The following is a 144,179-nucleotide window of genomic DNA, read 5'->3' on the forward strand; positions in this document are numbered from 1 at the left end:
GCTTCAAACAAAGCCAATACAGCTTCATGATAATTGAATTAAAATCAAGAATCAACGAGGATTGCAATCATACTTTAACAATTGTACTCATTTAACTGAGTCCATTATACAGACATGAGCAGTTTAAAATGCATAAAACTAATCACCATGAGGACCTGCAGTGCTCTCAGTTATTTCAAAATGAAATGTTAAATGCTGACTATAATTGAATATAATCCCTTTGAATGTTATAAAATTATTAAAATTGAATTCCAAGTGTAATTTTCGTTTGGGGAAATAAGGGCATTCCACATTCTAGTAAGTATATTTTAAAAATTACCTTGTTAGTATGATCTATTGTGGTCCTTTTAAGGACTGCCCATTAAACTATATGGACACCTTGCATGGAATATTCCTATCTCCATACCAATGTGGGCTGTGGTAAGTATTTTAAGACAGTTGGATGAGATGTCCAGTGAGGATTTTGAACGTTCCTAACTTCCAGCCAAATGTTGGATGGCAAGATGGGATTCTTGTTCATTAGTTGTGAGAGACCTTGACATAGATTGTAGCTCATTAGCACCCTCATTACTACCAGGAGTTCAAATCCTTGCCCTCAGCATTACAATCCCACTACTAGCTATGATGTACTAGCAATGTTTTGCCACTGGACAGTTTGATCCCAGTTGCCAAAGAGTGATTTACCCACAGCCTGCACATGGTGCAGGAGCAGCTCACTTCACAATTTGAACCATCAAACATTATTTAGTGAGAAGGATAGCTAGGCTCTGTACCAGCTACGCCTCATCTTCTGCCTCAGAACACTTCAACCCCAGGGCATCTATGTGGACTTCACCAGTTTCCTAATTTCCCAGTTCCATCCTTCCAGCTCAGCACTGTCCCCATGACCTGTCCTACCTGCCTATCTCCCTTCCCACCTATCCGCTCCACCCTCCTCTCTGACCTATCACCTCCATCCCCACCCCCATTCACCTATTGTACTCTTTGCTACCTACTCCCCAGCGCTCCCCCTCCCATTTATCTCTCCACCCCGCAGGCTCCCTGCCTCTATTCCTCATGAAGGGCCTTTGCCAGAAACGTTGATTTTCCTGCTCCCTGAATGCTGCCTGACCTGCTGTGCTTTTCCAGTGCCATTCTAATCCCAACCTTCAATGTTGTAGTTGTGGCTAGGCAGACATTTAATTATAAACATGGTAATGTTTCACCTGAGTCACCTATGTGCTCTCAGAAGGTCTTGTTTAGAAGTTTGAATCCCTCTAGTGTAGGAACAGGCCATTTGGCCCAACAAGTCCACACCGACTCTATGGAGAGTAACCCACCCAGACCCATTCCCCTACATTTCCCCTGACAAATGCACCTAACCACAAATCCCTGAACACAATGGACAATTTAGCATGGCCAAATCATCAAACTTCACATCTTTGGACTGTGGGAGGAAACCGGAGCATCTGAAGGAAACCTAGACAGACAGATAGTCGCCTGAGGTTGGAATTGAACCCAGGTCCCTGGCACTGTGAGTGCTAACCACTGAGCTGCCACCGTCTTCTTCTGTCTTTCTTTCCTGCAATGACTCAGTGCAATCTTGGGTTCCACAGCGGAGATGGATGGAGTCTGCCTTGGGTTGCTCGACGCCATCAATATCTTTGTCTAATGGGCCCAGACATGCTGACGGTATTCTGCCCAGCATCAGATGCACCCTCCTTGGCCAGAACTTCCTAAAGGCTAAGGGTTGGAGACAGGATAGGGGTGGAAGACTGGCTGCCTCTGGAGTGTCTTCAGAGAAAATTCTTAGAAGTCAGTCTCCAGCTGGCAGCCAGCTGGCACTGCCCTGTGTCCTTCTGGCCCCAGGGAAAGTTACCCAGCAAACGACAATGTTTCTTACTTGATTGGCAAATTGTGGATGCTTCTGCAGCTCCACAGGACCAATCCTGGTCCTTTCCAGTGAGTTCTTCCCAGTGAGCTCCAACATTCTCTCCTCATAGAATGGGGTGTTATGAGGAACTGGCCACCCACCACCAGTGCTGGCTCTTTTGGCCTTTTACACATTGTTTTCTCCTGGAATGCGACAAAAGGCGGGATTGAGTGAGATGAGAGTAGATGGCAAAGCTGTTAGTGTTAGTGCAGCTGGGGGAAAGGTGCTGAGGTGTCTCCAGTGAATGAGTGGGCAGTGCAGAGGGTATGCAAGTTAGTTAGTGTGGGGGCATTGTACATGGGTAAGAACGAGTGGAGTATGTGTCTTAGTGAGAGGTGTGTGCAGTGATTGAGATAGGATGGGGTCTTAGATGGTGGTGGCACTTACCCTGGCACAGCAGAGAAGATTGTTGACCTCCTTGTGGCACTGCTTTGCTGATGCCACACTGACCCATGTGGACCAGGCTGGTAGGTTCTGGTGGGCTGGACGGCTGTTCTGGAACTGGGGGCAAGTAGATCAGTACCAATCTTCCAGGCGCTCAACTCCTTGCCTGCAAAGCAGATACCGTCTTGTCTGCTATGATCAAGACAACTGTTTCGAACTGTGTGGCAACTGTTGACTGCCAGCATCTTACTGGGATAGACAAGCAGAAGGGTGGAAGAACACAGCAAGCCAGGCAGCATCAGGAGGTGGAGAAGTTGACATTCTGGGTGTAACCCTTCTTCAGTGCCCTGAATTCCAACATCTGTATTTTTGTTTTGTCTCTAAACATATCACTGGGAGGCACAATGGCCTTTTAAATATGGCACTGGCACCAGGAATCCCACGAGGTCCCAGCAGTGATGAGAATCACGCTGGTGCAAATACTGCAGATGCTGGAATCTGTACTGAAAACAACAAATGCTAGAGGTCACAGAGGGTCAGACAGCATCAATGAGGAGAGATCAAGCTAACATTCCAAGTCTAGATGACTCTTCATCAGAGCTGAAGTGAAGTGTGGGTAGGGTAGCATTTATGCTATACAGTAGTGAGCTGTGGGGAGGTGTTGGAGTGCTGAGGGAGAAAAAATGTTGATAGTTTAGATTAAAAGATCAGAATGTGAGAATGGCAGAACAATGGTGTGTCTAAATGCTGGACTGTAAAGAACAGACAGTTTCACTAGGGTGGGGGAGAGTGGAGAGAGAGGGTGATAAAGAATGTAACAAGCAAATCTAAAAGAAAGGTAAGGAACAGGTTCACAACGTGAACAGTTTATTCTGTGATTTGCTGGAGGAGCAACATAGGATCATAGAGTCATAGAGATGTACAGCATGGAAACAGACCCTTCGGTCCAAACTGTCCATGCCGACCAGATATCCCAACCCAATCTAGTCTCACCTGCCAGCACCCAGCCCATATCCCTCCAAACCCTTCCTATTCATATACCCATAAATGTTGTAATTGTACCAGCCTCCACCACTTCCTCTGGCAGCTCATTCCATACATGTACCACCCTCTGTCTGAAAAAGGTGACCCTTAGGTCCCTTTTATATCTTTCCCCTCTCACCCTAAACCTATGCCCTCTAGGTCTGGACTCCCACACCCCAGGGAAAAGACTTTGTCTATTTATCCTATCCATGCCCCTCATAATTTTGTAAACCTCTATAAGGTCATCCCTCAGCCTCCGACGCTCCAGGGAAAACAGCCCCAGCCTGTTCAGCTTCTCCCCATAGCTCAAATCCTCCAACCCTGGCAACATCCTTTTAAATCTTTTCTGAACCCTTTCAAGTTTCACAACATCTTTCTGATAGGAAGGAGACCAGAATTGCACGCAATATTCCAACAGTGGCCTAACCAATGTCCTGTACAGTCGCAATATGACTTCCCAACTCCTGTACTCAATACTCTTGACCAATAAAGGAAAGCATACCAAACGCCACCTTCACTATCCTATCTACCTGCGACTCCACTTTCAAGGAGCTATGAACCTGCACTCCAAGGTCTCTTTGTTCAGCAACACTCCCTTGGACCTTACCATTAAGTGTATAAGTCCTGCTAAGATTTGCTTTCCCAAAATGCAGCACCTCGCATTTATCTGAATTAACTCCATCTGCAACTTCTCAGCCCATTGGCCCATCTGGTCCAGATCCTGTTGTAATCTGAGGGAACCCTCTTAGCTGTCCACTACACCTCCAATTTTGGTGTCATCTGCAAACTTACTAACTGGACCTCATATGCTTGCATTCAAATCATTTATGTAAATGACAAAAAGTAGAGGACCCAGCACCGATCCTTGTGGCACTCCACTGGTCACAGGCCTCCAGTCTGAAAAGCACCCTCCACCACCACCCTCTGTCTTCTACCTTTGAGCCAGTTCTGTATCCAAATGGTTAGTTCTCCCTGTATTCCATGAGATCTAACCTTGCTAATCAGTCTCCCATGGGGACCTTGTTGAACGCCTTACTGAAGTCCATATAGATCACATCTACTACTCTGCCCTCATCAATCTTCTTTGTTACTTCTTCAAAAAACTCAATCAAGTTTGTGAGACATGATTTCCCATGCACAAAGCCATGTTGACTATCCCTAATCAGTACTGGCCTTTCCAAATATGTGTACATCCTGTCCCTCAGGATTCCCTCCAACAACTTGCCCACCACCGAGGTCAGGTTCACCTGTCTATCGTTCCCTGGCTTGTCTTTACCGCCCTTCTTAAACAGTGTCACCACGTTTGTCAACCTCCAGTCTTCCTGCACCTCACCTGTGACTATTGATGATACAAATATCTCAGCAAGAGGCCTAGCAATCACTTCTCTAGCTTCCCACAGAGTTCTCGGGTACATCTGATCAGGTCCTGGGGATTTATCCACCTTTAGCTGTTCCAAGACATCCAGCACTTCCTCCTCTGTAATCTGGACATTTTGCAAGATGTCACCATCTATTTCCCTACAGTCTACATCTTCCATATCTTTTTCGACAGTAAGTACTGATGCAAAATATTCATTTAGTATCTCCCCCATTTTCTGTAGCTCCACACAAAGGCCGCCTTGCTGATCTTTGAGGGGCCCTATTCTCTTCCTATTTACCCTTTTGTCCTTAATATATTTGTAAAAACCCTTTGGATTCTCTTTAATTCTATTTGCCAAAGCTATCTCATGTCCCCATTTTGCCCTCCTGATTCCCCTCTTAAGTATACTCCTACTTCCTTTATACTCTTCCAAGGATTCACTCGATCTATCCTATCTATACCTGATCTCATCTTCAAACTAAGCAGTTTATACCCTTTCTTTTAGATTCAATTCTCTACAGTGTGTAAACAGGCCCTTCAGCCCAAGAAGTCCACACCAACCCTCTGAAGAGTAACCCACCCAGACCCAGTTCCTCTGACTAACGCACCTAAACTATGGGCAATTTAGCATGGCCAATTCACCTGACTTGCACATCTTAAGACTGTGGGAGGAAACCAGAGCACCCAGAGGAAACGCAGGCAGACACAGGGAGTACATGCAAACTCCACACAGACAGGCTGGAATTGAACCCAGGTCCCTGGCGCCGTGAGGCAGCAGTGCTAACCACCGAGCCACTGTGCTGCTCCTTCTGGGATGAATATTGAGTTCAACACCTTCAAATTATGAACCCATTCCTTCCCTTTCTTTTTGCTTTCCTTTTTACATTCTCTGTCACTCTCTCTCCCCTCACCTCACCCCAGTGAGTCTGTCTATTCTTTCCAGTACAGCAGTTGGACACACCATTGTTCTGCCATTCTCACATTCTGATCATTTATTTGAACTGTCAACAAAACATCCGTTCTCCCTCAGCACTCCAACACCCCTGTCCCGCTATAGCATAAATGCTGTCCGTCTCCACACTTCACTTCAGCTCTGATGAAGAGTCATCTGAGCTGGAAACAAATCAGGCTGGCATTGGATGAATGGGGTGCCATGGGGGCGCCATATCCAGTTAGTGAAGCAGGTTTGGGATGATCACGTGAGAAAACTCACAAGGCCTCACAGAGAGAAAGCCTCCATGAAACCTGACCAAAAATACACTTGGTTGGCTTCTGGAAAGTTTAAGCCCTTAGTTTTCCTGAATGCAGCCACTAAGATGCTAGCAGTTTAAGCGCAGAAAACTCTTCAGACAGGGGTCGGATACTTTATACGAACATGTTTGCTCCAGAGATTAGTCTTGGATGCAGATTCATTTTCTTACCAAAATGGTGGTCATCTCACAGTGTTGGAGCTCTCTGCCTGACATATGAGAAGCTTAGTTTCTTGTATGCCACAACGATGGATACAACGCAGTTGAAATTTTAGGTCAAGGAATTGTATTTGTCGATACTCGTGATAAACAATTGACTTCAGACTAGTAATTAGAATACATTACAGTAGCATTTTTTCAGTACATCAGCTTGAAAAAAAGAGTCATGTGTAGACAGAGACGTGTGTAAACAAAATAACATTCCATTAATTAGTGCTCTGCACTCACACGCTCTTAATGACACATTGATAGGATTTCAACATCTGATATAAAACAACTTTACGTTAACATAAGCACAGCTGTGGAGATAGGCGTTTATGATATGGAAACAGACATTTAAGATTCAATAGCCTGTACGATAAAAGCCTGGATGATCTGTCATGGCCTGCTGGTTTAGGCATTCCTCAAAGACAGCAAAATGAATTGTTTACTCACTGAGTACTGGCACACTTTGTACTTCTGAGATGCAGAACAGCAGTAAATCTTTTCTAAAAAATAGAATTAGTCCCGTCTCTGACATTTTTCTTAACAGCATTTCCAGTTGTTACTTAATTGCCAAATGATACTTTGAAACAAAAACAGACATTGTTGGAAAAGCTCAGCAGGTCTGGCAGTGTCTGTGAAGAGAAATCAAAGTTAACGTTTCGGGTCTGGTGACCCTTCCTCAGAAGTCAGATACTTTTTTGAAACCAGTTGAATATTCATTCTTAACAAATTATATATCCTAACCTGTGGAAGGGCTGATTTTTTTCTTTGTAAGGATTTAAATGGTTAAACATATACCTTTTTTGCTTCACACTTTTTCGTGTCATTTGCTCAGAGATGAAACTGTTTCAAAGGTTCTGCAGTACATTCTGCTTGGTGAATTTACTATGTATTAAAGTTCAGATACGCAGAGAGTGATGGTCCAATCAAGGTAACCACTGGCATACATTATAGTTTTGAATGCTTCAGTGCCAGTCTGATGCCTGGTATGTAGGTTTATATTCAAATGATTTGGCAGACACATCCAAACAACATATCCTTTTGACCATTCACAGCAACCACTTGTGATTGTGCTCAACTAACCTGTGCTTGCAAATGTCAGAAAATCCATGTCCAACAGCATAAGATCTGTACAGTGTGGAAACAGGCCATTTGGCCCAAAAGTCCACACTGACCCTCCAAAGAGTAACCCATCCAGACTCATTTCCCCTACCTAATGCACCTAGCCCACACATCCCTGAATACTATGGACGATTTAGCATGGCCAGTTCACCTGACCTGCACATCATTGGACTCTGGGAGGAAACTGAAGCATTCAGAGGAAACCCACACAGACATGAGGAGAATGTGCAAACTCCACACAGACAGTCGCCCGAAATTGGGATCAAACCCAGGTCCCCTAACCACTGAGCCACCATGCCACCCCTCAGGGTTTACGCACAGAAGCCGTTGTGACTGAAATAGCTCTTCAAATGAGCATCTTTACCTGATACCAATCTCCTTCTTTGTCTCCATACCATTGTGGATTATTTTTAATCAAATCATCATTCAATGCCCTGTTGAATGCCTCAACTGAACCTGCCTCCACCTCACTCCCAGGCAGTACATTCTTTTAATGGGATTCTGCTATTGGACATTTACTGTGTAAAGCAGACTATGCTAATAATTACTTTGGAAGCCAATTCAGATTGTCGGTCAGACTCACAGTATGAATTAGACCCCACTTGCAACATCTCGGCACCACACACCATAGGAAGGATATATTGGCCTTGGAGAGAGTACAACATAGGTTTACAAGAATAATACCTGGACTTCAGCGGTAAATTTATGAGGAGAAATTATAAAAATTATGTCCATTTTCTCTAGAATTTAGAAGGTTAAGTTGTGATCTGACTGAAGTGTTCATGTTGTTAACAGGAAAAGGCAATCAAGATAAATTATTTCCAAATGTTGGTGTTTCTAGAACTAAGGGTCATTGACCGAGAATTAGGGCCAGAGCTTTCCAGAGAGATGTTAGGAAGTATTTCTACACACAAAGAGGTTTTTCTTCCACAAACATGGATGCAGGATCAGTTGCCAATTTAAATCGGAGATATATTTTTGTTGAACAAAGGTATTAAAGGATATGGGCCAAAGGCAGGTGTATGGAGTTAGGCCACAGATCAGTGATGATCTCACTCAATGGTGGAACAGTTGTAAGAGGCTGAGTGGCCTACTCCTGTTCTTAGGTGATGTCCTTGTATATCTAGATGCTACATTATTTAAAACACAGGACCCTGTTTTATGTAGAATAAGACATTTTTACATATATGCTGCTTCTTTCATTTGGAATAGGGTCCTAGAGACTGCAGTTCCCTGCTGCATTCTCCATGGCAACATTCTGATTGATCAGAATCCATATACCTGGCCTGAGTTTTTTGTTAAATCAGATTGACAGTTAATGCCAAAGAAAGCAAAGTACTGTATTTGCTGGAGATCTGATGTCAAAACAGAAAGTACTGGAGTAACTCAGCAGGTCTTGTAGAATCTGTCAAGTGAGAAACAGAGTTAGTGCTTCAAGTACAATATGACATTTCTTCAGAATAATGTCTTTTTTGAATAATGTCCAATCCTCCAGGTATCTTGTTTGTATGCAATCGTTCTCGGTAGAACTGATCTATTTAAAACCATTCATACCTACTTTTAAAATCTATTTTTTATCCATATCTCCCCTCCACTATGATTCACCTTAAGTCTTCGCTGTGAACTTACTCATGTGGTCAAAACTGGACATTCTAAATTGACCCACAGCTGGAGAAATCAGGCCTGTCAGAAGATTGGCCAAACTCAATTAAACCAGCTGCTAATTTGGCTACAGAGAACAATGGAAAGTAAGGTCAAAGAGGTCACAAAGGTTCAGAGGGAACCAATTACAACCAGCCCGAGTGTTGTGTATTGGACAAGTATCAATCAAGCTTCCCAGCACCTTCTTCCAGCCAATGTCTGGATATGCACTTTACAACTCCCAACATGGCAACCATGAGTAGTGTTGGCATGACCCTATGGCATGCTTTGATCTCCACTTATGATGCCATTGGTCAAAGGTCACAGAGAAAGAGGGAATAAGAACACACACTTGAAAGCCACTCTGTCAGTGCAGACTCACATCAAAGACTCACAGCAAGATTTGTGGCAAAAGACCATTTGACAATCTAAGAAGACCCAGGAGAAGTTTGCCCAGACCTGTGAGACCCACCTTCATGGAAGAGAGCCAGGCCTAGGTCAGAGCAGAAGGAGATTTCAATGGCCCAGCTCAAGCATGTTGATCATTGTGGGTAATATCCTTTCTCAAATGAATAGAGGTAGATGAGGAATAAATAGGATAGGTATTTGGGAAATGCTCACATGGTGTTTTTAATAAGGAAGTTAAAAATCACACAAGCTTTCGAAGCGCTGCTCCTTCATCAGGTGGTTGTGGAGTACACAATTGTAAGATACAGAATTAATAGCAAAAGTCTACAGTGTGATGTAACTGAAATTATACATTGAAAAATACCTCGATTTTTTTGTTGAGTCTCTCATCTGTTAGAATGACCATGATAATTTCACTTCTTTCATATGCAAATCACAAAACCTTTTTTAAAAGTTACATTCTCAGGTTAACTGGAACAATTGTTGTCAGCCAGATAATATGTTAAGATGTTGAAGGTGTTAGCCCCCTGTGTTCCCTGTCTGTGACATAATGTTTAGACTGATTCTAATCTAAAAAGTGAGTTAACAGAGTCTTACAAGGATTCATGCAGTTTTTGAGCAAAGTATAATGTAACTCTGCAAGTACAGATTCACCCCACAAACGTATATGTGTCTGTCTGTCTGTCTGTCAGTCTGGGGTGGGGGTTGTGAGTGTGAGACAGAGTGTATATGTGTGTGAGTGTGAAGTGTCTAAGTCTGTGAGAGGATGCATGTGGGAGTGTGTGTGTTGGTAGGAATGTGTGCGTGTGTGTCTGGGGTGAGGGGTTGTGAGTGTCTGTCAGAGAGTGTATATGTGTGTGTGTGTGAGTGTAAAGTGTCCAAGTCTGTGCGAGGGGTCATAGGGGTCATGTGTGAGTGTGGGAGTCTGTGTGTCTGTAGGGATGTTTGTGTGTGTCTGGGGTGGGGGGTTGTGAGTGTCTGTGAGGAAGATTGTATGCATGTGTGTGAGTGTAAAGAGGTCTAAGTCTGTGAGAGGATGCGTGTGTGAGTGTGTGTCTGTGGGAGTGTGGGAGTGTGTGTGAGAGTCTGTGTGCGTGTCTGTGAAAAGAAGTGCCTGTGTGTGTGTGTGTCTGTGTGTGTGTATGGTGCATTGGTGATCACCTGTAGTGTGGCATGAACCCAAGGTCCCAGCTGAGGCCCTCTCTGTGGGTATGGAACTTAGAACGCTTCAGTGATCCTGAACATTCTACCTCAGACCTTCGGGTGACCATCTTCCAAGGCGGACTTCAGGACAGGCAGCAGCGAAAAGTGGCCGAGCAGAGGCTGATTGCTAAGTTCTGTACCCATAGGGAGGGCCTCAACTGGGAGCTTGAGTTCACGTCACACAGCAGGTGTCCACCATTGCACTATACACATACACAGACACTCCTACACACACACACACACATGTATACACTCTCTCTCTCACACAGTCACAACCCCCCACCCCAGACACACACACACACACTCCTACAGACACACACTCCCACACTCACATGCATCCACTCACAGACTTAGACACTTTACATTCACACACACACATACACATATACACACACACGCACACGCACACATATACACACACGCACATATACACTGTCTCTTACACTCACAACCCCCCACCCCAGACAGACAGACAGACACACACACACACAGGCAAAAACCCACACAGACACAGACGCATATACGTTTGTGGGGTGAATTTGTACATGCAGAGTTACATTGTACTTTGCTCAAAAACTGCTTGAATCCATGTAAGACTCTGTTAACTCACTTTTTAGATTAGAATCAGTCTAAACATTATGGCACAGACAGGGAACACAGGGGGCTAACACCTTCAACATCTTAACATCTTATCTGTCTGACACCAATTGTTACAGTTAACCTGAGAATGTTACTTTTAAAAAGAGTTTTGTGATTTACATTTGAAAGAAGTGAAATAGTTAGAATAGTCATTCTAACGGATGAGAGACTCAACAAACAATCAAGGTATTTTTCAATGTATAATTTCAGTTACATAACACTGTAAACTTTTGCTATAAATTCTGTGTCTTACAATTGTGTGCTCCACAACCACCTGATGAAGGAGCAGTGCTTCGAAAGCTAGTGCTTCTAAATAAACCTGTTGGACTATAACCTGGTGTTGTGTAATTTTTAACTTTGTACACCCCAGTCCAACACCAGCATGTCCAAATTATTTAATAACGAATATTTGGTGAATAAAATTGAATCACAAACTGAACTGTGTTCTTTTGTCTGCCTCTCTAACAAGAACATTTAGATTCATAAGGTAAACCTCACCATCACCTCCCCACCCGGTAATTTAACCCAGCAACACAGAAAAGATTTACCCTGTGGGGTAATCAGAAAATTTGAAAGGCAAAGAACTATCTTAAAGTCAATATTTAAAGTAAAAATTAACAACTTTATTTTTTCAAGTCTAATACTGAATAATTAACTAACAACTGTTTGCAACTCATTTATCTAAACCTATCTTTTACTTCCCCTCCACAATACTGGTCCAATAAAACCCTTGACTAAGATTTATCGAAAAATTCAAATTGCAAAAGCAGCCAGCTGTCGAATCTTCTCTTTAGATCTTCCTCTGTAGATTTAGTGAAGAAGGTTACCTCAGATTACAACAGGATCTTGATCAGATGGGCCAATGGGCTGAGAAGTAGCAGATGGAGTTTAATTCAGATAAATGCGAGGTGCTGCATTTTGGGAAAGCAAATCTTAGCAGGACTTATACACTTAATGGTAAGGCCCTAGGATGTGTTGCTGAACAAAGAGACCTTGGAGTGCAGGTTCATAGCTCCTTGAAGATGAAGTCGCAGGTAGATAAAATAGTGAAGAAGGTGTTTGGTATGCTTTCCATCATTGTTCAGAGCATTAAGTACAGGGGTCATGGGAGGTCATGTTGAGGCTGTACAGTACATTGGTTAGGCCACTGTTGGACTATTGAGTGCAATTCTGGTCTCCTTCCTATTGGAAAGATGTTGTGAAACTTGAATGGGTTCAAAAAAGATTTACAAAGATGTTGCCAGATTTGGAGGATTTGAGCTATAGGGAGAGGCTGAACAAGCTGGGGCTGTTTTCCTTGGAGCGCCAGAGGCTGAGGGGTGACCTTAAAGGTTTATAAAATCATGAGGGGCATGGATAGGATAAATAGACAAAGTCTTTTCCCTAGGGTGGGGGAATCCAGAAGTAGAGGGCATAGGTTTAGGGTGAGAGGGAAAAGATATAAAAGAGACCTAAGGGGCAACGTTTTCACACAGAGGGTGGTACATGTATGGAATGAGCTGCCAGAGGAAGGGGTGGAGGCAGGTACAATTGCAACCTTTCAAAGGCATCTGAATGGGTATATGAATATGAAGGGTTTGGAGGGATTTGGGCCAGGTGCTGCCAGGTGGGACTAGATTGGGTTGGGATATCTGGTCGGTATGGTTGGACCGAAGGATCTGTCTCCGTGCTGTACATCTCTATGACTCTATGACTCTATTTGCTCTCCAGGTCAGTGTCAATGTTTTTTTTTCTGTGCAAACTCCTTCTCTAGACAGGTATCTCTCAGAAAGTTCTACATCTGTTGGTCTTTTGGCAGTTCTCTATCAACTGTTCAATATTTTCTGGTTTTATACCCCAAAACATCAGATTGTTTAATTTGATTTAATGTTGTCAAAATACCAAATTCAAACTTGATTGAAGTTTGGTATCTAGCGGCATAATTTAAACTGATTAACCAAATTTGATTTTTTTTGTCTCTTAGCAACCCAGCCAGTGCTAGCTGTTCTGACCAAGTGCTACATTGTTACCTTGTTCCGGACTGTCTGTGCCTCTCTAAGTCCTTGTTAGCTTTCAACACTCTTAAAGGTATAGTCACATTAAACCTTCATAGCATTAGTTAAAGTGTTTTTAACACATAATCTGATGAAGAGTTCAAACCATGGACAACATTGCCGCCTTCAATTAAGAATGTTTATATAACCTCTCAAGTTGAACTTCACCAACAGGTTGCCTGATCCTGAATTAACAGGGCAGCTGACCCTCATGAAGGCCAGGATTCAAGTCGGTGAAAGAGCGTGAAGCTCAGTGCTACAGCGGGCGCACAGAGAGGGGAGCCGGAAGGTAAGCGGAGACCAGTTTAAATTAACGTTTTTCTTTTCACAGTCTGTGTTTTTTTTTTCAACTAGGAGCGGGAACCCGGAAGTCGTCAACAGAGGCTTCTGGGAAGGTAAGAAGTTTGAGTTAAAAGCGCGTACCTCCAAGATTTCGACCTCAGTGCTACAGCGGGTGCACAGAGAGGGGAGCCGGAAGGTAAGCGGAGACCAGTTTAAATTAACGTTTTTCTTTTCGCAGTCTGTGTTTTTTTTTTCAACTAGGAGCGGGAACCCGGAAGTCGTCAACAGAGGCTTCTGGGAAGGTAAGAAGTTTGAGTTAAAAGCGCGTACCTCCAAGATTTCGACCTCAGTGCTACAGCGGGTGCACAGAGAGGGGAGCCGGAAGGTAAGCGGAGACCAGTTTAAATTAACGTTTTTCTTTTCGCAGTCTGTGTTTTTTTTTCAACTAGGAGCAGGACTTGGAAGTCATCAACAGAGGCTTCTGGGAAGGTAAGACGTTTGAGTGGAGAAGGAACCCAAGATACTACACGTGTAGTATCTCCCACCCTCCCTCCTCCTCTAACCTAAAAAAAAGGACTCAGTCGGCTGAACAGGTAAGCTACTTAGTGTTCTTGTCTTGGACATTAAGTGTAGAGTTATGGCAGCGCAGGCAGTGGAATGTTCCTCCTGCAGGATGTTTGAGGTAGGGGTGACCACCGATGCTCCTGTCGACTTCACCTGCAGGAAGTGCAGCCAGCTCCAGCTCCTCACAGACTGCATTACAGACTGCATTAGGGAACTGGAGCTAGAGTTGGATGCACTGAGAATTATTCGAGAGGCTGAGAGGGTGATAGATAGAAGCTACAAGGACATAGTTACGCCAGAGAACAGAGGTAGCTGGGTAACAGTTAGAGGTGGGAAGGGGAGGAAGCAGGCAGTGCAGGGATCCCCTGTGCTCGTTCCCCTCAGCAATAAGTATACCGCTTTGGATACTGTTGGGGGGGGGGACGGCCTAGCAGGGGCAAGCTGCAGTGACCGGGTCTCTGGCACAAGGTCCGGCTCTGAGGCCAAGAAGGGAAAGGGGGAGAGGAGGATAGCACTAGTTATAGTAGACTCTATAGTTAGAGAGCCAGACAGGCGGTTCTGTGGACATGGGCGAGACTCTCGGATGGATTGCTGTCTCCCGGGTGCCAGGGTCCGAGACGTCTCGGACCGTGTCTTCAGAATCCTTAAGGAGGAGGGTATGCAGCCAGAAGTCGTGGTGCACATTGGCACCAATGACATAGGTAGGAAGAGGGGTGGGGAGGTCATTCAGGAGCTCAGGGAGTTAGGCTGGAAGCTAAAAGCTAGGACGGACAGAGTCGTCATCTCTGGGTTGTTGCCGGTGCCACGTGACAGTGAGGCAAGGAATAGGGAGAGAGTGCAGTTGAACACGTGGCTGCAAGGATGGCGTAGGAGGGAGGACTTCAGGTATTTGGACAATTGGACTGCATTCTGGGGAAGGTGGGACCTGTACAAGCAGGACAGTTTGCACCTGAACCAGAAGGGCACCAATATCCTGGGAGGTAGGTTTGCTAGCACTCTTCGAGGGTGTTTAAACTAATTTGGCAGGGGGATGGGATCCGGACTTGTAGTTCAGCAAGTAGATTAGCTGTTTTTCAGGATGTCCAAGAATGTAGGGAGGCTGTGGAGAAGGTAGCACTGACAGGGAATACTTGCGGACACAAAGATGGGTTCAAGTGTGTATACTTCAACGCAAGGAGTATCAGAAATAAGGTGGGTGAACTTAAGGCGTGGATCGGTACTTGGGACTATGATGTTGTGGCCATCACGGAAACGTGGATAGAAGAGGGACAGGAATGTTTGTTGGAGGTTCCTGGTTACAGATGTTTCAGTAAGATTAGGGGTGGTGGTAAAAAAGGAGGGGGGGGGGCTGCTGGTGTTGCTAATTAGAAATGGTATAACGGCTGCAGAAAGGCAGTTCGAGGGGGATCTGCCTTTGGAGGTAGTATGGGCTGAAGTCAGAAATAGGAAAGGTGCAGTCACCTTGTTGGGTATTTACTATAGGCCTCCCAATAGCAGCAGAGATGTGGAGAAACAGATTGGGAAACAGATTTTGGAAAGGTGCAGAAGCCACAGGGTAGTAGTCATGGGCGACTTCAACTTCCCAAATATTGATTGGAAGCTCTTCAGATCAAGCAGATTGGACGGGGCGGTGTCTAACTCAGTATGTAGATTGTCCGACCAGAGGGGAGGCCATATTGGATTTGGTACTTAGTAACGAACCGGGACAAGTGATGGGCTTGTTAGTGGGTGAGCATTTTGGTGATAGTGACCACAATTCTGTGACTTTCACCTTGGTTATGGAGAGAGATAGATGCGTGCAACAGGGCAGGTTTTACGATTGGGGGAAGGGTAAATATGATGCTGCAAGACAGGATCTGAGGAGCATAAATTGGGAACACAGACTGTCAGGGAAGGATGTCGTTGAAATGTGGAACCTTTTCAAGGAACAGATATAATGTGTCCTTGATATGTATGTACCTGTCAGGTAGAAAAGAGATGGTCGTGTGAGGGAACCTTGGTTGACGAGGGAGGTTGAATGTCTAGTAAAGAGGAAGAAGGAGGCTTACATAATGTTGAGGAAACAAGGTTCAGACAGAGCAGTGGAGGGATACAGGATAGTCAGGAGAGAGCTGAAGAAAGGGATGAGGAGAGCTAAGAGAGGGCATGAAAAATCTTTGGCAGGTAAGATCAAGGATAACCCCAAGGCCTTTTATGCGGATGTGAGAAACATGAGAATGACGAGAAAGAGGGTAGGTCCGATCAAGGACAGTAGTGGGAGACGGTGTATTGAGTCGGAAGAGATAGGAGAGGTCTTGAACAAGTACTTCTCTTCAGTATTTACGAACGAGAGGGACCGTATTGTTGAAGAGGAGAGTATGAAACGGACTGGTAAGCTAGAGGAGATACTTGTTAGGAAGGAAGATGTGTTGGGCATTTTGAAAAACTTGAGGATAGACAAGTCCCCTGGGCCTGACGGGATATATCCTAGGATTATGTGGGAAGCAAGAGAGGAAATTGCAGAACCATTGGCAATGATCTTTTCGTCTTCACTGTCAATGGGGGTGGTGCCAGGGGACTGGAGAGTAGCGAATGTTGTGCCCCTGTTCAAAAAAGGGAATAGGGATAACCCCGGGAATTACAGGCCAGTTAGTCTTACTTCTGTGGTAGGCAAAGTAATGGAAAGGGTACCGAGGGATAGGATTTATGAGTATCTGGAAAGACACTGCTTGATTAGGGACAGCCAGCATGGATTTGTGAGAGGTAGGTCTTGCCTTACAAGTCTTATTGAATTCTTTGAGGAGGTGACCAAGCATGTGGATGAGGGTAGAGCAGTAGATGTAGTGTACATGGATTTTAGTAAGGCATTTGATAAGGTTCCCCATGGTAGGCTTATGTGGAAAGTCAGGAGGCATGGGATAGTGGGAAGTTTGGCCAGTTGGATAGAGAACTGGCAAACTGGTTGAAGTCAGAGAGTGGTGGTAGATGGTAAATATTCAGCCTGGAGCCCAGTTACAAGTGGAGTTCCACAGGGATCAGTTCTGGGCCCTCTGCTGTTTGTAATTTTTATTAATGACTTGGAAGAGGGAGTTGAAGGGTGGGTCAGTAAATTTGCAGACGATACAAAGATTGGTGGAGTTGTGGATAGTGAGGAGGGCTGTTGTCGGCTGCAAAGGGACTTAGATATGATGCAGAGCTGGGCTGAGGAGTGGCAGATGGAGTTCAACCCTGTCAAGTGTGAGGCTGTCCATTTTGGAAGAACAAATAAGAATGTGGAATACAGGGTTAACGGTAGGGCTCTTAGTAAGGTGGAGGAGCAGAGGGATCTTGGGGTCTATGTTCATAGCTCTTTGAAAGTTGCCACTCAGGTGGATAGAGCTTGTAAGAAGGCCTATGGTGTATTAGCGTTCATTAGCAGAGGGATTGAATTCAAGAGTCGTGAGGTGATGTTGCAGCTGTATAGGACTTTGGTAAGGTCACATTTGGAGTACTATGTGCAGTTCTGGTTGCCTCATTTTAGGAAAGATGTGGAAGCTTTGGAGAGGTGCAGAGGAGATTTACCAGGATGTTGCCTGGAATGGAGAATAGGTCGTACGAGGATAGGTTGAGAGTGCTAGGCCTTTTCGCATTGGAACAGCAAAGGATGAGGGGTGACTTGATAGAGGTTTATAAGATGATCAGGGGAATAGATAGAGTAGACAGAGACTTTTTCCCCGGGTACAACAGAGTATTACAAGGGGACATAAATTTAAGGTGAAGGGTGGAAGGTATGGGGGGATGTCAGGGGTAGGTTCTTTACCCAGAGAGTGGTGGGGGCATGGAATGCGCTGCCTGTGGGAGTGGCAGAGTCAGAATCATTGGTGACGTTTCAGCGGCAATTGGATAGGTACATGGATAGGTGCTTAAGCTAGGACAAATATTCGGCACAACATCGTGGGCCGAAGGGCCTGTTCTGTGCTGTATTGTTCTATGTTCTATGTTCTATGTTTCCAACCAGTGATTGGCCCATAAACAAGTGCTTGTAACATGAGGAGAATGGCTAGCATTCTAACAAATTAGGAGAACCACTGTAAAGGAAATTGCGCACAAGCTAGTAGAGGGTTGGTGACCTGCAGAAAGCAGAGGCAAAGAAGCCAAATATTGGGTAGGAAGACCCACAAGGTGGTAAGAAGCCAGATCTTGGAGTTGGGGACCCAGGAGGATACAGAGAAGTTGGAGTAAGATCATGGATTCCTGAGGTAGGAGGTAGTGAAAATGGTTGGGGCCCCCAAGTTGCTAAGAAGTGAAAAAGCAACTAATACCATATAGGGTCAGGGATGTACAAGAGAAAGAGCAGTAAATTAAAAAGAAACAACAGGAGAAATGACACAATGCCTAGAGTGGGAGGAGATGCAAAGGGAGTACCTCAATAAGAAGTGGCCCAGGCAGGTTGACCATTGCAGTGAGCAAGTATCAGGTCCAGGACCAGTGGGATAAAATTGCTGGGAGGTGGCATGGAAAGCTGAAGGGAATTGTGCTTTAAAGCTCAGCAAGGTTACAAGGATAGCCAGCTGCATGGAGCAGCTGAGAGGTAGAGAATAGGAGAAGGTGAAGCTCAGTAAGGAAGTGGAGGAAATGAAGCAGGAACTGCATAAAGTCAGAGCCAAAGTAGCAGATCAGGAGCAGAGGAACTAGGTGAACATAGGACACTTGGGTCAGTTTCAGAGCTAACACGCTGGAGCATACCAGGAGGCACAGCATGTGGTAAATAATAGAGACTCAGTCCAGAAAGCTGTGAGCGAGCTGACGGAGAAATGTAAAGAGCTACAGGTTGTGCTCAGAGTCCTGCACCAGGCAGGCAAAGGAAACAGAGGTCACATTGTGGACCATTCAACATGCCAGCACAAGATAGAACAGTTAAAGTCCCAACTCTCCATGCAAAAGGGAATGATATTCACATTTGGAATAATTGAATCAGATGGGCTCAGCAATTATGGGATAGGCTGGGAGAAAATGGAAGATCAAACCTGGCAAGGGTGGCGAAGATTTGGGACACCTCCACCTGCCTTCCCAGAGGGAGTAGATGCTTTGGCCTGCCCTGATGAACTCATTGACCACAACCTGTTAGGACAGCTAGAACAATAATCCAATCACTTATACGATCCCATTGTGGTGGTGCATTTACAGAGATAGTTGTATTTGATCCCACAGCAGACACCCTCATGTTTTTTGACAGCATCCACAAAAACAAGGGATTCTCTGTGGGCTTGACAATGTCAAGGAGTTAAAATTAATATTAATGTTCCTGAGTCCCGTGATCCATTCTGCTTTACCCAAACCTCAGAATGTGAGAGATGGGGAGCTAGGGGAGGCGATAGCCTAGTATCATGATTACTAGATCATTCATCCAGGGACCCAGGTAATGTTCTGGGGACCTGGGTTCAAATCCCACCATGGCAGATGGTGGAATTTGAATTCAATAATAATAAATAAGAGCTTCATGCTAACCACGAAACCATTGCTGATTGTCAAGGGAAAAACCCATCTGATTCATTATTTTTCTTTATTGAAGGAAATTGGCCATGCTTACTTGGTCTGGCCTACATGTGAGTCCAGACTAATAGCAATGTGATTGGCTCTTAACTGTCCTCTGGGCAATTAGGGATGGGTAATTAATCCTAGCCAGTGACATCCTCATCCTGTGAATGAATATAAATAATACACAGAACACTGTGTAATAAGGAGAATTGGGAGAAAGAGATTCATGAATCTGTGCAATGTAAATCAGGCAAGGGAATAAAGTACCCAGTAAAAGTCCCAACCCTCTGTTCCCATGTGGAGTAATGAATTGGGGTGACTGAAACAAGGGGAGTTATTATTGGAGCCATCCCCCTCCATCTGCCCATCCCACATTGAGAGATAGAGCAGGGAGCTCTGGAGCAGCAGTCACCACTGCAACGGGAATGCTACAGTTGCGGGAATACAGGCCACTTCACGAGGGGTTGCAAGCTACCTGGGCAGTTAGCACTGCCACAGGAGTCAGGCTGAAGACCTGCTCCAGGCTGCTGGAGGGAGTGGAGAGACAAACAGTAGTTAATTTAGTGGGGGAGATCACACAATCTAAGGTAGTGGACGTAATCCTATCGTCTAATTCTTTGTACCCTGGTTTGGATACATTCCCCGAAGAGTGATAGAGCTGTGCCTCTCCTCAGTGGATGTGCAGTGCCAGATGGGATGACCCCATGTAGACACCGAGGTGGAAGGCTGGCTTGGTGAGTTTTAATGGGACCTGGTGGAGTCCAGAATGACATTTTACACATTCCGAGATTTTGATAACACCTGGTGCACCCATAAGAAAATTCTTTTGAGCAGATTCACTGGACATCTACAGGAGGGTGTGGCAAAAAAATCTACAGAGCTTAAACTGGGAGACATAGTCTGCTATTGCCCAGTTGGTTCACTTCCATTCGGACACCGAACATGCTTTAAGCTTGGACCTTATGAGGAAATGTAACTTAACTTTTGATCTGGACAATTGTCGAATTTAGTAAATGTCTGAGCTCATTGAAGCCCGAGTGGAGATTGCGACAAAGAGAACTTGCATACACAGAGAACTTGTAGCATGGGGGAGTTGTGGATTAGGTGAAAGTGAGGACTGCAAATGCTGAAGATTAGAGTCAAGACTGTGGTACTAGAAAAGCATAGCAGGTCAGGCAGCATCCGAGGAGCAGGAAAGTCAACGTTTTGGGCAAAAGCCCTTCATCGGGAATTGTGGATCAGACCCACCCAAATGACTGAGGACTCAGCAGCACAGGCAATTCTCATGGAGCACAAGAATTTGTTCACCAGTTAAAAACACGACTGCAATTGTATGGAGGATGAAGTAGTGACAGGCAAAGCAGACCAAAATCGACAAAAACATCACATTTTCCCTGAGCAGTAGACGGGGAGACGGTTAAAGTCATTAGCAGATTGATTGATTGATTTATTGTTGTCACATGTACCAAGATACAGTGACAAGTGGTGTTTTGCATGCTATACAGACAGATTATACCACACAAAATGCATCAGGATAGCAGAACAGAACGAAGAGTCATGGTAAGAGTAGTTGTCATACAACACTGTGATGCATCCAGATAAGATATCTTCAACGGTGCATCTATAAAATTGGTAAGAGCTTTATGGACATGCCGAACTTCCTTAGCCTCCTGTGGAAGTAGGCGCATTGTTGTGCTTTCTTGACTGTCACATTGATGTGGGTGGACCAGGACAGATTGTTGGTGATTGTCATTCCCAGGAGCTTGAATATGCTTGACCATCTCTACCTCAGCCCCATTGTTGCAGACAAGGGCATGTCCTCCACTCTGCTTCCTGAAGTGAATGACCAGCTCCTTCAATTTGCAGATGTTGATTTTTAAGAATCTCTACAGTGTGAAACAGGCCATTTGACCCAAGAAGTCCACATCGACCCTCCGGAGAGTAACCCACCCAGACCTATTCCCCATTACTCTACATTTACCCCTGACTAACCTACACATGCCTGAACACTATGGGCAATTTAGCATGGCCAGTTCACCTAACCTGTAAATCTTTGGATTGTGCGAGGAAACAGGAACACCTGGAGGAAACCCATGCAGACTCAGGGAGAGTGTGCAAACTCCATGCAGCCAGTCACCTGAGGCTGGAATCGAACCCTGGTGCTGTGAGGCAGCAGTGTCAGCCACTGAGCCACTGTGCCTCCTGACATCCACCGTGCTGCCTGACAGTAGAGATTGTTGTCTCTACATTATGCCACTAAGTACTCAATCTGTTTCCTGTGTTCTGTCTAATCCATCTACAATAGAAGTGTTGTCAGAAAACTTGTAAATGGAGTTGGGGTGGAATTTGGCCACACTGTAGTGAGTCAGTAAGGTATTCAATAGGAAACTGAGTATGCAGCCTTGTGGGGCACTGGTATTGAGGATTATGGTGTCAGCGATTCTTACTGATTGTGGTCTATGGGTCAGGAAGTCGAGGATCTAGTTACAGAGTGGCAAGCCGACACCTAGGCCCGGGGGTTTAAGAGATGAGTTTGTTTGGAATTATTGTGTTGAAGGCAAAGCTGTAGTCAATAAGTAGGAGCCTGATGTGTTTGTTAAAGCTTGTGCCAACTTGTTAAAGCCAGGAGTCCCTACACTCTGTAGCATCTACCAATAACTTGCTGAAATGGTCAATTCAGAAACCTCGTGGCTGTTGGTGGCAACCATTGATTCCAGGGAACTAAATACAGCCACCCAATGATGGCACCAACAGTTGTCACTAGCTCCAAAGCCATGAAGCAGCAGGACCCATATTTCACCATAATAGATGTTAATAATGGATTTTGGTCCATTCCACTCCACCGATACCACCAATATAAATTCACCATCATGTTTCAGCACCAGCAATAAACATGGACCTGCTTGCTCCAGGGTTTTCACAATCCTCCATCAATATTTCATCCGGGTCTAGCTAAAGGGCTAGGGATGTTTTCCTGAGTGGGTTGGCTATTGTGGATGATCCCTTCCTGACAACAGAGACAAGGATTGAACATTTAACACCATTAAAGGAACTGTTAACTCTTCTCACCTCTCTAGGACTGAAGGTTAACCCCAAGAAAGCACAGACCTTGAGATCCCAGGACTCATGCTTGGGAGCTGTGATAGCTCAGGGCAAGCATGACATAGAAGGGAAGCATATTGAGGCTATAACCCGTTAGTCCTTCCCTAGGGATGTGAGCTCGTTGTGTTCCTCTGTGGGTTTGGTGGGATACTATCGGAACCACATCGGCCGCTCTCTGACCTCCTAAGGGAATGCCGCGTGGGAATGGACTGAACAGCACCCGGATGTTATTACTAAATTAGAACAGCAGGTACCCAAGCCAGAGCTTCCCTTGCAGCTATGGAGGCCACACTGGGAGCCATACTTCTCCAAGATTGACACAGTAAACTCGGATTGGTAGCGTCTACCTCCTGAAGCCTTTCACCAGAAGAACAGGGCTTCTCTATATGCGAGAAACATTTGCTAACTGTTCTGAGCAGTACATTTTGCCTCTATCATCACCCCCACCCCGCCAACCATTCTGACAGAGCACACCCCAATTCAACTTTTGCTAGATGTGCGATTAAAGATATTATGATCAGCTAAAACTGCACAGCCTGCTGGACCCTCGCAGACAATCTGAGCTATGGAGGAAGACCCTGTGAATATCAGGTAGTGGCTAGAAATGTCCTCAAGGAAGAATTTGTGCAAAAACGGAACAGGGAAAAACCCAAGGGAACCTGGAGCAGAAGAGATATCCCCATAAAGATATTTATGGGCATTCCTCTACAGTGGAGAATGGACACTGAAAGCAGGACATGGTATATATGTGGGGAACTACAGATAAAAATCTCAAACAGACTTAGCCAAAGGTTCCACCTACCATCCTCAATCCAGCGGGATTGTACAGAAGATGAATCATACCCTCAAAGGGATGCTGCAAAAGGTCATCCAGCCACAGTGGCTCAGTGTTAGCACTGCTGCCTCACAGTGTCAGGATCCTGGGTTTGATTCCAACCTTGGGTGTCTGCATGGGTTCCCTCTGGGTGCTCCAGTTTCCTCCCACAATCTAAAGATGTGCAGGTTAGGTGAATTGGCCATGCTATATTGTTCTTGATATTCATGGATGTGTAGGTTGGGTGCATTAGTCAGGGGTTAAATGTAGGGGAATTGATCTGGGCAGGTTACTCTTTGGAGGTTTGGTGTGGACTTGTTGGGCTGAAGGGTCTGATTCTGCACTTTGGGATTCTACGATCAAGCAACTTGAACTGAAGTGTACTTTGACCCTTTGTCCTCATGCTCATAAAGAATTCACCCTCCAGTTCAACTGGATTCAATACCATATTATAATGACCGATCACCCCATGAGAGGTATAAAACCCTCAGTAGGACTGGAGTTGACAGAGCCCAAGCTCAAAGCCCTCTGCAATGGAAAAACTGTGCGAATTCTATTAGAAAATGTACTGGCTGCATACATAGCAGCAGCCATCAGAACAGCAAATGTGGAACACGCACAAACACACACACACACACACACACACACACACACACACACACACACACACACACACACACACACACACACACACACACACCATTCCTGACAACTCATTTTGGAAGCAAAAAGGGAAAGGAAGAATTTAATAAAATCAATTTTTAGTGGGGCAGTACAGCGACTCAGTGATTAGCACTGCTGCCTCGCAGTGCCAGGGATATGGGTTCAATTTCAGCCTTAAGCAACTGTCATGTAGAGTCTGCATATTCTCCTCATGTCTGTGTGGGTTTCCTCTGGATGCTTCCATTTCCTCCCACAGTCTAAAGATGTGCAGGTTATGTAGACTGGTCATGCTAGATTGCCTGTAGTGTCCAGGGATGTGTAGGTGAGGTGCTTTAGCCATGGGAAATGCAGGGATATAAGGAAAAGGGTGGGGGAATGGATATAGATGGGATGTTCTTCAGAGGGTCAGTGTGGAATGTTGGGCCTTTTCCACACTGTAGGGATTCTATGGAGTTAAAAAAAATCTCCGCAGGTAGAGAAGAATGAGAGGTATCTAAATTTGATCGGAGATGAGGATAATAACAGATGGCACGTTGCTCCCCCTGTAGGATGACAACATACAGCTTGTTGGTCTACACCGTAAGCTGGCTTGCCAGCTTGAGCATCGAGAGCACGAACTGGGCATGAGTACTGACATCCCTACCGGAGGTAGGCGAATGTGAGGGTGGGGTTTTGTGGGTCCATCCCAACAAATCTGTGATATTTGGGTATAACAGTCCCTACTGGGCTGTGTGCAGGTAGACAAATGTGAACTCAGATTATTGCTACCTGAGAACAGACTCCACAGGTGGCCGGTGGAGTTTTTCCACAAACGGATGAACAGAAGTGGGAAGTTTGGCTATCGGCCTGGAGAAAGAGCTAGAAATTGTGCAACGATGCCCCTTGAAAGCCATAGGTGGAGCTATGTCCTGTCCAGAATTAGAAATGGGCTAAACTAGCCAGAAGTGTATCCCTACATGTTTGTCTGAAGACTATGCCAGGAACACAAAATGGGTGGTTTTCGATCACACAGGCAAAACCCGACATGACAACATACACCACAAATTTGTACCAGTGGTGTTAGTTATATCAGGAACACAGTGCCAGAGTTGTGACTTTTCCAACTTCAGAAATTATACTTGTATTTGAACCATCAGCTATTATGATGGGAAACTGACCATAAGACCATAAAGTATAGCAGCAGAATTAGGCCATTCAACCCATCAAATTATCTGATGTTTGGTCATGGATGATATTAACCCCATTCTCTTGCCTTCTCCTTGTAACCCATGATCCTGTTACCAGTCAAGAGCCTATCTATCTCTGTCTTAATTACACTCAATGACTTGGCCTCCACAACCTCCTGCAGTCATGAGTTCCACAGGATAACCCACCACCCGTCTTAGTGAAGAAGACCAGCACATCCTTCCTTTGATATAGGATCCAAAACTGCTCACAATATTCCACATACCACTGAGTGTTGTATAGTCTCAGCCGTACAAATCTGCTGTCATATTCTACCTCTCCAGAAATGAATGCCAACATTGCATTTGCCTTCCTAACTGCCAACTGCATGCTAACCTTAAGAGAATCCTGAACTAGGACTCCCAAATCTCTTTGAGCTGCAGATATCTGAAGCCATTCTCCATTTAGAAAATAGTGTGTGCTTCTATCCTTCCTATCAGATTACTTACAGTGTGGAAACAGGCCCTTCGGCCCAACAAGTCCACACCGCCCCGCCGAAGCGCAACCCACCCATTACCTACACTATGGGCAATTTAGGATGGCCAATTCACCTGGCCTGCACATCTTTGGACTGTGGGAGGAAACCGGAGCACCCGTAGGAAACCCACGCAGACACGGGGAGAACGTGCAAACTCCACACAGTCAGTTGCCTGAGGTGGGAATTGAACCCGGGTCTCTGGTGCTGTGAGGCAGCAGTGCTAACCACTGTGCCACCGTGCACAGTGAGCAATAACCTCACATTTTCACACATTGTAATCCTTCTGCCATTTCTTTGCCCACTCTCCTAACCTGTTCAAGTCCTTCTGCAGCCTCCCCGTTCCTCAACACTACCCTGCTCCTCCACCTATTTTCATATCATTAACATAAGGAAGGCTAGAATCAGGTCGGTGAGATTTTCTAAAAGAGATATGTTGAATGAGTTAGCAACAGTTTATGGAGTAGGAGTGTCCACAGTCAATACCCTCAATTTGGAGAATAAGCTTAGACTTTTAACCCTGCAAGTTAAACAGACCTTGGATAAAATTAATCTGGGAGAATAAATGAAAATCAGGCAGACCAGCAACTGATGATGGTGCTAGAAGGGCATGCCAGGGCCATAAACAAGACCATCTAGGTACAGATAGATGATGACATAGGCGGCAGAAAAGGAGCCAGAGGATGATTTAACTGTGAAGGGAGAACCTTGAGCCTGCTAAACAAGGACAGGTCCCATCTTGAATCAGTGATGAGCAGATAGAACACATGTTCTATGGGAAAAGAAACTCCTATATTTCAAATTGCCAATTGCAGGAACTGACCAAGTGACTGACCTGGTTTAACAACAATTGTAAGAGGAATTTGGAAAGGCCAATAGGATGGTACTGGGAATCCCGATTATAATGTCAATTCAAAATAGTGAGAAGTCTTTGAGGTGTAAAACATCGGCATTATCCAGGAGGTAGTGTGATTAGAATGTGACAGCACCCTTGTTACACTCTTGAGAAACAGAGAGGGTTTGTAGGTACAATTTTGGATAAATGACTAAAGAAGTAATTGTGTGCCCTTACCACATAAATTCAAATAAACATTCCTTGTGTGGTTTTCAGACACACTGGTGTTCACAATCTAGCTCTGTACAAATTGCCTGATTTTTTTTTAGCTCACAACAGATCAGAAATAATTGCATGTGGAATTCTTTGGACTGTCTGAGGTCATGAAAGCAACCTTTCTCCATTTAGAAAATAGTGTATGCTTCTATTCTTCCTATCAATGTGCGTTTTGATAGGAAGATGCAAATTTGGATATATTTTAAGTACACTTACCATCACCCTGCTTGTGTGAGAATTAAAAGCTTTAGATTACAGTTTCCCACCATCTGGCTCACAACACCCATGTTGTCAGCAAACGTATAAGATTGTAACTGATTTTTGGACCCAAATTATTTATCCAGATATCACACATTGGACCAGGTTTTCCTGGCAATACAACAGTGGCCTTAATGATTCTCCTTCCTATGTATATGGTACAAGAACTTCAGGTAAGGGGCACAGTTAAACTCAATGTCTGAAGTTTGCTGTTCAGTTTGCACAGTCTCACGGTTAGCCCTCTGAAAGTGACATGTTCCCATCTGGTTCCACATTGAAATGCATCAAAAAGCACAAATTTGCAGCATTTCAGCCATAGGTAACTCACTATAGAGTGTAGGGTCTTGCTATTTCAAGAACAAGTATCCTTTTTTTAACATGATACTGTTGACTATTGCTGGGAACCTCTCAGCAATGAAAATGGATTATTACAAGCATGGATTCTCATTTTTTTTGAAGACCCAAAAACTCAAATGCCAAATTCCTTCCTTCCTTCCTTCCTTCCTTTCTCGCTTCCTTCCTTCTTTCCTTTCTCTCTTACTTCCTTCCTTTCTCTCTTCCTTCCTTTCTCTTCCTTCCTTCCTGCCTTTCTCTTCCTTCCTTCCTTCTTTTCTCTCTTCCTTCCTTTTTCTCTTCCTCTCTCTCTTCTTTCCTTCCTTCCTCTCTTACTACCTTCCTTTCTCTTCCTTCCTTCCTTTCTTCCTTCCTTTCACTCTTCCCTCCTTCCTTTCTCTCTTCCTTCCTTCCTTTCTCTCTCCTCTCTTACCTTTCTCTCTTTCTTCCTTCCTTCCTCTCTTCCTTCCTTCCTTTATCTCTTCCTTCCTTCCTTCCTTCCTCTCTTTCTTTCTTCCTTTCTCTCTTCCTTCCTTCCTTTCTCTCTTCATTCCTTCCTCTCTTCCTTTCTCTCTTCCTTCCTTCCTTTCACTCTTCCTTCTTTCTCTATTCCTTCCTTTATCTCTTCCTTCCTTCCTTCCTTTCTCTCCTCCTTTCTCTCTTCCTTCCTTCCTTTCTCTCTTCCTTCATTTCTCTCTTCCTTCCTTCCTTTCTCTCTTCCTTCCTTCCTTTCTCTCTTCCTTCTTTACTTTCTCTCTTCCTTCCTTCCTTTCTATCTTCCTTCCTTCCTTTCTATCTTCTTTCCTTCCTTTCACACTTCTTTCCTTCCTTTCTCTCTTCCTTCCTTCCTTTCTCTCTTCCTTTCTCTCTTCCTTCCTTCCTTTCACTCTTCCTTCCTTCCTTTCTCTCTTCCTTCCTTCATTCCTTCCTTTCTCTCTTCCTTCTTTCCTTTCTCTCTTCCTTCCTTCCTTTCGCACTTCCTTCCTTTCTTTATTCCTTCCTTTATCTCTTCCTTCCTTCCTTCCTTCCTTTCTCTCCTCCTATCTCTCTTCCTTCCTTCCTTTCTCTCTTCCTTCCTTCCTTTCTCACTTCCTTCCTTTCTCTCTCCCTTCTTTCCTTTTTCTCTTCCTTCTTTACTTTCTCTCTTCCTTCCTTCCTTTCACACTTCCTTCCTTCCTTTCTCTCTTCCTCTCTTCCTTTCTCTTTTCCTTCCTTCCTTTCTATCTTCCTTCCTCTTTTCCTTCCTTCCTTTCTATCTTCCTTCCTTCCTTTCTCTCTTCCTTCCGTCCTTTCACTCTTCCTTTCTGCTTTCCTTTCACTCTTCCTTCCTTCCATCCTTTCTCTCTTCCTCCCTTCCTTTCTCTTTTCTTTCCTTCCTTTCTCTCTTCCTTCCGTCCTTTCACTCTTCCTTTCTGCCTTCCTTTCACTCTTCCTTCCTTTCTCTCTTCCTTCCTTCCTTCCTCTCTTCCTTCCTTCCTTTCACTCTTCCTTCCTTCCTTTCTCTCTTCCTTCCTTTCTCTCTTCCTTCCTTCCTTTCACACTTCCTTCCTTCCTTTCTCTCTTCCTTCCTTTTTCTTTTCCTTCATTCCTTTCTATTTTCGTTCCTTCCTTTCTCTCTTCCTTTCTCTCTTCCTTCCTTCCTTTCTCTCTTCCTTCCTTCCTTTCTCTTTTCCTTCCTTCCTTTCTATCTTCCTTCCTTCCTTTCTCTCTTCCTTCCTTTTTCTCTTCCTTTCTCTCTTCCTTCCTTCCTTTCACTCTTCCTTCATTTCTTCCTTTCTCTCTTCCTTCTTTCCTTTCTCTCTTCCTTCCTTTCTCTCTTCCTTCATTTCTCTCTTCCTTTCTTTCTCTCTTCCTTCCTTCCTTTTACTTTTCCTTCCTTTCTCTATTCCTTCCTTTCTCTCTTCCTTCCTTCCTTTCTCACTTCCTTCCTTTCTCACTTCCTTCCTTCATTCCTTCCATTCTCTCTCCATTCTTTCCTTTCTCTCTTCCTTCCTTCCTTTCTCTCTTCCTTCATTTCTCTCTTCTTTCCTTTCTCTCTTCCTTCCTTCATTTCTCTCTTCCTTCCTTCCTTTATCTCTTCCTTCCTTCCTTCCTTCCTCTCTTCCTTCCTTCCTTCCTTTCTCTTTTCCTTCCTTCCTTTCTCTCTTCCTTCCTTTCTCTTTTCCTTCCTTCCTTTCTATCTTCCTTCCTTCCTTTCTTTCTCTCTTCCTTCCTTTCACTCTTCCTTCCTTCCTTTCTCTCTTCCTTCCTTCCTTTCTCTCTTCCTTCCTTCATTCCTTCCTTTATCTCTTCCTTTTTTCCTTTCTCTTTTCCTTCCTTCCTTTCTCTCTTCCTTCATTTCTCTCTTCCTTCCTTCCTTTCTCTCTTCCTTCTTTACTTTCTCTCTTCCTTCCTTTCTATCTTCCTTCCTTTCACACTTCCTTCCTTCCTTCCTTTCTCTCTTCCTTTGTCTCTACCTTCCTTCCTTCATTCATTCTTTTCTCTCTTCCTTCCTTTCTCTTTTCCTTCTTTCCTTTCTCTCTTCCTTCCTTCCTTTCTCTCTTCTTTCCTTCATTCCTTCCTTCATTTCCCTCTTCCTTTCTCTTCTCTTTTCCTTCCTTCCTTTCTCTCTTCCTTCCTTCCTTTCTCTCTTCCTTCTTTACTTTCTCTCTTCCTTCCTTCCTTTCTATCTTCCTTCCTTCCTTTCTATCTTCTTTCCTTCCTTTCACACTTCTTTCCTTCCTTTCTCTCTTCCTTCCTTCCTTTCTCTCTTCCTTTCTCTCTTCCTTCCTTCCTTTCTCCCTTCCTTCCTTCCTTTCTCTTTTCCTTCCTTCCTTTCTATCTTCCTTCCTTCATTTCTCTCTTCCTTCCTTTCTCTCTTCCTTCCGTCCTTTCACTCTTCCTTCCTTCTTTTCACTCTTCCTTCATTCCTTTCTCTCTTCTTTCCTTTCTTCCTTTCACTCTTCCTTCCTTCCTTCCTTCCTTTCTCTTTTCCTTCCTTCCTTTCTATCTTCTTTCCTTCCTTTCTATCTTCCTTCCTTTCTCTCTTCCTTTCTCTCTTCCTTCCTTCCTTTCACTCTTCCTTCCTTCCTTTCTCTCTTCCTTCCTTCATTCCTTCCTTTCTCTCTTCCTTCTTTCCTTTCTCTCTTCCTTCCTTCCTTTCACACTTCCTTCCTTTCTTTATTCCTTCCTTTATCTCTTCCTTCCTTTATCTCTTCCTTCCTTCCTTCCTTCCTTTCTCTCCTCCTATCTCTCTTCCTTCCTTCCTTTCTCTCTTCCTTCCTTCCTTTCTCACTTCCTTCCTTTCTCTCTCCCTTCTTTCCTTTTTCTCTTCCTTCTTTACTTTCTCTCTTCCTTCCTTCCTTTCACACTTCCTTCCTTCCTTTCTCTCTTCCTCCCTTCCTTTCTCTTTTCCTTCCTTCCTTTCTATCTTCCTTCCTCTTTTCCTTCCTTCCTTTCTATCTTCCTTCCTTTCTCTCTTCCTTCCGTCCTTTCACTCTTCCTTTCTGCTTTCCTTTCACTCTTCCTTCCTTCCATCCTTTCTCTCTTCCTCCCTTCCTTTCTCTTTTCCTTCCTTCCTTTCTCTCTTCCTTCCGTCCTTTCACTCTTCCTTTCTGCCTTCCTTTCTCTCTTCCTTCCTTTCTCTCTTCCTTCCTTCCTTCCTCTCTTCCTTCCTTCCTTTCACTCTTCCTTCCTTCCTTTCTCTCTTCCTTCCTTTCTCTCTTCCTTCCTTCCTTTCACACTTCCTTCCTTCCTTTCTCCCTTCCTTCCTTTTTCTTTTCCTTCATTCCTTTCTATTTTCGTTCCTTCCTTTCTCTCTTCCTTTCTCTCTTCCTTCCTTCCTTTCTCTCTTCCTTCCTTCCTTTCTCTTTTCCTTCCTTCCTTTCTATCTTCCTTCCTTCCTTTCTCTCTTCCTTCCTTTTTCTCTTCCTTTCTCTCTTCCTTCCTTCCTTTCACTCTTCCTTCATTTCTTCCTTTCTCTCTTCCTTCTTTCCTTTCTCTCTTCCTTCCTTTCTCTCTTCCTTCATTTCTCTCTTCCTTTCTTTCTCTCTTCCTTCCTTCCTTTTACTTTTCCTTCCTTTCTCTATTCCTTCCTTTCTCTCTTCCTTCCTTCCTTTCTCACTTCCTTCCTTCATTCCTTCCATTCTCTCTCCATTCTTTCCTTTCTCTCTTCCTTCCTTCCTTTCTCTATTCCTTCATTTCTCTCTTCTTTCCTTTCTCTCTTCCTTCCTTCATTTCTCTCTTCCTTCCTTCCTTTATCTCTTCCTTCCTTCCTTCCTTCCTCTCTTCCTTCCTTCCTTCCTTTCTCTTTTCCTTCCTTCCTTTCTCTTTTCCTTCCTTCCTTTCTATCTTCCTTCCTTCCTTTCTTTCTCTCTTCCTTCCTTTCACTCTTCCGTCCTTCCTTTCTCTCTTCCTTCCTTCCTTTCTCTCTTCCTTCCTTCCTTTCTCTCTTCTTTCCTTCATTCCTTCCTTTATCTCTTCCTTTTTTCCTTTCTCTTTTCCTTCCTTCCTTTCTCTCTTCCTTCATTTCTCTCTTCCTTCCTTCCTTTCTCTCTTCCTTCTTTCCTTTCTCTCTTCCTTCCTTTCTCTCTTCCTTCATTTCTCTCTTCCTTTCTTTCTCTCTTCCTTCCTTCCTTTTACTTTTCCTTCCTTTCTCTATTCCTTCCTTTCTCTCTTCCTTCCTTCCTTTCTCACTTCCTTCCTTTCTCACTTCCTTCCTTCATTCCTTCCATTCTCTCTCCATTCTTTCCTTTCTCTCTTCCTTCCTTCCTTTCTCTCTTCCTTCATTTCTCTCTTCTTTCCTTTCTCTCTTCCTTCCTTCATTTCTCTCTTCCTTCCTTCCTTTATCTCTTCCTTCCTTCCTTCCTTCCTTCCTCTCTTCCTTCCTTCCTTCCTTTCTCTTTTCCTTCCTTCCTTTCTCTCTTCCTTCCTTTCTCTTTTCCTTCCTTCCTTTCTATCTTCCTTCCTTCCTTTCTTTCTCTCTTCCTTCCTTTCACTCTTCCTTCCTTCCTTTCTCTCTTCCTTCCTTCCTTTCTCTCTTCCTTCCTTCATTCCTTCCTTTATCTCTTCCTTTTTTCCTTTCTCTTTTCCTTCCTTCCTTTCTCTCTTCCTTCATTTCTCTCTTCCTTCCTTCCTTTCTCTCTTCCTTCTTTACTTTCTCTCTTCCTTCCTTTCTATCTTCCTTCCTTTCACACTTCCTTCCTTCCTTCCTTTCTCTCTTCCTTTGTCTCTACCTTCCTTCCTTCATTCATTCTTTTCTCTCTTCCTTCCTTTCTCTTTTCCTTCTTTCCTTTCTCTCTTCCTTCCTTCCTTTCTCTCTTCTTTCCTTCATTCCTTCCTTCATTTCCCTCTTCCTTTCTCTTCTCTTTTCCTTCCTTCCTTTCTCTCTTCCTTCCTTCCTTTCTCTCTTCCTTCTTTACTTTCTCTCTTCCTTCCTTCCTTTCTATCTTCCTTCCTTCCTTTCTATCTTCTTTCCTTCCTTTCACACTTCTTTCCTTCCTTTCTCTCTTCCTTCCTTCCTTTCTCTCTTCCTTTCTCTCTTCCTTCCTTCCTTTCTCCCTTCCTTCCTTCCTTTCTCTTTTCCTTCCTTCCTTTCTATCTTCCTTCCTTCATTTCTCTCTTCCTTCCTTTCTCTCTTCCTTCCGTCCTTTCACTCTTCCTTCCTTCTTTTCACTCTTCCTTCATTCCTTTCTCTCTTCTTTCCTTTCTTCCTTTCACTCTTCCTTCCTTCCTTCCTTCCTTTCTCTTTTCCTTCCTTCCTTTCTATCTTCTTTCCTTCCTTTCTATCTTCCTTCCTTTCTCTCTTCCTTTCTCTCTTCCTTCCTTCCTTTCACTCTTCCTTCCTTCCTTTCTCTCTTCCTTCCTTCATTCCTTCCTTTCTCTCTTCCTTCTTTCCTTTCTCTCTTCCTTCCTTCCTTTCACACTTCCTTCCTTTCTTTATTCCTTCCTTTATCTCTTCCTTCCTTTATCTCTTCCTTCCTTCCTTCCTTCCTTTCTCTCCTCCTATCTCTCTTCCTTCCTTCCTTTCTCTCTTCCTTCCTTCCTTTCTCACTTCCTTCCTTTCTCTCTCCCTTCTTTCCTTTTTCTCTTCCTTCTTTACTTTCTCTCTTCCTTCCTTCCTTTCACACTTCCTTCCTTCCTTTCTCTCTTCCTCCCTTCCTTTCTCTTTTCCTTCCTTCCTTTCTATCTTCCTTCCTCTTTTCCTTCCTTCCTTTCTATCTTCCTTCCTTTCTCTCTTCCTTCCGTCCTTTCACTCTTCCTTTCTGCTTTCCTTTCACTCTTCCTTCCTTCCATCCTTTCTCTCTTCCTCCCTTCCTTTCTCTTTTCCTTCCTTCCTTTCTCTCTTCCTTCCGTCCTTTCACTCTTCCTTTCTGCCTTCCTTTCTCTCTTCCTTCCTTTCTCTCTTCCTTCCTTCCTTCCTCTCTTCCTTCCTTCCTTTCACTCTTCCTTCCTTCCTTTCTCTCTTCCTTCCTTTCTCTCTTCCTTCCTTTCTTTCACACTTCCTTCCTTCCTTTCTCCCTTCCTTCCTTTTTCTTTTCCTTCATTCCTTTCTATTTTCGTTCCTTCCTTTCTCTCTTCCTTTCTCTCTTCCTTCCTTCCTTTCTCTCTTCCTTCCTTCCTTTCTCTTTTCCTTCCTTCCTTTCTATCTTCCTTCCTTCCTTTCTCTCTTCCTTCCTTTTTCTCTTCCTTTCTCTCTTCCTTCCTTCCTTTCACTCTTCCTTCATTTCTTCCTTTCTCTCTTCCTTCTTTCCTTTCTCTCTTCCTTCCTTTCTCTCTTCCTTCATTTCTCTCTTCCTTTCTTTCTCTCTTCCTTCCTTCCTTTTACTTTTCCTTCCTTTCTCTATTCCTTCCTTTCTCTCTTCCTTCCTTCCTTTCTCACTTCCTTCCTTCATTCCTTCCATTCTCTCTCCATTCTTTCCTTTCTCTCTTCCTTCCTTCCTTTCTCTATTCCTTCATTTCTCTCTTCTTTCCTTTCTCTCTTCCTTCCTTCATTTCTCTCTTCCTTCCTTCCTTTATCTCTTCCTTCCTTCCTTCCTTCCTCTCTTCCTTCCTTCCTTCCTTTCTCTTTTCCTTCCTTCCTTTCTCTTTTCCTTCCTTCCTTTCTATCTTCCTTCCTTCCTTTCTTTCTCTCTTCCTTCCTTTCACTCTTCCGTCCTTCCTTTCTCTCTTCCTTCCTTCCTTTCTCTCTTCCTTCCTTCCTTTCTCTCTTCTTTCCTTCATTCCTTCCTTTATCTCTTCCTTTTTTCCTTTCTCTTTTCCTTCCTTCCTTTCTCTCTTCCTTCATTTCTCTCTTCCTTCCTTCCTTTCTCTCTTCCTTCCTTCCTTTCTTTCTCTCTTCCTTCCTTTCACTCTTCCGTCCTTCCTTTCTCTCTTCCTTCCTTCCTTTCTCTCTTCCTTCCTTCCTTTCTCTCTTCTTTCCTTCATTCCTTCCTTTATCTCTTCCTTTTTTCCTTTCTCTTTTCCTTCCTTCCTTTCTCTCTTCCTTCATTTCTCTCTTCCTTCCTTCCTTTCTCTCTTCCTTCTTTACTTTCTCTCTTCCTTCCTTTCTATCTTCCTTCCTTTCACACTTCCTTCCTTCCTTCCTTTCTCTCTTCCTTTGTCTCTACCTTCCTTCCTTCATTCATTCTTTTCTCTCTTCCTTCCTTTCTCTTTTCCTTCTTTCCTTTCTCTCTTCCTTCCTTCCTTTCTCTCTTCTTTCCTTCATTCCTTCCTTCATTTCCCTCTTCCTTTCTCTTCTCTTTTCCTTCCTTCCTTTCTCTCTTGCTTCCTTTCTCTCTTCCTTTCTCTCTTTTTCTATCTTTTGGTACCTCATTAAATTCATGCACTCAAATTTATTTTTCTATCTTAGTTATTGAACTGTTTGGTTGACAATCCTTCAATCTGATCTTTGGCTATAGAAGTGCTCTGTACTTACCTCGCTGCACAGTTTTCACTTCACACTTTCTGCAATTTGCTAAGCAAAATTATTTAAAATCTAAACACAGACGGGCATTCCAACTTACAGAAGTGCCATCAGATGTTCTCCCACAATAATTTATATCAAAATAGATTCAAACTATTTATTGCTGCAATATTTCTCTGCCTCTGGGATGCAGAGGCATGGTGGTAATGTCTCTAGACTACTAATCCAGAACATAAGGCTAATGTTTTGAGGACATGGTTTAGAATCCTTGCATGACAGATGGTGAAATTTAAATTCAATACAAAATCTGGAAATAAAAGATGGTGACTATGTAACAACTGTCGATTATCGTAAAAGCCCATCTGATTCACAAATGCCCTTTTGGGAAGGAAATCTGTCATCTTTACGTGGTCTGGCCTATAGGAGATTCCAGACCCACAGCAATGTGGTTATCTCTTAACTGCTCTCTGAAATGGTCACTCAGATCAAGGAACAATTAGGGATCAGGGCAATAGGCACTGGCCTAGCCAGTGGCACCCACAACTAAAAAAAACAAAAATTCACCCTTCAGTACCAAGTTCTAAAAAAAGCAATAGAAATTGCTGGAAAACCCCAGCAGGTCTGGTAGCATCTGTGGAGAAAAATCTGAGTTAACGTTTCAGGTTCAGTGACCCTTCTTCAGAACTCAACACAACTTCAGTACCATGTTCTGTCTTGGCTCACATTTGAGTTTAGTTAGCGTCTCATGTGTCATCTTCCCAGGATTTATTTAAAATTCAAATAAACAATTGTTATCAAGATAGTTACTTTCTGAGTACTTTTTATTAAACAAGTATTGATTACAAAGAAACTAGAAAATAGGAGTAAGTGTAGACTATTCGGCGTTTCAAGCCCACTCCATGAGTCAGTATGATCATAGCTGATCTTCCAACTCAGTAGCCTGTTTCCACTTTTTCCCATATCCATTGATTCCTTTAGCCCCAGCTCCTTCCTGAAATCTTGCAACGTTTTGGCCTCGAATGCTTTCGTCGTAGCAAACTCTACAGGCTTACCACTTTTTGGGTGAAGAAATTTTCCCTCATCTAAGTCCTAAATGATTTACAGTTTATCTTTAGACTGTGAAATCTAGTTCTGGACTCTCACGGTGTTGTTGACTTCCTTTCTACATCTGCCTGCCTAGTCCTGTTAGTATTTTATTGGTTTCTATGAGATGTTCTCCCTCATTCTTCTGAACTCTGGTTAAATATAAGCTTAACTGATTCAACCTTTCCTAATATGTGAGTCCTGCCATCGTAGGAATCAATCTGGTAAACATTTGCAATAGTATGAACATTGTTCCTCGAATAAGGAAAGCAAAATTGTACATAATATTCCAGGTGTGGTCTCACCAAGGCCTTGTACAATTGCAGAAAAATATCCCCATTCCTGTACTCAAATCCTCTCTCATGTTACACCATTGTACATTTTCTCACTTTTACTACCTCACTGTTTTATACAACAAAACACTCCAGCTGGATTGTTACAGTTGCCAGAGCAAATAAAACATTGAATCATAAGCAGTTTGCTATTTAATGTGAAACCTTAAGTATTGTACCTTCCTCAAGACAATCTATCCAGTGCTAATCTATATCTTATGGACAGCTGGAATTTGTAAAATGGATGTTTTCCATTTGCACTGAGTTGCTTGTGCCCTGCCAGTGGACTGCATGTTGAAAATAATACAGAGCATGTGGCTGATTGTCACTGGGTTTGATGTACTATTGTATCACATGATTTGAGTTATTGTAGTACATGATTATGAACTGTAGATATATGGTCCTACGTGATTAAGAGCTAATTATGTTGTGAAATCTGTTTTTGATTTCACTGCATATTACAGAGCAGTGGTATAACTGACTTTAAAAACAACATAATTTACATATAAAATTAAAAATGTTGCAATACTAGTCATCTGTACTCAATCAAATCCTATCATAACAGTTAATTTCTCAATTCATCCAATTCAGAAACAGAACACATGCCTTAACATGTGTTCATTGTAATGTGGAAAATTGTCCAGTTGTGTTCAGCATACCAAAGCAGGACAAATCCACCCTGTGCCAATCCCATCAGTCTACACCCCATCTTCAGTAAAGTGATGAAAGAGGTTGTTGATATTGCAATCAAGTGGCACTGGCAAACGAACAACTTGCTCACTAAAACCCAGTTTGGGTTCTGCCAGAGGCCACTCAGCTCCTGACCTCACCATAGCCTTGGTTCAAACATGGACAAAAAAAAGCTGAAAACCAGAGGGTGGTGACAGTCACTGTTCTTGACATCAAGGCAGCATTTGACTGAGTGTAGCATCAAGGAGCACAGTGGAATTCAGGGGAAGAAAGACTCTTCTCGAGTTGGAATCGTGTCTTGCATATTAGAAGATGGTTATGGTTGTTGGAGGTCAATCATTTTAGTCCCGGGACATGGCTTTAGGAGTTCCTTGGGGTAGTGTCCTAGAATCAAACATTTTCAATTGCTTTATCAATGCCCTTCCTCCATCACAACATCAGCATTCAGAATGTTCTCTGGTGGTTGCACAAGCTTCAACCTCAGTTGCAACTCCTCAGAGACTAAAGCCATCTTTGCCTGTATGCAGCAAGACCCAGACAAGATCCAGGTTTAGGCTGACAAATGGCAAGTATGAGTAACTATCTTGTTGGAAACAGAATTTGACCATTGTTCCTTGACATTCAATGCCAATGCTGATACATATCAACATCAAGAGGAGTATTATTGACCTTTGAACTAAATTAGCCATATAAATACTGTGGCTACAATAGCAGCTCAAGGGCTATGAATTCCATGGTGGATAACTCGCCTCCTGTTTCTCCAAAGCCTGTCTACAAAGCATGTGCCAAAAGTGTCCTGGAATACTCTCCACTTGGCTGGATAAGTGCAGCTCCAACACTTAAGAATCCTGACACTATCTAGGACAAAGCAGCCCACTTGACTGGCAACCCATCCATCACTTTCAATATTCACTCCCTTCACCACTGATCACAGTGACAACAATGTGTGCCTTCCACAAGATAGACAACAGTGATTCACCACCATCTCTTCAACAGCACCTTCCAAACCCATGATCCACACTATCTTGAAGGACAAAGACTGCAGATGCAGAATGTCATTGCCTGCAAGTTCCCTTCGCAGACACTCACCATCCCGTCTCAGAAATATATCGCTGTTCCTTCAGTGTCACTGAGTCAATATCATGAAACTCCCTTCCTAACAGCATTATGGATGTTCCTATAACCCAAGGACTGCAGGATCATTAGTTGATTGACAATAAATGCTATCAAGACAGTGACACCCATATCCCATGAATTTATTTTACAAAACTCATTTTGACCTAGCCATTGTTTCACAACATTGCTTAAAAGTCATAGAGTCATACAGCATGGAAACTGACCCTTTGGTCCAAACAGTCCAACTTGCCTGCACTTGGCCCATATTCCGCCAAACCTTTCCTATTCACGAACTTATTCAAATGTCCTTTGAATGTTGTAATTTTACCTCCATCTACCATTTTCTCTGGCAGTTCATTCCATTCTCTGTGTAAAAATGTTGCCCCAGTGTTGTTTTTAAATCTTTCTCCTCCCATCTTAAAATTATGCCTTCTAGTTTTGAACTTCCCAACTCCATAATTTTGCAATTGTTTTTCTTCAAGTACTCAGCTAATTGAAAGCTATAATTGCATTTCTTCTGATATTTAGCATGTTCTATGTTACAATTTCTTGCTGGCATAAAGCTCTGTGTGAGCTTTGTTTTCTTTTGCCAATTTCCCTTAAATCAGGATCCTGTGATACATGACGCTCTCAATCTACTCTTCAAGTACTTGAACAGAATTAGAGAGAGTAGATACTGGAAGGATGTTTTTAATAACTGAGGAGTCCAGAACCAGAAGTCATAGTCTAAGCAGAAAGAGTAGGCCTTTAGGACACGGACTGATAAGCTAGAAGAGATACCTGTTAGGAAGGAAGATGTGTTGGACATTTTGAACAACTTGAGGATAGACAAGTCCCCCGGGCCTGACGGGATATATCCTAGGATTATGTGGGAAGCAAGAGAGGAAATTGCAGTACCGTTGGCAATGATCTTCTCGTCTTCACTGGCAACTGGGGTGGTACCAGGGGACTGGAGAGTAGCGAATGTTGTGCCCCTGTTCAAAAAAGGGAATAGGGATAACCCCGGGAATTACAGGCCAGTTAGTCTTACTTCTGTGGTAGGCAAAGTAATGGAAAGGGTACTGAGGGATAGGATTTACGAGTATCTGGAAAGACACTGCTTGATTAGGGACAGCCAGCACGGATTTGTGAAGGGCAGGTCTTGCCTTACAAGTCTTATTGAATTCTTCGAGGAGGTGACCAACATGTGGATGAGGGTAGAGCAGTGGATGTAGTGTACATGGATTTTAGTAAGGCATTTGATAAGGTTCCCCATGGTAGGCTTATGCGGAAAGTCAGGAGGCATGGGATAGAGGGAAATTTGGCCAATTGGATAGAAAACTTGCTAACCGGTCGAAGTCAGAGAGTGGTGGTAGATGGTAAATATTCAGCATGGAGTCCAGTTACAAGTGGAGTTCCGCAGGGATCAGTTCTGGGTCCTCTGCTGTTTGTAATTTTTATTAATGACTTAGATGAGGGAGTCGAAGGGTGGGTCAGTAAATTTGCAGATGATACAAAGATAGGTGGAGTTGTGGACAGTGAGGAGGGCTGTTGTCGGCTGCAGAGGGACTTAGATATGATGCAGAGCTGGGCTGAGGAGTGGCAGATGGAGTTCAACCCTGCCAAGTGTGAGGTTGTCCATTTTGGAAGAACAAATAAGAATGCGGAATACAGGGTTAATGGTAGGGTTCTTGGTCAGGTGGAGGAACAGAGGGATCTTGGGGTCTATGTACATAGATCTTTGAAGGTTGCCACTCAGGTGGATAGAGTTTGTAAGAAGGCCTATGGAGTATTATCGTTCATTAGCAGAGGGATTGAATTCAAGAGTCGTGAGGTGATGTTGCAGCTGTACAGGACTTTGGTTAGGCCACATTTGGAGTACTGTGTGCAGTTCTGGTCGCCTCACTTTAGGAAAGATGTGGAAGCTTTGGAGAGGGTGCAGAGAAGATTTACCAGGATGTTGCCTGGAATGGAGAGTAGGTCGTACGAGGATAGGTTGAGAGTTCTCGGCCTTTTCTCGTTGGAACGGCGAAGGATGAGGGGTGACTTGATAGAGGTTTATAAGATGATCAGAGGAATAGATAGAGTAGACAGTCAGAAACTTTTTCCCCGGGTACAACAGAGTGTTACAAGGGGACATAAATTTAAGGTGAAGGGTGGAAGGTATAGGGGAGATGTCAGGGGTGGGTTCTTTACCCAGAGAGTGGTGGGGGCATGGAATGCGCTGCCCGAGGGAGTGGTAGAGTCAGATTCATTGGCGACCTTTAAGCGGCATTTGGATAGGTACATGGATGGGTGCTTAATCTAGGATAGAAGTTCGGCACAACATCGTGGGCCGAAGGGCCTGTTCTGTGCTGTATTGTTCTATGTTCTATGTTCTAGATGAGAATTTCTTCTCTGTCACAGGAAACAATTGAGGCAAAAACATTGAATATTTTCAAGAAAGATGCACATATAATTCCGAGGGCTAAGGGGATCAAAGGAATGGTGAAAAGTGGGAACAAGGCACTGAGTTGAATGATCAGCCATGATCATATTGGATAGCGGAGTAAGCTTGCAGGACTGAATAGTGTACTCCTGCTTCTTTATTGTGTATTTCTATGGTTGTAAGTCAAGAGTTCTTACAATTTTGTAAACCTCTATGAAATCTCCAATATTTATCCAAATATTAAGAAATGTTCTGAGCTGATATTTCTTTTTCACTCTGAGTCACTCTTTGATTAGTGTTCTGGCTTCTTTTGATAGGAGAGCAGGACTTCCCAGACAAAGTGACATATTGGTAGCAGTGGATCAGTAAGACCATGGGGAGCCACAGCAGATCAGCTTCCTGTCTATTTCTACCACAAGGGAACTCTAAGGAAGGTGGGATTGAATTAGCTGGCTGTCTGCCAAAAGAAGGTGAGCATCAGCACCTATCTTTTCAGGTCTGTCAGTTACTTCATCAATGCTTTGAGCTTAAGCCAATGTTTCTGTAGCTGCTCATATTGAGCCTGATTTGTCTTACATGCAAGTTGTATCAGACATTCCTGTAGAGTTGCAATCTTTTCATTAGATTTGTAATACATAGCAATCAGTTCATCCTGCTCCCTCTCTTGCTCATTCAGGTCTTTGTTTATCCTTGTGAGATTTTCATAAAGGCTTTTCCAGCTTCAAAGTTGTGTCCCTTCTTCGATTCAAATTGGCTTTTAAAACAGCCATCTTGCAGCTCCAATTCATTTCTGCTTCCAACTTTGAACAGTTTATTTTTTCTTGAGCTGTTTATCTGTTTTTTTCTTAAAAGCATTTAGCCCAGAGCCTTGTATACTTTGACATTTCAAGCATTCATTTGAATGCTTCTTAAATGTTGTGTTGATTCCCACCGTCATCATTCTTTCAAGCAGTTTTAGATCCCACCATCCTCTAAATGAAAAAAATCTCCCTTAAATCTCCTGTAAACCTCCTGTCCCTTATCCTGAGTCAATGTCCCCTACTTATTGATCTCATTATCAAGGGGAACTGTTTCTTCCTAAATTCTGTACCTATTTCTCTCATAATATTTAACCAAGAACACCCCCTGCCCCCACCCCCATTCCCACTTCCAACCTTCCTGTTCAGAGCTCGTTGGCTGGGCTGGAGCGTTTAGGCTATGAAGTGAGACAAGGTAGACTTGGATTATTTTTCTTAGAACAGCATAGTGTTAACTTCAAGGTATTTATCTCAATAAAGCCCTGACATTTTGTGGCAAATGTTACGTAAGCTAACATATCGAAGTCCGCGAAGGGCTTCCTATTTTTCCTGCACACCCGATCATACTAACTGCAGCTTCATCTATGCACAGGGCAATGAGGATCAGATGAGAAAAGTGGAATTGACAATCAGATCAGTCATAATCTTATTAAATAGCAGAGCATTCTTGAGGAATGGCCTAATCTGCTTCTAATTTGTATACTTTTAAAGTTATTTTCTTATGCTTAAAAGCCCCTCAAAATTTCCTTTTTAAATTATTTGCTGAACTCTTTTCTTATTCCTATTTAAATCATTTAAGTTCCTTTCCAATTCATTACCACACTTTATGTATTCTCAACATTTTCTTTATTGTTGTGTCTGGGTTTTAACATTTGCCTTCTTTTTTAGTGTTTTAGTTTCAATTTACCCATGAAGCATTATACTTTGAGGCCACAGAGGGAATGTATCCATTTTATAGCCAATCCATCTCATATTTGAAGATTTCCCATTGCCAAATCATCATCGTGCTTGTTAATGTTGTATTTTCTTGTCAGCATCTTTATATTTGATTCATTATCTCATTTTCTATTGCAAGCTAGTCAATTTATTACAAGCCTCTTGTGGAAATGTTTTCAGGACTTCCCCACTGCCCATTCCACATCTATAGACAAAAAGCATTTTCATTTTTGTGAGTGTCTGACCCTTAGTGATAATTCTGTGAATATTGTTTCTCTTTCTACCTGTTCTAAGATAATTTCAAAGAAATGTTTGCATTATATTTGGCTGAAATACAATAAAATCAGTCCTTCAGAGGATATCAGAGGTACAAAATTAATCAGAGGACTCCATGATAGCCTTTGGTGTGTAAGAAGTAACAATTATATCTCAGTGTTAATTATTCTGTTTAGATTCAAATTTTACAGTAAATATGCTTTTTGCACCCATGTGATCCTTGTACCTTTCTCTTTCCAATTAATTATCCTGTTCAGACATGTTATGATACATCCCTTAGGTATTTGAAACTTGAACCTTAACCTTCTGGCCCAGAGTATGGACACTACCACACTGCTTCTAGATTAGAGTGGTGCTGGAAAAGCACAGCAGTTCAGGCAGCATCTGAGGAGCAGGAAAATCGATGTTTCAGGCAAAAGCCCTTCATCAGGAATAGAGGCACAGTGCTTACAGGATGGAGATTTAAATGAGAGGAGGTTGAGGGTGGGGAGAAAGTAGCATAGAGTACAATAGGTGACTGGGGGTAGGGATGGAGGTGATAGGTCAGGGAGGAGGGCGGGGGAACATAGCAAAGAGTACAATGGGTGAATGGGGGTGGGTATGAAGGTGATAGGTCAGAGAGGAGGTGGAGTGGATAGGTGGAAAGGAAGATAGGCAGGTTGGACAAATCATGGGGACAGTGCTGAGCTGGAAGTTTGGAACTGGGGTGAGGTGGGGGAAGGGGAAAGGAGGAAACTGGTGAAGTCCATATTGATGCCCTGGGGTTGAAGTGTTCCTAGGCGGAAGATGAGGTGTTCTTCCTCCAGGCGTCGGGTGGTGAGGGAGCAGCGGTGAAGGAGGCCCAGGACCTCCATGTCCTCGGCAGAGTGGGAGGGGGAGTTGAAATGTTGGGCCACAGGGCGGTGTAGTTGATTGGTGCGGGTGTCCCAGAGATGTATCCTAAAGCGCTCTGCTAGGAGGCGTCCAGTCTCCCCAGTGTAGACGAGACCGCATCAGGAGCAACGGATACAATAAATAATATTGGTGGATGTGTAGGTAAAACTTTGATAGATGGGCCTTGGATGCAGGTGAGAGAGGAGGTGTGGGTGCAGGCTTTGCCATTCCTGTGGTGGCAGGGGAGGGTGCCAGGAGGGTGGATTGTTGGGGGGCGTGGACCTGACCAGGTAGTCATGGGGGGAATGATCTTTGCGGAAGGCAAAAAGGGGCAGGGAGGGAAATATATTCCTGGTGGTGGAGTCCGTTTGGAGGTGGCGGAAATGTCGGCGGATGATGTGCTTTATGAGGAGGTTGGTAGGGTGGAAGGTGAACACTGGGGGGTTCTGTTCTTGTTATGGTTGGAGGGGTGGGGTCTGAGGGCAGAGGTGCGGGATGTGGACAAGATGCGTTGGAGGCCATCTTTAACCACGTGGGAAGGGAAATTGCGGTCTCTAAAGAAGGATGCCATCTGTGTTCTGTGGTGGAACTGGTCTTCCTGGGAGCAGATACGGCGGAGGCAGAGGAATTGGGAATACAGGATGGCAATTTTGCAGGAGGTAGGGTAGGAAGAGGTGTAATCCAGGTAGCTGTGGGAGTCGGTGGGTTTGTAAAAAATGTCGGTGTCAAGTCGGTCGTCATTAATGGAACGGAGAGGTCCGGGAAGGGGAGGGAGGTGTCAGAGATGGTCCAGGTAAATTTAAGGTCAGGGTGGAATGTGTTGGTGAAGTTGATGAATTGCTCAACCTCCTCGCTGGAGCACGAGGTGGCGCCAATGCAGTCATCAATGTAGCGGAGGAAGAGGTGGGGAGTGGTGCCAGGTTACCACACTGCTGCAACACATTAAATGTTTTATTATTCATTTGATCCATGCTGGACCAATGCAATGATGCATGTAACAATTCTAGCTGTAGATATTGCTTCAAACTAATTAGATGGGGGGAGGGTCCAACAGAAGGCAAGTTTAAAAAAATCAAAATGAAACAAGAGTGGAGGTAAAGGGTCAAAAAGACATAAATGATAATTAGAGTGTGACAGGAAGGGCAGAAAATATAAATGGAAGACTGCAGCAGAAATTAGAATCAAAGTAAATAATAATGGCAAAAGGTCAAAGGTTAAAGCCTTTTATCTGAATGTAGGAAACATTTGTAACAAATAGTGTGTTGATGGCACAAAGAAAATGCAAGAATGAGTTCATAGTTATTATTGAGACTTGATTGCAGGGTGAACAGGACTGGGAACTCAATATTCAAGGGTATTTCATGATCAGGAAGTTAATCAAAAAGGAATAGGAAGAGTGGGAGCATTGTGAATAGGCAAAAAGGAAAAGGAGATGGGGTAGAGTTGTAAATAAAGGTTACACATGATGTGAAATAAGTTTGGGCACAAATGTCTGAAATCTGCAAGTGTCTTCACTGGCGTCTTGTGACATTTCTGTCTTCCCCATCAGTGTAGAAATGTTAATGTCCCATGCCAACGCTGCTGCCTCCAATTCACAAGGAATTAAGATTTATGTATCTGACATCTTCCTGGCTATTTGGGCTCTTTCCTCCTGTTACGAACCATCAATTCTGAAGTTAAAAATTACACATCACCAGGTTATAGTCCAACAGGTTTAATTGGAAGCGCACTAGCTTTCGGAGCGACGCTCCTTCATCAGGCGATAATCACCTGATGAAGGAGCGTCGCTCCGAAAGCTAGTGCGCTTCCAATTAAACCTGTTGGACTATAACCTGGTGATGAGTGATTTTTAACTTTGTACACCCCAGTCCAACACCGGCATCTCCAAATCATCAATTCTGAAAACAGAGAAGAGAAAGTAGTGAGTGTCCTGCCGATCAGAACAGGAAATTCTGGAGAATCTTAGCAGGTCTGGCAGCACCTCTGAAAAGAGAAACAGAGTTCATGTTTTGAATCCAATATGACTCCTTTTCGGGGCTGAAATTGCAGGTACCCACTCTGACTTTCTTACTGAGTATTCTCATGGTGAGTGGTAAGATAGGAAATGATATATTAATAAAGCAAAATGTGCACTTTATACGATCATTAACAAGGCAACAATGCCCCCAGTCGGCAACTCAATGCTGCCTAGTGAGAATCGTGGAAACATAGTTAAAACATATAACAAACTGCTCCTGATTTTGAGATGGGCCTCTTTGGACCTCTCAGGTGATTCTGCCATATTTCTTGCCATATCCTACTGTGAGATTCTGCCAATAGAATTTAATGTAGAAAAGTGTGAAGTCATACACTTGACAGTATGTTAGTTAAATAGAGAGAGAGAAAGAGAGACTCTGAAAATGTGTAACACAGAGGAGTCTGGGTGTTATTGTGCATGAAATTCAAAAATTTAGCGCACAAGTGCATTAAGTAATTGAAAAGACAAAAGGAATTTTTATTACTTATGCTGTTGTGACACTTAAAATGGTCTTAAAACAAGGAGTAAAACAAAGTTCCAACTTATTTCCTTACAATGTATATTAAGGAGACTCAAGACCAGGGGAATCACACCCATCTCAGCTTCTTAGTTTGTACTTAATAGGCTCCTTTCAGTTTATTTGCTGGATACTGTGGCTAAGATTTCAGCTAACGTTTTAATCATCTCTACATTATTTAATCTGATTAATGGATACCAACGTTAGAATTTTCAAATTATCATACAAACTCCGACTGACCCGATATTTTTAATTTCAAAGAATCATAAAATCATATTGTACAGAAGAAGTCTTTGAGCCATCAAATCTACACTGGTCCCACTTTCCAGCACTTGGCCCATAGCCTTGAATGTTATGACATTTCAAATGCTCATCCAAGTCCTTTCTAAAGGTTGTGATATTTCCTGTTCTTTATTATCTTCCCAGGATGTGCAAAACAGATTTTCAACACTTACTGGGTGAATAAATGTTTCATCAAATCCTCTCTAAACTTCCTGCCTTTCACCTTGAAATTATATCCCCTTGTTATTGACCCTGGCATCTGCCAACAATGTGGAAAATTGCCCAGGTATGTCCTGTATACAAAAAGCAGGAAAATTGAACCCAGCCGATTACTGCCCCATCAGTCTACTCTTAATCATTAGGAAAGCGATGGATCATGTCACTAACAGTGCTATTAAGCAGCACCTGCTGATGTGATAAGGTTGAGTGAACTTTAGTTTTAACAGTTCGTCAAAAACTGGTAACAAAACTGTAATGATTCCATGACTTTAATTGTTCCATTATTCATGCTTTATTTCCAATGGACAATACAGCAAGCTCCAAAATATTTTCCTTAGATCTCTTCACGTTTAAGGAGCTCCTTCAACCTTATTCAAAATCTCTTTATTTGACTCCCTGTAAAACCTTTACTGGATAATGCTTCTGTGAAGCGCCTTGGAGCATTCTACCATGTTGAAGACACCTTATGATTGCTAGTGATTGTTATTGATTGAATCAAAACCAATCACACTATTAAGTACTAATGAAAGAAAAAAAATAACAAGAAATAGGAAAGGATCAGTCCTTGAGAGCATTCTACGATCACTGTAGCAGCAGATTTTAAGAGTTTGAATTGAAAAAATGTCTGAACTTTCAAACTTCAAAAAGTACTTTTTAGCGAACTGAGTATTCTGTGTTGATGTGTTTTGGAAGAAAAGTTAAAACTACAATGTTTATAAATTGGATCTGTGCTGAAAGAGCTCCAGGAGAAGCTGAATTCTGAGTTGTTGCCCATTTCATGAATAAGCTGTGTTCTCAGTGGTATATAATGAATAAGATCCATCAGCAATTCCTGGACTATCACGTTATACAGATTGCTAGCTAACTGGCTTATCTGGTTTTGAAAGCAAAGATTTTATTACTTCCTTTGGGACTTATATGTCAAGAAAAATTATATTTGTCACTCATCGGCTGTAAATTTAATTCATTAATACACTGTTGGATTTATTATGAGAGAAGCCACAAGGTAATGTAAACAATATCTCCCAAGTTAAAAACAGCTTTACCCATTCCCAGCTGGGAAAGGATAATATCAGCCATATAATTTTCAGAGTATTAGAGATTATTTGATTCTAAGAAATAACTAATATTACCTTGAAATTTATTGCTTTGATATGGAATCACTTTGTTCATTTAAAAATATGTCAACGTCCTATTTAAAAGGAAAGGAATGAATAGGAAGGGTTTGGAGGGATATAGGCCTATAGGCCGGGTGCTGGCAGGTGGGACTAGATTGAGTTGGGATATCTGGTCGGCATGGACAGGTTGGACCGAAGGGTCTGTTTCCATGCTGTACATCTCTATGACTCTATGACTCTATGAATGGTATGCTGATGTGTTTCTAAGTCAATATCATAGACAGGAAGTTTTTACCATGCATTGGCCTGAGTAGGAAAATGTGCTCACAGTTGGGGTTATTTTAGTAGAAGGAGTTCTCGTAATGTACCAACCTTTTAGCCCTCCTTTCCAGACAACTAGCAAAAAGGGAGTATGGAAATGAAGGCAGCTTATTGCCATGGCATCACCTTCCAAAATTCCCATCATCCCAGTCCTGTTACATTGAAACATGGAAAAGAACAGACAAGCCCAACTCTTTGCTATAAATTTAGTTTGAGGATGTTATAGTTACCATTGAGTGATGTCCATGTCAATAGGTCAGTGAAGGCTAACAGGCAAGTGCAAGAAGCTGTTAGGAAGGCCAATGAAATGGTGGCCTTTATTGGAAAAGGACTTGAGTACAGGAGTAGTGAAGTCTTGCTACAATTGTATAGGAGCTTGGTCAATCCCCTCTCTCCTCCAACCGCTATTGAATAAATACTGCCCCCCACACTTCACTTCAGCTCTGACAAAGAGTCATCTAGACTAGAAACATTAATTTGCTTTCTCTCCATGGATGCTGCCTGATCTCCAGCATTTTATGTTTTTGGTGCAGGTACATAGTTCCTTGAAAGTGGCACCACAGGTAGATAGGGTGGTGAAGAAGGCATTTGGCATATTTGCCTTCATCAGTCAGAAGGCTGAGTGGTAGGGCCACATTGGAAGAAAAATATACAATTTTTATCACCCTGATATAGGAAGGATGCTATTAAACTTGAAAGGGTGGGGGGGCGTAAAAAAAGATTTTCAAGAATATGATTGAGACTGGAGGATTTGACTTATAAGGAGAGGCTGGGCGTTTTTCCCTGGAGCGTAGGAGCCTTATAGAGATTTATCAAATCATGAAGGGCACAGATAAGGTGAATAGCCAATTCTTTTGCCCAGGATAGGGGAGTCCAAACCTAGAGGACATAGGTTTAAGGTGAGAGCGGAAAGATTTAAAAAGGACTTGAGGGCAACTTTTTCATGTGGATGGTGGTGTGTATATGGAGTGAGCTGTCAGAGTAAGTGGTAGAGGTGAGTACTAATACAACATTTAAAAGACCTTTGAACGGGTACATGGTTAAGAGAGTTTACAGGGATACAGGATAAATGGATGCAAATGAGATTGATTCAGTTTAGGAAACCTGGTCGGCATGGACAAGTTGGGCCGAAGGGTCTGTTTCCATGCTGTATGACTCTATGACAATTAAGGTGCACTAGACCTGTGAACTGGGCCCATATTCGCCAGATTTTCAAAGTATGAGAGGTGATGTCATTGAAACTTTCAAAATACTTAAAGGGATAGACAGGCTAAATGCAGGTAAGATATTTTCCCTGGTTGAGGAGTCTAGAATCAAAGAACACAATCTAAAACTAAAGAGGAATGCCATTTAGGACTGAGATGAGGAGAAATGTTTTCACTCAAAATGTTGTGTGAATCTTTAGAATTCTCTACTTCATAGGGCTGTAGAAACTCAGTATTTCAGTATGTCTAAAGTAGAGGTTGATAGATTCTGATTAACAGTGGTGTAAAGAGTTATAGAGATTGCATGAGTGAGTGGCTTTGAAATGTATGATTAGCTATGACCTTCTTAAATGGTGGAGCAGGCTCGATGGGCTGAATGTTCTTATGACACAAGGGAAAATTTATCTTGTTACATTATGTTATTGATGTTCCAAGTTCAAGTAATTTAACTTGGGGTCATCATTAGTGATTCTTGAAGCTGTGAATTCAAGAATGGGGGAAACTTAAAACCAAACTTTATAAGTTAAAAATTACACAACACCAGGTTATATTCCAACAGATTTATTTAGAAGCACTAGCTTTTGGAGTGCTGCTCCTTCATTAGATGGCTGTGTAAGTCAAAACTTTAAAAGAATATTTTCTTAAAGATACAATGAATCCTGATGGTAAGTTCACATATTTAATATTTTGTTATTTGGCATTTCTTGTGGATGATGAGGCTAGATGAGGGGCTAGATTGAAAATTAGTCTCAGTGATGGTCATCATGACAATTATCATTGAATTTTCACTTAATATGTTTGAGGACAAAGAAATCAGCTGCCCTTATCTGGTCTGGTCTAGATGTGACTCCAGACATCCAGCAATGTGTTTGATTCTTAACTGCTCACTGAAATGTTCAGTTCAAGGATAATTGGGCCTGGCCAGTGATAACTACGTCCCAGGAGAGAATAAGGAAACTGTATAAAATTACACAGAATCCTGCAGGTGTTTGACAAATACAACATTACGTGATGAAGGTACTTTAAAAAAACAATGCATAAGTCAATCTGGCATATATGTTGATCCAACTTTTTCACCTTCGAAAATCATATTCAGATATTCATGATTTGGAGATGCCGGTGTTGGACTGGGGTGTACAAAGTTAAAAATCACACAACACCAGGTTATAGTCCAACAGGTTTAATTGGAAGCACTAGCTTTCGGAGCGCCACTCCTTCATGAGGTGGTTGTGGAGTACACAATTGTAAGGCACAGAATTTATAGCACAAGTTTACAATATGATTACACTGAAATTATACATTGAAAAATACCTTGATTGTCTGTTGAGTCTTTCATCTGTTCAAATACCATGATAGTTTCACTACTTTCATACATAAATCACAAAACTTCTTTTAAAGGTTGTATTCTCAGGTTAACTGTAACAATTGGTGTTAGCCAGATATGTTGAAGGTGTTAGCCCCCTGTGTTCTCTGTCTGTGCCATGATGTTTAGATTGATTCTAATCTAAAAAGTGAGATAATGGAGTTTTACATGAATTCATGCTGTTTTTGAGCAAAGTACAATGTAACTCTGCAAGTACAAATTCACCCTACAAATGTATATGTATCTGTGTGCATGTGGGTCTTTGTGTCCGTGTGTGCAATCACACTTTGCCTACAATGTTTCAGACACCACCACCACCATCACCATCACCATCCCTGGATATACCCTGTCCCACTGGCAGACCCAACAGAGGTGATGGCACAATGGGATATAGTCCAGGGGGAGTTGGAGCCCTTAAAATTAATTCCAAACCCTGTGAAATTTCATAGCATCATGAAGGAAATATACTGATTACAATGTGCACCCTTCAGCTGATCAATGATTGCTCCTCCATGTTGAACAGTACTTGAATGAAGCACTGAGGATGGCCAGGGCACAAATGGTACTCTGGGTGGGGGATTTCAATGTCCAGCATTGCCGATTGAGCCAGTCGGATCCTAAAGGACATAGCTGCTAGACTGGGTCTACAGCAGGTGGCGAGGGAACCAACAAGAGGGAGAAACATATTTGACCTCAGCCTTACCAATTTATCAGCTGCAGAATGCATCTGTCCATAACACATAAGACTGATCATCGTACATTTGCACATTTACTATCCATGCTACTTAACTATGTGATCGGCCTGTATTGCTCGCAAGACAACGTTTTTCACTGTGCCTTCATACACATGACAATAAATTCAATTCAATACAATTCAATTCAATTCCTTGAGGGGATATTGTCCCAACTTCATGTTGAGTTGGGCGGCACTATCACCATGCTAAATGGGATAATTTTGAACAGATCTAGCAATTCAAAACTGGGAATAAATAAGGAACTATGGGACATCAGTAATAGCAGAATTGTAGTCCAGCACAATCTGCAACCATATGGTCCAGCATATCCCTCACTCTGCCATTACCGTCAAACCAGGGGATCAATCATGGTTCAATGAAGAGTGCAGAAAGGCATGTCTGAGACAGTACCAGGCATATCTGAAAATGAGGTGTCAACCTGGTGAAGGAACAACATAGTACTATTGCCTGCCAAAAAGTGGAAGCGTTATGTGAAAGCCACGCTAAGAGGTCCCACATATAACAGACCAGGTCCATGCTCTGCAATCCTGCCACATCTAGACAAGAATGGAAGTAGATAATATCCCCACCCTTTGTACTGGCAGAACTAATCAGTTTCAAAAGGTATGGATGAAGCATTTGTAACAGCCAGAAGTACCAAGTCAATGATAAATCTCAGCCTAATCAGTGGTCCCCAGCATCACTGGTGCCAGTCTTTAGACAATTTAGCTCACTCCACATGTTATTAAGGAGCAGCTGAAGATAATGTAAAGCCTGTGGGCTCGGACAACATTTCAGCAACATTTCTGAAAAGTAGCGTTCCAGAACAGTGCTATCAAGCAGGATTTGCTTAGCATTAACTAGCTCACTGATGCCCAGTTTGAGTTCTGCCAGGGCCACCCACATCCTGACCTCATTAAGCCTTTGTTCAAACATGGACAAAAGAACTGAATTCCAGAAGTGAGGTGAGAATGGCTGCCTTTAACATTAAGGCTGTGTTTGACTGAGTGTGGCATCAAAGAGCCATGTCAAAGTTGAAGTCAGTGGGAATTGGAGGTAAACTCTTTGCTCTTTGGAGTCATACCTGGCCCAAGGCAAGATGATTGTTGTTGTTGAATGTCAATTATCTCAGCTCATCTCTACAAGAGTTCCTCAGGGTGGTGTCCCAGGCCCAACCATCTTCAGGTGCTTTGCCTGCTGAATAAATTTTAAACAATGCATACCTTATAAATCAGCATATATGGTTAAGCAGCAATGCAGTCCACAATACAAGAAAAGGCACTGGAGTTTAAAGCAGATCCACAAAGACAGGCCAGTCATGGCAGATGAATAGAAACAAATGAAGTGTAATGCTGGTTTCAGATTAAATGTTGTACCAGAATGAAAGAGGAAGGATCTCCTTGAAGAAGATGCACACAACCACTTCTCCAACCTTGAGAAGCATTTATTGGAATGAGTCCTAAAATATTATTGGAGTAATTACATCATTAGCAGAAATGCAATGCATTTATCCAGACTTATACACATTTCTGACAAGACAGTCACATAATGACAATATCGCCGTATTTGTAATCCCGAGGAATAAACTAATGTTCTGGGGCATTGTTTTAAATATCACCATGGCAGCTAACTTATTGGGAAAGGAAATCCATTCTCTTTACCTGCTCTGACCTACATGTGACTCCAGACTGACAGTAAAGGTTGACTACTAACTGCACTCTGAAATGCCCATCAACCTACAAGGGCAATTTGTGATGAGCAACAAATGCTAGCCATACCAATGACACCCACATCTCATGAAGGAATGAAAAAAAAATGGACCAAATCAAACAATGACTATGGTAAAGATTTCAGAGCAATAGCTCATTGGTGCAACCACTTTCTGAAATGAAAATGTCTAATTTTGTGATAGAAGACTAAGGATGGAGACATATGAGGGTTTGAATGATGTAGGAAATGGTGAAATTTGTGATAGCATCAGATGAGGAGGCTGGTGAGGCCCATCTAAACTTTGGAAGCATCTCCCTGCATCTTTTTTCTATTAATCAAGTGATGAGGTGAGTTTCTTGCTGGACAGCCAATTAACGAGGATTACAGCTTGTTAAATACTTTATTAACAGTCCAACTGTCCTTATTACTATTAATCCTTCTAGCTTACCAAATCCACTGAACAAGCTGGATGTTGAGAATTCTAAACATGGAATCCAGCGCAGGTATCTGCTGACTTCAGCTCACCACTTGCTCCAAAAGACCTCCAAAAGACACTGGACATTGATATCTCAAGGTATGTTCTATGGACACTAGCCACATGCTCTCTTTACTCAGAGATTAGTATGGGTATGGAATGCTTTGCCTGCAACGGTAGTAGATTCGCCAACTTTAAGTACATTTAAGTCGTCATTGGACAAGCATATGGATGTACATGGAATAGTGTAGGTTAGATGGGCTTCAGATTGGTATGATAGGTCAGTGCAACATTGAGGGCCGAAGGGCTATACTGCGCTGTTATGTTCTATGTTCAATGCAACTCACATCCACAAACATTGACAACCAATGTCAGTCTAAGAACTCACATGTTCTATCTCTGATCCACTTCCATAATGCCTCCTCATCTGTACTTCAACACTGTGGCTCAGGCTGCATTGGAGCCTATCATTGTAATGCTGCAGCAAAGATCCTATGTGCTCAGGGACACATAGCTAATGCATGCATTAGATCAGGCTGTATCTTTGGGATCTTCAATTGCTGCCACAGCTCACAATCACTCTGAGCCCACCTGGATGCTCTCAGCATCTCTGCCTTGAATTGCTTTGTCTTGCCTTTTTGCACTTTGCTCCATCAACTGGAGATACCAAGCCCCATATTACTACAGCCTTACCTTACAGTTTAGCATGACCACAAAACCAGGAAGCTTGTCATGGTTATCAGCATACCTTAGTCAAGTTAAGGGAAGTAGATTTTGTTTGGGAGTCCCTTCACATTAAGTCAAGGGTAACCTCTGATACTAGTCAATGGGCTTGGACATTGTCAGTCAGTTACTCAGGATGATCAGGGTCTGCATAATATCTATATAAGTGGTGAGGTCGAAATGCCACCAGCTGTGTTTTACCTTTCTGCCTTATTTTGGGATGCTTTCCTCCTGGAATGAGAGAGGGGCAGCTATTAAGGGAGATGCAAATGTTTGGCACAAGTGTTAGTTTTGGTGTAGGTGGGATGGCATCCTGATCCAGTGAGTAGGCAGTGCAGAGGGCATAAAGATGGTACAATATGATCCCTTGGTGGGATATGGGTATAGTAACAGAGGTGGAGTGAGTGTAAGGTACCAGAGAACAGATGGTGGCACTTGTACTGGCAGAGTGGAGAGAGTCATTGATCTTTTTCATACATTGTTCTGCATTTCTCCAGATGCAATGACAAGGTGGCAGTTTTGAACTAGGCTGGCATGGTCTAGTACTATAGTCTCCATTGCCTGTGCTAGGGGGAAGAGGATGTTGCTATGTGTGCACCAACTGGCCCAACAGGGTCTCCAGCTCCTGCCCACAAAGCAGCATCAATTTCCCCTTAGCTGTAAGTGAAAGTAATGTTGATCTTTAAGTGAATATCTGCTGATTAGTGCGTTGTTCCAGGAACGGCACATGTAAAGATGGGGCTAGAATCAGATTGGAAGGATGCCATTGGGTGGAGTAGATAGTTAATGAGACATGTTTTGCAAGATATGATGTTAAATCTTGCTAAGCCTCAAGGCAAGAATCCCTCCAAAAAATCTTGACGTAACTCAAACTTAGTTGTAAAAACGCAAGATTCAGCCCTAAAATCATTCACAGACTGCCAAAAGATATACTTGCCAAAATGAACAGTTTCTAGCAGTTTATTATTTTACAGCAGCAAAACCATGAACTCCTATTATTCCACATTGACAATATCAATGAAACACCCACAAACTTTTGTATGCCCAGCAGCCAAACTGTGAATGGGAAAACTTATAAAACAATTTCAATGAAAAACCACAAGACGCGAGAAGACAAGATTTACAGTGGTGCTAGACTATGCGGGACTGAAATTAACATGTGGCAATTTTCAGATGTAAATCCATGCCGACAATCAAGTTCCCAGCAGGAATTTTTGTGCACCCCTTTGACGTTTGGATGAATGTTTGGATAAACTGAGGTTGTGGATTGTGAAGTTTGGAGCATTTTATGTAAAACTCACAGCTTTTCTAGTGTGGCACGTGTCTATATCCCTGTGAGCTGTAAGGATGCTTAGATTTTAAGAACATGAGAAATAGGAGTGAAGAAGATTGGCTGGCCCCTCCAGCCTGCCTCACTATTCGATAACATTGTGACTGATCTTCCTTAAGCCTTAAATCCTCTTTCACACCAGCTCTTCATAGTTCTGGACATATTGAGATTTTAAAGTACGATCTGTGTACTCTTTCAATACTTTCATTGATCTAACCTCCCCAACTCATGGGATAGGTATTTCCAGGTGTTCACTAGCCTCGCAGAGAAGGAATTCCTTTGTACCTAAGTTTTAAATGAGTGTCCCCTTATTCTGTAAATCCTTCCTTGAGGTTAAGACTCCCCTACTAGTGGAAACACCTTTTCAGCATCTACTATGTCAAGCCCCCTCAGAATCATCCCTCATTCTCCTAAATTCTAGTCAATAAAGGCCTAACCTGGTTAGCCATTCTTGAAATGTTAACTTCTTCATCCCAGAATCAACCAAATTTGTTTTGAATTGCCTCCAGTGCCAACATATCCTTTCTTAAACGTGGGGAAGAAACCTGTCTACATTACTTCAGATACAACATCACTAATAATCTTTGTAGGTGGCACAAAACTTACCTAATTTTAAAATCCAAATCCCTAGCAATGAAGACCAAAACTCAATTTGCTTTCTTAATTACTTGCTGCACCTACATGCTAACTTTTTGAGTTTCATACACAAGAACACCCAGATCTCTGTACATTTTTCTGTGACACTTGGAGTCTCTCTCCATTTAAGTAATAGACTGTATTTTTATTCTACCAATGTCGCTATATAAACTCACACTTTCCTACATCAAACTTTGTCTGTCGAGTTTTTACCCACTCATCCAACCTACCTATAACGCCTTGCAGATTCCTTACCTCAACATGCCCTCCTACTTACTTTGTATTTACAGTCAATTTGGATACATTACACTCTGTCCCCATCTCCAGTCATTAATATAGGTAATAAATAATTAAGCTCTTTGAACTGATCCCTGTGAGACTCCACTAGTTGCGTCTTTCCTGTTCCATCACACAAAAACAGGTAGTTTATCGATGGGTAGTTCTTCCCTGACTTTTTAAATGGCCAAATGATTTAAATCATGAAAGTCTATGCAAGACCAAGTAGACCCTATGACAATGGATGAACAGACACTGTGCAACAATCGCCAGACAGGGATGTCCCCTCCCACTCAGGGAACATTTCAGAGGTCAAAGACATTCAGCCTCTGATCTTCAGGTAATCCTCCAAGGCAACCTTCGAGACACTCAACAATGCAGAATCCGAGGAGTAAGAAAATCGATGTTTCGGGCAAAAGCCCTTCATCAGGACTGAAGGCAGGGAGCCTTCAGGGTGGAGAGTTAAATGGGAGGAGGGTGGGGGTGGGGAGAAGGTAGCAAAGAGTTGCAGTGAGAGACATACTCACTGCGATTCTTGCGGAGAGAGGAGGAGAACTTCTTCAAATTAGGCATCTATGCAAGAGGATTCGCAGTAAGGTTAAAATCAACTGGGCAAAAGAGAGGACTGCAGATGCTGGAAATCAGAATCTAGATTAGACCTGCTGTGCTTTTCCAGCACCACTCTAATGTAGACTCTGATTTCCAGCATCTGCAGTCCTCACTTTTGCCCAAAGCAGAATCGTTGAACAGACATGCTCTGACATGTAGAAACAGGTTGAAGGGCCTCTCAGTGCAGTTATTTTTATTAACTGCCATGTTGCTCACCTCTCCATGAGAAAAGTCAACCACATTGCTGTGGTTCAAGTGTCACATGTCAGCCAGGCCAGGTAAGAATGGCAGATTTCGTTCCCTAAAAGCTTGTGAGGAAATAGCATCCAAATTGCAGTTATACAAGGGGGTCTGTCCACAGTTCAACTTTTTGAATGTGGCCTCAACTCAAGGATCATATTCTCATCGAATAGAATCAGTGGATGCTTAGAGTTATAGAGTCATAGAGATGTCCAGCATGGAAAATGATCCTTCAGTCCAGCTTGTCCATGCCGACCAAATATCCTAACCCAATCTAGTCCTATTTGCCAGCACTTGGCCTATATCCTTCTAAACCATTTCTATTCATATACCCATCCAGAAGCCTTTTAAATACTGCAAATGTACCAGCCTCCACCGCTTCCTATGGCAGCTCATTCCATACACCCTCTCCGTGAAAAGGTTGCCCTTAGGTCTCTTTTATATCTTTCCCCTCTCAGCCTAAACCTATGCCCTCTAATTCTGGACTCCCCCACCCCAGGGAAAAGACTTTGAAAAAGAGTGGAAAAATGCATGCTGCACTCCTTAATGTTTCATTTGGTTTGATTCATTAAAATGTGGGATGATATGAAAATATGAAATATACAATTCCGTGGATGGAGAGGAGCAGGATTTGTTGTGGAAGAAGGATGAAACAAAAAGCACCACAGCATCCCAAGTGATTCAGAAAGAATCTGATAAATACTTTGAAGGCAATGGCTATAATTTTAAAAAAAATTGATTGGGGATGTTTGCTGATTTAACTTACTCACTAAAATGTACATCATCAATTTAATTTGAATTAATGATGTCATGTTTTGTTTCACATTTCAAAATGGTAAATACTGACATCAATTCTAGTGCTTCACATTCTACCCCCTTTTAATGGAAGGATTTTTGAGACTTCAAATGCCAGGTTATATGCCGTGATCGAAGGTACCCTAAAGACATAACATAAGCAGTGCACAAATCTGAGCTGAAGTAAGTTAGAAAAAAGACAACCACTCTGTCAATGCAGGGGAAGGCTTCCACCATACCAACATTACAAAGAACTTTCCGGTCAAATGGGACGTGTCTTCTCAATGTGAAGGTTCATTGACCGTTTTTTAGCAAGGTAAGCTGACTAAATTTGAGAGGTAATATGGACTGCACTGAGGTAGTTAATATTACAACAACTAAAATGTAGATATCCAAAAGTGTACACTTGCTATATAACTGAAGGAAAAAGAATCAATAATCTACATTAAGGATCCTGGCAGTGCCACAGTGCATTTATAATGTGGAAGTCTTATACTTTATTACAAGTCCCTCTTATCTCTTAATTGGTAGCTTTGTACCATGTTGTCTTACTTTGGCAGACTACATGCTTTATTAGATGTGGGGCATTACATCAAGTCTAGCCATGCTGTGTAATGTGTTCTTAATATTGGAGCTGCATTGATTTGCATTGGCTACATGCCTCATACCTTTCTATTAACTCAAGGCTCATCTTGTCCCTTATTACACATTTGTCAAACCACATCTACATTAGGATTTGCTTGTTTCTACAAGACACTGAGACTGATTACCAATGCCTTTTAACCTCAAGACTGCCTGTCTCTTGCGGTACCATCTTGTCAAAACTCATTGAACTAATTACCCTCCAATGCTTAATGCTTCCATAAATCTGTTCCATTTATTGAATCTTTCATCAGTTTCCCACAAGTAACTCTTCAACAAGTCAGATTTTGGTTATAATAATTTAATTCTGTTAATATAACTTGTTTTTCAATAAATTGTTTTGTAGTAATTTAAGTTGAATAATAAACTTACATTAAGTTAGCGAACTACTGCATGAAATTAGATCTTCAGAAAATCATATTTTTATATTCAAAAAATCAAATCATCTCCAATACTCTTAATGAACTAATTTTAAATGAACTATCTGGCTATATCCAGTAGGAATTGTATTTCAATAAATTGGTTCAGAAAATTTGTGTTTCATAAATTAAATTGCCATAAAACAGCTATATGTGATACTTTAAACACTTTTTTGTCACCTCTCCATTCTCTCAAGATAACTTTATGTACTTGGAGATCTTTACTTTAGCGTTGCTTTTGATCATTACCTAGTCACTTGCCTTCTCTTCCAGTTCGTCACTGCCTGCTATCTTTGCTATAGGGATTCATCTTAAAATCCACTGCAGGCTTGTTTCAAGTTTTGCAATATATTTGTCCCCTCTTCCTGAGGTTGTCACATTGGGTTTTTTCTGTACCTTTATCTAGTTTTATTCCATGGTCTTTTCAAAGTATGATCCTTTTTTTGCTTCTTGATTTTTTTATAACTGCATGTCTTATTTGAATGTTTCTCTTTTTTGTCAGTTTTGTTTGCACTCCTTTATTTTTCAATTCAATTTCATTTTATGTTTTATGATCTGCATTTCTCTGTGTTTACTGCTATTGCTTTGTTTTCCTCTGTTACTTTACAGATTTTCCCAAAGCCCTTTACTGTCCATGCTGTTTTGTGTTAGCCCAATGTATTCTCCAACAAAACACCAAAATCTTTCACATGGATAATTCCTAACAAACCAATTAATCAGGTTATTGGAACCAGACCTACTTAAACAAATTCAAACTTCCACATTCTAAAACACTGCAGGCAAACAATGGTTTCTTTAGCTGTGTTTTTAAGTAACAGGAATTTCCACGTTAGTGGAGCTATCATTTTAGTTGCTGGCAGCCTGGCACTGTACAGGATCAAAGAGGGATTAGAGGAAGGTGGACAGCGAATGATGAAGAATTATCCTTTTGAGAAAATTTACAGGCCAAGAATAATTTGACATTGACAGAGAAGCAAGAGCTTTGTTTTTTGTTTCATCTCAGCAAAGACATATTCACTAACGTATGCCAGGTTCGTTACATGGTGACCTGGAGTTGCTCTCTTTGATAACAAACGTGTTATGTGCAGCCATGAGTTCTTGCACTATGGTCTCTTTGCAGGCACCAGAGGATAATTACACTCTATATTTCTCAGCCCAGAATGCCAGACTACATCTAGGAGGTCATAGGTTCACTGCAAGTGAAAGCCTCAAGATTCATTAACTTTTCCGTAGGTGAGGAGCACACTCGGTGGGCATTTATCCAGTCTCTCTTTTTATCACTCTTTTGGTTCCCTCCTATATTTTATTTTCAGATGCTACCTTCTTTTCACTAGCAAAACAATAATTCCTATTGTCACATTTTCTCCTTTCCCAAAAATTGAGAAATATATCCATTCACATCTGATTTACAATAGACAGCATTCATTTGTGGCTGACATGTAATTTTAAGGTCCGGTCCATAGTGATCATATTTCTTTTTAATGGCTTAACTCATATGTTTGGATCTTTATTGATCAGAGAATGTTGCAGTAGAAGCTGCACCCATGAGGTTTAGTGCTGTTTAAGGTAGAGGTTATGGGCGATGTTTGGAGAGTCACTGATATTCACAGGGAACTGGAAAGAAATTGGTTCCAGAGACAGGAGGCAGCCATGGAGAGATTAGAGAGTCAATGATTGTACGCAGAGAGGGGAACATCTGGAGGAGGATTCTTAAACCATTGGGACCAGTAATGACATATAATATCAGAGATTGGAATATGGGTGTGGTCATTGTTCACAGGGTTGTCAGAGTAGATCTTGGGCAGCTGTGCTTCCTACATTACAGAACTATGAAGGCATTTAACACAAATCTGGCACATCTGGCTATCATTTACATGCCCTCACCCACTCTCAAACCTGGCTGATTGGATTAGAAGTAACAATACAGTCAAAATGAAGACATGCCAAACCCATGAGAAATTTCAATAACATTTACCTCCTGGTCACCTATTCGTCTATCCAACTCCCTGAAATATGGAAGTGGGTGCTTGTGCAGTGGGTTAGATTTCTGTTTAAGATTCTTAACATTTTACATTCCCACCTGATCTGAACAGAACCATCTCGAGGGGTTAAAATTACCTCCATGTTATGAATCTGTATTGTATTCTGGCAGTTATGGTTATCTTACGGGTCTGGATACAACAAGATGAACCTCACCCACTCACAGATCTGTTTCCTACCTGCCTTTTGAACACACAAAAAAAGTTAAAGGAAATATTCAGAGTATTTAGAAATTCACAGCAATATTTTAACAGAGACATTTGTACTCACATGTTTTGAGTATGGTTGACTTCACGTATATACCATTACATACATAGAAATACACAAGTCACTGGGATCATGCTGTGAGATTCAAGTCTGCTCCAATAGAGGTAAAAGCCAACCTATCTGGCACCTTGAGGCATTTAAACATGTTACCTGCACCTGCACAGCTTTACTGTTGCAATGTACTGGGACTTTACACAGGGATAAAATGTTGCAACTATTGATTGCCACTAAAGTGTTCATCCAATTTTCAGATTTTGCTTTGGACTTGACAGAGTGACAGCAAACTCAAAACAATTGACAACTCAACATGGAAGAAGCAAACAGAGTCTGCTTCTAAATGGCAGAGTGATGCTGTCTCTGATCCTTTTATGATCATTGGCAAAGTGGATATTCTATTGCCTGGGGACATTGTTTCCAGAGGAGAGACATGAAGAATGCCTGCAAGGAGTTGGTGGGAAGGCTGAATGTGGTTTGCACTACCTGCATTACCTGGCAACAGATGTCAGAGAAGTCATTCAGGGACATGACAATGGAAGATGAGCCAACTATATCGTATGCCAAGCAGATGGCAGATTCTACAAAGTGCTGCTTGACAATCTGCTCTAAGTTTATTGCTTGCCCATTCCAAGTCTTCACACAACCTTGTTCGATCCCTTGTGGTACTGAAGCTCTGTTGGCCATACTGTCACAATGCTATGAACATCTGAAAGGCTTGCTCCACTCATACATTCTAAAAGCTTCACAAATTAAGCCAATCTAACAGAAGCGTTACCACTAATTGGCGACAACACAACAGCACCTTGCCTTTAACATTGATAAATGCTCCAAGATGTTTCACAGAGGGGTGCTCAAAAGGGTAAGAAAAGCAGTAAAACTTGTGAATGATGCATACTAGAGTCACTGATCTTGCATACCTCAGAATGCAGCTCTGGTATACCATTCACAATAATTTCCAAGTATTTCTGAATGTCTTTTACTGGCTTTTCCCTCTTGATGTAGAAATATGAGGCCAAAAACAAAGGAAAAAGGGAAAATAGGAAGGGCTGAACCAGAATTTTAAAGGAGGAAAAGGGGATGGGCAGGCAGAAGAGCATGAGGAAGGATCTTAGCAGCATGGATTGTTGAAGTAAAGGGAATAGAATCAGATAAAGAAACAGCTTGATATGTGAGTTATTGGACGACTGGTGGAAAATAGTCAGGATAGAGACCATCAATGTATTTAAATATATTTGAGGTGCTGCATACAGGGATTCATTTCAAGCCAGTGGTCTTGTCCATCCTCTAGATTATCCTGGAGTGGCCAGAAATTAACATGCATCCGAACTCTACTAAGAGCAGTCCTGAGGGATTCTGAAGAAAAGTATTTTTTCTATTCATTCATGGGATATGGGCATTGATGGCTAGGATAGCATTTATCGCTCATTCCAGATTACCCAGAAGTGAGTTAAGAGTAAACCACATTGTTGTTGGTCAGGAGTCAAATGTAGGCCAGATCCGGTAAGGACGACAGTTTCTTTCCCTAAAGAATATCAGGAAAACAGTCGACAATGGTTTTCATGCTCATCATTAGACTCTTAATTTCAGATTATTAATGAATTCAATTTCCACCATCCTCCATGGTAGGATTCAAATTTGAGTCTCCAGAATATTACTGTGTTTTTGGATTAATAGTCTAATGATAATGCGTCTTACGCACTTCTTTCATTGACCACTTTCATTTATTCATTCAGAAAATATTGACATCGGGAAGAAAGGTTGTTTGAGTCTTGGCAGAGTCGTCAGATGTAGAAAGTCATGTGATAAGACCTCCAGGAATATGGTCAGTAATGTACCCAATGCAAATATTTGGAAGTGTAAGTAAATAGTTCAGTCTGGAGGCAGCAAGTCACCAACAGGAGTTTCATTAATAGCTTGAGGTGGGGATGGAGGCTAGTAATAGAGCAGAAGTGGAATAAATGGTTTTCAGAGCCACAAAGGCAGAAATCTAAACTTGTAAGGCAGCACTTCAGACAAAGGGAAAAATATTGGATTCTCATGAGGGAGGAGGAGGAGGAAGCAAAATGCCTGAGCTTAATAAGTGCAGCTGTAAGTCAGATGAGAAGTATAAAGTAAAAGGAGGGTTAGATGTGCAGAGGCCATTATTATCAATCCCTCTCATGCTGCCAGTAACCACAGCCTCAGTGACTTCCTCGTCCCCTGATGGCCAGTGCTGTCTCTCCTTTATTTGGGTTGCACACATGGACATGCCCATTCTCCTCCTGTACTTTCCTGCTAAGAACAAAAGGTAAGGAAGGCAATCCACCCCCAGACAAATCTTCTTGTCCCTTGGTTTCCTTAGTATCCAAAAATCCATCAATCTAACTTTGAATACATTCCATCTACAGTCCTCTAAGGAAAAGAATTCCAGAGCTTCATAACCCACTGAGTGAAAACAATTTCTGCTCATCTCATCCTGAAATGGCTATCCCAAACTCTGTCGCCAGGGGCAACAACCAATAAGCATTAACCTTATCAAGCCCTTGGAATGTCAGAAATCAGACACAGAATCTTCCCTGCTTCTGAACAACATGAGCTAAGATGAGAACTTTGGGAGAATTGGATAAGAAGTTGAATGAGGCTTTTTTTGACATCAGGAGCAAGGAGTTGTATTTTCAAACAGAGTTATGGGAAGTGAGCATGGAAAGGATCATGAAAGGGGATTGTCGCTCATTACCAACCTCACCCCATCAGCATTCCGCAGAGACCATTCCCTCCGCGACTCTCTTGTTAGATCTAAGCCCCCCACCAACCTAACCTCCACTGCCACCACCTTCCCTTACTGCCACAGGAGGTGTACATCCTTTGTCCACACCTCCCCTCTTACCTCCATCCAAGGTTCCTTCCACATTCGGCAGAGATTTTCCTGCACATCTAAACACCTCATCTATTATTGTGTCTATTGTTCCTGCAGTGTTCTCCTTTATATTGGGGAGACAGGATGCCAACTTGGGGAACGGTTCAGGGAACATCTCCGAGACACATGCACCCAACAACCCCACCATCCTGTGGCTGAACACTTCAATTTCCCCTCCCACTCCACTAAAGACACATAAGTCTTGGGCCTCCTGCACCACCAAATCTAAGCCACCCAATGCCTGGAAGGTGAACGCCTCATTTTCTGCCTTGGGACTCTGCAACTGCATAGCATCAATGTTGATTTTACCAGTTTCCTCATTCCCCCTCCCCCCACCTAATCCCAGATCCAATCATCCAACTTGGCACCACTCAGTTGAACTGCCCTACCTGTCCATCTTCCTTCCGACCTATCTGCTTCACCCTCTGCTCTGACCTATCATCATAACCCTCTACCTTCATTTATCTATCACTTTCCAAGCTACCTTCCCCCTTATTCCACCCCCTCCCAATTTATCTCTCAGTCCCCTTTGTACCAGACCCCCTCCCCCACATTCCTGATGAAGAGCTTGTGCCCGAAACATTGACTCTACTGCTCCTCGGAGGCTTTGCCAGTACCACACGTTTTGACTCTGATCTCCAGCATCTGCAGTCCTCACTTTGCCCAGTTCTCAGTGCTGGTGCAGGTGTGAGAAACATGATGAAACATCCCGAGTGAGTGAGCAGGTAATTCATTAGCCATGCACGGTTAGCAGCGCAGAAGGTGTTAGGGTGGGTGAGAGAGAATAAGGTAGTGCATCCATAATGAGATTCTGGATTAGTGGTGCTGGAAGAGCACAGTAGTTCAGGCAGCATCCAAGTAGCTTCGAAATCGACGTTTCCTGATGAAGGGCTTTTGCCTGAAACGTCGATTTCGAAGCTACTTGGATGCTGCTTGAACTGCTGTGCTCTTCCAGCACCACTAATCCAGAATCTGGTTTCCAGCATCTGCAGTCATTGTTTTTACCTCATCCATAATGAGAGCTGAAGCATGAGTTTTGGTGGCAGGTAAATGCAATAACAGAGGTAGTGTGAGTGTAAATATGCTGTCTGACCTATTGAGTATTTCAAGCATTTTTCTGTATTGTTCTTATCCAAACAGATTGATCTATTATTCAAGCATGCAGCTCATAATTAAAAAAAAGGTCAGCTCTCTTCTCGTCTGCAGGCAAGACACTTTCAATATGCGACAAGTAAAACCATAAATCTATGCTAACTTCATAGCTGAAAATATCTGCTGGTATTATCTATATTTTTCTTTAAGGACAATGCAGTAGGATAAGAGGAGAGGATCTCAGTGAATGAAGCATAAGACATACTGGAGGAGAAGAAGGTGTTGCTTGGTTTCTACAATTTGCAACCTCTGTGCCCAATCATTTTACAACTAGTTTTAAGGAATGAGTGAGATATTCTGTAAAATATTTCATATTGCATGGGCCATATTCCTGTGTAAAATTAGCTGAAGGCAATCATCAATAACGGGGAAATTAAAGGAACTGAAGAGCGACAAATCCCCAGGATTTGATGTTTTCTACCCACAGGTGTTAAAGGAAGTAGGAGAGCATATTGCCAATGTCCTAACTAGAATTCCCTGGATTCAGGAATTGTATGTCTGCATTGGAAAGTTGCTGATGACACTCTCCTCTTTAAGAAGGTTGATGGAGGGAAACAGGAAATTATAGACCAGTTAGCCTAACATCTGTGGTGGGGAAGTTGTTGGAGTCTATCATCAAAGATAACATAACTGAGCATCTTGAAAAAATAGAATTAATCAGGAAGAGTCAGCCTGGGTTCAGGAAGGATACATCATGCCTGACAGATCTCACAGAGTTTTTTGAAGAGATGTACGTCTATCGATGTTGCTTATTTGGAATTCTAGAGTTGTTTGATAAAGTTCTACAATAGAGCTGTTACCTAATGTGGAAGCACACAGAACAAATTACTGACATGGAAAAGAGATTGGTTGAATGGCAGGAAATAGTTGGAATGATGGATGAGTACTCAAACTGGCAGAACACGATGAAAGGTATCCTGCAGGAATCTGTGTTGGGGTGGCAATTATTCACAATATTCATGAATAACTTGGAAAATGGCATTAAAAAATAAAATATACAAATTTGTTAATGGCACACAGTTAGACAGCATCATACACAATGTTAATAACAGCATTAAATTACAGCAGGATATTAATAGATTAGGTGAATGGGCAAAGCTGTGGCAGATGGATTTAATATCAGGAAGTGTGCTGTTATCCATTTCAGACTGAGAAAAGACAGACCAAGCTAAACTTTAGAAGGCACATGATGTTTAAGATGCTTTTGAACAGGTGCAAAAAATAGTCAAGAAGGCTAATGCACTGCTGGCTTTCAAATCTAAAGGACTGGAATATAGGATTGTAGACATTATGCTGCAATTATACCAAACCTTAGCTGCCACCACTTACAATACTGTGAGCACATCTAGGCACCACACCTTAGGAAGTATGCTTTGGTCTTGGATCCAGTTCAATGCATATTTACAAGGATTTCAGGGGTTTAGTAATGAGGAGAGATTAGACAAATTAGGCCTTTGTTGTCTAGAACTTAAAAGGGTAAGGAGTGAATTAATCGAGGTCTTCAGAATATTAACAGGGAATGTCAGGGTAGATAATGATAAACTATTTCCACTGAATGAGGATTCTAGAACTGGGGGCATAGATGAAGAATTAGGACCAAGCCATTCAAGGGATATTTTGGAAAGCACTTCTACACACAGAGTAGTAGAGATTTGGAAGTCTCTTCCTCAAATGGCAATCAATATTAATTTAATTGTTAAAGTTATATCTGAGATGGATAATTTTTTATGAAGGAAATGTATCAAGAGTATGGACCCAACATAGTCATATGGAGTTAGGTCACAGATCAGACGTTATTTTATTGAATGGAGGGGCAGACTCATGGGGCTGTATGGCCTACTCATGTTCTGATGTTCTGATATATCCTTTTCTGTGACCACAATATTGCAAAGTTTGAAAATGTGCTTATGTGTAGGCAGATGTAAGATTTAATGCTGTTGCTGAACAAAGGCTCATTATCACAATGGTTTTGTCAGATCACTTTATCATTTGAACCTCTCAGGACTACTTAAGGACATAAAAAAAACTTCAACAGCAACAAATCGATGTCCTCATTATTTACCACATCAGATAGAAGATGATACAAGTAAATCCATTGCTGATAATGAGGATTCAGTCTCCATTCAAGGCACATTTGCAGAGCTAGAGATTGAAGGCTCTCAGATTGTTGCTAGTGATTTGCCTATAGCTGCCTCTAATGTTTCTTGAGAATAAGGGAGACCCTAAGTGCCAAACTAAAATATATTATTTCTTGTAAACCTTGAGGATATTCAAAATGTATAGTACATAGACATAGGCAAGCAGCTGAATGCCAAGCAAGTTCTCAATCAAACCACTTCGGAATCCTACGAGCATAATCGAATATACCAGAAACAAGCAAAGTAGTCAAGTATGCTGCACAACGGATAAACACAATGAAACATCACACTACCACACACATTTATCAATACCAGTGGGTTTCCATGAAAAAAGTAAAATATCTTTGTATATTTTGAAATCATTGTTTTCCTTCCTATTTTAAATAAGCAGGTGTAGCAATGAAAGGCTTTTGCATCTTAATCTTCATTGTTTATCTTCAACTACAATAGGTCACTCCTCATTTGTAAATCTCTAGTGTGCAGCCTGCTAACCAGTTATGCTTTTTCTAGTACTGTACAATTTGGAATGTACTCACCCAGAAAAATAGCTATTCCAGCATGGAAGCATGAACTTGACAAACTTTTTGCTTCTTGTATCTGGTGTTTGTAAGATGTCTGCTGCGAATTCAATTCAAATTTGATAGGTTAGCCAATACCTCAGGAATCATCTGCACAATCTTTTATCATCCTTGATGTCAGTGAGAAATCCAGTGCAACCATAAGGACACTCCCGCAAAACTTTGAGACGTACAGATGATCATAGGCCATTAGAAATTCATGCAGTGCTTTCCTTTGCTGTAGAAATTGTATAAACGCTTGAATGGGCACTTAGGCATGTGCAGTCATGTTGCTTTGTACCATAGGCGTGCCACATCGTTAAAAGAAATACTGCATACTTCTTTGGTACTGCTGAATCCTAGTACTGAATTTAATGAAATGTAATATTCAAAATATCAAAGAATAAGTTGTGGTATATGTCGATGTCTCACATCCATAGTGCATTCCAACTCAAACTGAATAGGTTACTTTAGAAAGACAGTAACAGTTGCTGTGTAAACAAACAGCTGAATCAATTTAATGTGAGATCCCATTAACAGTAACAGAGAGGAATGATTAAATAATTTGGTTAAATTAAGAATGCTGACCAGGATGTTAAGAGAAATCTTTCATCTTCTTTGAATAGTACAAAGATTCCTTTTCATTGGTCTGACTAGGCAGATGGTTCCCCTGTGTAATGTCTATTAAAAAGAAAATATCACTGACAACAAAAAGGTCCTCCCTACTTGTAGGGGTGTCAACCTCGGTTATGCATCTGAGTTCAAAAGTGGTAGTCCTTAACAACTGAACCATGCAAGACAGACCATTTTGTTAAGGTATTGACAATTACTAAACCAGAAACTGGCTTCATCCTGTTCACTTCTCCTGCCCAAATACTTAATTGCAGGCCAGTTCTGTTTTGGAACTGGTCAAATGGTATAGGGTTTATACTTTCCCGCAACAACTACAATGACTTTAATTTACTTGACACCTTTATCATATTTTTAATTCATTCAGGGGATGTGGGCTTGGCTGGCTTGTCCAGCATTTATTGTTCTTTCCTAGTATCTATCTTCATTATAGTTAGTGAATAGAAGTTCATTTTTACATCAGATTGACAACTGAAGAGTTGTAAAATCTTTGAATGAGTTTTATGAATGACAGTGTTTTTCAGAATGAAAACACTCCATGTATGAATCAGAGCTCTCTTAGATAGTTAAAAACTGTTTTTTTTAATCCTTGAGTGGAATGTGCAGTCTGTCCATGGTAGATACTGGCTGAGTGACTACACTGTTGCCATAGTGTTACGTGGTATGGCATTGGAATATTGGGAACATGGAACTGGTGTTAAGGTTCAGAGAGGTATGATGATAGCATAAGGAGTATGAAGTGAGATGGGTGGGACAGAAACAGGAAGAATGAGGGCTAAATGGTTTAACATCCCTTCATAAAAGTGGACCAAAGTCTCAGAGGATCAAGACAGGCCTTCTAACCAACCCCCACCTACCTCCAGCCAACACATGCCCCCCACCCCCAACCCAACCCTCCCCTTAACTCCCCTGGGCACTGGCCTACATCCATGGGTGCTTCTGAATTATGGTAGTCGTGGGAGTCCTAACTTGATCACATCCCACCTCATGAAAACTGAGGCAGAAGGTTTCCCAAATGGAACTTCCCACCTTCATAGTGAAAATTTGTCCCTAATTGTTCACTTGAAATCTGACACATAGAGAATTCGGTCTCCCATATTCCCTCACACTTCAATCCTTATCTTCCTGTAACCCTCATCTGACTTCCAACCCTGGTTCATTGTATTCCAGAAGTTTCATTACTTGAAACATTTCCTCCCAAATTCTTACCTCCCAATTTGAAAGGGAACTGACACTTTTTATTTGCCAGTTAGATTAAACTTGACTATTACTGAAATTGATTTGTTGCCCTATTTCCAACATTTCTATAAAACGTTCAATCAAATATAAAAACATTGTTTACTGCACCTTATGATTTTTCTCCTCTGTTCCTTACAGCAGTGTTGTGAATATTAGTCCTCAATTCCTGGATGCTCTGAAATAATTCCAAAGGGTTGGTAACTTGACTAGTAATGCCCACCCTTTCCCACCCCACAGTAAATCTTTAAATTGCAGTAGTCTTGATTATGTCAATCTATGCTGTGTTAAAATGGGAAGGAGCTTTCCCAACTGGCTGAATGTAGAGCCTGAAACCAGACTAAATGTTACTGTGATGATGCTACGGGTTAATTTCTAAATGCTCCTTCAGTAAGTGATTCAATAATGCTCTAATCTAAACCACGTGCACCATTGTCATCCTCCTGGGGGCTAAAACAGCAGATTTAAAATGGACAACACATTTACAATACAGATTGTAATTATACGTTTCTTGAAGGTGGACTGAAAAGTTATATCTCATCCATATACAGAGGAACCTCGATTATCCGGCATTAGATTATCCGTATATCGGATTATCTGGCAAGATCACAAAGTCCCAGTGCTTGGCTAGACTATGTTATCCGTCATTCGATTATCGCGCATTCAACTAACTGAACAAAATACTCCCCATCCTTTGGATAATTGAGGTTCCTCTATAAAGCTAAGGAGATAAGGTTTGCTGGAGAGTAAACTATGGGTGCTTCTACAATATTGAGCCAGATTTTGTAGTGAACAATATTTCATGATATTTGCACGTGATCAAATAATTCTTTTATGAAGCTTTATGGAGAACCTATCTTAAAGCAGTGACCCAACTGAACCAAGCATCACCTAGAGGGCATCTGGAAATTTTCCAAAAAGGACAATATATTTTCTAATCAATCTGTTCAGAGATATTATTACACACCTTAGATGGGACATCAACCTGGGCCTCCCACCTCAGAAGTAGGAACTCTACCATTACGTCACAAAATGCCCCCTTCCAAACAGAAAAGCAACTATGTATCTTCTTAATCAATCAGATTGAAGGACATTAATGAGCAGCTGAACCAAGATGTGTTATCAGGAATACTTACTTCAATGTCATATCAAGTACAGGCAGTGAAATAAGAGAAAGGCAAAATGTTGGATTGATGAAGTAGGATGAAATGGATAAAAAGGATAATAGTTTTCTACAATAATAATTACTATATGAAAATTAAGATTCACAATTATTTAATAAAGTCAATGACAGAGAGGCTGTATAGTAGTAACTTAGACTCAATCACACTGATAACTGGATCCTTAAATTCTAATGCTTCCTTGTGTATTTAATCACTACGATTCTATGTGCATGAAGAAGATTCTGTTTGCAAGATACCAGTATGGAATTTCTGCTAGAGGAGTAGAACACTTCAGACAGCAACTTCCAGATTATACATCAGTTTGGAGGATCTAGCTGTTTTTATCTGCACTGATACTGCCTATGTGACCTGCTAAGTGTTCAAACATTTTCTGTTTAAATTTCAGATTTTGAACATCCATTTTTTTTATGAGTGTGATTTTCTTTCCTTAGAGGTTGTCAGATGTGGTGAGAAGGGGAAAAAATGGGGCAAATTGGGTTTGGAGAGAAACTCACCCCGGCTGTCCAGTTCACAAATTAAATTCTGGGTGAGAATGTTCATGGGCAACCTTCTTGACTTGCAAGCAATTTAAAAATGTGGACCAATATCACCCCATGTTAGTGGAAAAGAAATGAACACTGGCAGATGCTATACAAAAAGCATTTTAGTGAGGCAATATATCGGCTTTAGAACAAGGTACAGTGTATTCAATTTTTATTTACAGTTGTTGCAAGTTGTTATAAAATACAAATTAAGTTTACCTATATTGCTTCAAGCAGACACATATTCTCCAGATGAATAATGAATTAAAATCTATATCTCTCTGCCTTTCTATGTTTCTCTGCAATCTCAAGTAGTTCCGTCAAGGAGTGAGCAATTTTTGTGTTTGGAATAGATGTGAAGTAGGACATGTTATTTCCTGCACTCACCTTGGTACCAAAGCAGATTGGTCTTGAATACTCAGGCAAAGAACCATTAGACAGAAGGAGTTGTGAATTTTACAGGAAGTAGGATTTGTGTAGAAGCCATAAGTCAAAGATCATCAAGAAACTAATGGCAGTTCACTGGGCCCAATTTTCATTTTGTGCAAGTGAAGAGGCTTTGAATGAATAAAAATTTGGTGTAGTGAAGATGATTTAGTTCATTTCTCAAGTGGCCTTCTGGCTCCTCAAGCTTCAGATGTTATACTCTGAATAAAGTGATGAGACTTGTAGTTATAGACCTCTTAGGTCAGTAGATCTGATCCAATTTTTTCTCCACTTCATTGACGAAAGGCTCTTCTAGAGGCAAGTCGTGATTATGCCACACAAATGGTTAGTGCACACAGGAACTGATAATAACTCAGCTCGGTCTGGTGTAGTGTATTCCAGGCATTCTGAACTCATCAGTGTCGGGGACAATGGGTGGTAGGGGGAGGGAGTTACAGGAAAATGGTGGGGGTGTTTGCACAATGCAACCGGTGTTGACCCTGTCTCAAAAGTAACATTCTCAACCCTTAGTCAGATGATTGTTTAATTGAAGTCCTATGCCTGATACTTCAGTATAACGTCTTGTAGCACTTGAACACAGGAGTGAGGAATTGTTCAACTGTCAAGTATACCAACTTTTCAATGAGGTCAAGTCACCACAGTCTTACTAGATCATAGGCTGCTCTCTCTTTAGAGAGAGATGACTGGTAAGGGAAGAGGTAGAGAAGGACAACCCTCAGCCAGTGCGGGAACTGAACCCACACTGTTGGCATCACTCTACATTACAAAGCAGCTGGCTAACCAAGTTAATACATTATAACAATGACCACACATCATGAGTATTGAGCTGGTTATGAAGCACTCTGGGAGGTTCTGGAGTGTGAAAAGATCTAAATAAATACAAAACTGTACTTCTAATAGCTCTACTGTTTTGTCTTGGGGTCTGTTTCCGATCTGTGAAGTACTTTAGGATAATAACTACATTTATGTTGCTGCATAATGACTTTGTTGTTTAAGTTGCAAATTCACTCTGTGGCTCTTTGTTCTACATAATGCTTTACCAAGGGATCACTATATGTGTCATTACCAATAGGTAGTGTATTCAAGAGGCATCACTGAAGAACCTTCTGTTGTATTCAGTGTTCACACATTCAGTCTTTGCTAGAAATGATTGAATAATGATGACAAGCAGGGAGCTCCAATTGATATTTATCCTCTTCTATGGACACATCCTATTAGCATCATCCTATTGATATCAATTTTCTTAAAATAGACAGCAGATGAAATCTGGGACCTTTCCGGTCACATTAATGTTAAGTCCAGACCTTGTCAATGTTCTGCAATTTGTCATAGTTCCAAATGGGATACTCCAAATTGTTAACATCTACATCAATTTAAAAAGTGTATCCTTTTCTTGTGGATACCTTTCTCCCAGACCCAAATGAACTTGTGTTTTAAAAGCAGCCAATTTAATCAGACCTTCTTGAGTTAACTATGAGTGAGCTTATTTATGACTAAATGCAAAAACAATTGTACACACAGATTAGAATTAGAGGTGAGTACAAAATGAGAAAAGTTAACAAAATAACAAAAAAAATTGATATCTGGATTAGACAGAGTCACAGAGATGTACAACGTGGAAACGGACCCTTCAGTCCAACTCATCCATGCTGACCAGATATCCTAAATTAATCTAGTCCCATTTGCCAACACTTGGTCTATATCCCTCTAAACCCTTCCTATTCATATACCAAACCAGATGCCTCTTAAATCCTTTAATTGTACTAGCCTCCACCATTTCCTGTTGCAGCTCATTCCATATAAACACCACCATCTGCATGAAAACCTTGCCCCTTCGGTCCCTTTTAAATCTTTTCTCTCTGACATTAAACCTATGTCCTCTAGTTTTGGTCTCCCCTACTTTGGGGAAAATACCTTTACTATTCATCCGATCCATGCCCTTCATGATTTTACCTCTATAAGGTCACCCCTCAGCCTGTGACACTCCAGGGAAAATAGCCCCAATCCATTCAGCCTCTGCCTATAGTTCAAGCCCTCTGAATTGTTTGTGGAAACTGTTGAACATTGCAGCTGATGCAGTGGACCTTATCAGTAATGATGACATGTGTAGTAGATCAGTTGAGTTCAAGATTCTTTGCTTTGCCAGTTGGTTAATATTCTGTTGTTCTAATTCCATTTACCTATGATGGAATTGCAGCAGCATTCATAGTGGAGGGGGGGGGGGGTGGAGAGAGAGAGTTTGTTTGTTGTCCTGATGCTTTTTGTCTGGCCTACTAACTTACATGCAGAGTGAGTGACATTTACCTGCAACACAGGGATGACAAGGGGATAGTTCTTAAAATTGATTTTCACAGCATGTTAATGCTCATGCCCAGGTTGATATACACAAGTATCTAAGCTCACTGATACACCTAAGAGCACTCAGTCCTACAGGCACATGAGTAGAACTGAAACTGGCTTTTTAACCCTCGTTCTTGTGTATTGTTCAAAGGAAAAAAAATACAAAATGGACATAATCTGCAGTGGGTTTGTTGCAGTTGAACTGTGGATCATCATCTCTTTCATGCTTTTATTGTCACAAAAATAATAGGCCATGCTGTATTGACTTACCTTTTCCTTTTTTAAAGTGCCCTTCTTGTCTTTAGGAGTATCCTTTTCTCTCTTAATTTACCTTTGCAAACTCTTTTGGCTTTATTAGCCGTCTTAAAAAACACATTTTGGAAGTATAAGTTAAAAATGCCCATTGTATTTTGAATTTTGTCCCATGGTCATGACACTTATAGATTAAGTTGCTGGCAACATGTGCAGGTGCAAACATGTCAACTTTGGGAGAAATGTGGTGACATTCAATGAATCCATGGTCATAGTTTCATTTTCAGTGTACATGTGTGAGCCGCAGAACTTTTCACTGTTCTTGTGATGCTCATTTAGTGCTTTCTAAATGGTTACAATGATTGAAACATTTTATATCTATTTATACATATCAAAAAGAGAACTTAAAAAGAACCAGCAACAGGAGAACTAATGCGAAGAGCAGGCGATTGTGGGAACATCACCTGAAGTTGGCAGTTAGAATAGATCCTGAAAACTCATAAACTCAAACATGTTTATTCAAACAAACTGTTAGACTGTTCCAGAGACTTTTGGTAAAGAAGGTAAAATGCCTTTTTGCACTTCTGCTCTTCAGTTTAATTGTTCTTATATTTGTTCTATAAAACCAACATATTAATCACAAGAGGCACCTGGTTCGTTTTGTCTTGTATCTGAGAACATTGCCTTTCTCTTGATAGAATCACCTGTAGCTGAATAAATGAAGTGCTTTAATATTACTCTCGCTGACTTGCTACCTGAGGGAGGGGCAGAAACAGGAACTGTTGGAGAGAGGAAAGAAGGACAAAAGAAAGGGAATAAAATGTATCCAGTAACACAATGTGAAATACCTGTGTATAAATGCTCGCTGTATAGTGGAAAGTTGAAGAACTCTGTTACATTGCCATACCGGAATGTTTGTGGATTCATGATTTATTAGGAATTCTCACACAGTTGACAGCAATCAATTTGAATTCTTGTACAGCCACTACCATTTGATGGATGTTGCAGTAAATATGAGTAGATACTTCAATTATTATTAGGTTCAAGGGAGAATTGGAGTCGTCATTACAAATAGTTTTGCAGCCAGAAAGGTCACATGAGCCCTATTGTGGAAATGACTAAGAGCAATCTTGCTTACCTAGCCATCAATCAGCCACCTTGAGTGCCTGGGAGTATCAGACCGACTGGATCTTCAGCATCAATCTTGACAATAATAATGGGTTTACCATCCTGTCTGCACAGTGATGGATTAAAAACGCCGACTTTATGCCTGTCTTCCCAACACTTCCCTGCGGGTTCCACAACAAAATAACATATCGCCTTACTTTGAGTTTGGTGAGGTTGTTCTTTCTCTTTTAAGTCTTCACTTTGGACTCCAGTGTCACACATTATTCCTGACCAAAGTGGAAAGCCAGCAAGGTGCTTCCAGGCCTCTGCTGAGCTTCCCTTATAACAGTGCATGACTTAAATAAATTGCCTTCCTTTTTCCCATCCTTATCTGCAGGAAAGCACTTGATTTTCTCCGGCCTTCTCCCCTCATGGTGAAGCTCAGTTCTGGGCTCAGCTCTGAGTGCTGAGCTTCAAACCTGCTGTTTGAAGAGGTGTGGGCAGGAACCACAATCTATGGTGGGCATGTACTGTGGTGCTGCTGCTCACTGCTTTCATTAGTTCCCTTATCAAACAGCACGTTATTCGACATTAGGTTAGACCATTAAAAAAAAGTATTTTGTAATACATGAATAAGGAGTTTTCAGGGCATTCTTTAATTGCTTCCTATATTTGTAAAATATTTCTCCCAAGAGATTTGGACAAATGCAATTTTGGCATTGGAGCTATAATAACTCTTTGAATTTTCTGACTCTTTGGAGTATTACCTCCCCTGGGGGTAACACAGCAGTCTGGTGATAATGATTTCCTGTCCTTTAAAGTTCTTTAGATAACAACCAGAGACCCTATGGCTTCTCAAGAACTCAACCGCATGGTCAGATTGTAGGCCACAGATTCCATTAGCCATTCTTAAAGAACAGCATCAGTCAGATATTGGTGACATTCTCAAGTACTCAAATGGCTTTGATATTATTATACAGGCACCAGGTTTTCAGTATCTTCACAGTACTCTGTCTTTGATTTCACTTATAACTCATGTTTTATCACCCCTATTCTTTAACAACAGATTCCGACTGGTCTTGAAGTCTGTGAACTACAATTAAACAATTTAACAATTTGTGCAACTGATATTTCTCATTTAAAACACCATCACTGTAAAAGTTGTGGCGGTGTTATTTTTAACTTAATTTTCATTTTTGAAAATGGCTTAGTGCCATCTACTTGGTATGATGTGATGTGATTACATGCAGCCGAACTACTGCTGGAGAGAGACTCATCATGGGATGTTGAAGCTGCAAGAATGAATAAAGTAAGTAACTAGATTCAAGGAGCTGCAGTTCATAAATTCAGCATTGTATTAACCTCTTTGAACCTCAGAGACTTCAGTGAGTACATTCACATTGAGCCGGGTATTGATTTTTTTCATCTTCATCACACAGCTGCAATCATCCTGACATTTTATAAACACCTTTCTAGATTTCGGGTTGAATGCACACAACAACCATAGCACCAATGCACAGAATACTGACAGGGTACTGCTTTCTTTCCAAACTTTGTCAGCATTTCCTTTCTATCTTCATGGTTTTCAAAAAAAACTCTTCTGAATGCTGCAAAATGGGATTATCCAAGCACATAAAAGAAATTCCTAAGTCAGTTTTTTTAAAATTCAACTATAGGATGTAAGCATTGCTAACAAGGTCAATCCCTCACACCTTTGAGAAGGGGAGGGTGATGAGCTGCTTGAAGCCCTGCAGTCCGTGTAGTGCTGGCACATGAGTAGGAAGGGAGGTCCAGCAATTTGGTCCAGCCGTAGTGAAAGAGTAACAAGATGATCCAAATCAGAATTGTGTGTGACTTGGATAAGAACTTGCAGTGGCTGCTGTTCTAATGCATCTACTACTTTGTTCTGGATGGATGAAATCACAAGTTTGGAAGGCGCTGTCACTGCACCTTTTGCAAATTGATGCAGTCCACAGTATATTCGGCACATCCTGCTGTCAATTTGTGCTGGTGGTGGAGGGAGTAAATAAAGTGACGGGGATAGAGTGCCACTCAGAAAGGCTACTCTGTCCTGGATGCTGATGAGCAAATCTTGGTAATCAATGTGTAACTGAATGTATGCACCAGGAATAGAGGTTTAATATTTATAACAGAGATTGGGAGAGACATGATCTGATTGTAAATCAAGGTCCTTTTACCTTACTCCTGATTCAGATGGGTGAACTTTTACACCTTGAATATCTGATACATTTATTGCAAGACGAAAGTAACAATTATTTTTCGGAAAAGAAAACCAAAAGCAGTAGGCCTTCGCATTTGAGTCAACATCCGGTAGCACTTGGATGCTGTGGTGAATATTTTCCTCTTTGTCAGTTATATTTAAAGAAAATAAATCATTATCAGACTATCTGCCAGTCAGTAAAACTGTCAGTTTATTTCAAAAACCTGTTTGGACGGGAGTCCAAAGTTATTTTTCGAGATTTGCCTGGGGAATAATAGTGGCAGTACTTAACATTTTGGGCATTTGAGTTATGTACTGTTGGTGCCCTTGTTGTGCTTTGGAATGTATTGGAAAGCTTATATGTGAGTTCATAATAATTTGAATATTCATACAGATTCCTAACAGCGACAGAATAAAGCAAGATCAACCTTGTGATGTACAGTACCTGTATAATTTACAACACATGTTGATTTAGTATTGACCATTCATTCGAAATAGAAAAAATAGAGTGTAATCTTGGGCTGGATTATTAAGTTTGCAGACACAAAGATTGGTTAAGTTGTGGATAGTGTAGAAGGTTGTCAAGGATACAGCAGGATATAGATCAGTTGCAGATATGGGCAGGGAAATGGCAGATGGAGTTTAAGTGTGAGGTTTTGCACTTTGGGAGCATTGGGTATTGCGTTCAATTCTGGTCATCACAAGACAGGAAGGAGTGGAAGCTTTGGAGAAGGTGCAGAAGAGGTTTACTAGGATGCTGCCTGGAGTAGAGGGTAAGAGCTATACGGAGAGTCTAGAAAACCTCGGGTTGTTTTCTCTGGAGTGGCAGAGGCTGATGGGAGAATTGATCAAAGTCTAAAAAATTATGAGATGCTGGGGTAGGGTTGACAGTCAGAATCTTTTTTTCCCAGAGTTGAAATGTCAACATTAGATTAGATTACACACAGTGTGGAAACAGGACCTTCAGCCCTACAAGTCCACACCGACCCTCCGAAGAGCAACTCACCCAGACCCACTCCCCCGCATCAAACATTACGGGCAATTTAGCATGGCCAATTCACCTAACTGCACATTTTTGGACTGTGGGAGGAAACCGGAGCACCCAAAGGAAACCCATGCTGACACAGGGAGAATGCGCAAACGCCACACAGATAGTTGCCTGAGGCGGGAATTGAACCCAGGTCTCTGGCACTGTGAGACAGCAGTGCTGACCACTGTGCCACCGTGCCGCCCACAGAAGGCATTCATTTAAGGTGAGAGGGTAAAGTTCAAAGGATATATGAGGGTCAGATTTTTTTTATACAGAGAGTGGGAGGTTTTTTACTCAGAGAGTGGTAGGAATCTGGAATGCACTGCCAGGAGTGGTGGTGGAGGCTAATACGTTAGGGGCATTTAAGGGACTTTTAGATGAGAATGGAAGGTATGGAGGGATATGGACCAAGGACAGGCAGAAAGGAGTAGTTTAATTTGGTGTCAGGTTTGGCACAACATCATGGGTCAAAGGGCCTGTTCCTGTGCTGTGCCATTCTATGTTCTATGGATATTAAAAGCCCCTATCAGGTGTGATTATTGGCCAGGGGACTTTTATCACAGACCAGCCTGCCACCTTCTTGCTCACCCTGTCATACACAAGGTGGGAAGGCACTGACAATGACATGTGTCATTGACATGACACATTACCATGTGTAAATAAACAATGAAGGGTCATGTGAGCTTACTGACAGAACCTGGCACCGGATGCCCATGGGCTCTAAGAACTTGGCCCACTGTGAAATTCTGGGGCCACTATATTCTTCTTCCTGCAGTATTGACAGTGCCCACAACTGAGCTCTGATGTTGCTTGGCTTGATGGAACTGCTAACCAATCAGATTGCCCAGTAGCACTTAATGGTGGGACTTCCTCCTGAATGATAGGACATGACACCAGCAACCAATTTAGCACACTCTCAGTGGTGCCATACAGGCTTACAAGAAGCAAGGCAGCTTCCACCTGCTAGTCCTTCAGGGTAGGAGGGGCACATTTCCCCTTTCCGTCAATAAAATTGTTCTCCTTGTTCAGCAAATTTTCATTGATTGATTAGATTACTTACAGTGTAGAAACAGGCCCATCGGCCCAACAAGTCCACACCGCCCACTGAAGCGCAACCCACCCATACCCCTACATCTACATCTACCCCTTACCTAACACTATGGGCAATTTAGCATGGCCAATTCACCTGACCTGCACATCTTTGGACTGTGGGAGGAAACCGGAGCACCCGGAGGAAACCCACGCAGACACGGGGAGATTGTGCAAACTCCACACAGTCACTCGCCTGAGGTGTCTCTGGCGCTGTGAGGCAGCAGTGCTAACCATTGTGCCACCGTGCCACCCAGCAGGATTGCTGTTCCTGTCCTTCCTGATCCCAAAGCAGAATGTAATAATTATTTGGAAATTGCCCAGACATGAATGTTATTTTTAACTTAGCAATCTGAGCCAGTGTTGTCTCAGTGTTGCAGCATATGTGGACTGTTTCATAATCTGAGGACTGATAAATGGCACTGAACACTATATTCATCATTGACTATCATCACTTCTAATCCTGTTGCGAAAGGGCATTGATGACAAAAAGGTGAAGATGGTTTGACTGGGGATGTTGGCTAAGACTCCCTCAAATAGATTAGCTAAAGTGAGACTGAGGTCAGTGAATCTGCAGTGAAACATAATGTAGCACTCATTGCAATCTCTGGAACATGACACAATTTTCAATGGGAGGATAATTGGGGGGAGTGAACTGATTAAACACCTGTTAAACTGTTTGTGGCTTTAATGGGCAAATTAGGGATTTTCAATCAGCAAAGAGGATGACAGGTGCAGAATCAACAGGGCAAATGGAGGTACCAGTCACTCACACAGAAGATGGACATCAGTTATCCACCCAGAATTATGGAGCTATATTGTTAGTGATAGGTGGCTATCTCTCACTACTGAGTAGTCAGAAGCTCCAGAGAGTGTCAGACTGCTGTCTTTACCTGGGCAGCATAGGAAACTCTAGTGTGGAAACAATCAGTAGCTCAGGCACTGAGGTAGGAAGATGTTGTCCCTTGATATTGGGAAGAACAGGGAGAAGCAGCCTCAACAGAGGACTTCCCTTGGAGGAGGTTACAGGAGCACAGAGAGAGGCTGCAGGGAGAAGAAGGCTTTTCCCCTGATATTTGGTAGATTGCCTAACAGTCAGCTCCTTTATTCTATTTCCATGAGATGTGGGTGTCACTGGCCTTAAACTGAGTGACTAAAACTTCAATGCATCACATATAAGATATTGTTTCCATTCAGGTGCACATTGAAGAGACGAGAGTTGTAAAACCTGCTTTTTTCATGTTTGATAATTGAACTGAGCTCGGCGCCAGCTAATTTGAAAAGGGGTTTGGTACTGATTTGGTGAGCTGCCAGAGGCACCAACCAGATAATAAATCACAAATGAGCAATACCTTCAATGGCCTGCTAGAAAAGTGATCATCCAATGACAACCTAGCATGGGAGCGGGCTGATTGCAGGAGTAATTATAACCTATAGAATACTAATCTAGTTATACAACTGCTGGCTGTTTTATTCTCTGTACATAATAGTCTGGCATTATTCACAAGTAAAAAAAAAGCACAGATTGTGAAAAATTGCAATGAAACAATAATGCTGTTGTATCTAGATTGGCAGAACATGGCATCTCAAATTTTAAATTATTTTCATACTAGGTGCACATCTGTTATCAAGTTGCTCCATCTGTCTTTACAAATGTCACAAAAACACAGGGTTCTAACATGCGATTCTTTTAACTGTGAGGCACCTTATTCAGTCCTTTATGAAAATAATAGGATACATTGATGTTGTTCTTACACCCTCCAGACAAGGATTTATCAGCTTCCTTTTTTAATGGTCTTTTTGGTGTCACTCTCTGTCGCTCACAGCCATTAGGTTTTCGTCAATTTAAAACCAACGATTTTGATCTCAAAGGATTACAAAAATCCATTGGATAAACCTTCAAGCAGATTTCAAACCAAGAGAACCTCCTTATACACAAATTACATCCATCATCTATTTTGCAAATGGTAACTGCTGAAAAATAAATGCTCAGCAGCCAACTTGTTACTGCCAGTCAATGTTATTCAAGAACTGCCACCCTATTTCTTATGAATGTAGCAGCAAGAAGCAAGTATAAATGTGAAGCAGCTGTTAATGTGGAATTACTATATCCAGAGAACGGGACTCAAAATATGAAAAATGTCTAGCTGAGACTTCGTTATAAGCATGTGCCAGCAAAACAAATATGGATGCCTGAAATGTAACATGGTTATACAAGCTTTTAGCTAACTCCATGTGAACATATGAATTAAAAGCAGAGCTTGGCCATTTGGCCCTTCAAATTTTCCCTACCATCCAATAAGGTCGTGGCTGACCTGTTTGTGGTTTGAATTTCATGTTCCCATGTACTCCCAATAACCTTTTATTCCCTTGACTGACAAGAATATATCTATCCCCTTTAAAATAATCATTGAGTCTCAAATCCACCATCTATTGAGAGAAAGAGTTCCAAAGTCACACATTTTTCGAAGGGAATAAATTTCACATTTCTGTCCGAAAAGGCAACACAATTTTAAGACAATGCCTCCTAGTTCTGGACTGATCCACAGGAGAGACACCTTTTCCATGTCGACATTGTCAAGACCATTTAAGATCTGAAACACTTCAATTTAATCATTTCTCACTCTTTTCAACCCCAGTGGAAAGAAGCCCAGCCTCTTCAACTTTTCCTCATAAGGCAACCAGCTCGTTCTAAGAATCAATCGAGTGGGTCCACTATGAACCACGTTTAATTCATTATCAACCTTTGTTAAATAAGGAGACCAAAACTGCACGTAACCTTTAAGATGTGATCACATTAATGCCCTGTATAACTAAAGTGGAACATCCCTACTGTTATAATCAATTCACCATGTAATACTCCAAGTAGTTCAAAAATATATATCTCTATGTTTTTTATGTTGTTTTCCTATAATTGTATGAATTCTGCAATATTGTAGATTAGTAAGCATTTGCCAAAATTGTTGGAAATGATTGAAAACAAATAATGCCTGACTCCAGCAAAAAGAATTGAGCTGTCATGTAAGTATCACAGAATTTCATTAATCATGCTGAGGAAACTGTGTGGAGTAAGCTGATGCTTGCTGTTTTCCAGGCTCAGGTTCTCAGATGATTAAACTTTGATGAGTTCCTGCAATGCCTAGCATTGCCAATGACTGAAAGTTATGGGCTATTGTTTATTCTGTATCTTATCAGTTGCTTATGCATTGAGTTGCTCGTGGGCCAGTTGTCCAGTCTGACTGTTGTACTCATTTATCAGACAATTTTAACATGGAATGGTACACAAAGTTTACAAAAACAGCATCCCTTCTATTTGTGCACACTAATTAACTAACTATGAACAAACAAGTTGGTTAAACAAAGTGAAAAGTAAATCCTGGCACAAATCTATAATTTAGATACCTACTCTGCTGCCATGTATGATCTGGCCAAGTTGTGGCTCCTGGGTTATTGGTTTCCATGAAGCTGTGACAATTGTCATTTTTCAAAATAGTTATTCTACTTTCTTTTAGAAACAAAACCTTTCAGTATCAATCTAACTTGTTATCTTACCCCAGACTAATTATCATCTATAAATATTCTAGAAAATTTCTAAAAACAGCCAGAAACTTCTAGAGTTCACAAATGTACAGATAAATGAGGAAATTTAGAAATTGCTGTCAGTAATTCCAAGCTTCTCTGGTCTCTGTTAATTGTAATTGAGTAGAAATCACAGAACTGACAAAAATTAAAATCAGCTTTTTGTGCTATTCATCTCATTGTAAAGAACCCTTGAATAGTTGAACTATATTGAATGAGATGTAACTCGATTCTCAATAATGTACTAATTTTATTATTTCTCCTAAAACCTCTTCTGGCTCTGAAAAACTAATGTTATATTTAAAGTGTTTTCTTCAACATTGAATGGCCAAAACTGTAGTTTTGGCACTGTTTGCAAAATCCTGGCTATTATATCAGAATATTCAATTTATCAGCAGTACAATATTTATGTAGGTACACAGTCAATTAAATAAGTCCACAGCAAAAACAGCAGGCTGAGTCTTACCATATTCTTGCAAAATGTCATTTTTGTGGAATTTTTTCTCTCCATGAGGTCTAGTGCATTTTCTCATGCTATTTCTCTAACTCACCTCATTAAATATCTACCACGCTCTTATGGTGCTCCTCAGTCTGACGTTAGCCCAATTCTCCTGCTTGGCGTAGCCAGCATTACTTGCCATGGTGGGAATGGCCAAGAATCTCCACCTTCAACACCATGTTTGGACTGATGTTTTGCACTAAGTAAGCAATGGGAATCCTGAGGGACTGGCTGTACATGTATTTGGAAAGGAAAGGACTGATTAGGGATAGTCAACATAGCTTTGTGCGTGGGAAATCATGTCTCACGAACTTGGTTGAGATTTTTGAAGATGTAACAAAGAGGATTGATGAGGGCAGAGCTGTAGACATGATCTATATGGACTTCAGTAAGGTATTCAACAATGTTCCCCATGGTAGACTGATTAGCAAGCTTAGATCTCATTGAATACAGGGAGAACTAGCCATTTGGCTTGAAGGTAGAAGACAGAGGGTAGTGGTGGATTGTTATTTTTCAGATTGGAGACCTGTGATCAATGGAGTGTCACAAGGATCGGTGCTGGGTCCACTGCTTTTCATCATTTATGTAAATAATTTGGGTGTGAACATAAGAACTGTAGTTAGTAAGTTTGCAGATGACAGCAAAATTGGAGGTGTCGTGGACAGTGAAGAAGGTTACCTCAACTTACAATGGGATCTTGATCTTGAGTGGCAGATGGAGTCTAATTTAGATAAATGTGAGGTGCTGCATTTTGGGAAAGGAAGTCTTAGCTGGACTTATACACTTAATGGTAAGGTCCTAGGGAGTGTTGCTGGACAAAGGGACCTTGGAGTGCAGGTCATAGTGCCTTGAAAGTGGAGTCGCAGGTAGATAGGATAGTGAAGAAGGTGTTTGGTATGCTTTCCTTTCATTGGTCAGAGTATTGAGTACAGGAGTTGGGAGGTCATGTTGTGGCTGTACAGGACATTGGTTAGGCCACTTTTGGAATATTACATGCAATTCTGGTCTCCTTGCTATCAGAAGGATGTTGTGAAACCTGAAAAGGTTCAGAAAAGATTTACAAGGATGTTGCCAAGTTTGGAGATTTGAGCTATAGGGAGAGGTTGAATAGACTGGGCTGTTTTCCCTGGAGCATTGGAGGCTGAGGGGTGACCTTATAGAAATTTATAAAATCATGAGGGGCATGGATAGAATAAATAGACAAAGTCTTTTCCCTGGGGTCGGGGAGTCCAGAACTAGAGGGCATAGGTTTAGGGTGAGATGGGGAAAGATATAAGCAAGACCTAAGGGGCAACTTGTTCACTCTAAGGGTGGTACATGTATGGAATGAGCTGCCAGAGGAAGTGGTGGAGGATGGTACAATTGCAACATTTAGAAGGCTTCTGGATGGGTATATGAATAGGAAGGGTTTGGAGGGATTTGGGCCAGATGCTGGCAGGTGGGACTAGATTGGGTTGGGATATCTGGTTGGCATGGATGGGTTGGACCAAAGGGTCTGTTTCCGTGCTGTATATCTCTATAACTGGCTGAGGATTCCATGACACATCAGTGACTGCCTGATCCAAGTTGCTCTCCATGTCAATGTGGTTTTATCCATATTGAGGAACACTCAACAGTGTGGGAAGAAGTTCAATGATTTCTCTGTTCTACTACTCTCGCTGCTACATCACATTTACTATATCTCTGCTACTGCATCCATCTTTCATCAAAGCTCATGCTCTTCTACTGTCACCATTGCCTGTAGTGTCTTCTTTCCCTCGCTCTCACCTACCTCAAACCCTGAGACTATTAAACCTGCATGCCTTCTGCACTGCCTCTTGACTCACCCTTTACCACCATTCACCCATTTGTACCAGCTTTAGCATCTGTACCACTCATTTCATCTCATTCCATCTCTCCCTTTATCTCATTCCAGGAGAAAATAACTCACAATAGGACAGAAAGAGCCAAGACAAGTGGGGTGCCCGAAACCTGGTTCCTCACCTACCATGAGGAGGGGAGTCTGACACTAACCTGCACTGAGCATCCAAATGACCATGCTCAAATCTGTGGACTGATGTCAGAAGCCCCTAATGCACTGTGCTCAGATGTCTGACTGATGGCTACCTCCCTTGTCTTTACTGAAGCCTTCTGCCCTTTACCTTTGAGAAGTGCCCATTTGATTAAAGCACATACAGTGTTTTTGCTACTTATGCTCTTGCTGTATGGTTAAAGCATGAGATTAATATAGCACAAGCCTTATTTTTAAAAAAATTTATTAATTTGGAGGATGTGAGCATCACTGGCTAGGCCAACGTTTATTACCCACCCCTAATTGCCCTGAGAGTCGTTACGATTCAACTACATTACTAAAGTCTGGAGTGACATGCAGACCAGATCAGTTAAGGATGGCAGTTTCATTCCCTAAAGGACAGATTTGGGTACATCATTAGACTCTTAATCCCAAATTTTTACTGAATTCAATTTCAAACAATCTGCCGTGGAGGGATATCAGCCTGGGTTCCCGAACATTTCCTGGGTGTCTGGATTAATAGATTAGCAATGATACCACTAGGCCAGCATTTCCCCCATACTCTACTGTAATATGTCATAGAGATGTACAGCATGGAAACAGACCCTTCAATCCAACTTGTTCACACTGACCAGATATTCTAAATCAATCTAGCCCTATTTGCCACCCTTTGGCCCATATTCCTCTAAACCCATCCTATTCATATCCCCATCGAGGTGCGTTTTAAATGTTGTAATTGTCCTAGTCTCCAACACCTCCTCTCGCAGCGCATTCCATACACGCACCACCCTCTGCATGGAAAAGTTGTCCCCAGATGCCTTTTAAATCTATCCCCTCTCACCTTAAACCTATGCCCTCTGGTTTTTAACTTCCCCACCCCAGGAAAAAGACCTTGTTTATTCAACCTATCTATGCCCCTCATGATTTTATAAACCTCTAAAAGGTCACCCCTCAACTCCTGACGTTCAAGGGAAAACAGCCGCAGACTATTCAGCCTCTTGCTCTGGTTCAAACCTTCTAATCCTGGCAACAATCCTTGTAAATCTTTTCTGATAACTTTCAATTTTAACAATATCTTTCCTATTGAAAATTACCAAAATTGAATAGGGTATCAAAAAGTGGCTTCTCCAATGTCCTGTACAGCTGCAACATGACATCCCATCCCCTTTACTCAATGCATTGACCAGTGAAGGCAGGCATATCAAATGCCTTCTTCACCATCCTGTCTCCCTGTGACTCTACCTTCAAGGAATTATGCGCCTGCACCCCAGGTCTCTTTGTTCAGCAACACTCCCCAGACATCTACCATTAACCAGATAAGTCCTGCCTGGTTTACCTTACCAAAATACAACACCTCATATTTATCTAAATTGAACTCCACCTGCCATTCCTTGACCATTGGCCCATCTGACCAATGTCTCGTACTCTGAGGTGATCTTCTTCACTGTCCACTATACCACAAATTTTGGTGTCATCTGCAAAGTTAATAACCATACCCCAGCTGAATAGGCTTCCTGCCTTTCTGTCAAGTCAGAAGTACTGTGTACATGTTAACTCTGGCTGTAAGTGCAAAGAATTGAAAAGAGAGCAAGGCAAGTCAGCGATGTTGATATCCAGGTGAGCAATAAGTGACTAATGCTAGGAACAAGTAAGCAGCTCTAAGATGTAGCTTGCTCCAATCTGTGAGCTGTGTGTCTATGCCTGTGCTCAAATTATCCTTGGAGAACTTTCCAATGACAATCACCAGCATGTTCCAATGTGTAACATTATGATACAGAAACATTCTGTAAATGAATCAGATGATGATGCAAAGAGGTTGGCATGGGTGGATGGCAGCACCCACGGATGTGGATTCTGTGTAGCTGTCTTGCAAGTGTGTTTGAGACTTTGGTGTTCAAGATGGAGATCTAGAGCAGCATGCAGTGAGCTGATTCACCAAGTACTCAGCTGGATTTTCATGGTGGGAGTTCTCAGCAGCTAGTTTCTATCTGGTGGGTAATAGAAAAGAAGTGTGCATATTAGTTAGGCAAGGATAAATAATAATGATGGTAAAAATCTATAATTATAGGCCTCTCACTGCTCACAAGCAAGAATCTCATCTTGATGTCCGGATGATAGTTGGAAAGTACAACTTGTTGCTCCCGATGTCAGGAAAGGACTTCTTTAAATTTTTATGTGATTCTTCCAAATTTCTCATCACAACCCATGTTGTCCAGGGCCTGGGAAGATTCTGCCCAGTATGCTTGACATAACAATTAGCAAATTTAGAAGTGCAAGACAAATAGATCATGAACACCGTAAATAATTTGATTGTGTTAAAAATGATCTGTGCGTGAAGGCAATTTGGCTGTATAAAGCTCACTCACTTTAAAATCTATGCACAATTTTCATGGATTCCATTGAATTCTATCAATCTCCCAAGGGATATAATTCATTATAGGTAAACCCACATAAAAGCCAATGCTCTAAAACTCTCAACAGTTCCTGTGGGCAAATGAAATCTGAGATTTGATTTCAATCACTCCTGCTTCTCTGGGTTCACAGTCAGATGAAGTAAAAGTTGTGGCTGTTGGTTTGGCTGCCCTTTGCCTTATCATTACCAGACATTATAAATGGGATAAGCTACAGTCATTTTGAACTTTAGTTACAACATTAAGAAAAAAATCAAAGAACTGAGAATGCTGGAAACCAGAAATTGCTGGAAAAGCTCAGTAGATCTAGCAACACTGCAGGGACTCTGAGTTAATTGGAACAGCATCAACTACTTTGGGTGAAGCCAATTTTGAAGTTGACTATATTTTAAAAAAATTATATTTGTCACTTGAAAAGAAATGGGTAATACAAATTCCTTCCTTCGTTAGGTATGATGATTAAAAAAAAGTAAATTGCACTTGCCTTTTCAAAATTGAAATAGAGATTACATTTTATATCATTTTTAAAGGATTCTTGAGAACAGTGATTATTTTTGTGCTTTATTAATTGACAACAATTTCTATACTTAGCCTCATGAGAACCAAAAGCAATACATTTTGATTTAATCATCAACTATTGGTTCAGTGATTGAGAATGCTGTACTTTTAGATGTCATTGCAATATATATTGTTATGCATTAATTGCTATTTAGTATATTTTCCATTCTTTATTGTAATGAAAAGTGCCATAGTCATAAATTAGAGACTAACAGAAATATTAAAATTTTAATATTTCTGTTAGTCTTTACACGAGGAATTATTTCTTGATTTCACTATCCTACTGGATATTAATTCCAGACAGTTAGTAAGCTTGCAGATGACACCAAAATTGGAGATGTGGTGGGCAGTGAAGAGGGTTACCTCAGATTACAACAGAATCTTGACCAGATGGGCCAATGGGCTGAGAAATGGCAGATGGAGTTTAATTCAGATAAATGCGAGGTGCTGCATTTTGGGAAAGCAAACCTTAGCAGGACTCATTCACTTAATGGAAAGGTCCTAGGGAGTGTTGCTGAACAAAGAGACCTTGGAGTGCAGGTTCATTGTTCCTTGAAAATGGAGCCACAGGTACACAGGACAGTGAAGAAGGCATTTGGCATGCTTTCCTTTATTGATCAGAGTACTGAGTACAGGAGATAGGAGGTCATGTTGCGGCTGTACAGTACATTGGTTAGGCCACTGTTGGAATATTGCGTGCAATTCTGATCTCCTTCCTATCAGAAAGATGTTGTGAAACTTGAAAGGGTTCAGAAAAGATTTGCAAGGATGTTGCCAGGGTTGGAGGATTTGAGCTATAGGGAGAGGCTGAACAGGCTGGGGCTGTTTTCCCTGGAGCATCGGAGGCTGAGGGGTGACCTTATAGAGGTTTACAAAATTATAAGGGGCATGGATATGGTAAATAGGCAAAGTATTTTCCCTGGGGTTGGGGAGTCCAGAATTAGAGGCCATAGGTTTAGGGTGAGAGGGGAAAGATATAAAAGAGACTTAAGGGGCAACTTTTTCACACAGAGGGTGGTCCGTGTATGAAATGATCTGCCAGAGGAAGTGGTGGAGGCTGATACAATTGCAACATTTAAAAGGCAGTTGGATGGGTATATGAATAGGAAGGGTTTGGAGGGATATGGGCTGGATACTGGCAGGTGGGACTACATTGGGTTGGGATATCTGGTCGGCATAGACGAGTTGGACCAAAGGGTCTGTTTCCATGCTGTACATCTCTATGACTCTATCAGTACCATGCGACTATCTGGTCTGGTGAAACCAATTCATTTGAATTTAAAGTACATTGAGCTTTCGCCATCAATTCATTTGAAGCTTGGGTTAAAATGCCCAAAATTTTTGGAAAAGTGACAGATATGGTCTATCACATAAACACAGCTATCAAAACGTACTGGGACATGTGACTGAAAGAAACACCCTCCAGTGAATCACTTTCCTTGTATTATGTTGGTCACAAGAATTTATCCAAATTCTCTTTTGTTTGCAACAAGTCCATTCCCTGCATATACTGGTATCTTAGACCATAAGACCATAAGACATAGGAGTGGAAGTAAGGCCATTCGGTCCATCAAGTCCACTCCGCCATTCAATCATTGGCTGATAGGCATTTGAATTCCACTTACCCGCACTCTCCCCGTATCCCTTAATTCCTTGCGAGATTAAGAATTTATCAATCTCTGCCTTGAAGACATTTAATGTCCCGGCCTACACTGCGTTCCGTGGCATTGAATTCCATAGGCCCACCACTCTCCGGATGAAGAAATATCCCTTCATTTCCATTTTAAATTAACCCCCTCTAATTCTAAGGCTGTGACCATGGGTCCTAGTATCCCCGCCTGACGGAAACAAATTTCCAGCGTCCACCCTTTCTAAGCCATGCATTATCTTGTAAGTATCTATTAGATCTCCCCTCAACCTTCTAAACTCTAATGAATACAATCCCAGGATCCTCAGCCATTATTGTATGTTAGGCCTACCATTCCAGGGATCATCTGTGTGAATGTTTGCTGTGCATGCTCCAGTGCCAGTATGTCCATCCTGAAGTGTGGGGCCCAAAACTGGACACTGTATTCTAAATCAGCCTAACCAGAGCTTTGTAAAGTCTCAGTAGCACATCGTTGCTTTTACATTTCAACCCTCTTGAAATATATAACAACATTACATTTGCTTTCTTAACCACGGACTCAATGTGCAAGTCAACTTTTAGAGAATCCTAGACTGGCACACCCAGATCCCTTTGCACTTTGACTTTGTGAATTTTCTCACCGTTTAGAAAATAGTCCGTCCTTGTATTCTTTTTTCCAAAGTGCAAGACCTCGCATTTGCTCACATTGAATTTCATCAGCCATTTCTTGGACCAGTCTCCTAAACTGTCTAAGTCTTTCTGCAGCCTCCCCACCTCCTCAGAACTACCTGTCTGCCTAACTTCATATCATCGGCGAACTTCGCCAGAATGCCCCCAGTCCCTTCATCCAGATCATTAAGATATAAAGTGAACAGCTGTGGTCCCAGCACTGAACCCTGCAAGAAACCATTTGTCACTTGCTGCCATTCCGAAAAAGAACCTTTTATCCCAACTCTCTGCCTTTTGTCGAACAGCAAATCCTCAATCCATGCCTCAGTCTTGATCCAGCTTTTGAAGGATGTGAAAAACAATGTTTCCTAACATCAACGAGGTTTATGAATACATAAGTTACACCGATGTTCCTTGAGCCTCACTAACTTACAGAGGCCAAAGAACTAACCAACATGGATGTTTCATTATTTTAAAGATTTCTACCAAAATGCAAAGAAGGCTTTCAAAAAAAAAGGTGAATCCTCTAAATCTGTAGTGATGACTCAGAAGATATAAGCTCCCATTCTAATGGTGAATCTTGTGGACCTTTCCAAGTGCTAAATCAACCATCGTCCCAAAATAAAGATGGTTCTCTTGATGGCATCTGACCAAGGCCATACACAGGGACGGGATGATGTAGTTTGTTTTTCATTCTTTGTTCCAAATATCCATTCTGACATTTAACACATTGGCCATGAGCTTTCATTAACTCACACTTAATGCTTCCAAGTATTTCTTCACACACCCTTGCATGATGTTTTCCTGTACATGAGTATGTAGTGCCACATTTCTCCATAATAAAAGACATCTGCCAGATATAAGCCAATTCCCCTGTCACATCTGCCTTCAATCTATTTTTTTTCATGGAAATTCTCAACATTCATGCACAACTTTGTTTCATCCACAAATTTAAAGACAGTCTTCCTACGTCCTTCATCCAGATCATTGATACAATCCTCTAACCCAACGTTTAAAATCTGTTCGATATCACCAATTAAGCTGGTGCTTGGGAGAGCCAGGTCACGTGACTGTGCACCTTCAGGAACATTGCACTGCTGTTTCTCCATTGTCTGAAGATGTTCAAACTCTGAATTATAAGAAAAGGACAGATGTTAGCTTGTGGAATGAGAAAAAGTTGGAGAAAAATGAAGCATCTGCAGTTTGTTATGTAGTATGTGTGGGGTAAGGGAGTGGTCAGAAGAGAAACAATGCATTTCGCCTCAGGCAAAAGCAAAATACACAGATGCTGGAATTATGAAATAAAATTGAAGGGCCGGAGAAACGCAGCAGGTCTGGTAACATCTGTGGAGACAGAAACAAACTTAGCGTCTCAAGTCCAATATGACCCTTCTTTGGATTCCACATTTTCTTTCACTGTTGACCTATTGCCTGACCTGCTGAGTTGTTCTAGCACTTTTTGCTTTTATATTAAGTCTAAAGGAACTACTGCAATGCGCTCGCAATATTCTCAATGGTGATGGCCTCCACTCTGTCCCTTTCCATTATAATCAGGACTCTCCATCCAAGTAGATCATGAAGACATTCTCTTCCTCCTGCAGTCCATCCTGTTGTTGGTGTTGTGTAGGATCTTCTCCAGCAAGAAAGGTCGAAGTATGTATGTCTTCTGGCTCCCAGGAGATTTAAAAATAAACACACTTTACCCTTCAAATGCCAGAGTTTCATCATGTGTGCTTATTGTCCCTTTGTATGTGACTGGTGAGCTGACACGTTCTTATTTATGCAGTAACAAAATCTGACATGTTGAATGTTTTGGTTTTACTGATAGATAGTCACTGTCACCATGTTACGTATTCTGGTTCCAATAAATTTGAACTGCTGGAACTTCATAGCATATTTCTTGCAAGACTCCATGTAGCTGGTGAACTCAGCACATGGCTACAATGCAGTGGTAAGATGTGATAACCTGGATGTATATACATCAAATTGTTCCTCCATCTTTATGAATAATACCAAATTATAAGTGAGTCTGTGAGGAAATTCGAAAATGTGGTTGTTATGGAAATATATGTGAGCTGCTGATTGTGGTTAAAAGATGGTTATGATGTTGGTGAGTCTAAGAATATGAGGTCAATAAACTTTTATTAGGCTGAAGGAAGGTTTGTAATGGAGTTCCCCAAGTGGGACAGTATTAGGATCCCTGCTGTTCCTGATATATATTATTGATATTGGTTTTGGGGAGGCAATTTCAAAGATTGCAAATGACACAAACCTTGGAAGTATTGTAAACTGTGTGAATGACTATAGGGTTTCAGAAGAACATAGGGAAATTGATAGAGTGGTCAAGTAGGTGGCAAATGATTTTCAAAGCAGAGAAGTGTAAGGTGATTTGGAAGAAAGAACATTGAAATACAGTATAAAGTAGGGGGTACAATTCCAAGGGGGTCCTGCAGCAGAGGGACCTGGGTGTAAATGTGCACAGATCATTGAGACATAGAAACATAGAAGACAGAAGCAAGAGTAGGCCATTTGATCCCTTGAGCCTGTTCTGCCATTCGATATGATAATGGCTGATCATTGAGATAAATACCCTAGTCCTGACCTCCTCTCATATCCTTTGGTCCCTTTAGCCACAAGAGCTATATCTACCTTCTTCTTGAATACTCACAATGTTTTGGCCTCAACTACTTTCTGTGGTAGTGAATTCCACAGACTCACTATTCTCTGGGTGAAGGAATTTCTACTCATCTCAGAACTAAAAAGTTCACCCTTATTGTTAAACTATGAAACCTGATTCTGGATTCCCCCACCATTAGGAACATCCTTCTTGCAGCTAACCTGTGTGGTCCTGTTGGAATTTTATAGGTTTCTATGAGATCTCTCTTCATTTTTCTGAACCACATTGAATAAAATCCTAATTGACTCAATCTCCTCATACATCAGAGCTGCCATGGAAGGTAACAGCGTGATAAACCTTTGGTGCTCTCCCTCTATAACAAGACCAAATCTGCACACAATATTCCAAGTGTGGTCTCGTCAATGCCCTGTATAATTGCAGCAAGACACCAATATCATTTCTCTACTAGCACAGATTTGCTTCAGTTCCTCTCTCACTAAACCCTGTGTTCCTCATCATTTATGGTATGTCATTTGTGTTTGTCTTTGTGAAGGTAGAAGTGAGGTATGAATTTATTTAGTCAGCTTTTTCTTTGTCTCATTTCTGACTGTAAAGGGCCTACACTAGTGTTCACCAATCTTTTTCTCTTCACATACATATAGAAATTTTGACAGTCAATTGTTTTTACCTCTGATGTTCTCTGTAAGCTTATCTCAGACTTTATTTCCAGTAATTAATTAATCTCTTGGTCTTCCTTTGCTGATTTCTAAAACCCTTCCAATGCTCAGGTTTGTTGTTTTTTTCCCTTGCCAATTTATTTGTCTCTTTTTTGCATCTAATACTATCTCTAATTTCCCTTGTAAGCCATAGTTTGGTGACTGTTCTCTTCAAGGTGGCAGGACAAGTAGAAAGAGCAGTTAATAAATCATACAGTGTCCTCAGTTTTATTAATGGGGCACACAGTACAAGAGAAGGAGGTAATGTTGAACTTGTATCAGATACTTGTTAGATCTCAGCTGAAGTGTGGTGTACAGATCTGGGCACCACATTGTAGGAAAGATATGGACGCCCTGGTGAGAGCGCCGAAGCAGTTTACAAAAATGGTTCCAGAGGTCTTGACAATAAATTGAAGAATTGAAGACTGTTCTCCTTGGAGAGCGGCAGGCAAAGAGGAGATCTAATTAAGTTTTCAAAAATCATGAGCTCAGCAGAGTTTATAGGGAGCTGTAACTACTCAAGACAGGATAAAGAATGAAATGGGCATGGATGTACAGTGATGTGCAAAAGAAACAAGAGTAATGTGAGAATATTAAATTTTTCACACAGCAAGTAGTTCAGGTATGGAATGCACTGCCTGGGAATACGTTGAAGGCAGATTCAATTGAAGCGTTCAAGAGGCATTGAATGAATTCTTGGATAGATACACAGTACAAAGGTGTGGGGAGATGGCTGGAGATTGGCACTATTCCTTCTGCACTGTAACAACTATATGATTATGAGAAGAATGCTTGGAGTTGGATGGTGCACTGATTGCTGCCCAGTGCAGAGTAGTAAGGGATGACATTTATTTGAGTAGTGCTTTATATAACTATACTGCTGCAGCTGTGATGCAAATGTAGTTTAGCAATCTTCCTACGATTCACAAGTCTCGTTAACTCGAATCAATTAATGCATTGGGGTTGGGAGAGGGACACTGTTCCCACATTGATGTTCTCAGCAACTTCCTCCCAATATTTGCTGAACAAGTACTGGAGAGATTGTTGCAACCAGGATGTATAAAGATATCCCTCCTCTTCAGTGACTGCTTTTAGTGTTACGTCACTCTTTTCTTCAGCTATATAATTGGGTTATTGTTATTTGCAGCCAAAATGCTATTTAATATTTGGAATTCTGATATTGCTTTCTCATCCAAACCTGATGGGTGTGCTGACAATGACTAGTGTTGCAGAGCAGCAACTGTACTTGCAAATCATTTTAGTCAGTAGGTACTGCAGATAGTGTGTGTTGCCTGGATTAGTACTAAATTAGTAGTCCCCTCTGCTGCTCTGCTTTCAGGTATGATCCAGTTTCTTTGGACCAAATTTCCAAAATGATGACCTTTTCCAAGTTCAGTTGAGTGGATCTATTCCAAACCTTACATAATCCTGGTGTTTCTGATTATTCTTTATTTTGCAAAATGTGTTGTTGAGAGGGTACAGACATGCTATTCGAAGAAGCAAATCCCTTAAATATTCTGTTGATTACCAATTTACCAACTTGAGTGAATACAAGTAACATCTGCAAACACAAGGTGCAGTTGATATCATGCACAGGGTCTTTTGCTGACAGTTTTATCAATGCAACTACAGATTCATCTATCCTGTACTAAAACACCAAACGATAACACAAAGTTCAACATTTAATTGCACGTTTTACATTTTGGGCATGTTTAGCTGACAGAGATTAACGCATTGCTGGAAAAGAACACCATATATAACACATCTAGGAGTTTAAATTTAATTTAATTTAATCTACAGTAAGCTAACAAATTCATGAGAAACAATTAAGTATCTAGATGAAAGTAGTTATTGAGCTAGAGGGAAAACAAAAATATGGAAGCATTGAAGGCTCTGAAAATGAATTTGAGCTGAAGGAATGGGTTTATTGGAAGCAATTTGAATGGTGGAGGGGGATGATATGGTGGAAGGTTGTGAAGAAATATATCTGAATAGCTAAATTATTATTTTGTATGGTTTTCACTGAATAAGATACAAAACAAATCCCAGAATTAGAGATCCAAATGATTATGGGAAATGAGGAGTTGAAGGAAATTAGTTTTAGTAAGAAGGTGTACTGAAAAAATTAATAGTGCTGAAAGATGATAAGTCTCCAGGACCCGATAGTCCAAATCACAGAGTGTTAAAGGAGTGACTGTAGAGATCGTCACTGCATTGATAATCATCTTCAAAAATTCCGTCGATTCTCGAATGATTCCAACAGATTGGAAGCTTGCAAATATCACCCCACTATTTTAGAGAGGAGCAAGGGGAATAAATAGGGAACTGCAGATGGGCATCAGTATGAGGGAATGTGTGAGAAGCTAATCTAATGGATGTGATTAATAGACAAAATAAAAACCAAAAGCAGCGGATGCTACAAATCGGAAACAAAAACAGAAATAGCTGGAAGAGCTCAGCAGGTCTGACAGCATCTGTGGAGAGAAATCAGAGTTAACATTTCCAGTTGAGTGACCCTTCTTCAGAAAAGAAAATTATGTTTGACAAACTTGGAGCTTTTTGAGGACATCAATCACAAAATTGACAGGAGATGAGTTGATAACTGTTGGACTTTCAAAGGTTTTGGATAAGGCTCCCCCGTTGGAGGTTGGTTCGCAAACTAAAATAACATAGTTTAGAAGTGAATGTGCTGGCATAGATAAAGGACTAGCTAACAGACAGACAACAGAGTAGGAATAAATGGGTCACTCTCACACCTACAGATTGACTAGGAGAGTACCACAAGGATCAGTACATGGGCTTCAGCTGGTCACAATATACATCAATGATTTTGATGTGGGGATTAAATATAGTGTTTCCAAATTTGCAAATGATCTAAGCAGGAATTTGAGTTGTGAAGAGGATGTAAAACATTTTCAGGAGGAATTAGACAGGCTTAGTGTTTTGGTAAGAACATGGCAGATGGAATATAATGTGGAGAAATGTGAGGTTATCCACTTTTGTAGGATAAATTGATGTGCAGAGTATTTATTAAATGGTGAGAGGTTGGAAAGTATAGATGTGTAATGGAACTTGGATATCCATATAAAAAGTCATAATGGCTAACTTACAGGTGCAGCAAGTTATTTTGAAGGTTATTGGAATGTTAGCTTTTATTGCAAGATGATTTGAGTTCACGATTAATAATATCTTGCTTCAATTGTGTAAGAGCTTGGTTTGACCAAATCTGCGGCACTGTAAACAGATTTGGTTTTCTTATCTCAGAAATCAAAGAAACATAGCCAATAGGATCAGGAATAGGCCATTCGGCCCTTTGAGCCGCCTACATCATTCAACATAATCATGGCTGATCGGCCAATTCAGTAAACTGTTCTCTCTTTCTTCCCATAACCTTTGATCCCTTTAGCCTGAAAAAGCATATATAACTCCTTCCTGAAAAAAAAATGTTTTGACATCAACCATTTTCTGTGGCACAGAATTCCACAGACTCACCACTGTGTGGTTGAAGAAATTTATTTTATCTCAGTCCTAAAAGGCCTACACTATGTTCTTAGACTATGATCAATGGTTCTGAATTCAGCATTTACCATCTGTAGTCCTGTTGGAATTTAATAGGCTATGAGATCCCCATTATTCTTCCCAACTCCAGCGAATATAATCATAAACAATCCAGTCTGTCTTCAAATGTCAGTCCTTCATTCAAGAAGTCAGTCTGGTAAACCTTTATTGTACTTAGCCAAAACATTTGTCCTCAGATGAGGAGATCAAAACTACATACAACACTCTAGGTGTGGTCTCACTACGACCCTGTACAATTACAACAAGATGTCCCTCCACCTATGCTCGAATCCTCTCACTATGAAGGCCATCATACCATTTGCTTCCTTCACTGCCTGCTACGTCTATCATCTCACTTTCAGCAACTGATATACAGGGATACCCAGGTCTTGTTGTACCTTCCCCTTTCCCAATCTAATGCAATTCCGATAACAATCTTCTTTCCTGCTTTTGCTACCAAAATGGATAACCTTTCAATTAAATACATTATACCTCATCTGCCGTGCATTTGCTCACTCACTCAACTTGTCCAAATAACACAAAAGCATCTCGGCATCCACCTCGCAGTTCGCCCTCTCACCCAGCTTTGTATTGTCTGCTTGAAAGATTTTATTCTCTACAGAAATTGCAACAAAGGTTCACTAGGCTTTTTCCCAGGTTGTGTGGACTGTCCTATGAAAAGAGATTGGATAAACTGGGCCTTTATTTTCCAGCGTTTCAAAGATTATGAAGCGATCTCATTGAAACTACAAAATCCTTCAAGAGGTAGATAGAGTGGTTGTGCATAAAACATTTCCCTTGGTTGGGGAGTCTAGAAGCAGGAGATTCAATTTTAAAATTGAAGGGTATGCCATTTAGGACCAAGCTATGAAGAATTTCTTTTTACTTAGAAGGTGGTAAATGTTTGTAATTTTCTAACCGAGAGTGCTGTGGAAGCTCAGTTTTTGAGTAAGTTTAAAGTAGTGGTTGATATATTATTGATTATCAATGTTGTAAAGGGCTATGATATAATTTGTTTTTAAAAAATTGAATCCATAAACATATAGCCTTCACCTAGACCAGATGGGTACCAATACCCTGGGGGGAAATTTGTTAATGCTCTTTGGGTGAGTTTATACTAATTCAGCAGGGGGCTGGGAACTGAAATTATAGTGCGAGTATACTGTAGGTTGAGAGTAGTGAGGTCAGAATTAAGATTTCAAGATCGCAAGAAGGCAGCAGCAAACAACAAGTTGGTTTGAAGTGTGTCTACTTCAATGCCAGGAGCATCCAGATTAAGGTAGGTGAACTTGCAGCATGGGTTGGTACCTGGGATTTTAATCTTGTGGCCATTTCAGAGACATGGGTAGAGCAGGGACAGGAATGGTTATTGCAGGTTCCAGGATTTAGATGATTCAGTAGGAACACAGAAAATGGTAAAAGAGGCGGTGGTGTGGCATTGTTAGTCAAGGACAGTATTACAGTTGCAGAGAGGATGTTGGAGGACTCATCTACTGAGGTAGTTTGGGCTGAGATTAGAAACAGGAAAGGAGAGGTTACCCTGTTGGGAGTTTTCTATAGGCCTCCAAATAGTTCCAGAGATGTAGAGGAAAGGATAGCAAAGATAATCCTTGATAGGAACGAGAGTGGCAGGGTTGTTGTTATGGGGGACATTAACTTTCCAAATGTTCACCAGGAACACTATAGTTCAAGTACTTGAGATGGGTCAGTTTTTGTCCAATGTGTGCAGGAGGATTGACAGGCCAACAAGGGGTGAGGAAACATTAGATTTGGTACTGGGCAATGAACCTGGCCAGGTGTTAGATTTGAAGGTAGGTGAGCACTTTGGTGATAGTGACCACAATTCAGTTATTTTTAATTTCGTGATGGAAAGGGATAGTTATATACCGCAGGGTAATTATTATAGCTGGGGGAAAGGCAATTACAATGTGGTTAGGCAAGATTTAGGATGCATCGGATGGGGAAGGAAACTGCAGGGGAGGGGCATAGTTGAAATGTGGAGCTTATTGAAGGATCAGCGACTACGGGTCCTTGGTAAGTATGTACCAGTCAGGCAGGGAGGAAGTTGTCGAGCGCGGAAGCCGTGGTTCACTAAGGAAGTTGAATCTCTTGTCAAAAGGAAAAAGAAGGCTTATGTTAGGATGAGATGTGATGGCTCAGTTAGGGTGTTTGAGAGTTACAGGTTAGCCAGGAAAGACCTAAAGAGAGAGCTAGGAAGAGCCAGGAGGGTACATGAGAAGTAGTTGACGGATAGGATCAAGGAAAACCCTAAGGCTTTCTATAGGTATATCAGGAATAAAAGAATGACTAGAGTAAGATTAGGGCCAATCAAGGATAGTAGTGGGAAGTTGTGCGTGGATTCAGAGTGATAGGGGAAGTGCTAAGTGAATATTTTTTGTCAGTATTCACACTAGAAAAAGACAACGTGGTTGAGGAGAATACTGAGATGCAGGCTACTAGACTAAATGGGATTGAGGTGCATAAGGAGGAGGTGTTAGCAATTCTAGAAAGCGTAAAAATAGATAAGTCCCCTAGTCCAGATGGGATTTATCCTAGGATTCTCTGGGAAACCAGGGAGGAGATTACCAAGCCTTTGGCTTTGATCTTTATGTCATGATTGTCTACAGGAATAGTGTTAGAAGACTGGAGGATAGCAAATGTTGTTCCCTTGTTCAAGAAGGGGAGTAAAGACAACCCTGGAAATTATTGACCTGTGAGCCTTACTTCGGTTGTAGGTAAAGTATTGGAAAGGATTATAAGAAATAGGATTTATAACCATCTAGAAAGGAATATGTTGTTTAGGGATAGTCAACACGGTTTTGTAAAGGGTAGGTCGTGCCTCACAAACCGTGAACTTGGACCTAATACAGCTGAATATCCCTTTTAAAGCATTTAAAACATTGTGGGGCCTTAATCAAAGATCATCTCAAACAAAACTGGATGGTCAAAATGATGAAAAATGTACAGAAAATAAGCCTCTTGTATATATTACTGGTTAGTTGGCAATTACTAACATTTCTCATGTTGCTGAAAATTCACTTTGGTCTGGTAGCATTAGCCTTACCATTTTTCCAAATGTTCAGTGGGTACCAAATGAATAAATATCACCTCCTGTTTGAGTTTGAAAGTTAAGACAAACAGTGAGGCACTGATTTATCAAAGTTCATGGTTGTGCACAGAAAAACAACTGTCTGATTTTGGCATTTATGCTGCACACATGTGGATGCTGGAATTCACTTTTCAACTTACTCTTTGATAAACAGTGAACTCTTGACAGCCTCACAGTTATTTTTACTGCAAAATCTCAGCTTATTAAACCAGCATATCAGAACTGTACTTGGGATATTAGTGGATTAGTGTGATTCAGTTTATAATATTTTATTTAAATACAGATACTGATTACTTTCAGTGTGCAAAATTCCATCTGTATGACAGTTAATATGATAATTGTAGCATGATGAGAATATTAAATTCTTGGCTCTCAATCTCTGCAAGGGAAGCCCTTGTAGATTGTGGAGTAAAAGATTCATAATACTTGGGTGAATACTTCAAATATTATAAAATTCAAGTATATGGGACAAGTGCAAAAAATTGAGATTAGTGCATTTTTAATGGTAGTTATGTCAGTGCAGATTTGATGGGCTGAAGGGTCTTTTCTGCACTGTATGAATCTATTATGGCAATATATGTGCTACCATTGACCAAATCAGCCTCAAAGTACACAACTTCAGGAATCCGTGGGCATAATTAAATAGAAGACAGCTCGTTTCCTCTTTATCCTAACTGCCAATTATGTCATGACATATTAAGCAAGTTGTTATTTAAAGTATTTCGCATAAAGGATAAAGAAAGCTGAGGGAGAGAACTTTTAAATACAGAGAATTGCCAGATATGTAATTTCATTTTTTTTTTGGAAAGTAAGGATCATATCTTAAAATTATTGAATAATTTTATGCTCCAGTGGAGACACAAAATGACTCATTTGCAGGGAAATCACTCCTTATGTAATAGCAGGCAATGGTTTTTAAAAATATGACAAAGGTTGTGCCTTGTACTCAAAGTATTTCATCAGATCTTCATTTGTTACTTTACTAACAATCTGCAGTCAGCATGCATTCCAGAGAACAGCAAGTCATATGCAGTGATCGCTGATGAGGGAATATAACAATTTACCAGTACCACAAAACAATTATATAATTTACTTTTTCATCCATAGGTATCACAACAACTGTCTGATGATGAAGAAGCAAAGAAACAGTGGAAAAGAGCTCCCATTAGCATATTTTTACATTAGTCCTTTAAATGGAGGTCATTCCAGCGAATTCTTGAAGTCAACCACAATGTTACTGGACTAATGTTGCATGTGAACCAGATGAAACTAAGATGGCAGGTTTCTCTCCCTAAAGGATATGGTGAAGCGATTGGTCTTTCACAGATTCATGATCACTTTTATAATAATTTCAGCATTTTCTAACTATTAGGATTTTAAAAACTGAAATGCAATTCTTAAACTATAAGATTTCAACTCACATTTCTGAATTATTCATTCAAATTTCAGTATTTTTCACTCAGCATTTTATGCCTAATCTTGAATTCATTCCATCTTTCCTGTCAGCTAAGTTTTCTTTTACTCTAACTTTTCACTTATGTTAACTAATTTTCTATCCATCTGTCTTTACCCTTCTTATTTTATGTACCATTGTGGTCACCATAAAATTCTCTGGCAAACTTCAAGCACTGAAAATAATTTAATCTCTTAATTCTGTTCTTTCTTCAAAGAGTTCGATAAATCGCAACATTCAGTTTTAGAAACCCTTACCGTCTCGCCCTAACTATTCTTCGCCAAGTGATTACTAAGTTCATTCCATATTTTAAACTCTCGGAGTGTTTTGCTACACCTCCTTGCTGTTGGCAGAGAGCCTTATTTTAGGCAGGGCAAATTGATAATTTGGGTGTGTAGTACTCATGATATTCTAACCATTAATTTCAGGGTGTTTCTGGAATGAGAGTTGCTGTCTGTAAAGGAGACAACAAAGAGAGAGAATAAGCAGCTGCTCCTTTCCAGGAGACAAAGACTCAAAGTTGGGAAGCAAAACCTCACCAGCGGTGTATCCAATCCTGATGTGCAGAATCCAATCAGGCAGTGTAACCATTCGCCATTGGAGCTTCCACATTTGTAAAGCCAGAAGCTGCCACCCATTCGGATGTCTGGAATACCTTTCATTCCGGAGTGCCTCTGGGAAAATGGTGCCAATGGTGCTGCAGCAAGCAGCCAGTGTGGTGGAGGCCCCAGACTCAGGTTAGTAGGTTGGCTGAGGTCATGCCAGATAGGCAGATCCCGGGTGAGAAAGGGGACTATTACTGTGGGAAACATTTGTGGCAGCCCTTGTAACTGAAGGGGTCCATAGTGAGCCACATATCCATTCAGGAGGTCATCCCCTTGACTAGGACCTGCAGGGAGCTCAGCGTTTACTGAGTGGCCTTGCCACGTGCTCCTTACCCCCTGCCCACCCCCCCCCAGCTATCCTGAAGGTCTCAGTTTGTCTCCATACAGCAAGGCCATCCTGGACATTTCCTATCGCTGTCTTAATCAGGGAGGGGATGGACTCTGCAACCATACTCTCCCTTCCGATTCTATGACTGCTCACCTCCTAGCCTAATCTTAATGAGACGCTCCTTTGCCACTTTCACATTAGCAGATGTTGTACATGAGTCAGAAAGTGTTAATACTGAGGATTGTCATAAGCACCACCCATTCTGATGATATCATATAGGCTTGGGGCAGAACAGCTTAGGATCTCTGAAGAGTGAAATCGAACAATGGGGAGGTGATGGACTAGTGGTATTACCACTATACTCATGACTTTTAGGGTAAGAAACTGCCATCATTACCTGGTCTGGCCTAAATGTGACTCCAGACCCATAGCAATGTGGTTGACTCTTAAATGCCCTCTGGCAATAAATGCTGGCCTAGCCAGTGATGCCCACATCATATGAATGAATAATAATTTTTAAAAATCCTGGTTCTCCTGACAGTCTCTGTAATGATGCCATGCTATCAATATAACCTGGAATGTGTCACTAACATGAAATAAGCTGTTTCTTGTTCAGTACACGGGCTGCTTTTAGTTAAATCAATCAGTATTTTCCTTGGCCACAACAGACCAGGCAGAGGATTCTAGCAGCAAATCTTTCACCCGCTGAGGTACAAAACTGCTTTGCCTGTACATATAACCGTGGACATCAGGGAATTTGAACACCCTGTCTATTAGTGGAAGAATGTTTAGAGATGGGAGTTAGTGAATATGTAGATGAGCCTCTGAGGTTGGCTCTGATACGACTATGATCTCAGTGTTTGTTTTATGAAGAGGTTGGACCATGGACGATACTGTCCAGAGCTTTGCCATTGTGTTCACTGTAATAATAATCATGGTTTAACAGTTACTAAACACTCAGGCTTAATCTCATATTAAGATCCAAAGAGCCTATATGGGAGCATGATAAAACATGGTGTCAGCAATGGAGATGTCATCTAAGGCAGATCATGTTTTTTTTCTCAGAAGAAACATGAGGCAAGATTGAGCAGCCACGAGGAAAGGGCGATCTACAAGTGAAGAATATTTTCAGAAAACTTCCCGAAGAGAGTGCCTTAACCGTTTCCTGCAGTGAAGTGAAGTCGTTGAAGGCTTACCTAAGCAAAGCACAGTGAGCTATGGTCTGACTGGGCATCAGGTTACCGCTGGCTCCTCAATCGCAGCCCTTCCTGAGGCTCTTTGATGCGGACGAATACCTAATGCAAGTACTTAGACAGGAAATCTGGAAGACACAGTTCCACATGTACAGATCCACCTCAGGGGTCATTTGAATTGGCAACTGCTCCAGGTCAGTACATTCTCATATGCAGCATAGTTTCACCAAAGAGACCTTTATCAGGCAAGGTAAAAATGAACTCAACAGCCCTAATTGTAATTCCTCTAGTGCAAGCAAAAAATCCTGAAAAGATTCTTCACTGATTCTTAGCAGTCCTCGTGCAAATTCTTTGAAGAATTGATCCATACTCTGCATTCTTCCCAATGATTTACTCATCTCTTCATCCTAGAATTGAAATACAGCATGGGAAACTCAAGATGTTGTTCTACTATTGCAACTCAATGGTGATACTCTTCAGTTCTTGTTTAATGAATCAACTTCTCCATTCAGTGTGCTTTCATTGTCAGTTAGCATGAAAGGAATAAAAGTAAGTGGCATCCAGTCAAGAGGAAACAGTAACCTCTAGATGAGCATCCACCTGTCTTCACACCAATGCAGTAGTTACTGACCGAGTGTTCTTTCAATTCTCCGAGCTCTGGGATACTGTTCCTAATCTCAACATTTTCTTTTCAGCAGCTACAAGCATGTTTCCAGGCCAGCCTTCCTGCCATTGCCTGCTCATGCACAACACTTGGTTCTGTGATAAACGGACTTGGGGAGCGGAGTTGTGGGATTGGAAGTGCCGTCAAATCCTATAAGGAATGCCTTCAGCTAAATGTTTCTGCTAATAATGTTACGAAAATACATTTTATTGAAGACTGGAAAAGAACTTGAAGGGGGTTGGCACCACATCCACAAGCAGTGACTCCCTCCACCACTGACCCTCATAACAGCAGTGATGACATGTGAACTGAACTGAAGTCCAAAGGTCACAGTCTAAATGTTGTCGACAGCTTTGAGTGGACAGGCAGGATGCTAGAAGAACGCAGCAAGCCAGGCAGCATCAGGAGGTGCGGAAGTCAACCTTTCGGGTGTAACCCTTCTTCAGGACTGGGGGTGGGTGTGAGGGGAGCTACAGATAAAGGTGGTGGCGGGGGCAGGGTGGTGAAGTGGGGATAGGTGAAGTCAGGTAGAGGGTACGACCTGGTTGGTCAATGAGAGGAATGAATCTGGTTGGTGGCAGGGAGCAGTGGAAGGGAAGGGTAGGGACTGGGAAGGGAGTCAGGAGATGGGGAGGGAGGTTGCTTGAAATTGGAGAACTCAATATTAAGTCCTCCGGTCTGTAGGGTGCCTAGGCAGGAGATAAGGTGCTGTTCCGCCAATAGGAAATGTGGTTTGTTTTGGCAATGGAGGACACCAAGTATGGTCATGTCAGAAAGGGACTGGTTGGTCAAATTGAAATGGGCGGTGACTGGGAGATCCGATCGGCCCCTGCGGACCTGGCTGCGATGCTCAGTGAATCGGTTCCTAAGTTTACATTTGGTCTCCCCGATGTAGAGGAGACCACATTGGGAGCACCTGCTGAGGTAAACTAGGTTGGAAGAGAGGCAGGTGAACCTCTTTCTCACCTGGAAGGACTGTTTGGGGCTGGTGTACTGGCAGATTTTGCCTCTTTTCTGGTTCCAGGGGAAGGTACATAGGGGTTAGGTGGCAGGGGAGGTGTGAACCAACAACTGTCAGAGGGAACGGTCCTTGAAGGCAGAGAGAGATGGGGAGGGGAAGATGATCTTGGTGGTGATGTCAAGTTGGAGTTGATGGAAGTATTTGAGGAAGATGTGTTGGATGCGGAGATTAGTGGGATGGTGGGTGAGGACAAGGGGGACCCTGTCTTTATTGGGTTGAGAGGGTTTGGAGCAGTGGAATGGGGAATGGAGGGGGTGCAGTGGAGGGCTGTCTGGATGATGGAGGGAGGTAAAGCACATTGTTCAAAAGAGGTGGACATCTGGGATGCTCGTGAGTGGAATGTCTCTTTGTCCGAGCAGATGTGGTGGATACGAAGGAATTTGGAGAATGGGATGGAGTTTTTGCAGGATACTGGATGGGAGAAGGTGTAGTCCAGGTAGTGGTGGGAGTCTGTAGGTTTGTAGTAGACATCCACCTGGAGACTGTCGCCGAGATGAAAATGGAGAGGTTAAGAAAGGGGAGGTAGGTATCCGAGATGGACCGAGTGAATTTGAGGGCGGGGTGGAAGTTGTGGGTGAAGTGGGGAATATGATAGCTAGACTGACCACTAGATTTTAAAACAGATAAAAATTTATTCACAAAATTGCACAATGAAACACAAAGAACAGAGTAAAGAATCCCTACTGAACTCAGCCTATCCAACTAGACTTAATTAAGTCACAATAATCAAACTCCCTTTAAAAAACAGTATAAATGCTTACATGTTGAAGTTGAAGGGCAGAAAGAGAAAGAGAGAGAGAGAGAGAGAGAGTTTCCACACAGCTCCCTGTTGAACTTCCAACCAGTTGAAGACTGAACCAAAACTGTTCAGCTCAACTAGCTAGAGAGCTGACCACAACCCTCTCTTTATACAGGTCACTTAGCGTCATAGAGTCAGAGAGATGTACAGCATGGAAACAGACCCTTCGGTTCAACCTGTCCATGTTAACCAGATATCCCAACCAACCCCATCTAGTCCCACCTGCCAGCGCCCAGCCCATAACCCTCCAAACCCTTCCTATTCATATACCCATCCAAATGCCTCTTAAATGTTACAATTGTACCAGCCTCCACCACTTCCTCTGGCAGCTCATCCCATACACGTACCACTCTCTGTGTGAAAAAGTTGCCCCTTAGGTCTCTTTTATATGTTTCCCTTCTCACTCTAAATCTATGCCCTCTCATTCTGGACTCCCCCACCCCAGGGAAAAGACTTTGCCTATTTTTCTTATCCATGCCCCTCATAATTTTGTAAGTCTCTGTAAGGTCACATCTCAGCCTCCAATGCTCCAGGGAAAACAGCCCCAGCCTGTTCAGCCTCTCTCTATAGCTCAAATCCTCCAACCCTGGCAACACCTTGTAAATCTTTTCTGAACCCTTTCAAGTTTCACAACATCCTTCTGATAGGAAGAAGACCAGAATTGCATGCAATATTCCAACAGTGGCCTTACCAATGTCCTGTACAGCGGCAACATGACCTCCCAACTCCTGTTCTCAATACTCTGACCAACAAAGGAAAGCATACCAAACACCTTCTTCACTATCCTATCTACCTGCGACTCCACTTTCAAGGAGCTATGAACCTGCACTCCAAGGTCTCTTTGTTCAGCAACACTCCCTAGAACCTTACCATTAAGTGTATAAGTCCTGCTATGATTTGCTTTCCCAAAATGCAGCATCTCGCATTGATCTGAATTAAACTCCATTTGCCACTTCTCAGCCCATTGGCCCATCTGATCAAGATCCAGCTGTAATCTGAAGTAATTGCTGTTCACTACACCTCCAATTTTGGTGTCATCTGCAAACTTACTAACTGTACCTCTTATGCTCACATCCAAATCATTTATGTAAATGAGAAAAAGTAGAGGACCCAGCACCGATCCTTGTGGAACTCCACTAGTCACAGACCTCCAGTCTGAAAAACAGCCCTCCACCACCACCCTCTGTCTTCTACCTTTGAGCCAGTTCTGTTTCCAAATGGCTAGTTCTCCCTGTATTCCATGAGATCTAACCTTGCTAATCAGTCTCTCATGGGGAACCTTGTCGAACTCCTTACTGACGTCCATATAGATCACATCTACTGTTCTGCCCTCATCAATCCTCTTTGTTACTTCCTCAAAAAACTCAATCAAGCTTGTGAGACATGATTTCCCACACACAAAGCCATGTTGACTATCCCTAATCAGTCTTTGCCTTTCCAAATACGTGTACATCCTGTCCCTCAGGATTCCCTCCAACAACTCGTCCATCACCAACGTCAGGCTCACTGATCTATAGTTCCCTGGCTTGTCCTTACCACCCTTCTTAAACAGTGGCACCACGTTAGCCAATGTCTAGTCTTCCGGCACCTCACCTGTGACTATCGATGATACAAATATCTCAGCAAGAGGCCCAGCAATCACCTCTCTAGCTTCCCACAGAGTTCTAGGGTACACTTGATCAGGTCCTGGGGATCTATCCATCTTTATGCATTTCAGACAAGGATGCCCTGAGGCATGGTGCATTGACGAGACCAAGCAGAGGCTACGGGGATGAATGGGCACCACACAACAATCTCCCCAGCCCCACACCCCCTCTCATTTATCTCTCCAGTTTGGAGGCTCCCTGCCTCTATTCCTGATGAAAGGTTTTTGCCCGAAACGTCGATTTTCCTGCACCTCAGATGCTGCCTGACCTGCTGTGCTTTTCCAGCACCACTCTAATGTAAACTCTGATTTCCAGCATCTGCAGTCCTCACTTTTGCCTAGTTGATTTTAACCTTATTGCGAATCCTCTTGCGAGGACGCCTACCTTGAAGAAGTTCTCCTCCTCTCTCCACAGGAATCTCAGTGAGTCTCTCTCTCACTGCAACCCCTAGTCATCTCCTCTGCCCTGAAGCTCTTCAACCATGTACTGACCTACCTGCCAGTCTTTCTTCCTACCTATCCACTCCACCTTCCTCTCTGACGTATCACCTCCATCCCCACCCCCATCCACCCACTGTACTCTTTGCTACCTTTGCCCACCCTCCTCTCTGACCTATCACCTTCATCCCCACCCCCATCCACCTATTGTAATCTTTGCTACCTTCTACCTAGCTGCCCCCCCTTCCCCCCCCACATTTATCTCTCCACCCTGGAGACTCCCTGCCTTCAGTCCTGATGAAGTGCTTTTGCCTGAAATGTCGATTTTCCTGCTCCTCAGATGCTGCCTGACCAGTTGTGCTTTTCCAGCACCACTCTAATGTAGACTGCACAACAATCAACAGACAGGAGTGTTCCCTCCCATTCAGAAAACACTTTAGCAGTCTGGGACATTCGACTTCAGACCTTTGGGTGACCGTCCTCCAAGGCCGGGTTTTGGACAGGCAACAACACAAAGAGAAGGGTTCTTTGAACTGAAGAAGGGCTCATTCCTGAAGAAGGGCTCATGCCCAAAATATCGATTCTCCTGTTCCTTGGATGCTGCCTGACCTGCTGCGCTTTTCCAGCAACACAAAGAGGTCAAGCAGAGGCTGATAGCCAAGTTCGGTACCCATGAGAATGGCCTCAATCCGGACCTTGGGTTCATGTCACAGTACAGGTTACCCCATTGCACTATACATACACTTAGACAGACGGACACACACATACTCCTACACACAAACACACTCCTACACACACTCCTTCAGATGCACACACTCATGCAGACCCTCTCTCATACGCTCACACATATAGTCCCACACTCACACACAAACCATCTCACAGACTTATACCCCTTTACACTCACACTCACACACATATACATACTCTCTCACAGACACCCCCAACCTCCCCCCGCAACCGCATGCATACACATACACACACACACATACACATATAAGTTTGTGGGGTGAATCTGTACTTGCATTTTATTTTGCTCAAAAACTGCATGAATCTATGGAAGATTCAGTAAATCAATTTTTTTTAGATTAGAATCAGTCTGATCATTGTGGTACAGGCAGTCTCACACAAGGAAGTTCTCACCTTCAAAACATTATCTGTGTCAACATGACACCAATTAAAGTTCACTTGAGAATGTAACTTTTAAAACCTTTTGAAATTTACATATGAAAGAAGTGAAACTATCATGGTCATTCTAACAGATGAGAGACTTAACAAACAATCAAGATATTTTTCAATATATAATTTCAGTTACATTACACTGTAAACTTTTGCTGTAAATTCTGTGTCTTACAATTGTGTACTCCACAACCACCTGATGAAGGGGCAGCGCTCCAAAAGCTAGTGCTTCCAATTAAACCTGTTGGACTATAACCTGGTGTTGTGTGATTTTTAACTTTGTACATTTTCAAAGTTATAGTTGAATATCCTTTCAGGCAGTGCATTGCAGTTCACAAAATTGTGTGTTATCTTCTCTCTCCTATCACTTTAGGTTCTCTTGTCAATTGCATTAACTTTATGTTGTCTAGTAACAACCCTTTAGGAAAAGCTTCTCCTGATTCCCCTCTCAAATCTCCTCTTAGTCTTCTGGGATAGCAGGAGACTATTTCCCACCTATTTAGAACAAGTAGGCTTCAGTTCCTTCATAATCATTGGGTGCACTGCCCACTGCAGACCACCCAGGCACTGATTCTAGCCTCTATGTAAAATCTCCCGCCTGAGGATGTCCTAATTTCGCTACAAATGCATGCGACTGTGCAGAGGAATCCTGGCTAGCTTCCAATAACAAAGTGTGCATATTGTGGTTTTCCAACTTGTTGAGAAGTCAAATTGTACTGTTCTTTTATTGTAAACATCTGTCCCAGATTGCGGCAGGCAGACTACAGTTCAAAGATGAAGTTACGTAACATATATACATCAATAAAAAAAGTTAGTATATTTCCTTTGAACTCACTGTTAGTGTACATCTGTTCTCAATTACAAGTTTTTTGATAATTCATAACTGACAGTACAACCACATTACACTGCAAGACCATACTATATTTGGGTGCTTGTTTTCAGTCAATCTCAGCATGTGAGTGTCACTCACCAAGGCATACATTTCTTGTTTAAAATCCCAACACCAGGTTATAAACAGGTTTGTTTGGAAACACTAGCTTTCAGAGCACTGCTCCTTCATCAGGTAGTTGTGGAGTATAAGATCGTAGGACACAGAATTTATAGCAAACATGTACAGTGTGATGTAACTGAAATTATACATTGAAAAAGACCTGGTTTGTTTGTTAAGTCTCATATCTTTTAGAATGACCATGTTGGTTTTAGTTCTTTCATATATAAATCCAAGAACTTTCTTAAAGTTACCATCTCAAGTGAACTTTAACAATATATTGGCCCATTGAAAGTGTGAGATGTCCTGCGTGAGGCTCAGGTCTTTTTCAATGTATAATTTCAGTTATATCACACTGTAAACATTTGTTATGAATTCTATGTCCTGCAATCTTGTACTCCACAATCACCTGATGAAGGAGCAGCGCTCTGAAAGCTAATGCTTCCAAATAAACCAGTTGGACTATAACCTGGTGTTATGTGATTTTTAACATTGTCCACCCCAGGCCAACACCGGCTCCTCCAAATCATACATTTCTTGTATGTCCCTTGTTATCAGTAGACGCATCGGAGTGGTTCGGCTCTTAAACAATGACGAGACCAAGTACAGGCAGTAGATAGAGAGCTTGGTGGCATGGTGGAAAGACAACAATCTCTCCCATCAACATTAGCAAAACAAAGTAGCTGGTCATTGGCTTCAGGAAGCAGAGTGGAGGACACGCCCCTGTCTGTATCGTGGGGCTGAGGTGGAGATGTTTGAGCATAACTTCTTCACTGCTGTTATCAGACTTTTGAATAGACCTCTCCAGTTACAGCAGGAGTTATAGTGAACAATCGCATTAAAGGATTATCTTGTGTTTGAAAATTGGCTCAATGCATTCCAATATATCAGACTAGGGAGTGGTTCTCAGACTGAGCTAATGAACACTGGATAAATGAACACTGACTTGGTTCACCTCTATGATGCACATTCCAAGCTGGCCTCAATGAAATTCATGTGAAATCAGACGTTCAATGTGGGTTACATTTCAGCGGTTCCTCCTCCTCCAGCCTTCTTTGTAGGTTTTTACTAGTGACCAATCACTTACTCTCTCATTTATCCACTTATCCAATTAGATTTTCACTCACTCACTCAACCTACTGACTGACTCACTCACTCACTTACTCATTCATCCACTGCACTTCCACTGTTCTACCCCACCAGTCACTCACTCACTTTCTTACCCAACACCTCTGGTCTCTCTCATTTAGCCACCTAATCAATAACCTACTTATTCACCTATCAGTCACTCATTTACTCACTCATCCACTGTCACTCATTTATACACTCGTTCACCCACTCCACAACCATTTTCTCACTCTCTTATCCAAAACCTCCAGTCATTCACTTATTTACCCACCAATCAGTCACTGACTCACCAACTCACACTCTCAGTCACTCACTCACTTACACATTCACTCATTCATTTATGTATTCATTCACCCACAGTCCCAGTCACTCATCCCCACATACCCTCATTCACCTTCTAGTCACGCATTCAACCACCCCCAATAACTCACCTTATATGATCCCATTCCTGCAGCCAGGAAGCCTGACTACAATATCACCTATGTCCTAGCCTCACTGTCATACCTCCCCATGTCCCAGTTTCCCACCCCAGCATCCCTAACTGTCATCCTCCACACCAGTGCCTCACTAAAAGCCTCTTAGTCTCCATGACACAGTGTGGCTTCAGGCTTTGTACTGAGTTAAATCTCTCCTATTGCATTGGTCCTCCACTCATAGATTGTTTCTCTCCCACCTCTGATTGGGACAATAGCTCCTTACAACATCTTACACTTGGATTTCAACAATATTCTGAACAATGACTCGGGGATCGCAATGGAACCACTGGTTGAACAGCCTGCTTTGAGATTGGAATGTGCACCCAGTAACACAGCATCCATTTTATGGCAGCCAATCACTGAAAGGAAAGAAGAACATAATTTGTCAATAAGAATTTGACCATACTCCCAATGCCATTTCAGTGAGGTGCAGCCACCTTGTACTAAACTTAATATGTTAGGTCTGTGTCCAAGAAGATTCTGCTAAACCTGGAGTCCTCACTGATTATCAGATGCTTAATTCCAGAATCATTGTTTTGAACCCCTAACTGAATTGTGAGCTTTTCTTAAATATGTGATAGAAATGACTTGTTTAGACAAAGGATATTTTTTAATAAAACAGAAATACTGCAATCAATGCTCCATGTGAGAATTTGAGAATCACATTGACTGAATGCCTTTATTATCTGTGTTCATCAGAAACATATTTTATAAGGCAACACTTGACAAATCATTGGTAGAATGGGAGAAAGTGAGGACCGCAGATCACAGTTGAGAGTGTGGTGCTGGAAAAGCACAGCTGGTCAGGAAGTGGCCAAGGAGCAGGAGAATCGACGTTTCATCAGGAACCTGTAATTGATTAAGGATTGCACAGTAGTAGAAATTAGTAACTTTTATTTTGTTAGTCTACAACAAGCCAACTTGAAGCACTTGAATAAAATCAAAATACTATGGAGGCTGAAAATCTGAAACAAGCACCAAGAATGCTGGGGAAATTCAGCAGATCAGGCCACATCTGTAGAGAAAGAATAGTACTAACATTTTAAGTCCAGTATGACTTTTTTTCAGAACTGAATGCAGCAGTCTCTGTGTTTGTTTGTATTAATGCTGCCAATTGACACTCTCATATTGATATTGAGACTGCAACCGAGCATGTGCAGAAATGGCTCCCGTATGTCTTGCAGCGTAAAGAAACAAAGCTTTCAATTAGATCACAATTGATCTTACTTCTATTTACCCATATTTCTTGCTTGTCAAAAAAAACCTGTTAATTTGAATTTTACATTTGACTAGCCGCAATCACTTATTGAGAGAGGATGTTCCAGATTTCCACTAACCTTTTGGGGTGGCACAGTGGCTCAGTGGTTAGCACTGCTACCTCACAGCTACCAGGGACCTGGGTTCAATTCCCACCTCAGGCAACTGTCTGTGTGGAGTTTGCACATTCTTCATCAACTATCCATGCTAAATTGCCCGTAGTGTTAGGTGCATTAGTCAGAGGGGAATGGGACTGGATGGGTTGCTTTTCAGAGGGTCGGTGTGGACTTGTTAGGCCAAAGGGCCTGTTTCTACACTGTAGGGAATCTTGTCATTTTATAAAATATTGCAACTGAATGGTATTGTTCTAACTTTAAGATTTCATCTTCCTGTTTCAGACATCACCAGCAGAGGAAATAATTTAACTCCATTATCTTAAACAATTAGGTGACCCTTAACCTTTTGCATTCAAGACAGGTCTTGTCAATGCAACCTGTCTTCATAATTTACCTCTTTCAGACAAACTGTTGAGACAGGCCATTGAAAATATCCAAGCCAACTTTGTTAGCAGATTGACACATATATTTAATGTTCCTCTTAGAAATGAATTAACAGAAAAAGAATATTTTGCATTACAAGAGCAATTGCACTTGTTTACAAAAAAGGGATTTACAAAGTTATGAACAGATGAAAAAAGATTAGACTCCCCTCTTTTAACTTGTCACTCTCAGTCCATTGCAACAACTTTGTAGAATTTCTTTAGTGTGTGGCTAATACTCTTCAATTAAATTTAGTAAACCAAATCAACAGTGTGACAGAGACTTAATTCCGAAGTTTCCTTGGGGTGAAAGAGAGTGAAGTTTTATTACTTACAACTATTACCAAAAAAAATAAAATATGACAACAAACACTCAAAACAGTTTACAAAGTGGTTATGGGGGAAGGTTGGGGAGGGCAGAGGAGGAGTATCCAGTAGACAGCAAAGTAATAACAGTACAGTTTAGTTTGGTAACATCATCAAATTGTGAGACTGATGTTGCAACTTATAGCTGCTGTCCTTTTTCCTCAGGAGGATTGAAGCTTGCCGACATCATTGATTTCTCAGTCAATGGGGGTCTTTCTCCCAGCTAGTTGTCTTTTCACTGACACTGACTTGCTGAGGTTAGTATTAAGAGAGGAAGAAGAGTATTTTTGTACCCTCGATGTTAACAATGTATGTTATTTTTTCTCTCTTTACTGTTCAAAAGCAACCACTGAAATATAGTCTGGATATTTCAAGTCTAACTCTATTATATTTTTCAATTAAACTTTCCAAAGACAATATTTGTCTTTCAATATTTGACGTTATCATCCAATTGTGAGTAAAACGAGGGATGTGAGTTTATTGATATCTCACTGAATTTCAGGGCCTTTGATTACAATGTTAATTTCAAGGTAGCCAGTTTCGTGTATTCTATGTGTGAACTTGGCAGGTAATGACAGCAACCATTTTAAATTTTTAAAACCATTTCTAATCTTCTGAAAATTAAAATCAGATACTGCAAGTTGAGTATCGATAGTCCATTTTCACCACAGTCATAGTGGCAAAGGAAATAAAATTATGTTCACAATTAAAATGTCTTTTAGTGATTTCATTTGGTGTATTCTGTATTACAATTACTTCTGACGGTTGAATAGACTTGTCTGAAGAAAAATATTGAAAGAGGCCTAAAAGTCATTGCCTAAATATCTAAAGTCAGGAAATAAAGGGAACAATGAAAGGAAACAAATCAATGAAAAGCCTCAGGCTTCTCACCAGGTTGTGTATTTGACAGCAGTTGAGTTCCTTCACTGGCTGTTTTTATTTCAAATATAGTGTTTTGTTACGTGCCACACTGACCATTTGGTGCACAATTATGAAACATAACACTGCATTACATTTAAAAATAATAAAAATATTGCATAAACTGGAAATGTGAAGTAAAAACATATAAACTAAGAGTACTCAATAGGTTATGCTGCATCTGTGCTACATTATAGTAGTCAAGATCATACCTGACCAAATTCCCCTGGATCTGTTTATCAGCAAGGCTTTTCAGTTCTTGTCATGCTGACACGATTGATGGGCTTATGCCCGAAACATCGACTTCCCTGCTCCTTGGATGCTGCCTGACTGGCTATGCTTTTCCACCACTACACACTTCGACTGAGAAAATTGATGGGCAAATGATCTTAATCAATGAAGGACAAAAAAAGTCAGATGCCCATTGTCAAGATAAAAATCAGCGATTAGCTTCTGCTGTTGAAATGTCAGGGTAAGTATGTCTCCTACAGGTGATGAGAGGCCCATCTTCTTTTATTTACATCTCATTAAAAGCGCAACTTGTGGAACTGAACTTTCCTTCCTATTTAACTTCAACCCAGTCAGAAATGTGACAGCAGAAAGTAAGCAAATACCTGGGGAGTTGCCTTTTCACCCAACTCACTTAATTCTTTGTCCTTGTAGTGATATGGTTTTAAATGATGCTCACAGTTACTGGTGCTGTTACTTCTCCAAGTACAGTCAATGTGTCCAAGTGGACCCAGGCAGCTGGTGTCCCTGGGCCATCTCCAAACCAAACTGGCACAAGGCAGATAGGGAGCAGCTTATGGTGCAAAGTCAGGACTTAGAGTACAATATAAATGGGGAGCTGCATATGGCTGAAGGGCAGGCATTTGTGAATGTTCTAAAAGGTTGGATATTGATAAATGACAAGGTGGTAAGCATGGAATAGCAGTGTCTGTGTAGTATGGAATCATGAAAGCAGTGAAGTGGATGAAGGATTACTTAGGCAACAGTGAGCTCCATTGACTCTGGAAAAATGGTGAGTGAATGAGCTGGGAGCAAAAACACTTTGCAACACTCTATTGAAGTATTGCATTCAAAATGGAAAAGGTTTTCACTAAAAGGGAACAAAGTTTCAATTTGCATGTTTTGGATAATTGAAATAGCTCTCTATTGATCAGGAAGCTAGTGATGGTCACTCCTGAGTGAGACACGATCAAAATGAATGTGTGTTTCTGGGAATCTGGAGCAGAGGTGTTTTTTGTTGTTTGCTTTTTTTTGATTGATAGTTTGTGGTCCTTTTTGTGTTTAGAGTTTGTAAGGATTGCACTTGACACAACGAAGGCCTGGGAATATGGGCCCTAGAGTAATTGATATTATTTAGAGTCATAGCGCCATAGAGATGAAACAGACCCTTCGGTCCAACCGTCCATGCCGACCAGATATCCTAACCCACTCTAACCCCACCTGCCAGCACCCGGCCCATATTCCTCCAATCATATACCCATCCAAATGCCTCTTAAATGTTGCAATTGTAGCAGCCTCCACCACTTCCATACACGTACCTCCCTCTGTGAAAATGTTGCCCCTTAGATCTCTTTTATATCTTTCCCCTCTCACCCTAAACCTATGCCCTCTAGTTCTGGATCCCGAACCCCAGGGAAAAGGCTTTGTTTATTTACCCTATCCATGCCCCTCTTAATTTTGTAAATCTCTAATAAGACACCCCTCAGCCTCTGAGGCTCCAGGGAAAACAACCCCAGCCTGTTCAGCCTCTCCCAATAGCTCAAATCCTCCAACCCTGACAACATCCTTGTAAATCTTTTCTGAACCCTTTCAAGTTTCACAACATCTTTCTGATACGAAGGAGAACAGAATTGTACACAATATTCCAACAGTGGATAACCAATGTCCTGTACAGCGGCAACATGACCTCCCAACTCCTGTACTCAATACTCTGACCAATAAACGAAAGTATACCAAATGCCTTCTTCACTATTCTATCTACCCTCGACTCCACTTTCAAGAAGCTATGAATCTGCACTCCAAGGTCTTTTTGTTCAGCAACACTCCCTAGGACCTTACCATTAAGTCTAAATGTCCTGCGAAGATTTGCATTCCCAAAATGCAGCACATCACATTTATCTGAATTAAACTCCATTTGCCAATTCTCTGTCCATTGGCCCATCTGGTCCAGATCCTGTTGTAATCTAAGGTAACCCTCTTCGCGGTCCACTACATCTCCAATTTTGGTATCATCTGCAAACTTACTAACTGTAACTCTTATGCTCGCAGCCAAATCATTTATGTAAATCACAAAAAGTAGTGGATCCAGCACTGACCCTTGTGGCACTCCACTGGTCACAGGCCTCCAGTCTAAATAACAACCCTCCACCACCACCCTCTGTCTTCTACCTTTGAGCCAGTTCTGTATCCAAATGGTTAGTTCTCTCTGTATTCCTCGCTAATCAATCTCCCATCGGGAACCTTGTCGAATGCCTTACTGAAATCCATATAGATCACATCTACCACTCTGCCCTCATCACTGCTGCCTCACAGCACAAGGGTCCCCGGTTTGATTCCAGCCTCGGGCGACTCTCTGTGTGAAGTTTACCCATTCTCCCCATGTCTACATGGGTTTCCTCTGGGTGCTCCGGTTTCCTCCCACAGTCCAAAGGTGTACAGGTTAGGTGAATTGGCCATGCTAAATTGCCCATAGTGCAGGGTGCATTAGTCAGAGGGAAATGGGTCTAGGTGGGTTATTCTTCGGAGGGTTGGTGTGGATTTGTTGGGCCGAAGGGCCTGTTTCTGCACTGTAGGGAATCTAATCTAATCTAATCAATCCTCTTTGGTTACTTCCTCAAAAAGCTCAATCAAGTTTGTGAGACATGGATTTCCCATGCACAAAGCCATGTAGACTATCCCTAATCAGTCCTTGCCTTTCCAAATACATGTACATCCTGTCCCTCAGGATTCCCTCCAACAACTTGCCTACCACCAGCGTTAGGCTCACTGATCTATAGTTCCCTGGCTTGTCCTTACCACCCTTCTTAAACAGTGGCACCACGTTAGCCAACCTCCAGTCTTCCGGCACCTCACCTGTGACTATCGATGATACAAATATCTCAGCAAGAGGCCCAGCAATCACTTCTCTAGCTTCCCACAGAGTTCTAGGGTACACCTGATCAGATCCTGGGGATTTATCCACCTTCATGTGTTTCAAGATATCCAGCACTTCCTCCTCTGTAATTTGGACATTTTTCAAGGTGTCACCATCTATTTCCCTACAGTCTATATCTTCCATATCCTTTTCCACAGTAAATACTGATGCAAAATACTCATTTAGTATCTCCCCCATTTTCTGCGGCTCCACACAAAGGGCGCTTTGATGATCTTTGAGGGGCCCTATTTTCTCCCTAGTTACCCTCTTGTCCTTAATGTATTTGTAAGAACCCATTGGATTCTCCTTAACTCTATTTACCAAAGCTATCTCATGTCCCCGTTTTGCCCTCCTGATTTCTCTCTTAAGTATACTCCTACTTTCTTTACACTCTTCTAAGGATTCACTCGATCTACCCTGTCTATACCTGACATATGCTTCCGTCTTTTTCTTAACCAAACACTCAATTTCTTTAGTCATCCAGCATTCCTTATACCTACCAGCCTTTCTTTTCACCCTGACAGGAACATACTTTCTCTGGATTCTTGTAATCTCATTTCTGAAGGCTTCCCATTTTCCTGCCATAAATTTACCTGTGAACATCTGCCTCCAATCAGCTTTCGAAAGCTCTTGCCTAATACCATCAAAATTGGCCTTTCTCCAATTTAGAACTTCAACTTTTAGATATGGTCCATCCTTTTCCATCACTATTTTAAATCTAATAGAATTATGGTCGCTGGCCCCAAAGTGCTATCCCACTGATACCTCAGTCACCTGTCCTGCCTTATGTCCCAAGAGTAGATCAAGTTTTGCACCTTCTCTAGTAGGTACATCCACATACTGATTCAGAAAATTTTCTTGTACACACTTAACAAATTCCTCTCCATCTATACCCTTAACACTATGGCAGTCCCAGTCTATGTTTGGAAAGTTAAAATCCCCTACCATAACTACCCTGTTATTCTTATAGAGAGCTGAGATCTCCTTACAAATTTGTTTCTCAATTTCTCTCTGACTATTAGGGGGTCTACAATTCAATCCCAATAAGGTGATCATCCCTTTCTTGTTTCTCAGTTCCACCCAAATAACTTCCCTGGATGTATGTCCAGGAATATCCTCCCTCAGCACAGCTGTAATGCTATCCCTTATCAAAAATGCCACTCCTCCTTCTCGCTTGCCTCCCTTTCTATCCTTCCATAGCATTTGTATCCTGGAACATTAAGCTGCCAGTCCTGCCCATCCCTGAGCCAGGTTTCTGTAATTGCTGTGATATCCCAGTTCCATGTTCCTAACCATGCCCTGAGTTCATCTGCCTTCCCTGATAGGCCCCTTGCATTGAAATAAATGCAGTTTAATTTATTAGTCCTACCTTGTCCCTGCCTGCCCTGACTGTTTGACTCACTTCTGTTCTCAGCTGTACCCGTCACAGATCGATCTCTTTCCTCACTATCTCCCTGGGTCCCACCTGGGTCCCACCCCCCCACTTTACTAGTTTAAATCCTCCCGAGCAGCTCCAGCAAATTTCCCTGCCAGTATATTAGTCCCCTTCCAATTTAGGTGCAATCTGTCCTTCTTGTACAGGTCACTTCTACCCCAAAAGAAATTACAATGATCCAAAAATGTGAATCCTTCCCCCATACACCAGCTCCTCAGCCACGCATTCATCTGCTCTATTCTCCTATTCCTGCCCTCACTAACTTGTAGCACCGAGAGTATTCCAGATATTACTACTCTCGAGGACTTCCTTTTTAAATTCCTACCTAACTCTCTGTAACCTTCCTTCAGAATCTCAACCTTTTCCCTTCCTATATCATTGGTTCCAATGTGGACAATGACCTCTTGCTGGCCCCTCTCCCCCGTGAGAACATTCTGCACCCTCTCTGAGACATCCTTGATCCTGGCACCAGGGAAGCAACACACCATTCTGATTTTTCGCTGCTGGCCACAGAAATATCTGTCTGTACCTCAGACTACAGAATCCCCTAACACAATTGATCTCTTGGAACCCTAATTACCTCTTGTTGCATTAGAGCCAGTCTCAATACCAGAAACTTGGCTGTTCGTGCTATGTTCCCCTGAGAATCCATCACCCCCAACATTTTCCAAAACAGCATACTTGTTTGAAATGGGAATCGGCACAAAAGACTCCTGCACTAGCTGCCTACCTCTCTTACCTTTCCTGGAGTTAACCCATCTATGTGACTGTATCTGAGACTTTCCCCCATTCCTATAACTGCCATCCATCACATACTGTTGTTGTTGCAAATTCCTCATTACTTCTAACTGTCTCTCCAACTGATCCATTTAATCTGATAAGATTTGCAACCAACAGCATTTATGACAGCTTTAATCCGCTATAATCCTTAAACTCTCTTTAAACTCCCACATTTGACAAGAAGCACATTTCACTCTACTAAAGGCCATTTTTGCTTCTTCACAATCTTCAGACCCAGAAAATAACACTGTCTTTTTCCTCTACAAACACGGCCCCAGGTTAAGTTAATAGTTATGGCTTATATTTTAAGTTTAATCAAGAGACATATCTCCCAAACATTTAATCAAGAAAGAACCCACTCTACTCACTACTGCAGACTTTCTGTAGGTCACACTTAAACCAACAATATACTTATCTGTTTCTGTGCTATGAACTTCACCCAACAGTTCCTCCAAGATCAGTTGTGAATTTCACTGTTTGTTAATTTTCCCAGATGCACTCCGATGTCCAGTGATACATGAACTGAAACAGCAAAGGCAGTGTCAGTTTCTTCCTTTCTCTCCCTCCTGCACTGACCTCACCATGTGCTTGATACTAAGCATCTTCCAAAAGGTTTGAATTTTAGGGGTTAGTAATGGCAGGAGAACTGAAAGCCGTCGTGTACTCTTCCAGCCCTGTGTGGGAACCCTGGAACATTTCCAGCAACTGGGCTAGCATGTGTGCAGGAAGTGTCTCCAGTTGTAGCTCCTGAAAGCCTGGATTTTGAATTTGAACTAGTGGCTGGTAACATTCTGAAGCATCCATGAGACAGAGAGTATCACGGATAGCATGTATGAAGAGAGGCGGTCACATCAAAGCTAAGATTCCATAGGCAGGAAGGGACTACCAGGCAGGCTAAGAGGACTCAGTAAATAGTGCAGAGTCTCCTTTGGCTATACCCCTATAAGACAGATGCACCACTCTGGACACTTTTGAGGAGTATGGCCTCTCGGAGGAAAACAGCATCAGTCAAAGTTATTGCACCAGCATTGCACAGAGTAGGAGTAAAAGGTGTGAAAATACAATAGTTACATGAGATGCAATTGTATGGGGAATGGTTATGCATTTCTATGACTGCAGCTAAGACTTCAGGATGGTTTGTAGCAGAGATGTACTGCTGAGGCTGTATAAGGCTCTGGTCAGACTGCACTGGGAGTATTGTTTGCAGTTTTGGACCCTGTGTCTAAGAAAGGAAACGTTAGCATTGGAAAACTGCAGAGGAGGTTTACAAGAATGATCCCAGGGATGAAGAACTTGTCATAGAAGGAACGGTTGAGTACTTTGGGTCTGTACTTGATGGTGTTTAGAAGGATAAGGGAGGATCTGATTGAAATTTAGAGACTACTGAGAGGCCTGGATCGAGCGAACCTGGAGTAGGAGAGACTAGGACACAAGGGCACAGTCTCAGAGTGAAAGGATGGCCCTTTAGAACTGAGATGAGTTGGAATATTTTCACCAGAGGGTGGCGAATCTGTGGAATTCATTGTTGCAGAGGGCCATGGAGGCCAAGTCATTGAGCATATTTTGGACAGAAATAGACAGGTTCTTGACTGGTAAGGGGTCAAGGTTTATGGGGTGAAGGCAGGAGAATGAGGTTGAGAAGCATGCCAATTATAATTGAATGGCAGTGCAGACTCAATGGGCCAAATGGCCTAATTCTACTCCAATATTTAATAGTCTTATACAATTAAGGAACATTTATTATTATGGGTGTCTTTACTCTGCAAATAGATTGAGCAAACTGAATAACAATGTAGAAAAGGCATTCTTCTAGTGTATGCAAGATGAATTTCTGAACCAATGCATTCAGGAACCAGTAAGACACTAGGCCATCTGCGACTGGGTTTTGTGTAGTTAGAAGGGAATAATTGCCAATTTGGCTCTGTGGCTCACAAGGGAAGAGAGGAGAATTAGAGAGCGATAGTGAAAGGAGATTCAATGGTAGGAGCAACAGACAGGGGATTCTGTGGTTGCAAACGAGACTCCTGGATGGTATGTTGCCTCCCGGGTACCAGGGTCAGGAATGGCTCAGATTGAGTCGACAGGATTCTTAAGGTGGGGGGGGGAGGGCAGCCAGAAGTTGTACACATCGGTGCCAATGACATAGCTAGGAAAAAGGATGAGGACCTGAAAAGTGAGTAAAAGGAATTAGGTTGGAAGCTAAAAGGCAGGATGAGCAGAATGGTAATCTCAGGATTGCTACTGGTGCCACAGGCTTGTGAGGCGAGGAACAGAGAGCGAGTGCAGATGAACACATGACTATAGAGCTGATGTAGGAAGGAGGGCTTCAGCTAGATGAATCATTGGGATACCTTCTGGGGAAGGTGGGACCTGTTCAAGGAGGACAGGTTGCACCTGAACTGGAGGGGCACCAATATCCTGGGCACGGGTTTTGCTAGAGCTCTTCAGGAGCGTTTAAACTAGTTTGGCGGGGGGGGGGGGGGGGGGCGGGAACCGGAGTGACAGATCTGAGGATGGAGTAGCTAGCGTACAACCCGATACAATGTGCAGAGAGTCTGTGTGGAGGGACAAATAGTTGATAGGGCAAAGTTGCAGTCAGTGTGATGGGTTGAATGTGTCTATTTTAATACAAGAAGTTTCAGGAATAAGGGTGATGAACTTAGAGCATGGATCAGTACTTGGAACTATGATGTTGTGGCCAGTACGGAGACTTGGATATCACAGGGGCAGGATGGTTGTTGGATGTTGCAGGGGCTCGATGTTTCAAAAGGAATGGAGGTGGGGGAGTGTAAAGAGGTGGAGAAGTGGCATTGCTAATCAGGGGTAGTATCAGAGCTGCAAAAAGGGAGGTCATCGAGGAGGGTTTGTCTACAGAGTCAGTATTGGTGGAAGTTGGAAACAGGAAAAGCGCAGTCACTTTATTGGGAGTTTTCTACAGACCGCCAATCACAATAGAGACACAGAGGAGCAGCTTGGGAGGCAGGTTTTGGAAAGGTGCAGAAGTAACAGGGTTATTGTCGTGGGTGACTTTATCTTCCCTAACATTGATTGGAACCTCCTTAATTCAAATCATTTGGATGGAGCAGTTGTTGACAGGTGCATTCAAGAATGATTCCTGACTCAATATAAGATAGGCTGACTAGAGGGGAAGCCATATTGGATTTGGTACTTGGCAACAAACAAGGCCAGGTGTCAGATGTCTCGGTGGGAGAGCATTTCGGTGATAGTGATCACAACTCCCTGACTTTTACTATAGTCATGGAGAGGGAGAGGACAAAATGGTTTTGGAAAATATTTAATTGGTGGAGGGGGAATGCAATGCTATTAGGCAGAAAATAGGGCACCTAAATTGGAAACAGACGCTTTGAGGAAAATGCACGACAGAAATGTGGAGGTTGTTTAGGAAGTGCTTGTATAGTGCTGGATAGGTTTGTCCCACTGAGGCAAGGAAAGGATGGGAGGGTGAAGGAACCTTGGGTGACAAGTGGTGTGGAGCATCTAATCAAGATGAAAAAGGAAGCTTACTTAAGGTTGAGGAGGCAAGGATCAGACAGGGCTCTGGGTGGTAACAAGGTAGCCAGGAAGGAACTGAAAAATGGTCTTAGAAGCGGTAGGAGATGGCATGAAAAAGCTTTAGCGGGGCAGGATTAATATAAGCCTTAGGGCATTCTACACTTATGTGATGAACAAGAGAATGGCCAGAGTGAGGATAGGTCCAATTGGGGATAGTGGAGAGAACTTGTGCCTGGAGTCAGAGGAGATAGGGGAGGCCTTTAATGAATATTTTGCTTTAGTATTCACTATTGAGAGGGACCTTGATGATTGTGTGGTGTAATGAAACAGACTGATATGCTCAAACAGGTTGATGTTAAGAAGGAGGATGTGCTGAAAAGTTTGAAAAACATAAGGATAGATAAATCTCCTGGGCCAGATGGGATATACCCTAGGTTATAAGGCAAGTGGGAGAAGAGATTGCTACACCTTTGTTGATGATATATGCATCCTCACTGTCCACTGGAGTAATGCTAGATGATTGGAGGGTGGCAAATGTGATTCCCTTGTTCAAGAAAGAAAATAGGGATAATCCTGGGAATCACAGGCCAGTCAGTCTTACGTCAGGGTGGGGAAATTATTGGAGAGGATTCTGAGAAGCAGGATTTATGATTACTTGGAAAATCATAGTTTGATTAGAGATAGTCAGCATGGCTTTGTGAGGGGCAGGTCATGCCTCACAAGCCTTATTGAATTATTTGAGGATGTGACAAACCACAATGATGAAGGTAGCACAGCGGATGTGGCCTGCATGGATTTTAGCAAGGGGTTTGATATTGTTCCCTGTGGTTGAGTCATTCAGAAAGTAAGGAGGCATGGGATATAGGGAGATTTGGCTGCTTGGATATAGAATTGGTTGGTGCATAGAAGACAGAGTGTGGTAGTAGATGGAAAATATTTAGCCTGGAGCTTGCTGACCAGTGGTGTTCCATAGGGATCTGTTCGGTGGCTTCTGCTGTTTATGATTTTTATAAATGACCTGAATGAGGAAGTAGAAGGGTGACTTAGTAAGTTTGTTGATGTAACGAAGGTTGGTGGAGTAGTGGATAGTGTGGAGGGCTGTTGTAGGTTGCAAGGGGACATTGATAGAATGCAGAACTGAGCTGGTAAGTGGCAGATGGAGTCCAACCTGGAAAAGTGTCAAGTGATTCATTTTGGAAGGTCAAATTTGAATGTGGAATACATGATTAAAGGCAGGATTCTTGGCAACGTGGAGGAATAGGGGGATCTTGGGGTCCATGATCCATAGATCCCTTAAAGTTGTCACCCAAGTTGATAGGGTTGTCAAGAAAGCGTATGGTGCGTTGGTTTTCATTAGCAGGAGGATTGAGTTTAAGAGCCATGAGATTATGCTGTAGCTCTTATAGAACCCTGGTTCGACCATACTAGGAATATTGTGTTCAGTTCTGGTGGCCTCATTATAGAAAGGATGTGGAAGCTTCAGAGAGGGTAGAGAGGAGATTTACCACGATGCTGCCTGGACTGGAGGGCATGTCTTTTAAAGAAGGGTGAAGGAGCTAAGGTTTTTTTCAGTGGAGTGAAGAAGGATGAGAGGTGACACGATAGAGGTGCACAAGATGATAAGAGTATAGATAGAGTGAATAGTCAAAAACTTTTTCCCAGAGCAGAAATTGCTATCACATGGGGGCATAATTTTAAGATGATTGAAGGAAAGTTTACGGGAGAGGTCAGAGGTAGGTTCTTTACACAGAGTGGTAGGCCTGTGTAATGCACTGCTCGCAGAGGTAGTAGAGTCAGATACATTAGCGACATTTAAGCAACTCTTGGGTAAGCATATGGGTGATAGTAAGTTGAAGAGTATGTTGGCTAGTTTGATCTTAGAGTAGGATAAAAGGTCGGTAAATCATCAAGGGCCGAAGGGCTTATACTGTGCTGTACTGTTCTATGTTCTAGTTGTGTGAGGCCCCTTGGGGATGAGTGATCATAATATGATAGAATTCTTCATCAAGATGGAGAATGAGTAGTTATTGCTGAGACTGGGGTCCTGAATTTATATAGAGGGAACTATGATGGCATAAGGCATTCTGCAAATGGCCTGCTCTTGCTGCTGTGCCGATACCAATGATCTTAGCACAAAAGGCTTTAAAGAAAAGAAACCGAGAAAACAAAAAAAAAGTAAAAGAGCAAAAATGAAAAGAAAAAGAAAAGTAAGGAAAGCAGACGGAAGCAAATGAGCCCCAGGTTCAGAAGCTCAAATGTAAGCCCTTCCACCATCTTAAAAATGGAACAGCTCACACAAAGGAAGTTAGAAATATCAGAGTCGAGGAAGAGGTGCTCAGAAAAAAAAAACAACAGACCTGAGGAGTGGGAACAGTTTAGAATTCAGCAAAGGAGGACAAAGGATTAATTAGGAAAGGGAAAATAGAGCATGAAAGTAAACTTGCAAGATTGATAAATACTGATTGTAGAAGTTTTCGTAGGTACGTGAAGAGAAAAGGAATGATAATGACAAAGATAAGTCTGTTACAATCAGAAACTGATGAATTTCTAATGGGGAACAAAGAAATAGCTGACTAATTAAATACATACTTTGGTCTGTATTAACAAGGAGGGAACAAATAACAAACCAGCAATGTTGGGGAACACAGAGTGGAAAATACATAGCAGGTGCAGTGCATTGTGGAGAAATGTGAGGTTATACACTTTGGGAGCAAAAACAAGGAGGTTGATTATTAATTGAATCATTAGAAATTGAGACGGGGAACATACAATGACACTGGGGTGTCCTCGTACATCAGTCAATGTCGGTAAGCACTCAGGTACATCAACAGAAAAGAAGGTCTATTGGCCTTCATAGCAAAAAGGTTCAAATATGGGAGCAGAATGTCTTGCTACAATTATAAAGTACCTTGCTGAGATAACACCTAGAATGTTGTGTGAAATTTGGGTTTCCTTCTCTCAGGAAGGGTGTCCTTGCTGTAGAGAGAGTGCAGTGGTTCAAGAGAAAACTATCCTTGAACTTACTATGCATCATTGTGTGGTGTCATTCCAAAAGTTCCTTTTTACTTATTGATACACCTTTGGTGACATACAAGGCAAGTACCTTTTACAGTTGTGAACAGAAATTTATTTTTAATTACATGCAGAAATTGTGCTTTTTTGCTTTTTAAATGGATTAAGTTAATGGTTCACCATTATTGTTTCACTTTGTGGTTTGTATTGCCACTCTGACTCTGGGCAAGCCTCTGGAACATCCAGAATGCAGCTGGCTGCTTTCAACTATGAAAGGATGGAGGTCACATCTGCAGCCGCTATTCGATTTTGGGGTCTCTGGTTGCTTGTGATCCTTGGATATTGCAAGTGGGTGCAGCAGTGTTCCTCATAATTTTTCTTCAGACGACACAGATCTACAGGTCAGCAGTGGAGGAAAAAAAACTGATGGTCTACAGAAACTGAACACAGGAGCCAAACTAGCTGAGCTGCTGTTGCAGAAAGTCCACATGAACATGTAGGCTGAATTGTCTCCTATGTTTCCAGTACTGGCTTCACGCATGAATCACAAATAATATATTTTCTTACTCATTCATTTGCATTACCATTATAAAATGTAATTTATCCTGCAATGATAACCCATCTGGACCTAACTAATGCAGTAAGCTGGTGAAGCCTGTGAAGAATATACTCTTTTCTCTCGGCACACAGCTTCCAGAAACAGATGTCATGCAGTAACATGGCAGCTGGCCTGCTCATAACAAGGGAACACGAGCAGGTGGTGAGGTCAACTGTCAGAGACTTTGCAATTGACCAGTTGATCATGATCCATGTGCTGGAGACTATGGGTCTAAGTCTGTCTTTGTAGCTGTATCACTCCAGCCTAACCAATGTCCTGAAGAATCTCCACTGCACCATCTCTGGTGTAATCACATCTTGCCTATAACTCCAGCTGTGGCCTGACTAGCATCTTATAGAGCTCCATCATAATCTCCCATCTCTTGCATTCAGTGCCTCGATTAATAAAGGCGAGTATCCCATATGACTTCTTAACCATCTTATCCACCTGTGCTGTTGCCTATGAAGATCTGTGGATCAAAATTCCTCTGATCCTCTGTACTTCCAAGGGGTATAGCATTATTCTTTGCCTTGTTAGTCCTTCCAAAATACACCAACTCACATCTTGCATGATGAGATTCCATTTGCCATGGAATTCTGTCCACCTGCCCAGCCCATTTATATTGTCCTGTAGTCTATTGCCTTCTTTCTATTTAGCATTTATGTGTCATCTTTACACTTACATTGATATGTAGATAATAAATTGCCTCCACATGCTCCTCACAAAAAAGATTTCTTCACAGCGATTTGCACCTCTGCTGAACTCTCATTCCTTGGAAGCTTGTATTGTCATTTAATATTTCTGCCACTATGATTTTCTATTTTGGTCTCTTCTGTCCTTACAAAGTTGTTCTTTTGTTGAAAGCAGTGCATAACAAAAAGAAGATTGCTTCCTAGTCTTGCTGTTTCCAATGAACCATCTATCCCTCTTTTAGATCAACATATTCCTTTCACTATGACTCTGGGGTAGATCTTGGGCATAAATTAGAGTGGTGCTGGAAAAGCACAGCAGGTCAGGCAGCATCCACGGAGCAGGAAAATCGATGTTTCGGGCAAACGCCCTTCATCAGGAATGAGGCTGGGAGCCTTGGGGTTGGAGAGATAAATGGCAGTGGACTGGGGCTGGGGAGAGCCCCCACCTTCTCACCAGCCCCACACCCTTCCAATTTATTTCTCCGCCCCCGAGGATCCCAGCCTCATTCCTGATGAAGGGCTTTTACCCGAAACATCAATGTTCCTGCTCCGCGAATGCTGCCTGACCTGCTGTACTTTTCCAGCACCATTCCAATCTTGACTCTTATCTCCAGCATCTGCAGTGCCCACTTCCGCCTAGATCTTGGGCATTCCCAGCAAAATCAAAATCCTTATAACAAACAGCAACCATGGTAGATACATTGTGAGAACATTTTCTGACATAAATACAAACTGAGCCTCAAAAATCCATCAAGTAAATTGAAATGCACTGCAAACTTCCTCCAGCACATTAATATACCAATTACCCTACCACATTTTATGAAGCTTCTTTCATCATCTCTCAATATAACTGTAATATAAATAAGATGCATTGTTGAGCCCAATAGTTTATGACACAAATAAAGAATGGAACAGACCTACAAAAAGACAATCCTTTGGTCTCATTAATTATCTGGCCCAATACAATTTTGTGGTTTATATTTTGGTTACCAATTCTGGGTATTCTAAGTTACGTATGACTTCAGATTATGTTTTTCTCCCTTTCCAAGACTAAACCAGCTGAGCTGCGCACTCAGAGTAGCATATGGTTCAAATCCTGACAGGATTTTCTTAACCATTCATCTGCCAAGAGGAATAGGGTAGCCACATCCTAGTCTGTAGGGAAGTAATGGCTATTCCCATATTGGTATGATATTGTTGAGCTATTTAATAATGGTGCGACGATATTGTGGCTTTAAGAGATGTGTTTTGTCTTGGTTTCTTTTAGAAAGAGATTGGGGACAGGTGCCAAGCAGGCTATGAGAAGATAAGCAATATGTCAAGCCATGGATTTTTTATTTGAAAGATGAAACATTAGAAGCAGTCTGAATGGGTATGGTCAAGCTTCCAGCCACAGAAACAGGGATTTTAGGTTGAGCTTTCAGCAGTTGCTGTTGGGATCTGAAGAAGTGGAAGCTTTTGTTTTTGTCAGTCTCATGGTTAGAGCCAGAAACTGGGGGTTATCGGCTTGCTGCGAGAGTTGCATGTGAAACAATCTGTGTTCTGAGTTTGTGTTTTGCCAGGAGTGTCTTTATGGGATGCTACGAGATTGAAATATTTAATTAGCAATAGCTACTGTATCTATTATTTTGTTAAGTTTTCGAGTAGAATTAAGTTATTCCGATTCCTTCTTTCTTTTGTTGCATTTTAACTATAGTGCTTCAATAAATTGTGTTTTACTTTAACATTGAGTAGCGTGACCAATTGAATTGCATCTGGAACACAGCACCGCACATTTACCATTAAAATAAAAAGGTAGGGTCTGGGCTACCTTCTTAATATGTTTTGAAGGGGTCTAGTCTAGTCCATAATAATAGAAATTGGAATCAGCACAACCGAATGAGAATGGACCCGTTCAGGCAAGCAAACACTCCATCTATGTATGTCTGCTTCTACCTGTCTCGACTTCAGCACGAAGTACCGGATCACCTAAGGGATATTCATACCCCTTGTTAGTGGTATATTGCGTCACCTAATGTGTGATTATTAGAAGAAAATTATCTCCTAATGTAAAATATTCTGTTTTTCACTGCAGAGTTATGGGTTGATCAGCCCTTTTAGCATTCTGTCATAGAGATGTACAGCATGGAAACAGACCCTTCGGTCCAACACTTCCATGCTGACCAGATATCCCAACCCAATCTAGTCCCACCTGCCAGTACGCGGCCCATATCCCTCCAAACCTTTCCAAATCAGAAACCCATCTAAATGTCTTTTAAGTGTTGCAATTGTACCAGCCTCCACCACTTCCTCTGGCAACTCATTCCATATACGTACCACCCTCTGCATGAAAAAGTTGCCCCTTAGGTCTCTTTTATATCTTTCCCCTCTCACCCTAAACCTATGCACTTTAGTTCTGGACTCCCCGACCCCAGGGAAAAGACTTTGTCCATTTATCCTATCCATGTCCCTCATAATTTTGTAAACCTCTATAAGGTCGCCCCTCAGCCTCTGACGCTCCAGGGAAAACAGCCCCAGCCTGTCAGCCTCTCCCCATAGTTCAAACCCTCCTTCCCTGGCAACATCCTTGTATATCTAAGTTCATGATTTTTAAAAAGCTAAAGGAACAATGTTTGGAAAGATCAAGTCACTTAAGTAAGATAATGATATCCATAGTCCAAAGTGAAAAAGAATTGATTGGTAATAACAGACAAAATAAGGAGGAAAATGAATGGTAGAAAAAGAAATAAAAAGCCTCAGACTGCTTGTTGGGCCATGTCAATAGGCAGCACTAGGCTTCCCTTTGTTGAAGCTTCTTTATGCAACTGTATCCTAACATTGTTAGCTGAACGTGATACAGTAGTGTTCAGGTTATAAAGATGTTCATTGCTTAACAGATGGCATACATTCTGAAGAAAATTCTGAAGTCTATCTTCTGAAAAGCGAATAATGTCAAATTGAAAATGATATAGTAGTTTATAGCCCCGTTAGCTTTGAGGAAACTAGTGAGGTGGGTGGTTAAAAACAAGACAGTGACTTAATTGTTCAGAAAATGCCCTTCACTAATGCCCTTTAAGAAAGGAAACTGTCATCATGTGAATCCAGACCCACAGCAATATGGTGAGTTCTTAACTGCCCTCTGGGCATTTAGGGATGGGCAATAAATGTTGACCTAGCCAGTGATGCTCTCATTTTATGAATGCATTTTTAAAAAATGCCTTAATACAATGTATAACGTATTCTAAATAGATGGACATCAAAGTCTTAAGGGTGTCAATTCACAATAGATGCATTAAAAACACATGACTACACATAGAATCCCTAAGTGTGGAAGCAGGCCATTGACTCATTGAGTGCACACTGACCTCTAATGAGCATACCACCCAGACCCATATCCTTCTCTTTCCCTGTAACCCTGCTTTTCCCATGGCTAATCTACCTAGCTGCACATCCTGGGATTCTATGGGTAATTTAGCATGATCAATCTACCTAGCCTGCACATCTTTTGGACTATGGGAGGAAACCCACATAGACAATGTGCAAACTATACACAGGTAGTCCTAGTTGGAATTGAACCCAGGTTCTGGTGCTGTGAGACAGCAGTACTAACCACTGAGCCACTGTGCCGGCCCATTACTATTGCAAATATGTTTAATGAGTACCATAAACTAAAGTGAAAACAACTTACAGCAAAAGCAGAGGTCACACATGGCTGATTGATACCCTACCAGCAAATGTATTTTGCCAGATATTCTCATTTTCATACATAAAAAACAAAAAAATATCATACTAGAGAAATACATTTAGAGCTACGATTTATTCAATATTGATGGCCAGCAAAGAAAATTGTTTGTTAATTCTAGTCAATCCCACTTTCATAAGTCTCTACACATGCATTGCAATTGTAAATTTGAAATCATGTAGGATTTCTAATGGTCTGTGTATGTTTTGTCACTGGCTATTCATTTCATATTGTCCATTCCGAGGATAATGTTCCACCTCTGGGGAGAGTCATACCAGTGGTAAGTACTATTACCATGGTGATTATCGTTGCTGATCCATTGCCCTTGTCACCCTTGCGTGTCTTTCAGACAGATGGTCATTTGGCTTTCTGGGCACTCTGTGTACATAGTGACATCATATATTCCTCATTAGTTCTCTGCAGTGAAGAGGCAGCTTCTTTAGTCGTACATTTCTGTCTGCAGTCTGTTTTGATGATATAGCTGGTTGCACATGTTCAGCACATATGATTGAAGTGACAACTGCTCTCCACAGGTCCCAAGTTGCCATGTGGTTTGACTCTTTTGAGAGTGTTAAATATCTGTACTCGGACTATTTTTCCAATTCTCAGCTCTTGCAATAATTTTATCAATGTCAAATTAGGCTTTCTATTTTTTGTCCTTGACTTTGTCACTCATTTCTATTACTACTGGCTTCAGTAGTTTTTTTTTCACATTTGGAAGTATAGTTTGAATACAATGTGACATTAGTAGTTGGACAGGACTATAATCCATGGCTTAAGTTGATGTATTACTGAACGCAAAGATTACCTTCTCCAAATCTATGTTGAGTTTGCTTGATTTCTTTATGATCCCTTTAGTGATTATTTAATGCTGCCTCAGACTTTCCTTTTGATTGGGGATAGTGTGGAGATAGAATATGGTGTTAAATTTCCCAATGAGGTACCTGAATTCTTCACTCCTGAATTGAGGGCCATTGGTGCTCATCACAATGACTGGAACAATGTTACAGCTGAACTGTGATTTCAGGCATTCTACAGTCTCACTGATGGTTATTGGCCCCTCTTGCCCTAACTTGCAGTGGTCAGAATAGTAGTTGATGGTCACAAAGTAATCAATCTCTGTGAAAGTGAAGAAGTCTACATGAAGTTTCATCCAAGATCTGACTGGGATGCATCATAAACATCTCTTTAGCTTGCTCAGTTTGGTATTCTGAGCTGAAAATGTGTTGCTGGAAAAGCGCAGCAAGTCAGGCAGCATCCAAGGAACAGGAGAATCGACGTTTCGGGCATAAGCCCTTCTTCAGGAATGAGGAAAGTGTGGGCAGCAGGCTAAGATAAAAGGTAGGGAGGAGGGACTTGGGGGAGGGGCGTTGGGAATGCGATAGGTGGAGGGAGGTCAAGGTGAGGGTGATAGGCCGGAGTGGGGTGGGGGCGGAGAGGTCAGGAAGAAGATTGCAGGTTAGGAAGGCGGTGCTGACTTTGAGGGATTTGACTGAGACAAGGAGGGGGGAGGGGAAATGAGGAAACTGGAGAAATCTGAGTTCATCCCTTGTGGTTGGAGGGTTCCATAAAACCTGTACTTGCTGATGTGATCCTTAAACTCATTGCACATATTTGGCCGGTACAGCACGTCTCTTACCTTCCTCAGAGTAGACTCAATTCCTGGATATCTTGCATGATGCAATTCATCATCTCTTTTCTAATCTCCTTTGGAAAAATTGCTTTAATTCCCTTGTAGAGGAAGACCATCTGGGGTATCACTTCGTCTGTAAGCCCAGTTCTTTTTTATAGCAACAGCCGTGTCCTGAATGCTTTCAGAGCATCTTTCCATCTTTATTTCTTGCAGGGCTCGGGGATTTGTGTCTTACTTTGTAGTTTGATTGATTTGAGCAAGACACTTGTCTTTCAAGTTCAACATCTACATAGAACATAGAACATAGAACAATACTGCACAGAACAGGCCCTTCGGCCCACGATGTTGTGCCGAACCTCTAACCTAGATTAAGCACCCATCCATGTACCTATCCAAATGCCACTTAAAGGTCACCAATGATTCTGACTCGACCACTCCCACGGGCAGCACATTCCATGCCCCCACCACTCTCTGGGTAAAGAACCCACCCCTGACATCTCTCCTATACCTTCCACCCTTCACCTTAAATTTATGTCCCCTTGTAACACTCTGTTGTATCCGGGGAAAAAGTTTCTGACTGTCTACTCTATCTATTCCTCTGATCATCTTATAAACCTCTATCAAGTCACCCCTCATCCTTCGCCGTTCCAACGAGAAAAGGCCGAGAACTCTCAACCTATCCTCGTACGACCTACTCTCCATTCCAGGCAACATCCTGGTAAATCTTCTCTGCACCCTCTCCAAAGCTTCCACATCTTTCCTAAAGTGAGGCGACCAGAACTGCACACAGTACTCCAACTGTGGCCTAACCAAAGTCCTGTACAGCTGCAACATCACTTCACGACTCTTGAATTCAATCCCTCTGCTAATGAACGATAATACTCCATAGGCCTTCTTACAAACTCTATCCACCTGAGTGGCAACCTTCAAAGATCTATGTACATAGACCCCAAGATCCCTCTGTTCCTCCACCTGACTAAGAACCCTACCATTAACCCTGTATTCCGCATTCTTATTTGTTCTTCCAAAATGGACAACCTCACACTTGGCAGGGTTGAACTCCATCTGCCACTCCTCAGCCCAGCTCTGCATCATATCTAAGTCCCTCTGCAGCCGAAAACAGCCCTCCTCACTGTCCACAACTCCACCTATCTTCGTATCATCTGCAAATTTACTGACCCACCCTTCGACTCCCTCATTTAAGTCATTCATAAAAAATAAACAGCAGAGGACCCAGAACTGATCCCTGTGGAACTCCACTTGTAACTGGGCTCCAGGCTGAATATTTACCATCTACCACCACTCTCTGCCTTCGACCGGTTAGCCAGTTTTCTATCCAATTGGCCAAATTTCCCTCTATCCCATGCCTCCTGACTTTCTGCATAAGCCTACCATGGGGAACCTTATCAAATGCCTTACTAAAATCCATGTACACTACATCCACTGCTCTACCCTCATCCACATGTTGGTCACCTCCTCGAAGAATTCAATAAGACTTGTAAGGCAAGACCGACCCTTCACAAATCCGTGCTGGCTGTCCCTAATCAAGCAGTGTCTTTCCAGATACTCGTAAATCCTATCCCTCAGTACCCTTTCCATTACTTTGCCTACCACAGAAGTAAGACTAACTGGCCTGTAATTCCCGGGGTTATCCCTATTCCCTTTTTTGAACAGGGGCACAACATTCGCTACTCTCCAGTCCCCTGGTACCACCCCCCTTGCCAGTGAAGACGAGAAGATCATTGCCAACGGTACTGCAATTTCCTCTCTTGCTTCCCACATAATCCTAGGATATATCCCGTCAGGCCCGGGGGACTTGTCTGTCCTCAAGTTGTTCAAAATGTCCAACACATCTTCCTTCCTAACAGGTATCTCTTCTAGCTTAACAGTCCGTTTCACACTCTCCTCTTCATCAATACGGTCCCTCTCGTTCGTAAATACTGAAGAGAAGTGCTTGTTCAAGACCTCTCCTATCTCTTCCAACTCAATACACAGTCTCCCACTACTGTCCTTGATCGGACCTACCCTCGTTCTCGTCATTCTCAGGTTTCTCACATAAGCATAAAATGCCTTGGGGTTATCCTTGATCCTATCCGCCAAGGATTTTTCATGCCCTCTCTTAGCTCTCCTAATCTCTTTCTTCAGGTCCCTTCTGGCTATCCTGTATCCCTCCACTGCTCTGTCTGAACCCTGTTTCCTCAACCTTATGTAAGCCTCCTTCTTCCTCTTTACTAGACATTCAACCTCCCTCGTCAACCAAGGCTCCCTCACACGACCATTTCTTTCCTGCCTGATAGGTACATACATATCATGGACACGTCGTATCCGCTCTATGAGAAAGTTCCACATTTCCACCACATCCTTCCCTGACAGCCTATGCTCCCAACGTATGCTCCTCAAATCCTGTCTTACAGCATCGTAATTTCCCTTCCCCCAATTGTAAAATCTACCTTGTTGTGCGCACCTATCTCTCTCCATAACCAAGGTGAAAGTCACAGAATTGTGGTCACCATCACCAAAATGTTCACCCACTAACAAGCCCACCACTTGTCCCGGTTCATTACCGAGTACCAAATCCAATATGGCCTCCCCTCTGGTTGGACAATCTACATACTGCGTTAGAAAAGCTTCCTGGACACACTGCACAAACACCGCCCCATCCAATCTACTTGATCTAAAGAGCTTCCAATCAATATTTGGGAAGTTGAAGTCGCCCATGACTATGACCCTGTGGCTTCTGCACCTTTCCAAAATCTGTTTCCCAATCTGTTTCTCCACATCTCTGCTGCTATTGGGGGGCCGAAAGTAAACACCCAACAAGGTGACTGCACCTTTCCTATTTCTGACTTCAGCCCATACTACCTCCAGAGGCAGATCCCCCTCGAACTTCCTTTCTGCAGCCGTTATACCATTTCTAATTAGCAATGCCACCCCCCTCCTTTTTTACCACCCTCCCTAATCTTACTGAAACATCTGTAACCAGGAACCTCCAACAGCCATTCCTGTCCCTCATCTATCCATGTTTCCGTGATGGCAACAACATCGTAGTCCCAGGTACCGATCCACGACTTAAGTTCACCCACCTTATTTCTGATACTCCTTGCGTTGAAGTATACGCACTTGAGCCCATCTCTGTGTCCGCAAGTAGTCCCTGTCAGTGCTACCTTCTCCACAGCCTCCCTACAGTCTTGGGCATCCTGACACACAGTTAGCTTACTTGCTGGACTACAAGTCCGGATCCCATCCCCCTGCCAAATTAGTTTAAACCCCCCCGAAGAGTGCTAGCAAACCTACCCCCCAGGATATTGGTGCCCTTCTGGTTCAGGTGCAACCCGTCCTGTTTGTACAGGTCCCACCTTCCCCAGAATGCAGTCCAATTGTCCAAATATCTGAAGTCCTCCCTCCTACACCATCCTTGCAGCCACGTGTTCAACTGCACTCTCTCCCTATTCTTTGCCTCACTGTCATGTGGCACCGGCAACAACCCAGAGATGACGACTCTGTCCGTCCTAGCTTTTAGCTTCCAGCCTAACTCCTTGAGCTCTTGAATGACCTCCCCACCCCTCTTCCTACCTATGTCATTGGTGCCAATGTGTACCACGACTTCTGGCTGCACACCCTCCCCTTTAAGGATTCTGAAGACACGGTCCGAGACGTCTTGGACCCTAGCACCCGGGAGGCAACAAACCATCCGAGAGTCTCGCCCATGTCCACAGAACCGCCTGTCCGTCCCTCTAACTAGAGAGTCCCCTATAACTAGCGCTCTCCTCCTCTCCCCCTTTCCCTTCTGAGTCTCAGAGCCACAGACCCCTTCACTGCAGCTTACACCTGCAAGGCTGTCCCCCCCAACAGTTTCCAAAGCTGTATACTTATTTTTTAGGGGAACGACCACAGGGGAACCCTGCACTGCCTGCTTCTTCCCCTTCCCACCTCTAACTGTTACCCAGCTACCTCTGTTCTCCGGCGTAACTATGTCCCTGTAGCTTCTATCAATCACCCTCTCAGCCTCTCGAATAATCCTCAGCTCATCCAACTCCAGTTCCAGTTCCCTAACTCGTTCGGTGAGGATCAGGATCTGACTGCATTTCCTGCAGACGAAGTCGGCAGGAGTATCGGTGGTCACCCCTACCTCAAACATCCTACAGGAGGAACATTCCACCGCCTGCGCTGCCATGACTGTACACTTTGTCTCCAAAAACAAGAACACTGAGTCAATAACACTGAGTCACTTACCTGTGGACTTTAAATTTAGGTTAGAGGAGGCCCTTCGAAAGTAGGACCTGGGGTCTAGAACACACCCACTCAAATACTAATCACTTACCTTCCCGCCCAGCTATGCGCTCCAACCTCACTTCCGCTGCCCGCTACAGGTAAGTAATTTTGAAACAAACTGTCTTACCTTCGCTGTCGTCTCCCGGGTTCGCTTTTACTCGGCTGCTGCTCCCACTCAAATCTCTGCTGAATTGATGACTGCCAGAGCATGTCGAGCTTTGTTTCTCCATGAATCTGATAGATTTCACACACTGTCTTAACAACCTCAACTGTCTTCAAATAGAAATGATGCTCTTGTTAGCACATTAGCAATTTAAGTCTGTTTCCCTTGCTTGAACCTCACTTCCAAATGATATCTTTGCATGGTGAAGTAATAGCATTTGCTGACTATTTGGAGCAGATTGAAGCAGTTTGAGGAAGACATTTTGAGGTATGTGGTCAGACTTCACTGTCTTTTTGCCTTAGAATGATTGCCAATTTGGTCTCCACGACAGAGAAGAAAAGTAATATCCCAGAAGTGGCTGTAAGTCATGAAGTGGAAGGGAAGAGGAAAGCTTCAGAAAATTACAAACACTATGAAAATGGTACTGAGCAAGTTCCTGGAGCTGTGATCTGACAAATATCTGGAACATAGTGGAATTTATCCTGGAATTTGCAAAGAAGTTACTAGTGTGATTATGGTGCTTTGTTTATAGGTTACCAAAATTCACTAGATTCAGGGAACGTTCCCAAAAATAAGAAATTTATAAATGTAACTCTTTTATTCAAAAAAGGGAAGTAGAAAGCAGAAAACTACAGACTGATTCGCTTAATATTTATCATAGAGAATATATTTGATGGTAATATTAAAGATATTGAAGCAGAGCATTTAGGAAAATTCAAGATAATCAGGTCGAATCAACATGGTTCATGTTTAGGAGAAAGTGAAGACTGCAGATGCTCGGGATCAGAATTGAGAATGGGGTGCTGGAAAAGCACAGCAGGTCAGGCATTCATCAGGATTCCTGATGAAAGGCTCTTGCCCGAAATGTCGATTCACCTGGCCCTCAGATGCTGCCTGACCTGCTCTGTTTTTCCAGCACTACACTCTCATCATGGTTCATGTTTAGCCAATTTATTGGCGTTCTTTGAAAGAATAATGTGCTGTGTACAAAAGTGAGTTGATGGATGCACAAGATTTCCAGAAGTCTTCAAAGTTAATTGCTGAAAGTATAAGCCCATGGTGTAGGGGCATATATATTGGCATAGATAGAAATTTTGAAACAGAGAGCAGGCATAAATGGATTGTTTTAGGTGAACCACAGTTGTCAGTGCTGGGGCCTCAACCTTATTTAGTTCATATAAGTAACTTGGCTGACACTCCAAAAGGTAAGGTCACTAAATTTATGAATAGCAAAAAGGATGGATAGGAGAATAAGTTGTGAGTCGGGAACAATGAGGCTGAAAAGAATTATGGACAGTTTAGGTGGTGGGCAAATGTGGGAAAATGTGCAATTGTCCACTTTAGCAGGAAAAAATGAAAAGAAAAGTGTATTATCAAAGTGTTGAGAAATTGCAGAGCTCTGAAATGCAGAGGGATCTGGAAATTGTATTATATGAATCAGACAAGACTTGTATTCATATACAACAAGTAATAATGAAAGTTAATAGCGTGTTATCTTTTATTGCAAAGTGAACTGAATGTATCAGCAGGGAGGTTATGCTGCAATTATACAGGACTTTGGTATGACCACATCTGGAATACTGTAGGTAGTTCTGATCATCTCACTTAAGGAAGCATGCAAGTGTGTTGGAAGCAGTTTACAGCAGGTTTACTACATCAATACTGGAATGGGCAGATTGTCTTATGAGAAAATGTTGGATAAAGTAGGCCTGTACCTACTGACGTCTAGAAGAATAAGAAGTGACTTTGTGGAAACATACAAATTCCTGTGGATGTGTAAACAATGTTTCCTCTTGTGGGAGAGTCCAGAAGTAGGGGGTCACTGTTTAAATATCATTAGCTGCAGCAGTAGATCAGCCATGATTTTATTGAATTGTGGAGAAGGCTTGAGGAGCCAAGTGGTCTACTGCTGTTCTTTATTGGAATAGAGGCATGTGTTCTAATCCCTCTTCTGACACCACTTTTCAAGTAATGTGTTCGGTGCTGCCAGCATTTGAAATGAAAGAAAGTTTCAGCAGACGTGGAGGTCACGTGACTATGGGAAGCCGAACACTATATACTATGTTCAAACAGTTACTGTTGCTGTACAGGGAATTCAATCGGCTGACGCTTATTTGAAGACTTTTCATGTGCTAAAATTATGATTGCAGTGTTTTGAACTAAGGGATGTAAATGAAACCACAATGCAGCAAAGTAGGATGAAAAAAATCACAATCTGATGATCTTAATTAAGTGGAGTAGACTGAAGATGAGGAATTGAAGAGTTTTTTTTGGGAGTGGGGATCACGATTTGCGATCTGTCTAGATCAAGGCGGATAACATGCAGATTTGCTGTATCAATTCATCATCTGAAAGGCTTAATGTTGACCTGTTGGACATCTGTCTCCAAGCTGACTCCTATCTCTGTTCTCATCTGGGAGGTCATGGGCGGATGGTCCTGCCATCATTGTTTTCAGGAGCCCTGTACTTGGATTGCTGCAGTGTAAATGCTCCAGGATTCTGGAGTGACGATGACAAATCTAAAGGTACTGGTAGGCAGGAGGAGAGATGCCATGGAGTGGCCAGCAGATCCTCAATAATGAGCCTCAGAAGGGAGTGGCAGTGCTGCTCGTTCCCAGAGTCTGTGCTCTCGGACCTGGCAGCTGTTTCACAAGAAGTCGAATGATTTCACACAATTGGTCAACATCGGTCTATGCATCTTCACAAAACATCTCCTACAATGCCAGCTTCTCAGACTGCTTACTACCATCCAATACTCAAACATCAGCAGCCCATGCCACTCAATAGTCATGTCTAATCCACTCCATCCTCACACATGGTTCAATGATACTGTCCTCTCATCTGCCACTCATTCCCTCCGAATACCTCTTGCTATTCAGCTGTGGCAGTTACATCACTCAAATCCAGTACTGTGATGCCACTGATATTGTATTTTACCTCCTGCATGGCAAGTTGCCACACAATGTAAGGGAGCAGAGTAGTAGTGGGGCATCTGGGGAGTAAAGGATCGCTTGCACCCCCCTGAGCCCTGTGGAAAAGATGGTTCTCAGCATCATGGAGTCAATTGCAATGGGGCTCATAGCATCAAACATTAATAAGAGCATTGATGATAACAGGGCGTGTTCCTGCCATATGCATTTTCTCCACTCTTAGCTCACGCTCACCATATTTCTGGTATGACAATGAAGCTGCTGATGATGTGACGATAGATCTCTGGTTTTACACTCTCTCCTCTCACACTAGCCTTTCCTTTTTGAGTTTCTGCTTTCATACACCCAGGGACTACCATGGAGTCTCAGAGGGAAGAGAAAGAGCATCAGTACAGCAGTGATGAAGTGATTCATCACTTGACATGTTGTTCACAAGCACCAGTTCAGAAACTGAAGTGGAACATATCATAGGGGCAAGCATGGATTTAAGATCAGCACATGGTAACTCATTTGGTGACAAATAACCTGCAGCTAGACAAGGGAAAATGATTATTTATTTGTGGGTTCTCCACATAATGAGATTGCAGAAAAAAATCGACTACAGGTGTCTCAGAGGAAGACCTTGATGAGGTGGCATAAAGAGAACGCACAACTGGATGTGGCAGGACTGCAGAGCTTAGATTTGATCAAAAATGCCTCCTTCCCTGGAACTCTTCTTGTGAATCTTTCCAATGCTTTCACATTCTTCCTAAATCTTGGTGCCCAGTCTGGATATAACACTGCGGCTGAAGTCATAGAGTCACAGAGTCTTAGAGCTGTGCAGTATGGAAACAGTATGCTCCAACTTGGCCATGCCGACCAGATATTCTAAATTAATCTAATCCCATTTTTCAGCACTTGGCCCATATCCCTCTTACCTCTTCCTAATCATACCTATTCAGATACCTTTTACATGTTGTAATTGTACCAGCCTCCACCACTTCCTCTGACAGCTCATCAATGTACGCATCATCCTCTGCATGAAAAAGTTGCCCCTCACTTCCCTTTTAAATCCTTCCTTCCTCACCTTAAACCTATCCCCTTCTAGTTCTGGTCTCCCCCACCCCAGTGACCCTATCTATTCACCCTTTCCATACCCCTTCATGATTTTATAGACTTCTGTAATGTCATCCCTCAGCGTCTGATGCTCCAGGGAAAACACCCCCAACCCATTCAGCCTTACCCTATAGCTCTAACCCTCCAACCCTGGCAACATCCTTGTAAGTCTTTTCTGAACTCACTATAGCAGGGAGACCAGAACTGAATGCAACTAT

This window comes from Chiloscyllium punctatum, chromosome 8, assembly GCF_047496795.1.
Source record: "Chiloscyllium punctatum isolate Juve2018m chromosome 8, sChiPun1.3, whole genome shotgun sequence".
Taxonomy (NCBI): domain Eukaryota; kingdom Metazoa; phylum Chordata; class Chondrichthyes; order Orectolobiformes; family Hemiscylliidae; genus Chiloscyllium; species Chiloscyllium punctatum.